General features: G+C 38.3%; 1 protein-coding gene across 1 annotated transcript; it reads left to right on the top strand.

Annotated features, from left to right (window-relative positions):
- The first annotated feature begins 44812 nt into the window (after nucleotides 1-44812).
- On the top strand, nucleotides 44813-95358 carry LOC145994295 (protein takeout-like). The gene is made up of 6 exons (XM_083130399.1): nucleotides 44813-44964; nucleotides 61309-61401; nucleotides 68368-68515; nucleotides 73585-73709; nucleotides 75364-75513; nucleotides 95054-95358. The coding sequence occupies exons 1-6, from the start codon at nucleotides 44895-44897 to the stop codon at nucleotides 95206-95208; spliced, it is 741 nt and encodes a 246-aa protein (XP_082986525.1). The 5' UTR covers nucleotides 44813-44894; the 3' UTR covers nucleotides 95209-95358.
- Nucleotides 95359-144179: the final 48821 nt, after the last annotated feature.

Raw genomic sequence — 144179 nt, 5'->3', positions numbered from 1 at the left:
TTCTGGCTATACGGGCATAGCCAGAGTGGTTAGCCAAGTGCGGTACAACACGAGGGGTTCATATCCTGTGTTAGGCAATAATGTAAGTTTAGCCCATCTTATATTTGAAGACTAAAATTGGTAAACGTTGTAAGTGCCACAATATTTCAAACACCGTTTTCCACGTTAAACTGTGAAATGTGCCATGCTTTATAATGTGGTAAACGTGAAATGTGGCTGGTAGCCCTCTAAGTAGTTCAAAGGGCGTGTAAAGAGGCACTAGTGTGAACGTTCTTACGGACTGATGTGCTGAACGATGCGATTTCCCAACACTTTCGCTTTTGGCACTTACAACGTTTACCACTTTTAGTCCCATTAGTTCATCCCAGGGCGGTCAACAGGCGAGATATTATAACAAGAATATAAATACAAAGAATGTAATAATTACTTAATGGAAGTTGGAAAGAACAGCTAAATAAGCCATGATGCTTGGGACCGGAAGCTTTTTTCTCGCACAATTTTATTTCGGTCCAAGTTGTGTATTGTTTCATTTCAATACGGAACTTGGACCCTATTTAAAAACTGATCCGGGAAAAAGGTTGGTTGGGGGTTTCCCTTATCGCACAACACTGGAACAACCTTGCGTTCTGACGTCAGACGAGGAATGCCTACGTTGTTAGGTTAGGTCTGTTAGGTTCGGTTCTATTAGCATAAATTGATTGATTTGTTGTTTTAAGTCCACTTTATGCACAGTAAGGCTAATCGGGACTGGACCTACAGTTTAAAGTGGGATCCGAACCACTATGTGCCTCCACCGGGAATCGTGGACCGTATTTAAATTCATCCGGAAAAGAGGTTCCTGGACGGAATTGAAATACTTTAAACATAAAAATGCTCTTAACGGTCTAGAGTCCATTTTTACACTTGCTGATTTTCACTCCCGGACGGGAATTGGATTGATTTACTATTCCTGGACCTTCAACAACCCTGGTATCGGAAAAGCGACGAAAATAGTGCAGAGCTTGTGGTTCAGAATATCGGCAAGAGATGTCACTCAATGTATGATAAATAGTATTGCCATCTGACGGCATGATCTTTAACTTCATTGAATGTTGGAACTTTAATCGAGTTGTTCAATAATTTCCCAATAGATGGCACACTATTCAGGTTTGATTAAAAGACAGGTGATTTTCCCAACGTGTAACTCGGTAATTATTTGCTTCGTCCAGTTATTGCACTACATTAAGTGAACATTGCTTCAATATAAATATTTGCAGCAAACATAGAGTTAATATGTGCTATGAAATTCTAGCGTGCGGTTCTTGTAAGCAAGTAGAGTTATTTGATTATAAAAAAGTCTGAGAGAGAAATATATACAATTGGTAAATTAATATCATGCCATATTTTCACAGGTAGATTTACAAACCCTTTATGCAAGACCAGAGAAATACGTATAACGTTTTTTTATCGGTCGTTGTTCGCACCGGAAGTTGCCGGAAGTGTTTATGTCCGTACCCATCGTTCTTTCTTATTTGTTTACAGGAAAATAATGGAAAAACCAGACTCATTTTCTTCAAAATAAACTTCTGGAGCTGTTCATACATCCAACGTGCCTATCTTGATACGTCACCACACTTGTCACAAACGTTTTGCACAAACTCTTGAATTAGCGTCATTTGCAGCCAAACAGCGGTGGGGCCATGATCAGTCATCTACTGTCATTAAAAATTATCGTTACTCTAGTTTGGACTCCGATTAAAAAATAACCAGTAGACCTACATAAAAGCGAGTTACGTCAAAATTTAGCTTAGTCACTTCTGCGTTAATCTATGCTAGCCAATTTTTTTTTTCGGGTATGCCTTCTATTTTTATGGTCGTGAGGACAAAAAAGGGCCGATGTTTTTTTTAGTTTTGCAAACGATCGCTCTTTGCGAAATTCTATAATTAAAAAAAACGAGCTAGAAATATCTAAAACGGTGCAGGAAGAAAAGTTTTAAACACAATTCTTAATTTTCAGATTTTTAAAATTTGTCAAAAAACCGTTCTTATCAATTTTGCGAAACAACTTTTTCTTAGTATTGGGTTGTTCTACAAATATGTTTTGCAGGGTGACCAGTCTAGGACCATGATACAATTCAAGTATAATTCCCGGGTTTGAAGGCAAACTTTCCAAAAATTCAAGGATACAGGCAGATGTTTTCTCTATTTCCACCTTACGTATTACCGTCTCTCACCACACACACACATAAATATATATTAAGAATATAAAGGGCCTGTGCGCCTCCAGTGTATCCAAAAATTCTAATTCAATTCAATTGAACGGTATATACAGTATATTTAATTTAAGGTGCGGTGCTTACATTTGCTATTTCACATAATCAGACTAGAAATACATCTACAACACAAGTCACAAATGTTACGGGATATAGTAATCTACGAGAAATTCTTATTGTTATAAGAATTTCAAATTTCCCTTATCAACTTAAAGAAATCTACTTCAAGATATTCTATCTCGTAATACTCTTCCGTCTGTCAGATACAATGGTTGTTCTACACAAGACACAAAGCAAACTGATTGAGAGAATTCTTCTTCATTTTCCAATGAGCTTTTTCTTTTCCTTCCTCGATGAAAATAAAACTAAACTGTGACAAACTTGCCTCATGGCATTAATCAATATGTATAAATTTAATGCAATTAGGATTTTTAAAAAGTTGCAAATTTTCCCGTCTCCGGAGAAAAATTCAAGCAGAATTCACGCATAATTCCCGTAGCCAACAACTCACGCATAATTCCCGGAATTCAAGGAATTCCCGAAATTCAAGGAATTCCCGCGATTCAAGGAATTCCCGGTGAGTAGCCACCCTGTCTTGTTTTGAAGCTCTTCGAATCTGTTTTTAAAATCCATTATCATTGTCATTTCACACTGCGAAACCGATTTTATAGAATTTTTTATTCAATGGAGTAAAGATGCACGTGGAACGTGGAACCTCACCACGCATTGACTTGCAGTGACAGCCAGCAGTTTCCATTATTCAATGTGTAGCCTATCGCTGTGTGGTAAAGAGAAACAGAAACGTTAATAAGAAATTCGCATAGGGTTTTCTCGATCCTTCGAAATCTCAGGTCAAACATCTACACTGGCTTTGATACACAAGATCCAAGGACGTATTTATGAGGGGGTCCAATGGGTTCGGACCCCCCCCCCCCCCCAGAAAGACGCACTAAGTACAAAAATTAAATAATGAAATAATAAAATAACGAGAATTAAATATTGAAAATACCTTGTTGTTGAATCGAGGGCTATTTAAGTCCACCCAACTTATTGGAAGGCAAGGATAATACTGGGATCATACGACTTTCAATGACAGTAATTACTACTTATTTATTTATTTATTCCAAGTTTCAGATACAGCACTTTTAAGGCCACTTTACACTGAAAACTCTAACAAATAACAAGAACAAGTCAAGATGGTTTTAGGTAAAAACAAGAAAGGTTAAATATAAACTTAAGACATAAACAAGGAAACAAACAAACATTTACATAGTCATTTTTAGGGAAGATCGGAAAATACTTTCAGGGGCAACAATGTCTATGTTTGTGGGTAGTTTATTGTAGAAATGGGGCAGCCTGTTAAATAGAGCGCGCTGTATAAGGGAAAGCCTAGATGTGGAGGTGTGGAACAATTCAGTGTTTCGGGTCGATGGAGAGGGAACTCTGAATTCTATAAGTAGAAATTCTGATCTTAATTTCCCATTGATGATTTTATAGAAAAATTTCATATCGGCCATATCGCGTCGGGTCTGCAGTAACTGGATGTTCAAAGTAGTCAGGATGTCAGGTTTCTTAATAGGCCTCAGAGATGGAATTCTATGACGGACAATGGCGGTAAAGAAGCTGAGGACATGCTAGAAAGATTTGTATTGGAAGCCATGGCCCAGACTGGAGAGCAGTATTCGAGAATCGGAGAAATGAATGACTTGAAAAACAGGCTAAGAGAAGTTGGAGTATCAATTTCAGTGAATATGTAGAGGAGGCCTAAGAGGCGCATTGCATTTTTAGTTGTAGTTGCGATGTGTTACTTAAAGTTCAGTTCTTCATCTATGATAACACCTAGATCTTTTTGGGTCGCAATTGTGGTAATATAATTGTTTTCAAGAACATAATGAGAATGTATTTTGTTCTTTTTTTAAAGAGACTGTGAGGGAGGAACATTTATTTGGGTTAAGTTATAGATTCCACTGCTTACACCATGTGACAAGTTAGGAAAGAGCATTCTGGAGAATCACAGCATCTTGTGTGGTTGAGATTTCTTTGAAAAGCTTACAGTCGTCAGCAAACATGAGTATATTGACAGGAAGTGAGGAAAGTCTTTGAGGGAGATCGTCCATGTATAGGATGAACAAGAGAGGGCGCAAGGCGCTCCCTTGTGGCACCCCAGGCAAGACAGGAAGAAAATCGGAAGAGGCGCCTGAAAGGGTGACACGCTGTGTACGTGAGTGTAGATAATCCTGGATTAAGGAGAGAAATTTGCCATGTATGTTAAATCTAGTTCGTAATTTGTGAATAAGAAGAGCATGGTTTATTTTGTCAAAGGCTTTTGAAATATCCATGTATATCACATCTAGCTGGGATTTTTTGGAAATAGCCCTAGTGGCATGTGAAAGGAGAACTGAAAGATTAGTCAAGCAAGAGCTACCCGGAAGAAAGCCGTGTTGGACAGTACTGATATGCGGAGATGTAAATGTGAATAATCTATCGTTAATGATTTTTTCACAGATTATAGACAGAGGTGACAGAAACTTTACTTTTCCTCAACTGGGTTTGACATCCTTTTTTGTTATTCAATACATATTCAATTATTTATCTATTTGACATTAATTTCCTTGCCAGAGCTACTGATTGTTTTTCTTTTAAATTTTACCTACCTTAACCACATGTAAACTAGATAATGAATACGTGCTTTTGTATACAGTTACAATTATATTTAATACCATTTTAATTAATTTAATATAATTATAGTTATTTTAATTTAAACATTGTTGTTATTATTATTATTATTATTATTATTATTATTATTATTATTATTATTATTGAGTGTTGGTTCGAACCTCCCCCGAAAAATATTTCAAGATAACTGACTGACAAGACCTGCACGAAGATACCAACCAACTGTTCCCATTTATACAAAATTATAGTTGGCAATCGATAGTGATAAATGCTGACTTGCAGCATGTATTCATACCGTCTTTTCTTTTCAACATTACATTCCCGATCACGTGGAACGGTAAAATAAATATAGTAGAACATATACAGGAAGTGTAACAGAAGATGTACGCTAACGAATAAGAATAACCAGAGGACATACGCAGGTAGGTGGGATAGTGGCGGAGAGGGGGGCAATTTGCCCCCTCCCCCACTATTTGCCACTTTTGCTCCCGCACTGTACTAAACCTTATCTACCAAGGGAAATTAAAATGTCCTTGCCCCCCCTCAGTTTTGGAACCCAATCGCCGCCATTGCGGGGGTGGGAGTTATGAAGTTTGGGTCCCGAGGCTATCCTTCGTTTTGGGCCCTCCCGACATTATTATAATATTATTCACTTTCACTGCTCTATTTACACTTGTAAACTTTAAAATACACTGATTAGAAACTATTAATTTCACTTCGATACAATAATACACTTACAAGGAGAGGGCTTGGGAAATTGAGTTTCGGATGGGACTTGATGTAGTGGTAGGGTGTCGTATAGGTATTTACATGCCAAAGTACTAGAGAGCACTAGCCAGCCATTGTCGAGGAAAAAAGCGCTTCGGAGTTTCGTAGTTTGTGGTAATATACTCACAAAAACTCTCTGAGCAATGTCAAGATTTGGGAAAAGCACTATTAAATGTTTTGCAGGAATACGTTTTTAATAGTCACCAGCCGAAAATCACTTCATACTTTGCTTCAGTCAAGTGTAAATCATTAAAAATTCTCAATGCCTCATCTTTGCGAGGCCCCCTGGACTTACGGCCCCTAGGATAGCCTAGTGGCAAATCCCCTCCCTGGATATACGGCGTTTTTGCTGTATACCCTCGACCAGTGGCGGCGATTAGGAGTGCGTGGGCAGTTGCCCCACTTTTTTGTTACTTTTGCCCCTGCATTTTGCTAAACCTTATATACCAAGGGAAAGGAAAGTGTCTTTGCCCCCCCCCCCCGTTTTGGAACCCAATCGCCGCCACTGCCCTCGGCTACAAGCCTGATGTAAAACGTTACACCATAAAGGCTGTTGCCATCACTGTTTCTGCAGCATAATTTATGTTTGGCTTAAAAAGTGAACGATAGATGGGGTCAGAGAGTAAAACTGTATAAATGTAACTTTTTCAAAATTGAGTTAGTACAGTGTTAGAGATATTTTAATATTAATTGTAGCGATACAGCATTACTCTTCAGAATTAAAAACTCTTACTCAACTTTGGTCAGCTTGCCAAATTGGAACTCTAAAAATTTCATTTCTTACAACGAGACAATGAGAAAAAGTAAATTTATTCGGGAAACAATAACGAATGTAGTTGGCATCGAGTTGGCACATGCGGTACTGCTGTGCGTATCTAATGTATGACTATGATTCTGAGGTTGTGGCATGTTGAAATAATTATCTAACCATAGCGAGTGTCCGTCCGTTAATCAATTTTAACCAATCATCACGAATCCTCATCGTTGCGATTAGACAAAACTTGCAGAAAAGCGACGATAAGTAATTAAAAAATGAATGCGAACATTTTTTCCACTATCCGCCACTGTTTGTTGCAATTGTTCGCGTCTCCCTGTGATTGCAACATGTTGTTGTTGGGAAGCAACCGTTCAGGCGAAAGTGGTCAACAGGAAATAACCTGATGTGGCAATAACTGATGTCAAATTCATTTTCCGTTATTTGAAATCAAATGGAAAAGAAAGGGCAAATGGGGAAATTGTTAATGGCATTTTACAATGGTTGGTGTTGTGAGGAGAGGCAATGCCCCTCCTAAATCTTGGACGGAAGTAAATTCTAAGGGGGGAAGGGGGGACTTTGAAGTAAAAGAAAAACAAGGCTAGCAGAGTAGCAGGACAAACGAATACTCAAGCTAGAATTACAGTTTTCATATATTTCTTGCATTTTTCCAGACGGCCAAGGGGTACCTGCAGGGGGCGTACAGAGGGGCAATTACCCCCTTCATTTCAAATTTTATGCAAATACATTTCGTAAAATTTTCTTGGCTCGCTTCGCACGCAATACCTCCTTTTCTTGCAATCTCATCAAGTTCAAAGCCGTAGCTGGGGGCGGCTGGGTTCAGCCCTGGGGACGAACGATCTACGTACATGAAAAAAGTTGTAAAAGACAGATTGTCATGGCGACCCGTGAGATTATTTGCGCCCTATTCTATACTGTTTTCAATTTGCAAGAAATTTGGATCTAATTCTTTTTTCGCACGCATTCTTCTTATTTTCTGTAATTCGTTGTAAATTATCAGAAGGAGAGAGAAGTAAGACAACTACATACTTCAGACTGTTGCTGCTAAACAGTTTTGTCTTAAATGCATGAACAATTGTTTTGATGAATAGGAGCGCGCACTTGTGAGAGACAATTTATACCATTTTTCCTGTTGGTTTGTTATGAGATGGATTAATTTATTCTGTAATGTATTTAAATAATATACGTTCTCTATATAGAAGAAGATTTATACACACTGCCACTAATATGAATAAAATATTAATCATATCTTTAATTTACGTCAACTGGATCTAACGCTCTTTTTTGTTGTTGAATAAATATTCGATTCGGTATCCTTTTTACATTAATTTCCTTGGCAGGGCTGTTGTTTTTGCTATCATATGTGCTATCATATTCATGTACCGTCTTTTCACCTATTCGTGCAATAACAACAATTAATTTACATATTATTGTTATTGGATATAAATGCAATATTATTATTATTATTATTATTATTATTATTATTATTATTGTTGTTGTTGTTGTTTCTGAAACATTAGACATCAAGCAAAATGTACTGAATTGCTGTAAACATCAATAACGAGCATAAGATTGGGAATAATATCATAAAAAGTAGCCTGACCAACCGTGATTTGTTACAACCAGGTTACCCATTGAGCCATTGCATTTCGTGATCGTTGATGGACGTTCAGGCAAGCTGGAAGTACCTTCTTCTCAAGCACTATCACTTTCGTCGTCAACTCCTTGAGTACGAGGAAAACGCCATGCTCTCTGTTTGCCCCATTGTTCGACGCTGACCTCGTGTATGTTGTCATCTTCGCATGACATGAATAGCAAAGGTACTTATGTTGTTTGCGCATTCTTGCATCGTTCTGTTGACGTAACGAACTGACGAACGGATGGAATTTCGTTTGGACGTTTCCTGTCGATAACCGTGTCTCTGTATACCCCCCCCCCCCGCCCCCCTTTCGCTTTGAGGGATCAGGGCTCTCGCTTTCTCGAATGTCGCTTACGAAAGCGGTTGTCATTCTTCTCAGCGGTCGCGTGATTAGTCCCTAATTCAATAGGACAGATCCAAAAGTTCGCAGACTGGATTTTTTTTTATTTCGAACCGTTGTTTATTTTGCTTTAATTTTTTTTTATGTAGAGCCTAGAGTGCTGCAGGAAGAACATTTCGCTCGAGCGCCAAATAGTTCGCACGGACGACGCTAGATGGTGTACTTAATCGAGAGCTCCTTTGCTCGAGCGAACAAGCAAAACGAGCGGTATACGCTCGAACCCCAGTAGTACACATACACATAGTCTATCTTACCAGGACGGTGATACATGAAAATGAAACAGATGATTGTGGGCTGAAACTGCCAGGATGGATATTTTACACACATGTGTCTATGATTATGGTCACATTGAAATGATATTCCATTGTAAACGCTCGAGCGTGAGCGACTCGAACCATTGATTTATTGATTTGGTTTATTTTACTTCGCATTTCTGCCACTTTTGGCTAATCGCGAAGGTGAGTGATGATATGATTCAATTGATGAAGGGACATATAAAGAACATCCATGCCCAGGCTGGGATTCGAACCCGGGACCTCCGGCGTCGTAACGCGGTGTGCTAACCACTCTGATACGGAGGCCTGCTAAGATTCGAACGAGTACGAGGGAGTGAAAGTGATTCCATGCACTACTCCATTAGAGCCCAACAAGCCACGACCAATGATACAATACAGAATATTCATTTTTTATTAAAGTTTGTGCAAATTCATTGCAGAAATTTCAATGGTGTTATTTAACCTCTCAATCTTGTTGAAAGAGTTAAACGCTCCCCACGCCGGAGAGGTTGAAAGAACCGTTGTTTTCCCTCTCTCGCAATGGACGTGTTTTAAAAACGGGAGCATTTATTACGGCTGAGAAAACGTTGAAATTGTCTGTTATATCATAAACTTGCTGATTACCCGGCGTTGCCCAGTTATTTATTTATCCCAATCGTGTAATAGACAGGAAAATAATGAATTCTAACTATAGTGTAAAATGTAACTCATTTTAAATGTGATCGTGAATGTCACCAATTAGCTTAGCGACTCCGAAAACTATGGATTCGACACTAATCTAAGTCATTTGTGGCATTTTATTTTTCACCCCCTCTCACCCCCCTCCCATGCCGATAGGTGATGAACTTGGAGTTGAACCGCATTGGGAGTGTCACGAAAACTATGGATTCCATTTGCAACACAGCCTGAATGTTAGACAACCCGAGAAACACTATCCTTGTGCGGATTGCATAGAGTCACGGATGTCTGTTTGTGCGGGATTTAATTTCGGTGGTTCTTGATTACTTTTACATGTCACTCCACCCCTTGGGGTACCAGGGGTGTCTTACCTCCCCACAGTATTTCTTTCCAGGTGGCAAGTGATACGTGTACCAAGTTTGGTTGAAATTGCTCCAGGCGTTCGAGAGTTATACCGGAACAAACAAATATACACACACACACCCACACACACACACACACACACAAACACATATATCCATTTTTATATATATTATTATTATTATTATTTTGTAGAGAAAATCACTTAATTGCCGTCGGAGCGCTTATTGCTGAAATTGTTCTCTGAAAGTAGATTTTTCGTATGGTTCGAATATTGGGTATTCTCATCTCAACAGACTTCGAATTTGAGGTACCTCTACCCCCCTCTGGAGGAAGACCATCCATAACAGTAGTGAAGGGGAGAAAGCGAGCGGGCGAAGCGAGGCCGTGTACGCTGCTGCAAACAGCTGGTAGCTGCAGTCGTGCTTCCCCCTCCACGCAATCCCGTTCCCTATCACGTGTTCATTGGTCGAGCCCTCTCGAGTCGCTACTTTCATTCGCTCTCTCCAGAGATTCCCGAGACAGAGTATAAGGAACTTTGACTAAAGGCGTTCGAGTCGATGAATTAAATCCTTTTGAGTGTGATTCCAGATTACTGACGCATATTCTAGTTTTGACCGTACGGGAGAATAATAAGGTACTATTCCTGGTCCTATTTCCGTGAAGTTGTAGCTTGGTCGGATTATAAAACCTAAGTTTCTGAAAGCGTTGTTAGTAACAGTTCCAATATGCTTATTAAATTTGGGCTTGATGTCGAAGGTCGCTCCGTGTATTCCCGAGCGAGCCTCTTTGAATAGACACAATCCATATTTAATTTCTTTCCTTGTTTTCAGTACACTTTATACAATCAATAAGCTAATCGGGAGTGGACTTTCAGTTTAAAATGGGAACCTATATGATATGACGGGTGAAAATAGCCTAAGTGCTGACGCATACAAAATTTTAATTTCAATAACATTCTTCCATGAACATCGGTAACAATTAAACAAAATTAATGGCTAGTTAATACTACAACAACAAAAACGACTATTATTATTATTAATAATAATAATAATAACAACAACAATACTAATATCAATTATTATGATTATTATGAAATGTTATTGCATGTATATAATAATAATATAGTATTCAATAGTCAATGCCAGTTACAATACGTGTAATTAAATAGGACAAAGGACACATGCTGCTAGAAAAATTCGATGCACACACTACATAATTAATTTGTTTTATATGAATTCTAAGGTGAAAACCAACAAGTGTAAAATGTCAAACTAAAGATAAGCGTTTATGCTACAATGTTTGTTGGAACATTTTCTTCTCAGATGCCTAGATTATTAATAAATTAATGATAATTATAAAATTAATAGTAAAAAATACGAATTTGTTTTACTAATCCGTGATTTACTACTTAATGGTTGCTCCTATCGAAAAACTAAAGATAACATTAAATATAGAACATATATTAAGCTTTCATTTTAAAACAAAGTTCGTTGAGATCGGGCTGTTGGTTTCAGAGATATAGTCATTTGTTCAAATGTCAACATCCGCCATCTTGGATTGGCCGCCATTTCTATTTCTTTGAGATGGCAAGCATGTTTTTTTTTGGTATCCTTACACACCCATATAACTGTGGCATAAAGAAAAATGATACCGAATTCTTGGGTGGCCCATAGACTAAATTCACAATATTAGTCCAACTGGGAATCTAACACCGACGATGTTACCACTAAGCCATCGAGGACGCCAACACTTCATAATTTCAAATTTAATTTAGGTCAATAGAGCGTCTGACCATCACGCAGGAGATCCGGGTTCGAGTCTCTGAGTGGGTGATTTCAGGGGCGAATTATTCGAAAATGTCTCTGTCTATAGGAGCTCTGAGGCTCACAAGTCTCCAATGACCAAGTGCTGGGGAAACCTTGAGAGAAAGGAAACGGATGAGCTTGGTGCTGATCAAGTCACCTCCACAATGGTCTACCTCCTTACACACACACAGTCCATGCTACTCAAATTTAACATAATGATAATAATAATTATTATTGTATTACCTTGGAGACAACTATATTTACACGTGCCCCTTCTTAAACAATGCATGTTTATAAATCCAACTTTGCTTTCTTTCTCTTTTGGTAATCTTACGTAGCGTTTCTACCTCTTGAGTTAATCGTGACGATGAGGATGAACTTATGACATGGATGATGGAACTACAATGATACGTCCATACCTTTACAGAGGTTCGAAACTGGGTCTTCTGGCTTTAAAGCACGTGACGCTAGCCACTCAGCAACTGACGTTTGCATACGTAGAGGTAGAAGGGGATTTGTCACAGCGAGGATCTCACAATGCTCCTCCAGCCATCCTAGGCCCATTTACAAGACAGTAGAGGATGACGTAACGATCTTCCATTCCCCGTGAACCGTATCGTCCGTCAACATTTCCACAACCAAATTGGCTTAGGGCATTACGTAAGCAGGGAGAAAGAGGAAAATATCTCACGGGATTATTTCCATCAGCAAAGCTGTCCGCAAAAGATCAAACAAACCACGAACGTCATGTTGAATACCATGCTTAAAGGAAGTGGCGTCAGAGCACACGTCATGCTGCTTCTCGAATTCGTGGTTAAGTCCAAGAATTTCTATTTATGAACGGTTTCTAAATGTAGTCTTACGAGAGAGACTGTTGACAAATCACAGCACAATATTGAATTGGATTATCCAAACAAAGCATCGAGATACTGAATGTTATTTGTTATTATTCTGTGGTGAAGAGAAAGCGAGGCGGAAAGTGAAAACACGTAGATGTGACTTGCGAGAATGGAACGGAGATGCAGTGGAATATTCTTGTGTGTATTTGTTTAATAGAATTGTACAATAATGCGTTAATATTATGGATAATACCGTAGTTTGAATTCCACTTAAAATTGTAGAACCACCCAAATATTAAAATGTGATTGTGTATGTGGAAGTGAGGGAGGTGGGGTTGCTTGAGCCCCGGGAAGTGATGTGCAGTACACTATACGTTTACGTCTACATGCGTTGTCTACACGTAATCTACGCGTAGTAGTAGTTTAGTTTACATAGACTACGTAGACAATCTAAAGTGCATTAAAATTAATTTTCAAGGCTTTCAGTGATAAGAATCCTATTTACAACAAGATTTCCCTTCTCTTCTATCATCAACTATGGAAGAAGATAAATAGTATGTAATAAAAACAACAGATGGCAGTCGTGAGGCAAAATTAGTCCCTTCCCCATAAAACACTAGAATATTTCCTATCTTAGGTTCTTTTCCTAGGTGAGAAATTGTTCGAATTTAGAAAAAAGAGTATGAAAAGTTCTTCTCACAAATCAGCAACTGATACGCATATAATTTTCTTCTAATTCCACGGCGCCCTTTGCTAAGTTATCACCTTTCGCCATGTTGTTTACACAGAATACGTCATCTACGTGTAGAATGTAGACTATCGTTGTTTAGGCGTAGACGAACATCACTGGGGAATAGCTGCTGGAGGGATGATGCTCCATTGGTTTATCATGGTGAGAATGAGAACTGGGGGGATGATTTGTGACAATTTTGCTCGTTGGGGGGGGATACCATTCTCCACGTTCCTCCTTACTTTGAGCACTGGCGTGTGTGTAAAAAGGACTAAAATTTGTTGTTATTTAATATTTCGTGGCTGTCTAAAATAATTTGCGTAATGAATTTAGAAAAAAGCCATAGGTTATGGAGCAATGGTTACTCCTATTGCACCCACTAAAATGTCTCACTCTTCAACCAAAGATCTGCTCAATATGATCACTATCACTACAGACACTACAGTCTAGTCTTTAATTACTACACACGGTTGTCATTTTCTTTTGATGAGGGACTTTACACACACCCTGTAGATATCAAATGACCTGCCGTGTAATTTAAATATTACCACTCGTGTTCGATTTAATTTAATTTTTGTTATTTAGCGTCGCTTTTCCGCCACTCTAGGCTAAACGCGACGATGAGGATGAGTGATGGTAATGATGATATTGATGAAGGGACACTCACAGAGTAAACCCATGCCCAGGCCAGGATTCGAACCCGGGACTCCTGTCATCGTACCGCGCTGGTTCGATTCCGAGTGACTGTTCCAAAATCTTAGTGTTGACCCAGCATAGTTAGGACAATTTGGGGGTGGGGAGCTACTTGAAAGAAATTGCCGGGAATTCCGATCTCGAAAGTCAGAAAACTGCACAGGTGGGACTCGATGCTTCCAACGAAAAGCAACTTGACACGCCATCCCTGTTGCGTCACGGAGACGGCGAGGGTTTACATTACACTCTGTTATTACTTTAAAACACCTCGGTGAGGCCTTGCTTTAAGTACGCGGCATAAACATTACCTCAACTTGTTTGCGGGTTGTAATTGAACTGTTTTATAAAAATTGAAGGTGACGTTTATAGTTTTTCCACACTGCGTTTGCCTTGAGAAGTTCTGGATAACCTTAAAAGTTTTTAAATCTTCGAATGTAACTGACAAACATGCTTGTTAACCTTCAGAGATCGTGCGATTCCAGAATACTAGCTTCATTTGTTTTTAAAAAGTGTCTTACTGCTGGATAGGTTCAGCTAAACGCACAAAAACTCAGTGTTGCCATATGAAGTAATATTTCCCAAGACGAAGTAAAATTTTAAGTGAAAAGAGGAACTTGTTACGTACATCCACGCTTAGGGAACCGAAATAAGAAAAAAATATAATTAGACTTTAACTTCGTTTACTCACTTAAGACGGGAACTGATCAGAAACAACATTCATATAGCATTCATTTCAATACTAATCACCGTAACATTGCGGCGAACAATCTCCCAGATAACATAGTGGTAACGTAATCAAGGGGTCCCGGTTTCGATACTCGATGTATATAGCCTTTCTGTGCATAAAGTGGACTTAAAAACAAATTCAAACAAACACTGCGAACACAATTTGTTTGTGCACTCACCGGCAATAAAAATTATGCACTTATATTCTGAAACACTCGCTTCCCTGCATTGCGTTGTGTGCTGCTTAACACTTTGTTTGCCACTGAGGTTCACTCATCGCCGTAGAGTTAGGCAACACACATAACGCCATACAATGAAGCGAGTGTACACTCTTATTTTTTTCCATCATCATCGTTAGCTAGGTATATAAAGGTAGGTCGATAATCTTAAGCCAGTGAGTTAGAATTTTGACGTTACCGGTAGAAGAATATGACGCAAATTTAAATCATGAGCCATATTAATTGAACTAATGGATTTTTCTTCTGAATAATGTTGTCTCTGACAAAAAAAATAATAATAAATGTTAATTGACTCAAAATACAAAGAAAATGAACTTCATTCTAATGCAAGGGCGCTAACAGGGTCCGAAATCATTATTTATAATGTTATAAATAGTAAAAATAAATTAATAATTTAAAACTATATAATTATTATTAATTATATATAAATAAATTTGTTGCTTTTAAATATATTGATATTATAAAGTAGCAAGCTACTTCCTTTACTAACTGTTAATAAATTATGAAATAATTTAATGTTTTATTATGTGTAAGTTTTTATTTGGTTTTTGCTTTATGTTAATATAAATCAATTAGATTTCATAGTTATTATTATTTTGCATTCTTGTTTTAGTTTTATTGTGCGTATTGATGTAGATTTGTTAATGATCTCTTGAGAGAGAAAAGCATTGAACACTCACAACTACACTGATTTGTATTCGATATTATTCTTAGTACAGTATATTTGAAATTAAAAGTAATTGCTTATCTTTTGTTTGTTGTAACAAAAACTAACATTCCGATTTTTTTTGGTGGGGGATTTTTGAGGCCAATATTGTTGGTGGGGGAAAATCCCCCCCCCCCCCAGGCTTTCGCAAAATATTACATTATTTTAGTGTGTGAGCTGATGATTCTATATGGCGACTAAAAATAACAATCAATAGTTCATGTTTTGAAGTTTTTATCGCAGGTCTCAAGGTATCTGAGCCAGGGAACTATTAAGATAGAAGGGATTTTTTCCATTTGAAAATGGGAAATTATGTTCTCAAGTTTTAGCAACACTGTAAGAACTGAGAGTTTCCTGCAATGAAGGTTAGAGGGGGAAGGTTGCCGAGTCCTCTGTAGCAGTTGCATAAGCTGAGGACACGTGTCAATGGCTTGTTTCGCCGTGTTAATCATATGTTTGTAACAGTAATTTTGAACCGTTCGGATTAAGGTTAAAGAGAGGGACTAATTATGGATTATGCTCTGCTCAATTGGTTTGTTGACAATTGCTTTGAAACGATTGAAGTTCCGACGAAAATAGGAAAATGAAACTATAATTAGGCAGTGGTCAACATCGCGCTTTCGCTATGCTCGTGAAAGTGAGGTAAATAAGCATTTTTGCTGTAGTTCCGGCACTCACTTCTATCGTCAGTTTCACATATTGTGTTCACTTTCACTATCACAATTACAGGCTTCCTTCACTGTTGCTATGTAATCAAGGGGTCCCTGAATCGTTACAGTGGTTCATTTCTCATTCTAAACTGTAGGTCCGTTCCCCATTATCATATGCATGCATAAAATAGATTTGATATAAACTTTGTACATAGCAAAAGAATCACCATTGGAGGCGGTACCGGGGGAGTGAAGGGGTACTTGCACACCCCTTGTTTTCAGCTCCGCACCCCCTTCAGCACGTCAGTAGTAATAATAAACATTATCGAACCCGGGACCCTTCAATCATAAGGCGACGACGTTACAACTACGCCATCGGGAAGACATCGTTTATGTATTTCGATAGTTAGATACACCTGAGTAACAATCAATATCAAGAGATAGCGATATCTCACATAATACCGATTGTTGAGCATAGACATTCATTTATTTATTTGTTGAGAAATTTTCAGATACAGCACGTGGCCATTTTACACTGATATCATCAACAATGAAAATAACAAAAGCAAAAATAACACAAGAATTAACAAAAGTAAGTCAAGATAGCACAATTTAATATTATTTAACAACATATGTTCTGATGGTAGATCAAAATGCGTACTCTGTGGAAAGACATCAACACTTGATGGGAGGGATGGGAGGTCATTGTATTGAGTGGGAAGTCTGTAAAAGAGCGATCTTTTTTAATTTCCAGTCTAAGCTATTCTGTGCAAAATAGATTTGTGTTACGTGTTGTGCGCATAGGCACTCGAAAGTGGAATTCCTAGAGGAGCGTCTTGCAACGGATTTTGCCTTTGACAATTTGGTAAAGATACCCGAAATCATTCAGTAAGCGGCGCTGACAGGGAGGCTGTAAGTGTAGATGGGACAGGAGATGCTGCGTTGAGAAATTGCGTAATGATGGAACCCTGTAGCGAACTATAGCCACGGAAAAGTGAAAGACTGAATCGATTCAAAAGAGCTGAGTGGGACATGCCATGGACCAGACGGGAGAGCAGTATTCTATTATTGGGGAAATAAATGATTTGAAGTACAATGTGAGGGCTGAGATGTCACTAATTTCGGTGAAACGATGCAGTAAACCTAAGAGACGTATTGTCTTTCTTGTACTGCCTGTAATATGTTATTCAAATGTGAGTTTTTGGTCGAAAACAATGCCTAGGTCCTTGTGAGAGGATACTGGCTTTGATTTTATTGACGAAGATGGAATAAGATGACTAATGAAAGTGCAAAATGAAATTTAGACAGTATGTTACTGTTCTTATTATGCTTGTTAGTAGTGTAATTGGCTATAATACTGGCTCGATAAAGTATGAACCCCCCTCAGGCAGATTTGGCTACACTTAAAACAAGCTCAACATGCCCATATGAGCTTTTTGCTCAAGTGTGGAACCCTGTCTAATCCAAGATTTTTGTAATAATGCCCTCGGGAATTTCCCGTGAAAGTATGATCCCCCTCAGATTGATTTGGCTACACTTACAAAAGCTGCATCTGTAAGATTGTTGTCCATAAGCTTGTTAAAAATAAGCCCCTTTTGATATTGTTTTTGGCTACACTTAAAACTAGAGCAAACGTATTAACACACCCACACCCACCCACCCACACACACACACACACACACCCATACACACACACCCACACAAGTAGTATGTTTTATGCTATAATGAGCACCACTTATAGGTGTAGAAAAGAAGAGGTTATTTGATTAAACAGCCCGATTTGCCCACACTTAAAATTATGCCAAGATCCTCTTATTCCCCATTTCTTCAAGTGTGATATGCTCTTAATCCCCAAGAATTTTGAATCCTAGTGTAGAAAAGAAGAGTTCATATGCCCCGATTTGCCCACACTTAAAATTATGACAAGAGGGGGCATATAGCCCAATCGGCCATGTGTGTACATATTTAAATCTAAAGAATTTTGAATTCTAGTGTAGAAAAGAAGAACTCCCCTCAGACAGATTTGCCCATGTGTGTAAAAGCTACATCTCTCAGTTTGTTGTCCATAAACTTGTCAAAAATATGCCCCCCCCCTTGATATTGTTTTGGATACACTTAAAAACTAAGGCAAAAAGTCACTCTCACCCACCCACACCCATTTATATTTACTTCCGGTCCGGTAATAAGCAGAGCTCTTCTAGAATTGCTCTGTGACTCTCTCATTTCTTACATCATAAACATATGATTTTTCACCTATGAGAATAACACTACATATGGTGTCATCAGGGAGTGTATTGTGGAATTCACAGATAATTTTAATGTTTGTCCTGTCATTAACCACAACTTGTTTCCTTTTTGAAGTGTTGATGACAAACATGGGTCTCTGTGCTTTGAATTCATCTGGTGTGTAATACATGTCAGTATTGCCAGTAGTGACCCTTTTGTATGCTGTAAATGCTTCATATAATTTGAGGAAATCATCCTTGGACATGTCTAAATTATAATTTTCTCTAGGGAATACCTCATTTCTGCCATTTTTAAGATATATGTTCTTGATGTTGCAGTTATCAAATCTACTTGAATTTTTTTCCTGATTATTGTGTCTTCCAGTCTGAAACAATACCACCACAAAATCTGGCATGTCATATTGTATCCTGGAGAATGAATTTGTAGCATCAAACTCATAATAGGTACCAGTGGCAGGCTTCTGTACACATTGATATGTATAAAATTGTAAAGGAATCTGTGGATTTTTTATTATATCTGCTTTGTATTTAAGAGCATAACTGGCTTCATATTCAACAACTGGGATTCTTAGCTCCATAGTCTGAATAATGCACTTGCCCTCATCAGGTAGGGTATTGGGCAGAGCTTCCCCTGTAGAGTTTAATGTACTGTACCTCATCAAAGCATTATTATCATTGGCAGCTCTTCTAAATGTGATTCTTAAACCACCCTTCCACATAATATCTTTGTAATCTGAGAAGAATCCTGGCAACAGACGCATAGGAAACAGCACTGTGTGGCCCTTGCTTAATATTTTATCACCAGCCTCAAATCCACCTATTTTGTAGTAAGAAGCCTCGGTTTTGGATAATTTTAGTGTGGCCAAAGCTGTGGAGGTAATGCCGGGATAATCCACTCTGTTTATAACAACACCATGCTTTCTGATCTCAATCTCAGAGAACAGATGCGGCACAAAATTGTCTACCAATCTTATATTTGAATTTGCCGGATAATCTGTTCCATCGAGCTTTACAACATCAAATTTGATGTATAGATCTGCTCTGTGGGGGTGTATAAAGCCATCCCCTACATCAAGATCAACCTCAATCTCTGTGTTGGGTTGATTTAAATTTGCAAATGTCCTCCTGTTTGGGGGGAATGATTGTAGCTCATAACTCTCAATATTTTCCATTTTTTTTGTATGTATTTTTATTTAAATATTAATCTCTATGATTGCAGTTGTTGTGGCTACAGCAAAATCAACTAATTCTTCTTTTTCATTAGTGACCATCAACTCAATGTTATCTATTCTATTATGGCACACAGGAAAATATAACGTTGGGGATGGAGTGTAGATGATTTGCTCCAAAAATTCAGAATTTGGTTTGAATGTTGCAATGATGCCAGTTTGTTTGTGAGTGCCTATGCCATTTGATTTGGTGATCATACCCTCAGCCACATTACAGTTAATATTCAGAGTCTCTATGGCTAAGAATTTAGGTACATTAATAGCAGTGTGTTTGATGGCCGGTTCAAGATTTGTGTTGTTCTCAAAGCCTAACAGCTCTCCTATAGTACCCAGATCCACTGTTTCTGTAGCAGATACAATCTCTACTCTGTGAGAGACAGAATTTTGAGTTAATACTATACCTCTGGGTAATTGAGCATTTAGAGTGGACAGATTATATTGCCTGGAGTGATGACAATTTTTTGATCCCCTACTGCAATTTTGTTGTTGTGGTGTGTAATATTAGGGATCAAGTACATGCCATAAAATGATCTGAGAGCTATTGTTTTGGGATATACTATATCATCATGTAATTTGAGTTTCAATATTGAATTTTGGCTGGTGAGATGGCATACCCCCATGATGTTTTAAATACCACAACGCTTTTTGAAAATTTTCAATTGATGGTTTATTTATTTGAGACATATATCTAAGAACAGATAAACACAAATGTCCACAATTAACATCTTTGAAATTTTGAACACGGGCATTATTGTAATAAAGATTAGTTGATTTTAGATATTTTACTAAATTTTCAGGTGGAACACCTCCAAATGAATCAAACACAAATGCCTCATTGTTTAAATATTTAAGATAACAAATCCAGTGAGTGCCCTGATTTTTGTACTTATCCAAATTAACAATGCCACACTCTTTGTTGAGTGGTTGTTCTGGTAAGGAATCAGACATGTACACACCTCTAAAATTTTTGATGCCCAGTGGCTTGATTAAAGCTTCAATATCTTGGTTTGTAAGCGGCTCTTGTTTTTTTTTAAACTTATTCATGGCTCTCTTAACACCTTTGCCTTGTTTCTCCATGGCCAGGTTATGGCGCTTCAATTCATCTAATTCTGCCCTATTTTTCTTGGCATCTATTACTGTTTTTGCTATGGCAGCTGATCCCCCAGCCAAGCTCCCAACAGCCCCAAGTGCTGCTAAGATGGCCGGGATAGTAAATATGAAACCCCCCACATGTGATTTTTTCCTGGATTGTTGTAATTTTTTTAATTGGGGGGTACTAAGCAACAATTTCATACCATGGCCCTTGGCAATACAAGAATTTTTTTTCTTCCGCTGCTTTTTGGTTAAAAGGCTATCAATAGTTTTAAGAGATTTAAGACCTGCATAAGGTATTTGATACATAACACCCTTGGCCTTCATTCTAGGTTTATTATATATATATTCACAGCCCCCACCCCAGTTTTTGTTTGGTGTTCATAGCTATGGTGGTCCCCAATGCTGCAATTTTTTCACTCAAAGAAGCATCTTTGTTTACAAATCTACCAAATGCAGCCTCTTCTAATTTTTTGTCTGCAACATGTCTCTTGTCAAGATCAGAATGTGTGTTGTATGCTATGTCATGGTCTCTACAAGCAGCATCTAGGGGATTAACACCAGGATCACCTCTGTTTAATCTATGGTCCAATTTTGTGCCTGGACCACAATACTGATAGCCTGGAATGTGTAGTTCAAATGGCAGCTTGTTTATAATGTCATTAACCAACCCCCGACCCTCAGAAATATTCCAAAATTTAGGTGGTAGAGTATTAATAATTTTTATAAGATATCCAATCCCCTTAGTGTCATTCACTATAAAATTAGACAATTTGGTGCTTATCATGTCCATAATTCCAACCTTTTCATTGTAAAAATTGTGGTTGCCAGCATTTTCCTCCCCAGCTATCACCAATAACCTATCTACAAGTTTCCTGACATCATCAACCCACACAAATTCTTTAGGCAGGGTGTTGTATTGTTTGATTCCACTGCCTGTCTTAATTTGTGACCATATAGGCTTGATTAAATTGTTGTATTTTGCTCCACTGCTAGACTTGACTCTTTTTTGTGTGGGATCATTGTTCTGGTATAGAGCATCTGATTTTATTAATATTTCTTTGTAGTGCTCATAATCTTGATCTGTATAGCTGCCAGGCCTTTTCCTAGTCATCAGTTCCCACAACCCAGGTGTGCCGGGATATTTAACAAAACCACCTTTTTCTCCAAGATGAGATTCTGAATAAACAATTAGTTCATCTGCCATAAATGTTACTCTGAAATTGCCAATTCTATGTATGATGCTACCATCACGCTCTGTGTCAGCATATAAGCCAAAAACCTCATCTTTGTTGTCTTTAGGTGTGCTTAAATATTTTTGAGCAAGAAGACCCAATTCAATAGGATCCAGAGTAGCTTCAATTCTTCGAGGAGCAACAGGACTAGGTGTATGAATACTAGAAAGTGGGGTGATTGGATAATCTAATATGTTCCTTGCAGCTACAGGTACAAGCTCTGTGATCAAATTTTGATTTTGCTCTGTAACAGTTTTGATATTTTTACCTAATTCACTAATAGCATCAATAATAGGCTGTTCTGTTTGTTTGTGTTGTTCATAAATTCCTCGGTTCTCTGATTTCCATCCCTTAAATCTTTTTACAAGATAATCTCTTAATTTAAGATCATCAATGATTGGCCTTTTCAAGGTTATTTATATATGTTTCAATGTCTAGAAAATTGTTGATTTTATTTCTGTATTTGCCACTATTGGGTTTTCTTGTCATATCAATTGTGACAAACCCATAACTGTTTTGATTCCAGCACCTACTGCAAAACTTGGAAAAATCATTGTAGCTCAAGTCCCCACCTACATATTCATCATGTATGTGTTTGAGGTTGGTATGATCTTGATGAAACACACATATAAAATTGCTGTTGTCTCGGATCAGCTGCTTCGGTATTTTAGAAAAAAGTCTGTGCCAGGTAGAAGCAATCAATGTTTTTGTGTCGGCCCTGTGTAAAGAAATTTCTAACCTTGTTTTGATTATCCAGTATAATGTCATCAAACACAACAACAGAATTATCGAGACATTCATGGAGTGGCTTAACATCTGATTCAAAAGTGGCAATATCCAGTCCATCATATAGCTTCATCAACTGCTGATATTTTAATTGTTCCAAGCTCTTAGAGAAGACATACAAGTGCCTGTTTTTCCAGTCTAACCAGTTGGGTGCCAATAAAAAATTATCAATCATTAGTGTAGTTTTACCACAAGCCGATGGTCCAACAATAAGACATCTAATATTATCAGGCAGCAACTTGCCATTTCTCTTAATCTGCTGTTCAGGTTCTGGCAGCCTTTTTATAACATCCCAGGTGCTCATATTATCACTTTGTCTGCATCGATCCAGCTGTGTTCTGGAAGTCCTAGCCATTTGACAAATAACTTGTTGCCTTTTCTGCGGATGCTTTTTCTATGAGATATGTGTCAGGCTGTTTAGTTTTGTTGAGTTCTTCTTCATAGAATCTGCCTTTGAGAATTTCTCCTCGGTGATCTTTTATTATATATGTGTTAAGGGTCCCAGGTTTAACTTGAACCACTGTAAATAATTCAGTGCTCCAGTTTCTTGTAAAGCCTCTTTTGAATAAGTGTTTATATTTGCTGATTCTTACTTGATCACCCACCCTGTATTTGGCCTTTCTTGTTGTTGGCTGGTATCTAGGATAATAAACAGTCCTGATAAATTTTTGCTCATCAGATGAAGTTACTTCAGAGGGTTTCATGTTGATTGTGGAATGAACCGAGTTGTTATATTTATGTAGAAGTTCTGGAAGAATATTAAGCCATTTATAATTACCTTGAAGTGTAAATTGTTTATACATAAGATTTTTTAGGGTTTTGTTGAATCTCTCTACAATTGAGGCCTTGAGATCACTGTAACTCGAATAATGTTGCATTGACTGGCTTTTAATAAATTGTTGGAACACAGAATTATAAAATTCTTTGCCATTATCTGTTTGCAAATAGCGCGGTGATCTTCCACTCTGATTGATGATTGTCCTGAAGGCTTCTGTAACACATTTTCCAGTCTTGGATTTGAGTGGCACAGCCCAGGCAAATTTTGAAAATGTGTCTATTACAGTAAGTAGATACTTGTTTTTCAGCTGTCCACTTGCCATCTCAATCAAGTCGCTCTGCCATAAATCATCTATGCCTTTTGTAACTACTGGCAGTCTCTTATAATTATGTCTGGCTTGTCTGTGTAATTCATCAACAATAATTTGTCTAGACATAATATGAAAACAAGAATATTGCAACTATGGGGTGTTCAGCAGCTGATACTACAGGATTTTCTAAATATAATTTGTCTCCTATTTGTATATGCAATTCCAGAGAGCCATCATCTTCAGCAAAAGATGTTTCTAATGTATTGGGATCTGTAAAATCCTCTAACTCTACACTGGTGATTTTTGGTTTGTTGTCAGCATTTGTTATTGATAAGGTGGGGTAGTGGTGTGCCTGTGGTTGTAGCCAATATTTGATCTTGATTGGTCTCAGTGTGCCCCCAACAAAAAACTGGTAATAAAATTGTGCAGGGGACAGCATATATATTTTGCCACCTGGTGTAAATGGTGAATCATATTCTTTGTTGGGGATGCTGTACAATTCAAGAATTACTGTATGTTTTGGATTCTCGATTATGCCTCTTATTTCTTTTTCTGCTGTAAGCAATCTGCTTGTTACAGATTCAAGGTGCGCATTGATGGTCCTAACAACATCATCATGGCCTGGCTTGATTTTTATGTCCACAACAAGTTTCTTGTATTGTTGCACAATCTCTTGTAGCTGGGTGGCAAAAACAGACAGGGCATTTGCTTGATTGGATTCCATGGTCCCTAGCTGTTGCTTGATATTAGCTACAATTTGTTGCAAATTTTCAATAACTGCCAATTTTGAATTTTGAGCAGTAAGATCATGGACCTGTCTTCTGATATCCTCAAACAGGGCATGCAGTTCATTAATATGTTGATTAGTTGGTAGAGTGGCCACTGTCTGAGTAAGTTGTTTGATCTCTGTCTGGATATTCTTGATATCTTCTGATTTCAATATGCGATTCACTGCTCTCTTAATATTTTTAAGTTCCTGTGATGTAGGCAGATTTGTTACAGTATTTTACAAAGATTCAAGTGCTAATTTCACATTATTTAATTCAGATGCATCAGCCACATTTTGCATAGCATTTTGGAGCAGGGCTATATCTGCCTGAGTGGGTGTTGATTGCTGTAAAATTTCAAGTTTTGTTTGGATATCATCGATCAAGTGATGAAAATGAGATAGCTCAGATTCAGTGTTGAGGTTTTCAAGCTTTGTGATCTGTTGCTGGACACTGACAAATGTGTCTACAATACCAGGCAGGCGAGATTCTAGAGATTCTTGTACATTTGTCAAATCACTTTGCACTGCTGCTATTGTAGCCTCAAGATGGGTTATGGTACTTTGAATTTTTCCAAAATCTTCATATGTTTCAAGTTGCAGCTTAATGTTGGCAACACTCCGAGTTATTGCACTCAAAGCATCAGAAGATGGCAAGTTGTTCATAAAATTTTCAAGTGTCTCAATTTTTTCTTTAACCTCGGCAATGGCATTGTTCAAGGGGTCCAGATTAGGTATCTGGAGTGATTGAATCTGTTCTTTTAGAGTGGAAATCACTAGATCAAAATCTTCTTGTGATTTAATGCTTTTGACAATTGTTTGGAGCTGTGCCTGGACATTATTTATCTGCTCTTCCAATTGCTGTTTCAATTGCTCAGAGTTGGTGGCCTGGGTCTTAAATTTGGCTTGAAGAGCTGCTACAGCCTCTTCTAAACTTTGAAAATTATCCAATGTTGCCAGATCAGTATATTTCTGAAGCAATAATTTGAGTTCTGAATCAATTTTAAGAAGAGGGTCCATGCATTGTGTTTGTAAATTTGTAATTTCTAGTTGAAGACTGGCATTGAGTGTGGTTTGTAAAGCTTGTAAATCACTTCTTAATTTCTTGACTCTGACATCAAGCATCAGAATCCCATCACTGTGATCTTCATGCCTTGTATGGCCAAATATATCATTAGGCATTTTGTTTTAGTGGTTATTTATTATTGAATATCTGATTCTTAATTCTATAAAAAAAGGTATAAGCTTGTCATATGATCCCGGGACCTCAATATATAAGCAGTCACCAGCAGAAACAGTATATACAGTGCCAGAAATCATGTTTGAGTGCTTAATTCTATAAATATTTCTCCCTACTGAAATCTTGACATTACCCTCAGGGGTTGTAATAAATTGCAATTGACCACCTACAGGTAATTGGTAATGATTTAAATTATTGTTAAATATGTACAATATTTTTCCTGTTTCATCATCAACATCTGTAAGTATGCTGTTCAGATGAATAATTAACAAAGCACTTAGTTTAGATATCATATCAGAAGAGGGTTGTGGTGTTGGCAGCTCCATAATAGCCTGTTTTTTGAACCCAAATAAGTTCATAGGCATGTTTATTTATTTCAAATCATGCCCTGTAATTGGGCATTGTTTGCCACTTTTCAAATCACAATGACCCCATGGTAGAGTATGTATGCCACATGACAAAATGCATCTCTTATCATCATGTGGGTCCAGAGCCACTTTTCTTACAATATTGCTAGTCAACAAGTGATCCACACTCTGAATTCTGGATTCTGATGTTCTGATTGTGCTACATGATTTGAGGCAATTTTTGTAATCTTCAAATTCAAGCTCTTTATCAACAGTTACTCTGCCAATGCCCTTGGCCTTTTTTGCAACAACACCACTACATGTTTCAAAGCTGTACATCTTGGCCCTTAACCCAGAAAATGCCTCAATAACATCACCAAGTGTCTCATCTTTTAACTTGCCAGGCACCTTTTTGTTGTGGTGTTTAATTTTTGAATGTTCAGTGGTATCAAAATATTTAAACAATTCAGGCTGTGCTATATCTTGATAAACATCTTCTGTTTGAATATCAAGAACAAAACTATCTGTGTCCATGTACATCAGTTTTACACGATCCTTATAAAAAGGCTTCAACACATCATAATACAATTTTAACATGTGTAATTTGGCCAATTCCAATATCACAGCCCCTACATAAATAGGCTTATCAAACTTAATTTTTGTTTTTTTCATGTTGAAAAGTGCCATATTCTCATCATAAATTCTTCTGTAATTGAAGTTGGGCTTTGCAATCAATTTTTTGCTCCGGCTGGGGTCAGTAATTATTTTAACATCAATATGTTTTCTGACATTTTCAATTGTTTTGCCATACACTGAATTGACCATCAATTTCAACAAGGTCTTATCAAATTGGCTCATTGCAGATGTTCGAAGCTCTGTGTTTGTATCAATATATAGTTTCAACCATCTTGAGTGCCTGAACCTCAAAACTTTTCCAACTTTGGTCACTTGAACACCATGATTCATCAGGAACTGGAGGTTTTTGTAATATATGACATAATCCTGTTTCGGCTCTAGAGTCATCATCAATTTCTTCTGTTTAGAGCCAGGTGAACACTTAACCTCGGGAATTGGGGGCAGATCAGAAAATGTGTTGTGTAAATCATCAGGAATTGTCAGATCAACCTCTAAGAACAGGCCATAGTGACTGTCATCAAAATCCTGAAGATCTTTAATATTGAAATCTTCGACCCACTCAAGCCCTGCATATGGCAATTTTTTCATCATAGCATTACCATAGAGGCTGTTGGCATCTACATACAATATATAATTTGATGGCAGTGCTGGATCATAATCAGGAATATATTTGTTATTTGCTCTGGCATATCTCTGAGAACATTGCACCATGCCCCCTCTTATACATTGTTCCATAAACAGATACATATCTTGATCCTGGATCAGATCCAATTGCATTTTAGTGTTCAAAAACATTGAAGACCATGCTAGGCCCGGAGCACTGTAAAAATACATTGGATCCAGCTTATAATTTTGCATGGAAGATTTTCTAAATGCCTGCAGTATATCAGCTAAGAGGGTCACATCAAGTTTTAAATAAGCCTTGTGATAATCACCAAATGTCTGGCATTTTAAATTGTTCCACATCAATTGGGCATGGTTATAATCTTCATAAGTGATTCCAGATCCTCTGATTTTGCTGTAAAACTCTTGTTGTGGTGGCAGAGAACACTCATCAAATTTACAAAAATCTGTAACATAATCATATGGATATACACCCTTCCGCCTAATTAATTTCAGGTCCTGATTTGGAAACGAAGCACATGTGATTTTGAATTGATCATCAGATAATTGAGTGGCCAGTGTAGCCAGGCTAGCCGATAAAATTCTGTATGAATCAAGAAATCTTAAGTGAATAGGAACACCATTAACTTTAATTATTTTGCTAATGGCAATATATTTTTCATTATTTTCAGCTAAAATATTTAAATTCTGCTTGTCAAACCCCTCGTACCTGATCAAATGATGAGAATCATAATTGGATGCTCCATGGCAAAATATAGGGACAAATTTTGGTCTCTGGATCTTAATATTACAGCTATTACACAGGGGCATTTTGAATTTACCATCTGTATGAGAATGGTGTTTCACCTTGATATTTGTATCTGAAAATTCACAATCACATACCGGGCATTTTTCTGCATTGTTGAAATCTTCAATCTGATCCTCTGTTAAAGGCAACATAGGTTTTGATTTTAATAAAACATTAGATGCTATGTCATGGCACTCATTTTCTATTCTATCTGCAAATTCTTTGATGGCATCTGCTCCCATGTATATATCTTCTTTACTAACAACCCCATCCTGTACAACCACTTAATAAAAACTAGAAGGTTCATGTAACTGGTATGATGTACTTGAAGATTCATCAGGATCTGGGCTACAGAATGCAAGAGGTTTGAGGTTTGATTCAAAATCACAGACTATATATGCTGGGTGTTCCAACAAGGCTTCAAATTTTTTGAATTTGGCATTTTCACTTGGATTAGGCATCACCATATGAACAGGTTTATGGTTGCCACAGTATTTCAGATGCTCAATTAACTTGTTTTTAGCAATTTCTGTATTCACTTCCCGAACCCCATTCACCATTTTTCTACCATCAAATACAGTTAAACATCTTCTACACAACTTGAATATTGTCTTAGATTTGTCTAGTTGTGTTCTGACTAAAGCTTCAAGATTATGTATCAGAGTGTAATGATATGTGCCATCCTCTTCAATTAAGAGCAGATCAATCGGAACATCAGAATCATCATCAAATGTACTGATTCTGAGAGGTGCTATCAAACAATTGCCACGGCCAGTAGAACAAGTAAATACATTAATAGATAATTGTTTACCATTAATATCCCTGGCCTTTTTTTCAAATTTATCAATATTCTGAACAGACATTGGATATTCTAAACCCTCCATTGCTTCATCAAAATCATGTTCATGCTGTATATAATAACTTATTCTATCAGGATTCCTTGAAACTGGATACAAAGCAGCTAAAATACACCACAAAAAGCATTTCTCATCATTATTTTTTATATTAACCACGGCTTGTTTGTTTTTAATATTGGCAGGTAATGGCAAATATGTAGATCCTTGTAATGGGTTGAATTCAGAAATATTAACATATAACTTGTGTGGAGATCCGCATAGGCTCCATCCAGACTCTTTTGCTGCAAATTCAGAGTGTTTAATATTCAATTGATCTATCAAACTGCTTATTATTTTGTCTGAATTTGCATTTGAATATACCGGTACAGTTTCTGTTATGTGGGGCTGTGTAAATTTTGTGCCATTTGATTTCTTATATTGTGTAAACAATTTGAGGGACAGCTTATAAGAGCCATTTTGTGCATTTAGAATTGCCTGCACATCAGGATTTAAACTGTTCAAAAAATTCTTAATACCACATCTTGGCTCTGATACAAACCGGTAATCCCTTAATTGGCCAGCAAAACTGTTATGGATGGGTTCATAGCGTGGCTGCTTTGCCGGTCTAGCATTAACAGGTGTTTCATGCTTCCTTTTCAGACCAGATGTAGATGGTTGTGGGGGCAATGTTGATGACTGTGCAGAACAAGTACCTTTATGTTTATATGTGAAGTATTCCATGCTATATTTTCTATGGCATTTAGGGCATATTTTTGTGGGAGTTCTATATTTATCTGGATTACAATTCTTTTGATGCTTAGCCCAATTGGGGCTGGATATGTTCTTTTTGCATTGATTACAATATTTTTGATTTGGCATTTTCGTTGTTGTTTATTATATAAGATTTCTTGGGGTTCAAATCAAAACTCTATACTTAATAAAAAATATCAGTTGGGTTCAGCAGTGTGCTTTGTATATTTAGTGTGTGTGTGTGTATGTATGTGTGTGAATATTTTTGGCTTTGGTATTTATATAAAATTTCTTGGGGTTCAAATCAAAACTCTATACTTAATAAAAATATCAGTTGGGTTCAACAATGTGCTTTGTGTGTGTGTGTGTGTGTGTGTGTGTGTGGGTGGGTGTGTAGGTGTGTGTGTGTGTGTGTGTGTGTGTATCTTGGCTTAGTTTTAAGTGTAGCCAAAAAAAATATCAAGAGGGGCATATTTTTGACAAGTTTATGGACAACAAACTGAGAGATGTAGTTTTTACACACATGGGCAAATCTGTCTGAGGGGAGTTCTTCTTTTCTACACTAGAATTCAAAATTCTTTAGATTTAAATATGTACACACATGGCCGATTGGGCTATATGCCCCCTCTTGTCATAATTTTAAGTGTGGGCAAATCGGGGCATATGAACTCTTCTTTTCTACACTAGGATTCAATATTCTTGGGGATTAAGAGCATATCACACTTGAAGAAATGGGGAATAAGAGGATCTTGGCATAATTTTAAGTGTGGGCAAATCGGGCTGTTTAATCAAATAACCTCTTCTTTTCTACACCTATAAGTGGTGCTCATTATAGCATAAAACATACTACTTGTGTGGGTGTGTGTGTGGGTGTGTGTGTGTGTGTGTGTGTGTGTGTGTGTGTGTGTGTGTGTGTGTGTGTGTGGGTGGGTGTGGTGTGTTAATACGTTTGCTCTAGTTTTAAGTGTAGCCAAAAACAATATCAAAAGGGGCTTATTTTTAACAAGCTTATGGACAACAATCTCACAGATGCAGCTTTTGTAAGTGTAGCCAAATCAATCTGAGGGGGGTCATACTTTCACGGGAAATTCCCGAGGGCATTTTTACAAAAATCTTGGATTAGACAGGGTTCCACACTTGAGCAAAAAGCTCATATGGGCATGTTGAGCTTGTTTTAAGTGTAGCCAAATCTGCCTGAGGGGGGTTCATACTTTATCGAGCCAGTATTATAGCCAATTACACTACTCTTGTTTTGTATTGCTTCTCCTTCTCTTAGGTTAATAGCAGCGATGAACAGATGAAATGATTAAATGGATGATGGGACAAAGTGAAACCGTCTAAGCCTTCCCTGGTTTCGAACCTGGGACCTCTGGCTTCGTAACACGTTACACCGCCATGGAACCTGCGTACTTTAGTGCGTATGCATTAATTCGTACTTACGTAACATATATGTTTAGGGTGATGCAAACAGCCAATCCTGTAACTAAATACAATTATAATAGCAGTTACATAAGTTGCTTTTTTTTACAATTATTGCAATCTTCAAATTGTATGATATTCATTGTCACCGCGCCCCAATAAGATATTTCAACATGATGGAATTTCGATGTCATCATCACGTCATGGAATCATTTTCTTAACGTAAAAGTCTACTAGCAACACTTTCGACGTTAACGCAACTTACAAAGTAATCAGTAAATAACACATGCATACTGGGTGTCGCTGTTGTTCAACACCAACAAAAACTTCACAACGCGTAATATCAAGATCAACTTTTCATTACATTCGATGATACGAATCCTCGACCCAAAAAATGGCAATTTTATCCTGCAAGTATGCAACCGATTCACATAATTTCATGGTTGCCACTGGCGTTTTTTTTTCTGTTTGATTCATGAATTGATTTTTACAAATGTTATGGTACCTTCCTGTACCACGTTTCTTCCTTACTACTTCCATAACCTTCATCTCACTCTTCATACTATCAATTCCTGACGTATACCTGGATTTCATCCTGAGACTACCAGGAGCTCACGTGAGTACTGATGCTCCTCCCAGTACCTCTTTCAATTGCTGGACTCCATCATCCTTCCCCAACCTACCTCCCCTTGTTTTCTTTTTCTATTCTCTTTATTACATTGACCACTGATGTGCTCTTCTCCTTCTTCTCTTTAATATCCTGTTTTTCTGCTCATATTTCTTTTTCATTTGTATTTAATCCTCTCCTTTTTCTTATTTACTTATTACCTAACCACTAATCAGTGTAGTGATTTCCTTTTATATTTGCAGATTCTAAAGCCCCCCTCACGCGGAACTGGATTTCCAGTTGGTATGCTCTAGTTGGCGCTGGACTTGCTATCAATTTGCTAGTTTTCGCCTCACACGATACTTATCGGCGTACTTGTCGACAGACTTTTGTTCCCATACGAGGGAAGTTGTAATGGTGGCCTCGTGAGAAGTAAACAGTGTATCACTTCACATTTTTAAAAGCCGATAACTATTCAACCGAGAGGAATAACGTTTCGTATAAAATGTTATTAGGTACAAAACAATGGCGCTGCTTAAATACATACTTTACAACCTTTACTGTACACGTATCGAAGAATATTTTAGTTGTTTCAAATGTAAACACCGTTCACTCGGCAAAGATGGTGTAACTCGACGTGCCTTTCATGCTGTATACGTTATACATTGCTGGAGTAACACTCGGAAACCACAGACAAAAGTGCTCCTTTGCACACTCACAGATTATCTTCACATTCAAACTTTGCTCTGATTGGCTGTTCCACAGAATCCAGTCGAGGAAAGCAAGTAGCAATTAGAACATTCCTCCAAACCAGTCAAGCAGTCAGCCAGGCGGCCATGATTGCTACCTAGAAAGTTATTTTAGCGCCAACTAGGGCATTTCCACTAGAAATCCAGTTACGTGTGATAGGGGCTTTACATCTACAGTGTCTCTACAGGGTGTAGGACATTTTGGTGACTGGACTTTTTGGTGCAACATATAACTTTTTGAACAGAAATAAAATAATGTTCTTTTGAATTGACCTCTCTTTATTGTGTCCCTTCATAAAAGCAATTTTCCATAGAAATTCTACGAGCAACACCTCGTAGGTAGCAAACGATAAGTTCCAGGCTGGTGTTAGTTCCAAATAGGAGAATCCTATAGGCTTTCTCTTGGCCAGAAATTACTGTCCCGTTTTTGTGATTCTGTATTCTTCTGGAATTTCCAATTCAGAAAGGCAGTGGATGCGCCGTAATAGACTGTTGCTTCTTTCTGCGTAGTGTTCTTTTCATCGTGTCAATAAGCGGCAGATGAAATGCCACCTCAGGTTCAGCAGACTCCAAAAATCTCCCCAAAAGTTGTTGACTGCTTTCTTGAGTTTCCCTGGCTCTGGTCTTCATTTCAGTGTATAGTAACCCGGAATTTAGTCCACAAACGTGCATGTGTGTGTTCATTTACAAATTTCACAATTTCACCGTTCACAGTGTGGTCACGGGCCTTGCACTGCTTTTTCAGAGAGCATTGCCAGTACACTTTAACATTTCTGGCATTTTCTTTTAAATACGAAAATCCATCATGGATTAGCTTCTTTCAACCATGACAACTATTCACTACAGAACATATTTTGAAGTGATGAGGAAGTAACTAACATTCAGTATTTATAGTCACTGAAAAGTGAAAGTGAATGACAGAGGTCAGAGGTGACACGCTATAAAGAGAGAGGCACCAAAATGACCTGGCACCAAAATGTCCGGTTCCCGTCTCTACATCTCCATGTACCCTTAACTTTTCATTTTTATATTTCATTATTTTGTTTTATTATCATCATTATTAATATACATTTTGTTAACCACATCTGTTCTAGCTTCACCAGAACAGTTCTGGTTCGTTTCACTTTGTGTAACTAAAATATGAATTATACAATAAAGCGAAAAAAGCAAAAAAACGGGGGAATCCGTAAAAGTTCGCGGAAAAGACGCCCAGGGTACCTGAACAAAAGCGCATACCTCCGAATGTATGCGGGTGAAGGATGGTCATCTTCGGGGGGTCCCCTGTTATAAAAAAAGAAATCCGTTGTACCTTTTGTTAACAGCTGGATGTGCTCCGCACTAGACTCTTCGCCAACGAGGGTTTCGGTTTCGACACTCGACCTCACCTTCGGCGTATCTTCGTCAGCGTAACTTGTGGACACGTGGTAAAAAACAAAATAAGGTAAAGTGTTCCGCTGTGCTTAACACCACGCCATTAAGGCGTATAGGGGGTGGGGGGTAACGCCCCACACTTTCTTGATCCGGGCGTGAGTGGGGGGTGATGTGATCGGCATTACGCCCCTGACCGCCTTTACCCCCCAGGGTTTCCCCCAGGTACTCATGTCATTCGACGCTGGGTGGGCGCCGGTGCCGCTTCCAACGTTAGAAAAGTTCCGGAACTTGAAACGGCCGGAACCCGGAACCTTTAGCATCATAGTCAGACGAGTTACCGACTTTTTTATATATATTAAGAGGAAAGCCAACTATGTGGAAGCTTCCCCCATCACACTTCATTCACTCATATCATTTCATTCATATTTCAATTTCAGGATAGACAATCACAAACATCCATGTCCGAGCCAGGATTCGAACCCGGGACCAATGGTGTCGTAGCGCGATGTGGTAACCACTCCGCCTCAGGGGCCGACGACTGAGCCACCGCGGACACGTAATGCAAAATAAAACAAAAATAAGCCACTGCGGTAGCGGTTGGCTTACAACGAACAGGAAAAACTGTTCTTCATTCGAATGGGTTTTGTTCTTCTCAGGAACACCGAAGGTCAAAGCATGATCTCATGTAATAAGCAAAAATTCACGGAATGCCTTTATACCAAGACCGGGACAAAACCACATTTCCTAATAGGAACTAGACTCCGACGCGAAAAACAGCAATTAACTGCAAAACGTCCATCAGGACAGAAAAAGGATGCATTGTATAATCTGCAGCAGCAGAAAAGCAAGGCCACGACTTGGGATTTCGCACCAACCGCAGAACTTCCTGTACGTGGGCCCTCAGGCGGACATATTGAGGGATAAACCCAGCAATTATTGCAACACTGATGATTCTGGACGTGGACAAATTACATCGAATCCTGAATCGACGCTGGGTTGAAACAATCGGTCAAGTTTCGCGTTGAGCAATTGTGATTTCTACATTTGTCTCTCCTGATTGTTGACCGCGTTTGCAACAATGCAAGGACAACGATGACGTTACCTCATATTGTTATGCACTGGAGCTCTCGATAAAGATTATGAAGTTGGAGCAGTGTTGCAAACTTTTCAGTCTTACTTGTGTACTTTGTAATAGGTTACTTACAGTGAAACCGTCAAAGGGGAAAGGAGGCACCCCCCCCCCCCAGTCAAGCTCTCTAGACTATTTTCCAGCTATCACTAAATAGATATTAAAATCAGATCAGTATGGGAATACCATGTGCGACGATAGACATTATCCCTAAAAACAAAGCTAATTTTTCAGTAAATACCGAGAATATGCAGTTGTCCAGTCAGTTTCGCCGGAAATTCTCCCGTCGATCTCTCTGGCGGAATGGTCAAGGTTTCGGGTTCGAATCCTAGCATATATATATATATATATATATATATATATATATATATATATATATATATATGTATATATATATATGTTAAAAACTAATAGTAAAAGTGAATAATTGAAAACAATAAAATTATAAATAAGAGCGTTTGACAGCTATGCAGGAAATTCAAGTTCGATTCCCTGGGTGGTCGATTTTCGGTGGGCGTTCCTCACAGCATGCGAGTCAAGGGCCTTAAAGGTTTAGGTTCTGTGGGATAGGCATGAATATGTCATTGTGTTTGTTCTATCATTGCCCTATCCTCATCGTCGCGACCAATCCGGAAAGGTTGAAATGCGACGGTAAGAGATTAACCATGATTTTCTAATGACGGCATATACTTGATAGAGATGATGAATTCTGAATGAAATATAAAGATGATGATCCATGATGTCATTCTACGGTTTTTAATTGGCTACAGACAGCCTCAAGCCCAGTGGCGGGTTTATATCCATTTCTCGTGGAGGGAGGGCGGAAAACTTTTTCTTTAGTTGTCGATTTCTAGGTTCGATGAAGGGTTTTGCTGTAGATGTCTCGGGGTAATCTCTTGCTTTTAGATGTCAAATGATGGTGATAGTCTATTTAGATTTAGATTTCAAGAAGAAGGAGATTTCATGCGAATTGTTGACGTCTGAATGGCGTTATCGCTTAATTTTAGGCGTCGAGAGGGGCTATCAACAATCAGTTGTGTAGGTATTATTTATGTTAGTTTCGGTGATCTCGAGGAAATGATCGCATATTTTTAGGTATTTCAACATGGGTCAATCTGAAGCCAAAAATTTCGAAGCCGGAGGATACTGTCATGGCTGCGCTCGTACCTTCACATTTCCACTTGCAACAACTTATTTGAAGATTGAGTCATTGCGCAACACAATGTTGAAATTTTTAAGTTTACTAAGGACGATATAAGTCTACATATTCCACTCTACAAGGGAGCATAAACAATTTCTTCATAAAAATTAAAACAATAACGAGTTCTAATGTGTATATATCTCCGCTATATTTCTACGCTCCGAACTATACACGATAGCAGTGGCGTATGATGAGTGTAAGACCTGGGCCATCTCACTATGACACCTGGTCCTAGGCTATGGAGGAAGGGAGAACTCTTCTTGACGTCTTCAATGAAGCCACGTTGCCATCCGAACGGCAGTCAGGTTGCAAACTTATAAAAATTCAGGTTGCCAACTCCTACGAATTCAGGTTGCCAACTCCTACGTATTCAGGTTGCCAACTCCTAAGAATTAACTAACCAACTCTCTAGCCTTCTTAAACCCGAAGGTTCATGGCTGCAGCAACACAGGCCTTCCATCTGTCCCCATCCAGAGCAAGATCTATATACTCATTTCCATCCCTACTGATTTCCATTAAGTCCATCTCAACATTGTCCCTCCATCTTCGTCTTGGCCTTCCTACAGGTCTCTTACCATCAGGTTTCCCAACAAGAATCCTGTAAACTCCTCTTTCCTCTCCCATTCGTGCCACATGGCCTGCCCACCTAAGTCTTCTTGATTTAATCATTCTAATAATTTCTGGACAGGAACACAAATGATGTAGTTCTAAATTATGTAACCTTCTCCACTCACCTGTCTCCTCATCCCTTTTAAGTCCAAATATTTTCCTAAGGATCTTATTTTCAAATACTCTCAATTTATGTTCCTCTTTCAATGTAAGGCACCAAGTTTCACATCCATATAATACTACAGGCAAAATTACTGTTTTGTATATTTTAACTTTTAGTCTCTTAGATATTAAACGATAAGACAAAAGTTTATGAAGAGAGAAGTAACATGCATTTCCTGAATTAAGCCTGCTTTTTATTTCCTCTTTAATATCATTTTCATTTGTTAGTATTATTCCTAAGTACTTGAATTTGGAAACTGGTTCAAACGAGTTGTTATCAATAATTAGATTTTGATTATTACCTAACACTTGGTTTCGGCCTGTAAGCATATATTTAGTTTTCTCTTTTCTAACTTCCAAACCTATCTCTTTAGCTGCTTTGAAAAATATTTTAGCATTATTCTTAATTGTATTTATATCATCCCCTAATAAGTCTACATCATCTGCATACGCTAACAACTGAGTCACACAACCTAAGAATTCAGGTTGCCAACTTCTAAGAATTCAGGTTGCCAACTCCTAAGAATTCTGATTGCCAACTCCTAAGAATTCAGGTTGCCAACTCCTAAGAGTTCAGGTTGCCAACTCCTAAGAATTCAGGTTGCCAACTCCTAAGAATTCAGGTTGCCAACTTCAGAATCGCCATTATCTTCTTTTTCAAATCAGCTTAATTCACACAGTTTCTAAGAGTTTCCTCTTCAGTATTTTACATTCTAGGCTTCAGGCTTCGCAGATAGCTTAGATAGCCTGGAATATAGGCTCCTGCACGATAGAAGATGCACGGCTTCAAACAAAAGCGCATCTTTCCAGTATGTAATTAGAGTTCTGTGGTTTTAACGGTTTTAACCCATCTCCTCCTATATCATAGTGGCTAACGATGTCGCCTTGTAATCAAGGGGTCCCAGGTTTGACTCTCAGTGGAAGCGCATTGTACGGTGGTTCAGATCTAAAAAATTTAAAGTGTAGCTACATCCAGTCTCGATTAGACTACCCGAACATCATGTGGGCTCCAATTTTTGTCCGATTATTTTTTCCCGAGGCTTGCGTGAGACACCAATTAAGGGCGTCAACGTTTGGGGTTCTTCGAACCAACGTGCGCTCTCACACGTGCGAAAATCCAAACACGTGGAGGAACTTGAACTTTACAAACGGGTTACGGCCGGGGGAACTCCAAGTTTTTATTCTTTCCCTTCATTTTCCAACCTTGACTTCTGCTGTCTCAGACGGCAAGAACTGGTTATTTTTCACTGTCTGCACTCAAGTTCGGTCTACTTGCATCAGAATTGGAAGCTGCACCAAAGTGTGTGTGTGGGTGGGGGGGGGGGCAAAGTAACACCACGTATGGTGTTACTAATACTCAGACTTTGTGTAACAGAACGCTCCTTTTGGTGTTAATGTGAAATTGGTGTTCAGCACAATTCTTGGTGTCATGTTCCATCACTGAATGTCTATCAACGACAGTGCGGAGGCCTTTAACACTACAGATTTGGTGTTGTGTTAGGAAGATTTCAGACATGTGTCGCTTCGAATCAAGCCAACCAAGATTAACGTTTCACACCTTAGCGGCATGACAAGCCGCACAATCTTCAAGCGACATAGGTCCCTTCAGTCTAAGGTAGAATTCACACCGAGGCGGCAAGCGACAGGCGTTGCTTGATGATTTCACCAATCGAACGCAGGCTTGTACGGCCTATAATGCCGCTACGGTGTGAAATGTTGCTGTTGATTGGCTCGTTCCTAAGCGATATGTGTCTCGTGTCGCATGTAGTTGTAGTCTGATATTTCCCTAAATCAAATCATTCACCGCGTATGCTCGAACGACAGACCGATGCATGGTATTGTTAAAACGGCCCATTCCAAGCGACATGTGCAGCTTGTCGTGTCACATCGGTTCGAAAGAAGTCCATTGACTACTGAGGGTTCTCTTCCAAGCGAGGCGTTATCTCTTGTATCTTCGGTCTGAAAGCTCTCTTACATGAATGCACAGCTGCTTTGGCTGGTGACTCAGTTGCATGATTTTTGTGTTAGGACCTTTCAGACCGAAGTGAGCACGCAACAATCGACAAGGTATAGTCAATGGCTACAGCTGGATTGCGCACACTTTTCCGGTTTTATCAGTGATATCTGATAAGCCGTTGACAAGCTGTCACATTGTACAGGATTGCGCACAAAAAATGAGGTGCTGATGTCAGATGTAAAATGTTCTCAAGCCGTTCTCACTTCTCTTGTGTTTGTGTGTGTCTGTGGACTTACACGTGTTTTTGCTGCAAGAGTATCATTAGATAGGCTTAGAGGATGAACCTGATTGGTGGACTATAAGGTAATGTAATGGTCTGTGTATCTCCGTATTTATACCGAAGGTCACGAGCTACGATTGACAGAAGTGTTTCTTGTGCAGTCATTAACCTAACCTAACTTTTGAGTTTGAGTAAATTGGTATGAAAATTGTATCTTGAAAACATCAATAGTGACTTACTGTATTATGTAAATTGGTATGAAAATTGTATCTTGACTTGCTACATTTACTGGTCAAATTATATTTTTTATTTAATCCTTAAGAGATTTACTATTTTTTTTCTAATTTCTCTCTGTTTTCTTGTCTAAAGAAAAGAACAGTTTTGCGCACAGACTTTAAAGCTATCAAAGTGGCAACGCTCGATCAAAATCTGTGCACAAGACAGGTCAGTGAGATTTGAGAGTAATTCTGGATCTAAAGTGTGCGCAATTCGGTTGCGGCGTAATCAATAAGCGACAAGTGACGCGGGAAACGGGGGTTCCACACCGAAGTGACTAGCGACAAGCATCACGGGACACTTCAGTCTGTAAAAACGCTTTCACTGTTCGTGCGCCACCAATAGACCGAACCGACAGGATTGACCCGGTTTCTCTTCAAAAATTGGCGTTTTCCAAGAGGCTAGTAGTCAAGGAATCGGATTTCACGTTCGAAAATTTATTTGAGCCAAGTTTGAACGTTGAAATTTCAAAATTGAATAGGAAAAATCACACCCTTCGATTTCGGTCTATTTTGGAACACGATATTTGACTTTATAGCTCGCTTATTGAAGATTGAAAAAAAATACATTTCGTGTCTTGCTAATAATGCAACGGGTTTATTTTTTCTATTGATGATTACTTCCATTACTACTTTTATTTTCTCTTTCCTGTCTCGTTCGCATCTATTATCTTTCTTAGCCTTACTGTGCATAAAGTGGACTTAAAACACCAACTCAATCCAATCCAAAATCTATTGTCTTTCTCTTCACAAACACACACACACACACTCTCTCTCTCTCTTTTCTTTCTCTCTCTCCCTCCCTCCCTTTCTCTCTCTCCCTCCCTCCCTTTCTCTCTCTCTCCCTCCCTCCATCCCTTTCTCTCTCTCTCTCTCTCTCATCTCGTTTCTTGTATTTCCCTCTCTCAATATCTTGTCTTGTTTGTTTGAATTGTTGTTTTAAGTCCACTTCCTTCACAGATGGGCTATATCGGGACTGGACCTACAGTTTAAAGTTGGATCCGAACCTCCTTGCAAAATACCTCCACCGGCAATCGAACCCGGGCAATATCTTGTTTTATCTTTTTATTTTTGTTCCTCTTTCTATTTCTCTTCCATTTCTCTCGGTCTCTCTACTTTTCTCTCTATCTTTGTCTCTCATTTTCTTCTATTACGTTTCTCATATTTCTTTCTCGACATCTTCTTTTAATTTTTTGGTCATGTTCTCTTTTCTCTTCACTTTCTCTCGCACAGTCTTCCCTTCTTTTTCTGTATCTCTCCTCTTCTCTTTATTGTTGCCTCTCCTTCCCCGTTTCTTTTATTTCCCCGCATAACTTGTTTTCATTTTTGCTCGGTTTTCTATTTCTCCCCCCTCCCCTCTCTCCATGTGTGTGTGTGTGTATGTATGTATGTTTGTACATCATTGAGAAGACGCCTTTTCTCCCAATGACCCTCATTAAGTAATTTTCCGCGGGTGCGTTTCAGTTGCACTCTCTGTCCTCACTACATTATTGAATCACGACCAGAAGATTGTTCGATGCACGCGAGGCACTTATTTTGCACTCGGTGCACGTACCGCAAGCCGAAGGCTACGAGACACTCATTGCAGATGGAGTTTCCCTTGCGGTTGCCTGGTCCAGCGCCTACGTCGCCTGTTGCGCAGGATCTTCACGCGTGGTATCAACACACGTAGGCACAGTCACCAGCAAAAAAAAAAAAAAAAAAAAGGGACACCATGATCCTGAAATACTGGCTTCCATGCAATTTATTATATGTGGTGCCTGTATGTGTGGTGATAGAAGAGTTTCCTATTGAAGAGTTGCTATTGAGGTACACACAGAAAACTAAATGCATTATTTGGATTGATATAGTAAAGTGCGTTTCATGGCTTCTTCAAAGAATAAGATTCACAGTTGATGCATTTGGGTGCATTTTTGTATGTCGTGAAAGAAACACCAAAGTGCATCATCTCAGTCGAGATGCACTTCAATGAATCAGTTCATGTTCCTTGATGCACATTCCTGCATCTTTTTCGATGATGCACTTAAACGTTTGGTCTGAGCTACCGAGTTTATGTAGCTCAGACGAAACGTTTAAGTGCATCCACATAAAAGATGCAGGAAGGTGCATCAAAATGCATCAGGGTGCATCAAGGAACATAAACTGATTCATTGAAGTGCATCTCGACTGAAGGGAATCCTCACTTGAACCAAATGATGCACTTTGGTGTTTCTTCCACGACATACAAAATGCACCCAAATGCATCAAATGTGAATCTGATTCTTTGATGAAGCCATAAAAGACACTTTAGTGCACCAATCGATGCATTCTGGTGCATCAATCGATATGATGCATTTAGTTCACTGAGTGTAGGTTTATCGCTTATCGCAGGGAAGCCAGTATTACAGGACCTAGATGTCCCATTTTTTATTGGCTGTGACTGTACAGTGGCGTACCTAGTTCGGGGGACTTTATTATCGCGACTTCGAATCCTGATCTTGACATGGATATTCTTTTTGTAGTTTTCAATTTCGTCCAATCGGCATTCATCCTCATTGTCGTAGCTTAGAGATGCCGAGATCTTTACGATAACATGATTCTGTACAGTGCAAAATTCCAATTCATGCCACGGGTACCGGAATCGCTTGTTAGAACCTATTTTTGGTTTTTTGCGCCTAAATGAAGCCCCTTTTCTAGGATTTTGTATATTTTTAAAGGTTTTACAGAATTTTATGCCACACAGAGGTATTTGCTTTGTTTGGTCACGAAAAAATCAATGACGAACGTGTTTGAAACGTACTCTCTGTCGATTTCCCTTCCTCCAAGTCCATTGCGATCTTTCAAAGCTCTAAACAAAGCAAAATGTCTGGTGCCACTGTTACCTGTACAATCCAAAGTGGTCTGATCTGTGTTGTCTTGCTCACTTTCGCGTCACTTCGGTGCTTTTTGGCAAACTAACATTTGAGCATTGAAGTTTGCACCACTGACTATGTTTTTCTTGAAAGATTATTTTCAGCATATAAGATGATCCTCACAGACAAAATTGCGCAGTTTGACTGTGGATAACATGAAAAAAGATTGTTACCTAACTATACGGAGAAGAGTGGATTTTTAATAGCAAATTTCCAATGGTAAGTTCTACCATTGCCGTAGGGTTAGGCAACACACATAACGTTATGCAAGGTAGTGCGAATTTCAGGATATATGTAGTAGGTGACTATACCTAATCAGCATTTTTCAGGAATTTTGAACAATTTTAAGTTTTTTTGAACCTACTTCAGGAATTTTCGGGCCAACGTAATATTTTTAGGACCTATTTTAGGATTTTTAGAGCCTATTTTAGAAACCTAAAACCACACATTTTAGAACCTAAAAATCATCTTCCTAGCCGGGCCCCGTGGCGGAGTGTTTAGCACATAGCGCTACGATGTCAGGGGTCCCGGGTTCGAATCCTGGCCTGGGCTTCATCATATCATCACTCATCCCCATCTTCGCAAATTAGCCAAAAGTGGCACAAGAAGCGAAGTAAAATAAAGCAAATCAATCACTCATTCCAATGTTTCATGATGTTTGGGATACAGAGCTTCTTTCAGTGGTGCATCGCACACAGGTCAATTTAGTCCACAACATCCAACAGGAGATACATTTTTTAAACAAAACTCACTGCCCCCACACGAGAGGGATATAAATCCGCCACTGGGCTAGAGGATGCTTATACAGTCATCCGCCACATGTGTCTTGTGTGTGTGAATGAAACTCCAACCCTTTACCAGAAGTCAACTTTGACGTAAATCATTCAATTACTCTCGCAGACTCTAAGAGTTGAAACAAAACGCTCCTCCTTGAAATCTAAATAGGCGATCACCGCCCACTTGGCGTCTAAAAGGAAGCGATCAACAGCAAACTCTTCATCGTACGTAACGAAGGACAGCTCAAAAAAGGTTCTCCCCCACACCACTTCAACGTCAAATTTGTGTTTATCTTTCTTCGTAGCAAATATCTCAACTTTCAGACAGGTATCACCATATCTATATGCTGATGATACAACCTCTGTAGCTTGTTGCTCAAGATATGAAGCAATACATAATAATATACCGCCAGCCGTCGAACCAGTTGGAGAAATTATATTTTAGGAATGGAAGGCAATTTTCCGCCCAATTTATCAGAATTCACATCATTCACATGTTTTTCAAATTTTATGAATGAGAGATTTCAAGGAAAATGTACAGAAATTAATGAATTTAGAGAATTCTAAGAACACTGGAAAGGCCACACACTTTTGTACCTGTTTTCCTTGATTTTTTTGCATTCTTACCATGCGAAAGATCCATGTTCGTGCTGAAAGATATTTAGTTACATTTTTCCTCACTGGCTGTACCCTGCCCCCCTCCCTTCCTTGTCTGGCGCCGTCACTGCTACACGTAACTGTTTGGCACAAGTTATTTAGTAAATTATTTCAATGAATGGTTATTGTAAACACTTGTCAAGGTTTCCATGAGAAGTTTGGGTATTGTGACTTTTGGAGCAGCCTGTAGTTAAGAATAGTAGCACAAGGAAGCAAGTACTATGAACTAAACTAAAAATAATGCAATATCCTCTACTCCTAACAAAACATCTCGTAAGCCTCTCCGATGGTGTTGTGGTAAGGTCGTAGCTTTGTAATCAGGGAGTCCCGGGTTCGATACACGGTGGAGGCCTGTATCCACTTTAATCTGTAGGTCCGCCGATCTCCATGGCGGAGTGGTTTGCACAGCGCGATACGGCGCCAGGGGACCCAGGTTTGAATGCCAGCCTGGGCATCACTCGTCCTCGTCGTCACGATTAGCCAAAAGTGGCAGAAAAGCGACGGTAAGTAACAAAAACCACACCAAACTTAACTGTACGTCCAGACCTAATTAGCCTATCTGGGCATAAAGTGGACTTGAACTCAAGAAAACTCAAAAACATCTCCTTTCGCAGCGTCCTGCTCTAACCACTACACCACTGAGACCGGCATCGCCACCTTGAACACGATGTTCGACAAATGACTACATGCAAGAACAAGATATTTTATTGGTCTTGTGGAAATCCACTCCCACTTTCTTGTATTCACTAATGGGAAGTGGACTGACCTTAGTGGCTCCCTATCTCCCGCTTGTGGGGAACGTCCCCTCCCTCCCCTCCTTGGGCGTTGCATAAGGAAAGAGGGGAGCGATTCTGCTAGGTCAGCGTTGGAACAACACTCGCACCCTTAGAAACGGTCGGCCAGTCTACGGGAAGAAGTCACTGGGACAACACAACATGCATACGACTCTTACTTTCTTTCTTGGCACGCTGGCGCTCGCCGTAGCGCAGACTGCTTCCAACACACGTGAGTAGCTTCTTTTCCTCGGTGAAGATCGTGAGAATGATTATAGCCTCATTATGCTTAGCCTATCTCCTGCTTCTTCTTATGTGCTTCTCATACATTTTTATCCAATTTTTCTTCTTTTCATTTTGTTGCTTTATCTCTCTCTCTCTCTCTCTGTCTCTCTCTCTCTCTCTCTTTCCCTCTCTTGTTTATTATCTGTCTATTTCTCTCTTTCTTATGCCTCTCAATTTTCTTTGCGTTATCTTTTCCCTCTTAATCTTTCCCTGTTTCCTCTTTCTCTTTGACTCTAAATCTTTCCCTGCTTTCTCTTTCCCCCCCTAATCTTTCCCTGACTTCTCTCTTTCCTCTTAATCTTTCCCTACCTTCTCTTTTTTCTTAATCTTTCCCTTTCTTCTATTTTTTCAATCTTTCCCTACCTTCTCTTTTCCCTCTAAATCTTACCCTGTACCTTTTTTTCCCTCCTAATCTTTCCCTTCTCTCTCTTTTCCTTCTTAATATTTTCCTACCTCCTCGTTCTCTTTTCCCTCTAAATCTTTCCGTTTCCTCTTTCTCTTTGACTCTAAATCTTTCCCTGCCTTCTCTTTGCTTCCTAAATCTTTCCCTGCCTTCTCTTTGACTCTAAATCTTTCCCTGCCTTCTCTTTGCTTCCTAAATCTTTCCCTGCCTTCTCTTTGCTCCCTAAATCTTTCCCTGCCTTCTCCTTTCCCTCCAAATCTTTCCCTGCCTTCTCTTATTCCTCTTAATCTTTCCCTACCTTCTCTTTTTCTCTTAATCCTTCCCTTTCTTCTATTTTTCCTCAATCTTTCCCTACTTCCACCCTTTCCTCCAAATCTTCCTCTCCCGTATCTCTCTTTCACCTATAAATCATCATCTCTCCTTCTCTGTTTTCTACCTTTCTTGCCTCAACATTCGTCCGCTCTCTTTCTCCCTCTCAATCCTTTCCTTACTGTCCTCTTTATAATTCTTTCTGTCTCGATGAAACATCCGCACTCACTCCCATCATTGCTTTACTTACATCACTTAATATTCTGTTTACTCTCCAATTGTCTTCGCCTTGATAGATCAAGGCCAAGCGCGTGGACAGCAATCTGAATCAAACTGGAGAAAACTTGCTCAAGAAGGTGAAAACAACATATATTGCCTGATCTCTGCTCCAATGATGTTAACCTCGAGCGCTGTGAAACGAGGTGTTACGGGATCAAACCAATCAACTTGTGCTTCATACACTGGCAAACATTTAAGTGTGATGTACTGACAGGTTTTCGATGTGTATGCGCAATTCACATTGCAAGGTATGTTTCGTTGAATGCTGAATCACGATATTAAAACACACGGTCCCAGGATCAAGTTTAGGCATGGGATTTGGTGTGTCTTCATCAATTTAATCTAATCATCATTGATTCTCGTCGTCGCGATTATCCCACGTGCCGTGTGCCACACAGGAGCGATGTGAAATAAGAGGAAATGAAAATGCAGAATCTCTCTTCTTCCCTCACTTTCTATATCTCATTCTTTATCCTTCTCTTATTCGATCTTTCTCTAATTTATCTTACTACAACCTTCTGTCTTTACTTTATTCTCAGTCTTTCAATTCTTCCTTCTCTCTCTCCTTATATTCTTCCTACCTTCTCTCTACACTTTTATATTCAAATCTTCTATCTTCTCACTACTTCTTCATCCTTCTCTCTCTTCTTCCTTCTCTCTTTTCTTCTCCAATCTCTCTTCTTCGATATCTCCTTTTCTTACTCTCCAACCTCTCTTCTCTTTTTTCTCTCCAACCTCTCTTCTCTTTTTTTATCTCTCTGACCTCTCTTATCTTTTTTTTATCTTTTTCCGACTTTTCTTCTCTTTTTTTATCTCTCCAACCTCTCTTTTCTTTTTTATCTCTTCAACCTCTCTTTTCTTTTTTTATCTCTTCAACCTCTCTTCTTCGATTTCCATTTTTCTTTCTCTCCAACCTCTCTTCTTCCTTCGTATTATATCTTCTACTTTCTTCCTCTTTCTCTCTGTCTCTTATCTTTCTTCTATCTATCTCTTTGTAAGACCTCATTTTATAATTCGATGCGAAAGATATCAAAGGATCTCATCTCGTTCGACATTTTAGTCAATGTGAACAGAATATATGAAAATGTCTCCTCCTAAATCAAAATCGCTTAACTAATGGGATCTATTCAGACAAATGCAGGGAATGAAGTCCTATTATGTATCTTGTTTTAACATAATATTATTTGCAAACTTGAGACGAGCCGCCGGGCTGGCTGAGCAGAGTGGTAGACTTACAATCTCACCACGAATCTGATCTGGTTCGATTCCGAGGTTGGGCATGGGTTTCCTTTTGTAGTTGCCCTTTTTACAAATTTCAACCATCGTTCATCCTCATTGGCCGAAAAAAAGAGGCAGAAAAGTTACAGATCACCCCCCGCACATGCAGTGAAAGCAGATGGAGAAAGGACCCCACACATTCATAATCTGTCATTTGTGGAGTTGATGTGATCAGCACCACTCTCCGATCACTTTTTCCCTCCAAGTACCCATTTAATAGAGGCTGGGTGCACCACACAACTCATGTAAACAAGGACATTGGAAGAATCCCCTCCTCACCCAGGGAATCGAACCCGGCAATTATGATAACAAGGCTTCAGATTTCCAGGATTCGTGATACTAATATGTGATCTCGTAATCGGATAAAGGATTTGAGACCGAGATGTTGATAATGCTGGATTTCAATTCGAACCGCTTCCGTGGCGGAGTGGTTAGCACAGTGTGCTACGATGCGTGGGGTTCCAGGGTTCGAATCCTGACCTGCTCGTGTGTTTCTTTGCGAGTGCATATCACCACACAAAGTGGCAGAGAAGCGAAGTAAAGCAAATCAATCAATTTTAACCCCTTTCGCAAATTGAATTACTTTAAGAATCAAGCACACAACTTAAACTAATAGTGTTCTGGCAAGGACTTCAATTCATAGCCTCGTGTACACGAAATGAGGGTCGGGGACTTGTTGGTACAAATATTCATAACAACAGAATTAAACCCATCAGATGTTTGAGAAGATAGTAAATCTTCAACAGTTGTTCTTTTGAAGGTCTGTTTGCAGGCAGGCTAAAAAATGTGAAAATTATTACCTGGAAGTCATAATATTAAAATGCTTTGTTGTGCGCATGCGTGGTTACTTGGGAAACGAAGCAGAGTTTTCCTTATCACTCTGACCGTTGTAATCTCGTTCAATTCGTGTGGCATTTTTTCGTATCGCATTTCTATCTTTTGTTTCCTCGTATTTCTCTTTCCTTCGCGGATTCGAGTTTCGGAGCGATGACGTCAATGATCTATTACGTTCCACTTAAGGCATCATCTGTCCTGACAGATATTCGCATGAGACGTTCTGCTTCGGCAACATGACTGTAGTCATTGGCGTCGCAGATGAGGGGGGAGGGGCAAGGTGGGCCATACACCTAGCGAAAACGTTACCCACCTTTGAATTTGATGTTGCCCACGAGACGACACGAGACTTTGGTCTGTCTCGTCTCGGAGATATACGCTTGTCTCGCCTCGGAGATGTGCGATCGTCTCGCCTCGGAGATATAGCTACGCTCCGACTCGGAGATATAGCTACTCTCGTCTCAACTCGGAGATATACGCTCGTCTCAACTCGGAGATATACGCTCGTCTCGCCTCGGAGATATACGCTCGTCTCGACTCTGAGATATAGCTACGCTCGTCTCAACTCGGAGATATACGCTCGTCTCGACTCGAAAGTTTCAGCTGTCCTCAGTGGCGGAGTAGTTAGCACATCGCACTGTGACACAAAAGGTCCAGGGTTCGAATCCCGACCTGGACATGGGTGTTAGTTGTGAGTGTCCATTCATCAATTTCATAGTATCGTCACTCGTCTTCATCTTCGCGTTTTGCCAAAAGTGCCAGAAAAGAGAAATTAAATGAACAAAATCAATCAATCAATCGAAAATATTTCGCTCGTCTCGTCTCGTAAAAGTTGTTAGCATGATATCCTGCATCAAAGTTAAAAGTGGGAAATAATGTTATTCCCAAAAGTGGATATAATCTTCAGGCATATTGCTCACTGCATAATGAATAGTCCTCGGATTTTGGGTTTTTAACCTATTTTTTCCTTTGCAGGTTAATAAGAAATAATAAGTTATGTCAGCATTTCATTAAAAAAAACGCAACAACTGATGAAGTTTTATAGTGCCTAAAATAACCTATTTTGCTTGTTAGAACCTATTTTAGATTTTTCCGCCTAAATCAAACTTTTTGTTTTAGGTTCTTGTGTACTTTTTAAGGTTTTTAAGGATTTTTTAATCACACAGAGGTATTTTCTTGCTTTGGTACCGAAAGAAGTCAATGATTAACGTGCTTCAAACAAACTTTCTGTCGATTTCTCTTCCTCCAAGTCCATGATGCTTTTCAAAGCTCTAAAGTCTAAACAAAGCAAAATGTCTGGCGCTACCGTTACCTGCACGATGGTTCTGTGCTTTGTGGCATTCCTGCCTTTCAAAGTAACGTTTCAACATTCAAATTTGCACCACTGTTTTGGTTGAAAGATCATGTTAAATACACAAGATGGTCCTCGCAGAAAAAAGCGAATTTTGACTGTGGATAACATGAAAAAAACTGTTGTGTATTCAGGGTGCTTACTGTATGACCATGATAAAATTCAACTATAATTCCTGTTTTTCAAGGCGAAATTTTCAAAAATTCAATGGTACAGGCAGATATTTCCTCTATTTCAACCACCAACTGAAAAGCGTGTGCGTGCTATTTTAGAAAGTCCAGAGCCAAAGGATAGGGTACAACTAATGTTTGTCAGGGGTGGTTGCATTTCAAAGCCGATTTCTCCAAAATTTATCCTTTACAATACCACACATATATCGACTTCTGACGTATTACCGCCTCTCACCACACACACACAAATATATATTAATAATATATGTATAGGGTCTGTGCGATACCAATGTATTCAAAAATTGAAATGTTTATTTTAATAGTTGTACCAAATCAGTATTTTTCAGGAATTTTGAACCAGTTTACATTTTTTGGAACCTACTTCAGGCTTTTTGAGCCTAATTTAAGATTTCTACAACCTATTTTAGTATTTTTAGAACCTATTTTAGGATTTTTAGAACCTATTTTAGGATTTTTAGAGCCTATTTTAGGATTTTTAGAACCTATTTTAGTATTTTAGAACCTATTTTAGGATTTTTAGAACCTATTTTAGGATTTTTAGAGCCTATTTTAGGATTTTAGAGCCTATTTTAGGATTTTTAGAACCTATTTTAGGATTTTTAGAGCCTATTTTAGGATTTTTAGAAGCTATTTTAGGATTATAATGAGAGTAAATAAAGTTCATCAGTCATAAGGACATTAATATTGACAATACAGTTTTTTTGTTGTTTACCGAAAGCTAGGTGGTTTCTGTAATCTACCTGGTTGTTTTTCTGGCTCGCATCTCCTCTTTATCCATCGTACTCATAGGGAACTTTCAGACAGAAGTGACAAGGAACAAACCACACGCGGCTTGCACCGAAGTGAATACACGAGCCCCTTCCCTCTATAAACAAGCATCCACCGTACATACGCTACCAACAGACCGAGGCGACACGATACAAGATATTAAGAAAACGATCCAGTCCGAGAGTCACGTGCTGTTTGTTGTGTCGCTTCGGTTCGGAAGGCTGCATTTCTTTCCGATGATTACTTTCCAAGCGACACTTTAGTGTGAAAGCTCTTTTAAGGGACCGTTTAGGACGAAGCGTTAGGCAACAAGCGACACGGGGTTTCAAACCGAAGAAATAAGCGACACTGGCCACTTTAGTTCATGAGCAAGCATTCACGGCTAGTGTTGCCCACGAGACGAGACTTTGGCCTGTCTCGTCTCGTGGAGTCTCGTGGAAATGCTGTCTCGTCTCGAAAATATTCGTTTGTCTTATGACACATGGTCAATCTCGTCTCGTCTCGAATTTTTAAAAGCCTGTCCCGTCTCGTCCCGTGGGCAACACTATTCACGGCCTATACGCGAACAACAGCCGATGGAACACGACACACTATATTAAAAAAACCCGGCTCAATCCAAGCTACACGCAAGCGACAAGCTACAAGCGCCATGTGCAGCTTACTGTGCCACTTTGGTTCAGAATGTTTCATGTAAGAGTGACTTCACACCGAAGCGGCAAGGGACATACGACACATGCTGATTGGCTCGTTCTATAGCGACAAGAACATTTCGCACCGCAGCGGCATGAGAAGCTGCACAAGCGTACGTTCTTTTGGTGACATTTTCAAACGACACATGTTGCGTGGCTCCCCGATGGAGCAGTGGTAGTGTCGTCGCCTCGTACTCTAGGTGTCCCGGGTTCGATACCCGGTGGAGGCACATGACACAAAGGTTAGGATCCCACTTTAAACTGTAGGTGCAGTCCCGATTAGCCTTTCTGTGCACAAAGTGGATATATAAAATCAAATCAAACCACATGTAACGTGTTGCTCGTTGGAGCTTTCATACCGAAGCGACACGCAACTGGAGACAAGCGGGTTTCCCATTGAATCAAAAAGCAATACAATTCCCTTTAGTCTACAGGCAAGCATTCACCGCGCATGCGCACTACCAACAAACACCGGAAGCAACTCGATGCACAGACTCGCATCACTCTGAGCAACACGTGCAGCTTCGTACGGTTTACAATATGTTCAAAAAGTTCCCATTCAAAGTACTTGTGGAGGACAGTTCTCTTTCACAATATTTTTACACAAATATACGTAGATATCTGAACGTATATCTGCAATACTATCACATATTTTTATAGACCTTGAATAAATTGAGAAAAGGAAGTAATGCTAGGATTCGAAAGAGGATTTAAAAACTACCCTGTCCTGTATAAACTTCTCTTCACTAGCAATAGCGCCAGCGGTTGAACATATTACACAACGACTCACAAGTGACAAAGCTGGTTAAAACTCTGGCGTGGACATCTGAATTTCAGTTAATCGTCATTCATCCTAGACGTCGCGATTATCCTAAAGAGAGAGAAACTACGTGAAATACAAATAAATACAAGTTCAAAAGCTCTCTCGTCTTCCGTTTTCCTACTACTTTCTTCTTCTTTCTCTCTCTCTATCTCTACTTCTATCTACTTCTTTCTCCATCTCTCTCTCACACATTCCTTCTTTCTCCCTCTTTCCGTATTTCTTTCTTCTCTCTCTTTCTTGTTCTTTCTCCCCTCTCTATGTTCTTCGTTCTCCACCCCCTCTCTCCCTCTCCCTTAGAACCTCCCCAATGTCGTAGTAGTAACGTCGTCGCCTTAAGGGATTCCGGGTTCGATACCCGGTGGATGCACATAGTGGTTCGGATCCCACATTAAACTGTAGGTCCAGTCTCGATTAACTTTCTGTGCATAAAGTGCACTTAAAAACCAAGAAATCAAATACGATCTCTTATATTTCTCTCTCTCTCTCTCTCTCTCTCTTTCTCTGTCTCTCTCTCTCTCTCTCTCTCTATCTATCTCTATCTATTTCTATATCTAAAAATATTGTTAACATCGGCGAAAATAGTGGATACGGATCGGGAATGGGGAAGGATGAACTACGTAGATTTGTGTGGGGCAAAAGAAAGGTCAGGATTGGCCTGGTTCAGACTGGGGGGATGGGCACAAGTTAAACTTAAACGGGAGGACAGGAGCGTAGAATGCCCGTTATGCGGCGAAGACGAGACGAAATTTCACATTCTCCTCCAGTGCCAAGAAACAGGGGAGGCAAGACAAAAATATATCAGGGAAATAAATGAAGATAACATTGAGAATATAATGACAAGCGTTATTAGGAGGGAGAGACCGGGGGGGGGAGGCACAAATAAGGAATCTTGGAACATTCCTACATTACGCCTGGGTAAAGAGAGCAAAGAAGTTCAGTGGGGATAGCGAACAGGTGTGAAAGGGGGGAGGATTACTAAATAAATAAAGTAATAATTAAGTGTGAGAAAATGTAGGAATCACTCAGGTAACAGTGCAAGTGTAGGGAAAGATTTGAAATGAAATAGTGTTTGTGAACTCCCAAGCAGTGTGAAGGTGGAAGCAGTCTAAAAGGAGGAAGGGTGTAGGGAAAGTGCACGCAATTTTTTTCACTTGTATGGTATGTATAGCTGTAAAGGCTCATACTGGAAATAAAATCAATTCTATTCTATTCTATCTATCTCTCCTTCTCTCTCTCTCTCTTCCTCTCTCAATGTCTCTCTCCCTCTCTCTCTCTCTCTCTCTCTCAATATCTCTCTCTCAATATATATCTCTCTCAATATATCTCTCTCTCAATATCTCTCTCAATATATCTCTCTCTCAATATCTCTCTCAATATATCTCTCTATCAATATCTCTCTCCCTCTCCCTCTCTCTCAATATCTCTCTCAATATCTCTCTCCCTCTCTCTCTCTCTCTCTCTCCCTCTCCCTCTCTCTCTCTCTCTCGGTGGTGCGAGACGAACGCGACTTTGCCGACCTTCGTGGCGGAGTGGTTAGCACACCGCGCTACGACGCCAGGGATCCAGGTATGGAATCATCAATTTCTTCATATCGTCACTCATCTTCATCTTCGCAATTAGCTAAATGTAGCAGAAAGGAGAAGAGTAAAATAAACCAAATGAATCAATCACCGAACGTGACTTTCACATATCAATTTTTTTTCAAGCTTGAAGGTTAGTACCTGAAACGAAACAGTATCTGTGTCAATTTCAGTACACTCATAATAAGAAAATCCTATTTTTCTTTCACTCATAACGTCGGTTTTCTACTATTTAAAATTACGACGAATGATGATTAAGTTGATGTACGGACAACCAACACACATGACTATATCTGTAATATGAATCCAGAAACTTGATTTCAGTTTTCTTATTTCGATTTGATTTATTTTACTTCGCTTCTTGAGACACTTTTGGCTAATTTGCGAAGATGGGGATGAGTGATGATATGATGAAATTGATGAATAGACATCACAAACGTTCATGCCCAAGCCAGGATTCGAACCCGGGACCCCTGGCGTCGCAGCGCCAGAAACTTGAGTAGAGTTTTCAATCGAGTGTCGCAACCACAGCTCGAATCTGTTTTTGACCCTACAATGTCCCGTGCGTCTCCAGCAATAGCTGATTCTTATTCTGTCGACTGTGAAAGTAAGAGTGTTTTGAAATAGCACTCTCACTGAACAAATACTGTTATTCAAAACTTCAGACGGCGGAAATTGGAAAAGGAAGGTTGTCACTTTTACTTCCTGTGAAGATAAAAGACTACAAGAGAAAATTCGAAAGGCTGTTCGTGATGTTTGTGAAATTAAAACCAAGGGTATTCAATCGATGACTTCAACTTGCGGTTAGAAAGGCAGCAGAATGTAAAGGACTAAAACGGTGTACCTAGGCTACTAGCACAAGCAGACAATGTAGACACACAGTAAAACCTCGTTAATCCGGACTAATGGGGGAGGAAAAGTTGACCGGTTTAACGGAAGTCCGGATTAACTGAAATAACCTAAAAGAACAGTAGAAAGTCCATTAAAACTCCGTTTATAGCAACAGAGCACGTGTATTATGGTGAATTTAAAGGGCATAGGCCTAAATACACTATACAGTACAGTACAAAGTCTGCGGGAAACAGAATTTCATCAGTGGTTGACTGCCTTCTCTTTTGGAAGTTCTCTTGTTGACTTCTAGCCACATTTAAAACCTTGCATTATTTTTAAGCAGGTAACGCAAGTTTAAAAGTTAGTGCAGAGGAAACTAAGTACATATCTGTAGGCCGAAGTATTAGAAAATAATCAACAGCTATTTACAACGAGGGTTGAGGCACAAGTCAAGGCAACTATTTGTTTTCGCGAGAGTGCGGGACCGGCACGGCGAAATACGCAAATGGAATGGGTCAGTGTATGATACTGTGGAATGTATGAACAATGCAGATCACGTGCACCAAACATCCTTAAAGATAGTGTCGTCCCACATGTGTTTACAAGACAGTAAACATACAAAGCTTTACAGGAACCAAAGAGGCGCATACTGTAGTAGGACACCATTCCCAACAGGTTCCACCATCTTCCTGTAGCATTTTCTGGCATTTCTCCCCCGAAGAACTGCTATTTTGATACAAGCTCTTCTGCTTCCGTCTAAAGCGTGCCTAAGTGGGTGGACTTACTCACGTGATGGCTGCCTTAGCCGAAACCATGGACAGAAGTGCGCATGCACCAACTGGACTTGTTCGGTGTCAAAATAGGCGTGACGATAGAAATGAAAGACCTCTAATTACGGACTGGAAGCAATGAGCTTTTTTTTTTGAAACTTTTTGAACTTTTAAAAAAGTACTTTCAGATCATTTTTTGGTGAAAAATTCCTTTATATTGCGCTTTCGCAAGATACGACAAGACCTCTTCATAAGAGCAATAATGCCTTGATCCAAAGGCACTTGATGTTACTCGTACTGGCTACGTCTTAAAGAATAGAAAAACACATCTGAACACACAACTGAATTTGTTGGTTAAATACGTATAAGCTCATTGTTGACGCGAAGATAGCGATTGTCGAGCAATTGCACCCAAGTTTTAATCTTGATGTTACTCGTATTGGCTATGTTTTAAAGAATAGAAAAACATATTTGAGCACATTGATGATCTGAATCTGTTGGTTACAATACTGAATAAGTTGATTGTTGACAAGATGTTAGAGATTGTTGAGCGATTTCTTACATACCTAGCAGAGGAACGACAGAGGAACAACAGAAAAAAAGTTATGAAAAACTTTGAAAGTTCATGTTCAAAGGACTAAAGAAACAGTTCGTAATTCGTGGTAACCGAAATTCGAGTTAACAGATACAACTTTCTATAAGATATAATACATCCCTGCCAGGACCAACATTTTGTTCATGTTAACCGAGTCTTCGTCTTAAGTGAGTTTGTGTTAACGAGGGTTTACTGTATGTAGAGTTATATACTTCTTAATAAACTTAAAAATTACAATCTTGTGTGGTGCAATGACTCACAATCTTCAAAATAGTTGTTCCAAATAGAAATATGAAGGTATGCTCGCCGCCATGATAGTATCACCCTCTCTACGAAATGTTTGACTTAAACTTGGCCCATATAAAAAGGCTTACGTTTCCGGTCTGGTACCTGGAGGTCTGTGGCAGCAATGGCATTTTGAGAAGGTAAGGGTTCCGTGAAAATCGTTTGCTGCGGAAACATCAATGAAGTAAGTATATGTTTCAAATTATGGAAGGGTTCAGAATTAAAATAAAAACAAGCAAATCTATATAAACGAAATATCACAGCGTAGTTTGCTGGTGCTTCTACCTGCTTCCCCTCTCGCGTTTGGAATAGACCTTTCCAGGTAGTTTTGGCTTCCCTGGCTGGACTGTAGGTCTTCCAACAACAGACGACAGATCTCCCAGTTGCGGGAACTGTCACGGACAGTTGTGGCTGTAACGATCTCATTGACTTATCAGTGGGATCGTTACAATCCAGGACTGTCCTCTGAATGTACCAGAAAAATCTTCCTGACAAACAGTATTTTTCAAGCTTTGATATTTTCCTAAAGCCTGACCTTAGGTACTAGTTGTTTGTACGAGCGTTTAGCATTCTGAGGGGGTTGCCTAAAAATACACCTGTTTCTAGTGTTGCGTTTGTCTGTGAAGAGCATGGGCGGAGTTTGAGCTTTTGCTTTGGAGGGGCAGACTCTGGGAGAAGCATATGATGTACCTGAGGGTTGTTGAATATCCCCTAGCTCATAAGGGGTCCGGAGACCTTCCCCCGGAATTTTTTTTTTAAAAAAACAACTTAAAAACACTGAGTTCTAGGCCTTTTAGATTTGAAAATGTTAAATTTCCTCGCTTAAGTAAACAAATATTAATTAGTATATTGGTTGTCAGTTTTAAAAGAAGCAAAACAGTACGATTATTGCATTTTGCATTTCATTATTTTTTTTATTGATACAATACTAGTATTACTTTAAAAAGTTACGGTACAATAGTAAGCTTCAGAAATTTTAGAAAAATTAAATTGAAAAGTTCTTTTGATGCCTCAGCAGTAACTGTTGACTCAACACAAAGTCATGTTACGTTTTTCTTTCTTCAAACTGCACACATCAATCAAATCGTCTAAGACCCGCACATGCCATCATGCCAAACGTCAAGATTTGCGGTATGGCTTCATAACAAAAATGTAGTAATTGAACTAAATCATGTGTTATTTTTTTAGTAATTTTTAAGTTGGGGGTCCAGGCCCTGGCTCCTCCAGAACTCCGCCTATGGTGAAGAGACCTTGCGAAAATTTTGCTATTTTTTTAAACTTTTTCTTTTTATATGCGAACAAAGAATATGAACATTGACAGAAAAGGTAAAGTTGCTGACGCAAATGGCATTGATCAACTATAGAGTAGTTGACATCACTACTATTTGTTAAAAATCACTCGGACTGAAGTCCAAATAATCTTTGAATGTGTTTATGGAAAGTTAAGCATACATATTGAAGAGTATCATTTTTATGTTTGTTAACCTTTGTTTAAAAAAGAAAAAAAGATCAGTTTATACAGTTCTCTATTTTAAGGGTACGAAAGATTGTACAGTCATGGACACATCTAGGTTGTAACCATATCATATCACATCAATGGGATCGTTACAACCCAGAAGTGTCCGTGACTGTACAATAGTGTTTCATAATGCCAACCTCGGAGTGGTTTGTACAGCGCGCTAAGATGACAGGGGTCCCGGGTTCGAAACCAGACCTAGGGATTGGTGTTCTTTGTTAGTGTTCCTTCGTCAGTTTTATTATATCATCACTCATTCTCATCTTCGTGATCATATAAGTCAAATTATTCATGGCCATTTTCAATTCTTTTCTATGCTGTGTTGTTTTAAAGATTGGAATTGTGTTTATGCCAAGCAGATTTAGTCCTCTGCTTACATTTTTAACCACTGAATTTACATTGACCAGGCTAAAATGTAATAACTGCCTAAATAAAGCTGCTAAATTTTACCGTAAAATGTACTTCGCAGTTTTCTTGTTGTAAGTTTCCCCACCTGTTTTCTGTTTATGTTCCTATTCATTATTCTATTTCTCTATCAATGTTCTGTCACTTCATTTTTCTCTGTCTCTCTCTCTCTCTCTCTCCCACTCTTTCCCTCCCTTTTGTTTGTCTTTATAATTATTTATATTTATCTTTTTCCGTCTATCCCTCATTTTCTCTCTTTCTGTCTGTCTGGTTTATATATTTCCCTTCTTCCTTCTCTCTCTTTCTGCTTGGCTTCATTCTATATTTCCCTTCTCTCTCTCTCTCTCTCTGCTTGGCTTCATTCTATATTCCTCTTGGTTCCTTCTCTCTCTCTCTCCTTGGCTTCATTCTATATCTTCCTTATTTCCTTCTCTCTCTCTCCCCTTGGCTTCATTCTATATTTTCCTTATTTCCTTCTCTCTCTCTCTCTCTCTGCTTGACTTAATTCTATATTTCCCTTCCTTCCTTCTCTCTTTTTCTGCTTGGCTTCATTCTATATTTCCCTTTCTTACTTCTCTCTCTCTCTCCCCTTGGCTTCATTCTATATTTCCCTTCCTTCCTTCCTTTTCTCTCTCTGCTTGGCTTCATGCTATATTTTCCTTTCTCCCTTCTCTCACTCTCTCTCTCTCTCTCTCTCTCTCTCTCTCTCTGCTTAGCTTCATTCTATATTTCTCTTCCTTCCATCTATCTCTCTGTTTGGCTTCATTCTATATTTCCCATCCTTCCTTATCAACTCTCTCTCCCTCTGCTTGGCTTCATTCTACATTCCCCTTCCTTCTTTCTCTCTCTCTCTCTGTTTGGCATCATTCTATTTTTCACTTCCTTCATTCTCTCTTTTTCTGCTTGGCTTCATTCTATATTTCTCTTCCTTCCTTCCTTCCTTTTCTCTCTCTGTTTGGCTTCATTCTATATTTTCCTTCCTCCCTCTCCCCCTCTCTCTATCTCTCTCTGCTTAGCTTCATTCTATATTTCTCTTCCTTCCTTCCTTTCTCTCTCTGTTTGGCTTCATTCTATATTTTCCTTCCTTTCTTCCTTTTCTCTCTCTGCTTGGCTTCATTCAAAATTTCCCTTCCTTCCTTATATATATCTCTCTCTGATTGGCTTCATTCTACATTTCTCTTCCTTCCTTCCTTTTCTCTCTCTGTTTGGCTTCATTCTATATTTTCCTTCCTTTCTTCATTTTCTCTCTCTGCTTGGCTTCATTCTATATTTCTCTTCCTTCCTTCCTTTTCTCTCTCTGTTTGGCTTCATTCTATATTTTCCTTCCTCCCTCCCCCCCTCTCTCTCTCTGCTTAGCTTCATTCTATGTTTCTCTTCCTTCCTTCCTTTTCTCTCTCTGTTTGGCTTCATTCTATATTTTCCTTCCTCCCTCCCCTCTCTCTGTCTCTGCTTAGCTTCATTCTATATTTCTCTTCCTTCCTTCCTTTTCTCTCTCTGTTTGGCTTCATTCTATATTTTCCTTCCTCCCTCCCCCCTCTCTCTCTCTGCTTAGCTTCATTCTATGTTTCTCTTCCTTCCTTCCTTTTCTCTCTCTGTTTGGCTTCATTCTATATTTTCCTTCCTCCCTCCCCCCCTCTCTCTCTCTGCTTAGCTTCATTCTATGTTTCTCTTCCTTCCTTCCTTTTCTCTCTCTGTTTGGCTTCATTCTATATTTTCCTTCCTCCCTCCCCTCTCTCTCTCTCTGCTTAGCTTCATTCTATATTTCTCTTCCTTCCTTCCTTTTCTCTCTCTGTTTGGCTTCATTCTATATTTTCCTTCCTCCCTCCCCCCTCTCTCTCTCTCTCTGCTTAGCTTCATTCTATATTTCTCTTCCTTCCTTCCTTTCCTCTCTCTGTTTGGCTTCATTCTATATTTTCCTTCCTCCCTCCCCCCTCTCTCTCTCTCTCTGATTGGCTTCATTCTACATTTCTCTTCCTTCCTTCCTTTTCTCTCTCTGTTTGGCTTCATTCTATATTTTCCTTCCTTTCTTCATTTTCTCTCTCTGCTTGGCTTCATTCTATATTTCTCTTCCTTCCTTCCTTTTCTCTCTCTGTTTGGCTTCATTCTATATTTTCCTTCCTCCCTCCCCCCTCTCTCTCTCTCTCTGCTTAGCTTCATTCTATATTTCTCTTCCTTCCTTCCTTTTCTCTCTCTGTTTGGCTTCATTCTATATTTTCCTTCCTTTCTTCATTTTCTCTCTCTGCTTGGCTTCATTCTATATTTCTCTTCCTTCCTTCCTTTTATCTCTCTGTTTGGCTTCATTCTATATTTTCCTTCCTCCCTCCCCCCTCTCTCTCTCTCTCTGCTTAGCTTCATTCTATATTTCTCTTCCTTCCTTCCTTTCCTCTCTCTGTTTGGCTTCATTCTATATTTTCCTTCCTTTCTTCCTTTTCTCTCTCTGCTTGGCTTCATTCAAAATTTCCCTTCCTTCCTTATATATCTCTCTCTCTCTGATTGGCTTCATTCTATATTTCTCTTCCTTCCTTCCTTTTCTCTCTCTGTTTGGCTTCATTCTATATTTTCCTTCCTTTCTTCATTTTCTCTCTCTGCTTGGCTTCATTCTATATTTCTCTTCCTTCCTTCCTTTTCTCTCTCTGTTTGGCTTCATTCTATATTTTCCTTCCTCCCTCCCCCCCCCCTCTCTCTCTCTGCTTAGCTTCATTCTATATTTCTCTTCCTTCCTTCCTTTCCTCTCTCTGTTTGGCTTCATTCTATATTTTCCTTCCTTTCTTCCTTTTCTCTCTCTGCTTGGCTTCATTCAAAATTTCCCTTCCTTCCTTATATATCTCTCTCTCTCTGATTGGCTTCATTCTATATTTCTCTTCCTTCCTTCCTTTTCTCTCTCTGTTTGGCTTCATTCTATATTTTCCTTCCTTTCTTCATTTTCTCTCTCTGCTTGGCTTCATTCTATATTTCTCTTCCTTCCTTCATTTTCTCTCTCTGCTTGGCTTCATTCTATATTTTCCTTCCTCCCTCCCCCCTCTCTCTCTCTCTCTGCTTAGCTTCATTCTATATTTCTCTTCCTTCCATCTATCTCTCTGCTTGGCTTCATTCTATATTTCCCCTCCTTCCCCCCTCTCTCTCTCCCTCTCTTTTTCTCTCTCTCTCTCTCTCTCTCTCTCTCTCTCTCTCTCTCTGCTTGACTTAATTCTATATTTCCCTTCCTTCCTTCTCTCTCTCTGCTTGCCATCATTCTATATTTCCCTTCTATGGTTCCTTACTCCTCTCTCTCTCTCTCTCTCTCTCTCTCTCTCTCTCTCTCTCTCTCTCTCTCTCTCTCTCTCTCTCTCTCTCTCTCTCCTTGTTTGTCTCCTTGGTATTAATTGTGTCTCTTCTTTCTTTCAGCTCCCTACGTTCTCCCATGCCCCGACGCTGGACAAGCAGGGAAGGAGTGTTACGTGAAGAGCATCAAACATCTAGCAGCGTACATGGCTCACGGTAAGGATACCTAGCTTAATTTGTTCGACTCTCGGTCTGTATCAGCAGCGTACTTTTTAAAACGCGTCTTTTACAGGAAGAATCCCACTTTCAAAATTCTCATAAAACTATTTGGAATTCGCGTAAGAGCATTTAGAAGAAATCTATAACAATACCGCCTTACTGTCTTCACTGGTTTGAAAAGTCAGTTCCGATCTCTAGGTACAAAGAAAAACTTAATTGTTTGCGTTTACTGTTAAACAAGAAGATTTTACTGAATTAATTAACTCTTAACAAATGTACTTAACTAGAGAGAATATGGTTTAATGTAAGACAGAGTTATTTACGTAATAGTTCACGGTAAGGATACCTAGCTTAATTTGTTCGACTCTCGGTCTGTATCAGCAGCGTACTTTTTAAAACGCGTCTTTTACAGGAAGAATCCCACTTTCAAAATTCTCATAAAACTATTTGGAATTCGCGTAAGAGCATTTAGAAGAAATCTATAACAATACCGCCTTACTGTCTTCACTGGTTTGAAAAGTCAGTTCCGATCTCTAGGTACAAAGAAAAACTTAATTGTTTGCGTTTACTGTTAAACAAGAAGATTTTACTGAATTAATTAACTCTTAACAAATGTACTTAACTAGAGAGAATATGGTTTAATGTAAGACAGAGTTATTTACGTAATAGGCGTTTACTTACATACATCATTTCGAGAACAGTTTACACATAAACTTTCCCCATTACAAGAAATAACCCTTGAATATAACAAGATCTCAAATCATTTGGTGGACTTGAATTTCGGTATGACGCAGACTAAACTTATGAATATGTTATATGGTTATTATTATTAAATAATGGATTTATTATGAGGATTATATTTGTTATACTGAAGTCCCTTGTAATGATATTTAGTATTTGTGATAAGTGTTTTCTTTGTGACAGGTGGAATGGGTAAATATCTGCATTATTATTTTTTGTTACAGTTAATTAGTAAATTTGTTGTCACCAAGATGTATGTATATGTATGTATGTATTGTGTATCACATGTGAATGTATGTATTGTGTATCACATGTGTATGTGAATGTATGTGTGTGTGTGTGTAAAGGAAACAGGAGGGAGCAGTAGCGCAACCACAGGGGGGCATTGCCCACCCCACAAACCTTGGATGGAAATCAATTCTAGGGGGCAAACATTAACGGCCAAGGGCACCTGCAAGGGGGCACTGAGGGGCAATTGCCCCCCTCCCCTGATTTCAAATTTTATGCAAATAAAAATATATTACGTAAAATTTTCTTGCTCGATTCGCTTGCGAGTGCCTACTTTTCTTCGTCTCATCAAGTTCTTGACCGTAGTTAGGGGATGCGGGAGTCACCCCTGGGCGCCGAACAATGTCAATGAAAGAAGTTGTAAAAGAGAGAATGCCATGGCGCTCAGTGAAATTATTTGCGCCCTATTAAATCAAAATCGTCAGTTTGCAAAAAAATGGATCTAAAAAATGTTCCTCCTCGCTTCGCTCGCAATATATTTTCTTTTCTGTAAAGCATTGTAAATTACCAGAGAGAGAAGTAAGACTTCTCTTTATTGATTTTGTCTAAAATGCATGAACAATTGTTTGGAAGAAAGGGAGCGTGCGAGAGAAAAATTTATGTAATTTAGTGTTACACATGCTGCGTGTGTATTTTATTACTTTACGTCGCTCCATGTTACATCAGTGGCGCAACATCATGTTGGAAATGAAAATGTAATATTCTCTAATCGGAGACTTGTCTCCGTTCAAGGTAAATAAATAAATAAATTTCAAAGTCATAGCATAACACATAGCATCGTTAGCAGAGAAAATCGGTCCTATGTACGAGGCGTGTCAGGATAGTAAAGATACAACGGATATTTATCTTAAGGAAAATATGTAAGGAATAAGTTGACAACACTGACAGTAGTGACATTGATCCTTACACTTTCCAGTAGCATTTATTCGCAGTGTTGCTCTGAGTCTTGTGCGCGTCACACGCTGCGGCCATAAATAAGTGTGGGCTGTGATGCGGTTTCTCAAGGCGAATGTCGTCCAGCGGACATTCAACGTCACATTGCGGCAGTTAATGAGAACATTATGATCATGAATCATAAAAATGTGACGAAGTAGTGTTAGGCGTTCGCAGGCCGTCTGTGATCTCTTTATGACCTTCTTGAAGGAACTGAAGGCACGACACACCACTTCGTCATATTTTGACGATTAAATAAACAAATAGATAGATACATTCATAATGAAGGCACCCGAAGGAATTCTTCTCAGGGGGGAAGTTATAGAAAATATTATTATTATTATTATTATTGCTATTATTTTGTGGTCATTATATTATTATTATTTATTATTATTACCATAACTACTACTACTTGCGTATTTTCTTTTAAATTACGTACATTTGTAATTTCCATTTTCTGTGTATTTATATAGAATTTGCATAACTGAATATTTAACATATTAATCCATGTAGGACAAGAGCTGTTTTTTTTGTAAAATACGCTGTAAACTTAAATGTAACCCTAGATCAATTAATAATAATAGTAATAATAATACAGTAAAACCTCGTTAATTCGGACCCGATAAGCCGGACTTCGTTTAATCCGGACAGGCAAAGAAAAATGAAGAATGCAAGGTTTTTAATGTGACTAGAAGTCAACAAGAGAACTTCACAAAGACAAGCCGTCAACCACTGATGGAATTCTGTTTACCACAGACTTTGCACTGTACTGTATAGTGTATTTAGGCCTATACCCTTTAAATACACCTTAATAAACATGTTTTGTTGCTATAAACGGAGTTTTCATACACTTTCTACTGTTCTTTTAGGTTATTTCAGCTAATCCGGTTAAACCGGTCAACGTATCCCCCTATTAGTCCGGATTAACGAGGTTTTACTGTAATAATAGTGGCTGTAACTTACTTCCTGTAAGTCACAGAAAATAATATTTTTGTTACAAAATATCGCTACTTTTTCAGCATTCGAATTTCATTAACTCTTTCCAGAATTCCAAAGGGGGCAAGTGCCCCCTCTGGCTCCTCCCTGTGAATGCCTTTGTTCCTATAAAGTTCCCATGCTCGTACCTTGCATATCACGTGAACAAATCGCATGCAAGAACTGAATTCAGGCAGTAGGTGTAATGTGTAATGTGACTTACAGAAATGTCTGCATTGTCAGCGAAGCAAGCAAGAAAATTTTGAGATAAATTTCTTCTCTCAAACAAGCAACAATATTAATTTAATTGAGCATTTACTCTCGTGCAAGCCGTCTCGGTGGAAGAGCGCGTTAAGTGGTTTACTTGGAGACTGGGATCGAGTACCAGCTTGGTAGTTTTTTGTGACTGTCCCTTCATGAATTTCATCTAATGATCAACAATGCTCATCGTCCCTATTGTACACATGTGGAAGAAAAGCTATGCTAAATTTTAAAAAAAGGCTAAATATTAAATACAACTTTTTGTTATTTTTATGTTCCTTCGGCGCTCTCTTTGCGACCCCTTTGTCGCCTTCGGTAAACACGGGAGTTCTGAAAATGTGAAAATAATCATTTCAAAATTCATATTAAAACTTTCGGTCACTTGAGAGTGATTCGCGAACGTTATTCAACTGAATTTCTTTCGTAATAACAGAAACAGAATCTATCAAAGTATAGATGGCACTAGTAAAAACGTCCAGAAATCAGAATCCATTCACTCCACAAGAAATTCACTATATATAAATTATACAATACATTTATTTATCTTTTATTCAGGTAATTAACAAATAGATACAATCAAATTCAAAGAAGACATAACTCAATCAAAATTTCAAAACATATTATGCTCTCACTTACAATTCAAACTTAAATTTTAAAACCTAAGGACTACGAGTCAAGATTTGTTAGAATAGTAGATCCTTGTTATGAAAAGTCCTTGAAACTCAGGGTGTGAAAGAAACGTTCTGTCGGTAGGCACATCCAGTTCCTAAAACATGCTAGCTAACAGCACCAAACTTAATACTTCTAACCAATTAACATGCATTATTTTCACAATTACAATTCTAATAATGCCTACGTTGTTAGGAGAGTAGACATACGGCTCTTAGCAACGGATTTTCGTTGTTTGTAGGAGCTGGATGTGCCTGACGACGGACTTTGAAAGAAGTGGGTCTCCATCAGTGATGTGCGTCTACGCGTAAACAACGATAGTCTACATTCTACACGTAGACTATTTTATACAAGTAGATTACGTAATCTATGTAAAGAACATGGCGAAAGGTGATAACGTAGCATAGGGCGCCGTGGAATTTAAAGAAAATTATACTGCGTATCAGTTGCTGATGTGTAAGGATAAATTTTCATACTCTTTCTTCCAAATTCGAACAATTTCTCACCTAGGAAGAAACCTAATATAGGGAATATTCTAGTGTTTTATGAGGAAAAGACCACTCTTGGCTCACGACTGCCACCTGTTGTCTTTTTTGCATACTATTTATCTTCTTCCATAATTGATGATGGAAGAGAAGATAAATTTTGTTGTAAATAGGATTCTTTTCAGTTCGTTAGGAACCAATATAGTTGAAAATGTCACTTTCCTTTCATGAAAGCCTTGAAAATTAATTTTAATGGAATTTATATTGTCTACGTAGTCTATGTAAACTACAGCCCAATGTAATCTACGCGTAGATTACGTGTAGACAATGCATGTAGACGTAAACTTATAGTCTACGGCACATCACTGGTCTCCATTAACTAAAGGAAGATGCAATTACATGAATTTAGAATAGGTACACGTGTCGGTATAATGAAGACTATGTTATACAGGTACACGTAGTTTACGTAATCTATGTAAACAACATGGCGAAAGTTGATAACTTAGCAAAGAGCGCCATGGAATGTAAAGAAAATTATACTGCGTATCAGTTGCTGATATGTGTGAAGAACTTTTCATACTCTTTCTTTCAAATTCGAACAATTTCTCACCTAGGAAAAATCCTAATATAGGAAATATTCTAGTGCTTTATGGGGAAAAGACCACTCTTGCCTCAAGACTGCCATCTATTGTTGTTTATTGCATATTATAATAGAAGAGAAGAGAAATTTTGTTGTAAATAGGATTCTGTTCATTTCGTTAAGAACCAATATAGTTGATAATGTCACTTTCATTTCATGAAACCCTTGAAAATTAATTTTAATGCACTTTAGATTGTCTACGTAGTCTATGAAAACTACAACCCAATGTAATCTACGCGTAGATTACGTGTAGACAACGCATGTAGACGTAAACTTATAGTCAACGGCACATCACTGGTGGCTACTCACCGGGAATTTCTTGAATTCCGGGAATTATACGTGAATTATTGGCTCCGGGAATTATCCGTATATTCTGCGTGAATTTCTTTCCGTAGACGTAAACTCCATTGAATTTGTACATATTTATAAATGCCCTGATTCAAGTTTTTCACAGTTTAGTTTTTTTTATTTCTATGGAGGAAGGAAAGGAAAGCTGCTTGGAGAATTAAACAGAATACTCTCAGTTAGTTTACGTTGTTAGTGTCCTTTGCAGAACAATCTATCAGACAGACGGAAAATTATTGCCAGATAAGATATTTTGAAGTTGATTAGGTAAAATTGAGTATGAAATTCTTATACAATTAACATTTTTTTCGTAGATGAGTAAATCCCGTAACATTTTCGACTTGTGTTTGTGGACGTATTTTGAGTCTGAATATGTGAACTCCGTACCTTAGATTAAATATTTTACACATATACAGAGCATTCCGTGACATTCGCTACGAGACTCGGCGGTCAGCGCCGGACCGCTTGCCGCCGAGTCTCGTAGCGAATGTCACGGAATGCTCTGTATATATTATTTAATTGAATTGAATTAGTGTTTTCGGATACATTGGAATCACACACACCCTTTATGTTGTTAATATATTTGTGTAGGGGGTGGTGAAAGACAGTAATACATAAGGCTGAAATAGAGAAAGGATCTGCTTGTAGCCTTGAACTTTTGGAATGGACCCCTTTTAACCCGAGAATTATACTCGAATTTTATCATAGTCCTAGAGTAGCCATCCTGTGTTACTTGGTTCAAAGAAATAACACTTACAGTTACTCATTTTAAAATATGAACAAAAGTTTACAGGTGTTTTATTTATGCTTCTGGTATAAAGTCTTCATGTATTTATATTATTAAAACAAATAAAAAATGCTGGAACAAGGGCCCAACTTTGATGGAATAATCATTCATTAAACTTAACTATATTGTATAAATATGCACATACCTTAAACAATTCCTCTTATTAAACAATGACTTCCTTCTAGTTATACTACTACGTTCCAAAGTAGTGAAGCACTCCACTAAATAGACTAATGTTCTCGCGCGCAATTAGATATCACGAATTGCAATAAAGCTTGCTTGAGGTATGTCAGTACACTGAAACTGGTTTGATTCAATTAACAATCAATTATTAATTAATTAGAAACATTTATTACATTTTTGTCCAAATTACTAGATAACTCTTGAACAAATGTGCATGGTCACTAAGTTATTTTTTTAGGAGCTTCATTGCCTTAGGCGATACCACGAAAATACTTTCACCTTAACATCCAGAGAAGACACGTACTTGGAAACACAATTAACAAATTTAGCTCTTCCCAAATTATCAAGTTAAAGAATAGTAAAGTAATTGTAAAAGTAACTGTTGATATTACTTCTATTGCAAAAATGTAACTCTGTTGGTTTCACAGCCACTTACTTTTAAAAGTAACTATTTACAGTTAGAATTCCTCAAGAAAGTAACTGCGTTACAAGTAAGTAGTTACTTCCAAATACTAAAAACGAAGAACGGATAATGAAGATGAGAGAATTCTTTGTTAGAATTTATTAATGTACCAATGCAATATTTTCAACATTACCTGTATACGTGACGTTTATGGAATAAGGGAAGTCTAAATGTTGTTTTTGTTTGTTCGTAGGTCTCAACGACATCGGCGTAGCACCTATGGAGCCCTTAAAACTGGAGGCCATCACCCTGCAGCTTGGGAACGGCCCTGACGGATACAAGAACACCCTGTTGCACCCGCTGGCGTACGGTCTCACCAACTTCAGCATTACACATTTCAAGTGAGTGTTTATATAATGTAGACTTAGCACTAAAGTGGCAAACTTCACGTGTGGTGAGCCAATTGAAAGCGTGACAAATCACAATAGAGGGCTACTAGTTTTTTTTTTTTTTTTTTTTTTTTTTTAATAATTTCTTCTCAACCTGACGTTTAGTGGGGGTTGGAACCACTGTCATGGCCCGTTCATGACAAACAAGGCCAACCTTAATTTAAATTCTTTGTAAAATATTAGCGATGGAACGTAAAAATAAGAAACTCCACGGAACTATACGGAAATCGGAGGCATCTCTCTGGGTTTTGTTTCTTTAACGTAAAAGCAAAAACCTAAGCTATTTTGGAGCTCTGTGTTCCTAGACAAAACTTGGCTTTAATCTATCGGCGGTGACGATCAATGCTGATTGATTGAAAGGTCACACCAGGACTCTAACATGTGACTGAGATCCTGAGTCCAGCATCCAACGCCCTCAGACACCAAGGGACAATAGAAAAAGAGATAATAGATAAAGAGAAACAAAGCAAGGGGGAACTAAAATAAGAAGAAATAATGATAGAAAGAAAAGGGGGAAGGGAGAAGGTAAATGAAGATACGGTAGAAAGAAAAAGAGAGTAACATAAAGAAAGAAAGGATTGGAGAGTGAAGGAGCAAGGGAGAGCAAAGAAAGACAATGAAAGAGAAAGAGAAAAAAACAAAGAAAGGGAAAATATGAAAGATACAAAGAAAGGTAGAGAGAAGAAACGCAAAAGAGGAGACAAAGGAAAAATAACGGGAGAGAGAAAACGCAAGGGAAGGGGAAATAAGAAAACAACGAAGAGAGAAAAACGCAAGATACGGGGAAAAGAAAATAAAGAGACAGAGAGTGAAAACGCAAGAGAGGGGAAAGAAAAAGTAAAGGTAGAGAGAAAAATGCAACAGAGGTGAGAAATAAAAGAAACTAAGGATAGAAATAGCGGGAGAGAAAATGCAAGGGAGGGGATAATGAAAAGAAAATAGATAGAAAGGAAGAAGGAAAAGCAAAGGCGGGAGAATGAGAAAGAAAAGGAGTGAGAAAGAACACGGAAGGGGAAAAGAAAGAAATAAAGAAAGGAGAGACAGATAAAGCTAGGGAAGGGAATGAAAAATAGCGAGGGAGGCGAGACAGGGAAAAGAAAGACAAGAAGAAATGAAAATGCGAGACAGAAGGGGAGAGAAAGAGAGAGAGAATGAAACGGACACCATACGCTGGCCATTTTAAACAGCACAAACACATGGTCAGAAAGCACACGGAAAAATAGAGTTCACGTGTCCGTTGTCTTCCATCACATATTGTGCAATGTGGAGGTATGAGCTTAAACATTCTTTTAGCGTAGTTTCACATAGTTGAGGGCAATCAACCTGAATATTTCGAAACGACCGACGAGGAGAGCAAGCACTGCTTTTCTACGTATATTCAGGAAATTGGGCGGAGTATTACTGAACTGCTGACACGAAATAGGGAAATGAACTTTGCGCTGTGTTATGCTCAGCCTCGAAGAGCTGTATCTGCGGTTTCAGCGCAACGTGTTCCTAATAGGTTTTATTATTTTTATTATTCCTTAAGGCTGTTACAAACAGTATTTGTTTTTTTTTGTTTCTTTTTTGTGATTGTGTATGAATTTGTATACTTGGGTTTCTTCCATGGTTCTGCGTAGCTTATAAGAGCCAATAAGGTTTGAACTTTCAGCCCTCCCCCATGCGACGCGGGAGGAAGTATAAATATGGCCTGTGTCAGAGGACAGAGAGAGTGTGTTTTTGAACTGGATAGCAGAAGGGAGAGCGATCTTCGGGCTCCAGTGGCCTCCTTGAGAAAAAGCATCCCGAGGCAGTTCTGCCGATGCTCAACTTCCACTTGGCAGTTCTGCCGTGGGGCTCAAGTTAGAGGAATGTAAATAATGTAAATTAGAGAATTATTGGAAGAATCCGAGCCTTGTTTTGTTAAATTGTAAATAAATGTATAAAGCCCATTTCTGCGAGTTTCAGCAATAACCCTGCAACATTAATTCAGTAAGTTCTTGCCTGTGATTGATTCTTTGGTTCCGAGCGCTCTGGTGAGGAACGGGATGGGAACCCAGGACTGACGAGCCTATTTAGTTGTTTATTTGGGTTTTTCCTGCCAGAAGCGGCCCGGGAAGGGTGGAGTGTTGCGGAACAAGGCGGTCAAAACCGAAATGGTGTCTACTGAAGTGGGATATATGTTGTGAATTGTGTGATGTCATGTATATTTCTGTTGGCAAAGTTTATTTTAAAACTTAGGTTCTGCTCGGCTGATCGCATCCCATTTCGGCTATTGGCTTCTCAGCATACGTCAATCAGATCTGACAGCCGTCCGCCATTTTAGGCAAAACAGGAAATTCCGTTTCACCTAAACCGGTTAGGAGGCAAATATTGGAAGCGAAGAAAATTTTGACGGTGATGAACGTAAGCACCGAACTAGTCGGAACATGTGCCAATGCTAATTACGAACTTTGATTTGGTCCACTTTATGCACAGTAAGGCTAATCGGGACTGGACCTACAGTTTAATGTGGGATCCGAACCACTATGTGCCTCCACCGAGTACTGACCCGGGACCCATTGATTACAAGGCGACGACGCTACCACTGCGCCATCGGGGAGGCCCACTAATTACGAAAAGTCACATGAGCCAAATAGCCAGGTGTGTCAGTCACATGAGGCAAAATGCCAGTAATATAATAATAGCCAATAGCCTTAGTCGTATGCTAAGCGCTAATTAAGATAAGGTTCGGTCATGTTGTACATTTATTAACCTAAGTTAACATTAAATGTTTATTAAGGATGAATGAATATAACAAAACAGAGCCGCCTTGTAATCAAGGGGTCCCGGGTTCGATACCCTGTGGATGCCCAAGTGGTTCGAATCGCACTTTAAACTGTAGGTCCAGTCCCGATTAGCCTTACTGTGCATAAAGTGGACTTAAAACACCAACTCAACAACAACAAAACAGAGCACGTATCTCCCTGTTGAGAGACCGCCCTAATTCGAAATATTTCCCTTTCAACCAGTTGCGGCGAAATGGGATTGGCAAAAAGGGGGTATCTCGTTTCGCCTAAAATGGCTGTCAGGTTATAAACCACATTATCTTGTGCTGATAAGCAATTAGGTGAAACGGGAATGCACGGCTCGGATACACTAATCGGGATTGCAGCTTTTATTCAAAGTGGTATCTGAACCGGGAACATAACCTAGGATCCACTTATTTTAATGTAGTGTTATCCTCCGCGCTATCATAAGAGCTGGTCGTCGAAAACAGTTTTTTGTTTGCTTTACGTACAGTTACGCTAATCGGGACTGTGCTTACAGTTCGGAGTGTGAATCGAACCACTATGTACTTCCACCAGGTATCGAACCCAGGACTCCTTGATTACAAAGTCCTAGACGAGAAAAAAGAGAATGAGGAGAAATCTTGAGATAAAGAGAAAGAAAGAAGTGAAGCTCTAGAGACCGAGAGAGAGAAAGTAACAAGATTTGATTGATTGATTTGCTTTATTTTACTTCGCCTTTTGTGCCATTTTTGGCTAATTTGCGAAGATGGGGATGAGTTATGATATGATGGAATTGACGAATGGACACTCGCAAACATCCATGCCCAGGCCGGGATTCGAACCCGGGTCACCTGGCGTCGTAGCGCGATCTGCTAAGTACTCCACCACGGACGCCGGCTAGAAAGTAACAAAAACGAGACAAAAATAGGGAGAATATTATAAAACGTGCATTCAAATAGAGCGGATGTTAGCAAGAAAAATATATTGTAAACATATTATTAAACGATGGGTATATATGAACATAAAAATGGATAAATTAATGGAAAAATCTCAAAGGGAAATTCAGAAATGTGGAAAAGGAATGCAATGAAAAGAACATTTCTTCGGTGCTCATTAGAATTCTTTCTCTTTCTTACATTTTTCACTCCTTTGTTTCCCTTTTTCTCTACCGCCGCTTTCATTGTCTCTTTCTCCCTTTTTCGATCTCATTCTACTTCTCTCGCATTCTCTTTCTCTTCACTTTATCTTCGATTCTTTATATTTTGCTCGTTTTTTCTTCAATATTCCTACATCTCTTATATTGCATATTCTTCCGTTTATAACTTCACAATTGTATGAATTTCTTGCTTCTCTCTTAGCGTAGAGCGGTCCATCGGACTTTTGGCGAAGCCTTTTTTTGGAACACACTGTATGCTTCCACGTAGTACACCCTGGAGTGCATTTTCCAGACTAACGAGGCTCTGGCGACTGGGCCTGCAGCCAGGATAATCCTCTGTATGAACTCTTGTTGTGTTGTACATAAGTATGTGTTTGTGATTGTCTCTTTACCTATTTCACTATACTACACTACCATTCATTCCTATCGTCACGATTACCTAAGAGTTGAAGAAAAGAGACTTAAAAGTAACCTAACTCTCTCTCTCTCTCTCTCTCTCTCTCTCTCTCTCTCTCTCTCTCTCTCTCTCTCTCTCTCTCTCTCTCTCTCTTATTTCTTCATCTCTCGTTTCATCAGCATCGCGTTACAATCAGAAAAATCAAACTTGGACGTATAGTTACGTACAATTCAGGGTTGTAACGAAAACATTGATTTTGTATTCTTTTAGTATTTTATATTATGTCAAATGTGTTTTGTATCAAAATATATATTCAGCCTGGTAAAGTAACCCTTTCCTCTTTGCACCATTCCATGAAGGCACATAGCCTACATATTCAGGTTTCTGAGCTATTTGTAGAGGCAGTATGATCAGCACCACGCTCCTGCCGTCTTTACCCCTCAGAGTTACCACCCAGGTACCCATTTATTAGAGGCTTGGTGAACCCCACAACCGTTCTATGCAGATACATTTGCTACAAGAATTCCCTCCTGACAGTCAGACGCCTTACCGACTTACTGCGCCTCGCTTTGGCAGCATACTAAGTGCATTGCTAAGTTGATTGCAGGGTGCACACTTAAATCTTATTTATTTCCTTTTTCATATGATTAAGTGATCAGTAGGTTTCACTTTTTTTATATATCGATGGGAAACTGAAAGGTGATATTTCCTGTTTCAGAGTTGGAAACCCTGCGGAGCTGGTCATCAAGACACCGCACCTGAAAATGACATCCGACTACGTCAGTTCCGGTGTTCTACTCCTTATCAGAGCTTCTGGAGGTGGGGACTTCGCTGTTGATCTGTGTAAGTATCAAATTTCCCTTTCTATGCATAAGATTAAGCATGAGCCCAACAACTTGCAATATAAGCAGTAGGAGAGAAGTTTAGAAGGGGAAATGAGTAAACGTTAGAGGGACTTCACACTGAATTGACTAGTGACACTTCATCACAATCTTCACACCGAAGTTGCAAGTGAAACTTCACCCAGTACGAGACTGGCACCACAGGCGGATTAGCAAATTCGCATTTTTATGGTGTATAAGTCTATACACTGCACCCCTTCACTATTTCCCTTTCTTGCACCGCCATCGCTTTGCCATGGGAACTAGTCCATATCTCCATCTAACATATTTAAGTATTGAAAACCCTTTACCTTCATAAATTTGTTCTTGATTGACAAATTAATCCCTAAAAATCAAGTTTATATTTCTCATTCACAGATGGCAGCACAGTAATAATAATTTTAATTGTCACAAAAATCACAGAAAGCTATAAAGTTGATATTATATTTTTACGTTTCCATACATACTGATTAAGTCTTATAAGATGTAATATAAATACAATGTATGATTGAAATTGCAATAATAATTCAAAGATTTAATTTAATCTCCCAAGAAGGAAATTTAAATAATTTACAAGAAAAAGTTCCAAGGTGAGAAATATACAAGTGCATAGAGATCGGTTGGTTCATGGAACTATCCAGCCTAACTATTGCCTATTTTGTAGGGAGCAGGAAAAGGTATCCTTGCCTTGACTCATCTCACCCAACGGATCGTTAGGTGCCGGGGCTTGCCTCGAGTTGATAGCTTCCTGGAGATGAGGCCTGCTCGAAAGGTTTATAGTAAATATCCTAAACGCGGGCTAGATTTGAGATATTAAATATACTTATTGCTACTGAATGTACCTGAGCCGTTCATGATCAGTTAATGTAATAATAAAAAGTTAACTCCTCAATCGACCTGCCCGATGGAGTAGTGGTAACGTGGTAGCCTTGTAATCAAGGGGTCCCGGGTTCGATACCCGGTGGAGGCACGTTGTTTGGATCCCACTTTTAACTGTAGGTCCAGTCTCGATTAGCCTTACTGTGCATAAAGTGGATTCAAAACACCAACTCTATGAAATAACTCCCCTATCCATATGTAGCCTTGCCGATCCTGCTAACTCTTTGGTAAGGGGGAGGGAGTATCATTCGAGAAGGCGTTTTACTAATTAAATTCTACTTTGGTGTTCTCAGTCCGGCCACGACCACCACAAACTTCGTACCGAATTGACAAGACACACTTCACTACAAAGTGAAAGGGAACACTTCAATACAAACTACAGAGAAGTTGCAATTGGTACTTCACATAAATTTATAAGTGACACTACGCCAGAGACTTTCACACCGAGGTGGTAAGGAACACTTCAATAACAAATTTACACCAAAGTGCAAGTGACAAAATGGAGCTCTATTGATTTATTCACCATATAGTACCGATGTAGACAAGAAATATTGTTTGCAGCAAGGTATATGAAAGGTTAGTTCATAAAGACATATTTTAACTTCATTGGATATATCCTAATTCGTCACAGGGTCAAAAATAACCAACAGTAGCGGCAATTGGGTGCCTAGGTAGCTGCTTGCTATACTCCTACTATAGAAGCGTGTGAGTCTCTAATATGTTTCCCGCGCTTTCAGATGACGTCACCACGAAGGCCATCATCAAGCACCACGAAGTGCAACGCAACGGAAGGACGTACGTCGTTGTGGACGACATCGCTCTGGACGTCGATCCAAAGAAGTCCAGGATGGCGGTAGACAACTTGAAACACGGGAACAGGATTCTCAGTAAGTAGAATTGTTACTTTCCTTCGGTGCTTGCCAACTTGAGAAGTCAGTTACCACGAGTAAGTAACTCAGTTGCTATTGGCCAGTTAAAAGAAACTAAGATGTCATTATTCACTTGAAAAAGTAACTTTGTTCTCATTCGACAGTTGAAAAAGTAACTCGCTTGCCAATACTTATTTGAGAATTAATTCCGTTGCCGGTACTTATTTGAAAATTAATTAGTCAATTGGAAAGGTAACTCACTTGCCACTAGTTGAAAAGGTAACTCAGTTGACACTAGTTGAAAAGGTAACTCAGTTGACACTAGGTGAAAAGGTAACTCAGTTCCCACTAGGTGAAAAGGTAACTCAGTTCCAACTAGGCGAAAAGGTAACTCAATTGCCACTAGGTGAAAAGGTAACTCAGTTGCCACTAGGTGAAAAGGTAACTGAGTTGTCACTAGCTGAAAACGTAACTCAGTTGTCACTAACTTGGTGAAAGATAAATTCAGTTGCCACTAACTAGGTGAAAGATAAATTCAGTTGTCACTAACTAGGTGAAAGATAAATTCAGTTGCCAGTAGGTGAAAAGGTAACTTGGTTGCAATTAGTAGAAAATTAAATTTAATTGCCACTAGTTGGAAAATATTTTTTTGGGTTTACAGAACCAGACAGACCAATCACTCGTAAGTCTTAAATCAATAAAACTTGACGAAGCAGAAAACAGGACTCAAATAACAACTTTCTACTATATTTTACTCTTTTATTAAGAAAATAATCCTTGTATCCAACAATCACTATAGACATTACACGTCAAGGGTGGTCATTACACTTACAAAAATAAACTTTTCTTCTTACGCTGCTTTCTTCTTCAGTTCTTCTTTATATGTCAGATAGAGGGGGGGGAGGGTATGTTGGTAGTAATCACATTCAATAACCAAGTTGAGTTAAATTACTTGTAATTATCCGCAAACTCGCGTTTTTAGCTATGATCTTACTTGCGCGTAATATGTCTTTCTTCGCATGTCACATCTGTTGACTGTCGTTTCGCGTCGCGACGACGGATGGAACTATACCAACCGAGGAAGTCAATTGTCACGGGTGTTAATACTCTGTGTTCTGGAGCTGGACTGTTCACGTACTTTTCCATCATTCACGCCATGGTACCCACCAGACTGTAATTGGAGTTAAAAAATCATACCACCAATGGCAACAGCCACATGGTTCAACACGAAGGAATGCCGAACTCATTGTTCTGGTTTCACTATTCCTAGGAGCATTGTTCAACACTCCAAACTAAATACGTAGGTGCGTTCCTTCCATCCTACACAAAATCTTTTACGTGACCAAGAAGAATCGGCCATATTGGCACTAGGTGAAAAATAAATTTAGTTGCCACTAGTTGGAAAATAAATTCAGTTGCCACTAGTTGGAAAATAAATTCAACTGCCACTAGTTGGAAAATAAATTCAGTTGCCACTAGGTGAAAAATAAATTCATTTGCCACTAGTTGGAAAATAAATCCAGTTGCCACTAGTTGGAAAATAAATCCAGTTGCCACTAGTTGGAAAATAAATTCAGTTGCCACTAGTTGGAAAATAAATTCAGATGCCACTAGTTGGAAAATAAATCCAGTTGCCACTAGTTGGAAAATAAATCCAGTTGCCACTAGTTGGAAAATAAATCCAGTTGCCACTAGTTGGAAAATAAATTCAGTTGCCACTAGGTGAAAAATAAATTCATTTGCCACTAGTTGGAAAATAAATTCAGTTGCCACTAGTTGGAAAATAAATTCAGTTGCCACTAGTTGGAAAATAAATTCATTTGCCACTAGTTGGAAAATAAATTCAACTGCCACTAGTTGGAAAATAAATTCAACTGCCACTAGTTGGAAAATAAATTCAGTTGCCACTAGGTGAAAAATAAATTCAGTTGCCACTAGTTGGAAAATAAATTCAGTTGCCACTAGGTGAAAAATAAATTCAGTTGCCACTAGTTGGAAAATAAATTCAGTTGCCACTAGGTGAAAAATAAATTCAGTTGCCACTAGTTGGAAAATAAATTTAGTTGCCACTAGTTGGAAAATAAATTCAACTGCCACTAGGTGAAAAATAAATTCAGTTGCCACTAGTTGGAAAATAAATTCAGTTGCCACTAGTTGGAAAATAAATCCAGTTGGCGCTAGTTGGAAAATAAATTCAGTTGCCACTAGGTGAAAAATAAATTCAGTTGCCACTAGTTGGAAAATAAATTCAACTGCCACTAGTTGGAAAATAAACTCAGTTGCCACTAGGTGAAAAATAAATTCATTTGCCACTAGTTGGAAAATAAATTCAGTTGCCACTAGTTGGAAAATAAATCCAGTTGCCACTAGTTGGAAAATAAATCCAGTTGCCACTAGTTGGAAAATAAATTCAGTTGCCACTAGTTGGAAAATAAATTCAGATGCCACTAGTTGGAAAATAAATCCAGTTGCCACTAGTTGGAAAATAAATCCAGTTGGAAAATAAATTCAGTTGCCACTAGGTGAAAAATAAATTCATTTGCCACTAGTTGGAAAATAAATTCAGTTGCCACTAGTTGGAAAATAAATTCAGTTGCCACTAGTTGGAAAATAAATTCATTTGCCACTAGTTGGAAAATAAATCCAGTTGCCACTAGTTGGAAAATAAATCCAGTTGCCACTAGTAGGAAAATAAATCCAGTTGCCACTAGGTGGAAAATAAATCCAGTTGCCACTAGGTGGAAAATAAATTCATTTGCCACTAGTTGGAAAATAAATTCAGTTGCCACTAGTTGGAAAATAAATTCAGTTGCCACTAGTTGGAAAATAAATGTAGTTGCCACTAGTTGGAAAATAAATGTAGTTGCCACTAGTTGGAAAATAAATTCATTTGCCACTAGTTGGAAAATAAATTCATTTGCCACTAGTTGGAAAATAAATTCAGTTAACACTAGTTGGAAAATAAATCCAGTTGCCACTAGTTGGAAAATAAATCCAGTTGCCACTAGTTGGAAAATAAATTCAGTTGCCACTAGTTGGAAAATAAATTCAACTGCCACTAGTTGGAAAATAAATTCAGTTGCCACTAGGTGAAAAATAAATTCATTTGCCACTAGTTGGAAAATAAATTCATTTGCCACTAGTTGGAAAATAAATTCATTTGCCACTAGTTGGAAAATAAATTCAGTTGCCACTAGTTGGAAAATAAATTCATTTGCCACTAGTTGGAAAATAAATTCAGTTGCCACTAGTTGGAAAATAAATCCAGTTGCCACTAGTTGGAAAATAAATCCAGTTGCCACTAGTTGGAAAATAAATTCAGTTGCCACTAGGTGAAAAATAAATTCAGGTGCCACTAGTTGGAAAATAAATTCAACTGCCACTAGTTGGAAAATAAATTCAGTTGCCACTAGGTGAAAAATAAATTCATTTGCCACTAGTTGGAAAATAAATTCATTTGCCACTAGTTGGAAAATAAATTCATTTGCCACTAGTTGGAAAATAAATTCAGTTGCCACTAGTTGGAAAATAAATCCAGTTGCCACTAGTTGGAAAATAAATCCAGTTACCACTAGTTGGAAAATAAATTCAGTTGCCACTAGGTGAAAAATAAATTCATTTGCCACTAGTTGGAAAATAAATTCAGTTGCCACTAGTTGGAAAATAAATCCAGTTGCCACTAGTTGGAAAATAAATCCAGTTGCCACTAGTTGGAAAATAAATCCAGTTGCCACTAGTTGGAAAATAAATCCAGTTGCCACTAGTTGGAAAATAAATCCAGTTGCCACTAGTTGGAAAATAAATTCAGTTGCCACTAGGTGAAAAATAAATTCATTTGCCACTAGTTGGAAAATAAATTCAGTTGCCACTAGTTGGAAAATAAATTCAGTTGCCACTAGTTGGAACATAAATTCATTTGCCACTAGTTGGAAAATAAATCCAGTTGCCACTAGTTGGAAAATAAATTCAGTTGCCACTAGGTGAAAAATAAATCCAGTTGCCACTAGTTGGAAAATAAATTCAGTTGCCACTAGTTGGAAAATAAATTCAGTTGCCACTAGTTGGAAAATAAATCCAGTTGCCACTAGTTGGAAAATAAATTCAGTTGCCACTAGTTTGAAAATAAATCCAGTTGCCACTAGTTGGAAAATAAATTCAGTTGCCACTAGTTGGAAAATAAATTCATTTGCCACTAGTTGGAAAATAAATTCAGTTGCCACTAGTTGGAAAATAAATTCAGTTGCCACTAGTTGGAAAATAAATTCAACTGCCACTAGTTGGAAAATAAATTCAGTTGCCACTAGGTGAAAAATAAATTCATTTGCCACTAGTTGGAAAATAAATTCATTTGCCACTAGTTGGAAAATAAATTCATTTGCCACTAGTTGGAAAATAAATTCATTTGCCACTAGTTGGAAAATAAATTCAGTTGCCACTAGTTGGAAAATAAATCCAGTTGCCACTAGTTGGAAAATAAATCCAGTTGCCACTAGTTGGAAAATAAATTCAGTTGCCACTAGGTGAAAAATAAATTCAGTTGCCACTAGTTGGAAAATAAATTCAACTGCCACTAGTTGGAAAATAAATTCAGTTGCCACTAGGTGAAAAATAAATTCATTTGCCACTAGTTGGAAAATAAATTCATTTGCCACTAGTTGGAAAATAAATTCATTTGCCACTAGTTGGAAAATAAATTCAGTTGCCACTAGTTGGAAAATAAATTCAGTTGCCACTAGTTGGAAAATAAATCCAGTTGCCACTAGTTGGAAAATAAATCCAGTTGCCACTAGTTGGAAAATAAATTCAGTTGCCACTAGGTGAAAAATAAATTCATTTGCCACTAGTTGGAAAATAAATTCAGTTGCCTCTAGTTGGAAAATAAATCCAGTTGCCACTAGTTGGAAAATAAATCCAGTTGCCACTAGTTGGAAAATAAATCCAGTTGCCACTAGTTGGAAAATAAATTCAGTTGCCACTAGGTGAAAAATAATTTCATTTGCCACTAGTTGGAAAATAAATTCAGTTGCCACTAGTTGGAAAATAAATTCAGTTGCCACTAGTTGGAAAATAAATTCATTTGCCACTAGTTGGAAAATAAATCCAGTTGCCACTAGTTGGAAAATAAATTCAGTTGCCACTAGGTGAAAAATAAATCCAGTTGCCACTAGTTGGAAAATAAATTCAGTTGCCACTAGTTGGAAAATAAATTCAGTTGCCACTAGTTGGAAAATAAATCCAGTTGCCACTAGTTGGAAAATAAATTCAGTTGCCACTAGTTTGAAAATAAATCCAGTTGCCACTAGTTGGAAAATAAATTCAGTTGCCACTAGTTGGAAAATAAATTCATTTGCCACTAGTTGGAAAATAAATTCAGTTGCCACTAGTTTGAAAATAAATCCAGTTGCCACTAGTTGGAAAATAAATTCAGTTGCCACGAGTTGGAAAATAAATCCAGTTGCCACTAGTTGGAAAATAAATCCAGTTGCCACTAGTTGGAAAATAAATCCAGTTGCCACTAGTTGGAAAATAAATCCAGTTGCCACTAGTTGGAAAATAAATTCAGTTGCCACTAGGTGAAAAATAAATTCAGTTGCCACTAGGTGAAAAATAAATTCATTTGCCACTAGTTGGAAAATAAATTCAGTTGCCACTAGTTGGAAAATAAATTCAGTTGCCACTAGTTGGAAAATAAATTCAGTTGCCACTAGTTGGAAAATAAATCCAGTTGCCACTAGTTGGAAAATAAATTCAGTTGCCACTAGTTGGAAAATAAATTCAGTTGCCACTAGTTGGAAAATAAATCCAGTTGCCACTAGTTGGAAAATAAATCCAGTTGCCACTAGTTGGAAAATAAATCCAGTTGCCACTAGTTGGAAAATAAATTCATTTGCCACTAGTTGGAAAATAAATTCAGTTGCCACTAGTTGGAAAATAAATCCAGTTGCCACTAGTTGGAAAATAAATCCAGTTGCCACTATTTGGAAAATAAATTCAGTTGCCACTAGGTGAAAAATAAATTCATTTGCCACTAGTTGGAAAATAAATCCAGTTGCCACTAGTTGGAAAATAAATTCAGTTGCCACTAGGTGAAAAATAAATTCATTTGCCACTAGTTGGAAAATAAATTCATTTGCCACTAGTTGGAAAATAAATTCAGTTGCCACTAGTTGGAAAATAAATTCAGTTGCCACTAGTTTGAAAATAAATCCAGTTGCCACTAGTTGGAAAATAAATTCAGTTGCCACTAGTTGGAAAATAAATTCAGTTGCCACTAGTTGGAAAATAAATTCAGTTGCCACTAGTTGGAAAATAAATCCAGTTGCCACTAGTTGGAAAATAAATCCAGTTGCCACTAGTTGGAAAATAAATCCAGTTGCCACTAGTTGGAAAATAAATTCAGTTGCCACTAGGTGAAAAATAAATTCAGTTGCCACTAGGTGAAAAATAAATTCATTTGCCACTAGTTGGAAAATAAATTCAGTTGCCACTAGTTGGAAAATAAATTCAGTTGCCACTAGTTGGAAAATAAATCCAGTTGCCACTAGTTGGAAAATAAATTCAGTTGCCACTAAGTGAAAAATAAATTCATTTGCCACTAGTTGGAAAATAAATCCAGTTGCCACTAGTTGGAAAATAAATCCAGTTGCCACTAGTTGGAAAATAAATTCATTTGCCACTAGTTGGAAAATAAATTCAGTTGCCACTAGTTGGAAAATAAATTCAGTTGCCACTAGTTGGAAAATAAATTCAGTTGCCACTAGTTGGAAAATAAATTCATTTGCCACTAGTTGGAAAATAAATCCAGTTGCCACTAGTTGGAAAATAAATCCAGTTGCCACTAGTTGGAAAATAAATTCAGTTGCCACTAGTTGGAAAATAAATTCAGATGCCACTAGTTGGAAAATAAATCCAGTTGCCACTAGTTGGAAAATAAATTCAGTTGCCACTAGTTGGAAAATAAATTCAGTTGCCACTAGTTGGAAAATAAATCCAGTTGCCACTAGTTGGAAAATAAATCCAGTTGCCACTAGTTGGAAAATAAATTCATTTGCCACTAGTTGGAAAATAAATTCAGTTGCCACTAGTTGGAAAATAAATTCAGTTGCCACTAGTTGGAAAATAAATTCATTTGCCACTAGTTGGAAAATAAATCCAGTTGCCACTAGTTGGAAAATAAATCCAGTTGCCACTAGTTGGAAAATAAATTCAGTTGCCACTAGGTGAAAAATAAATGTAGTTGCCACTAGTTGAAAAGGTAACTCAATTGCCACTAGTTGGAAAATAAATTCAGTTGCCATTAGTTGGAAAATAAATTCAGTTGCCACTACTTGGAAAATAAATGTAGTTGCCAGTAGGTGAAAAATAAATGTAGTTGCCACTAGTTGGAAAATAAATCCAGTTGCCACTAGTTGGAAAATAAATTCAGTTGCCACTAGGTGAAAAATAAATGTAGTTGCCACTAGTTGAAAAGGTAACTCAATTGCCACTAGTTGGAAAATAAATTCAGTTGCCACTAGTTGGAAAATAAATTCAGTTGCCACTAGGTGAAAAATAAATGTAGTTGCCACTAGTTGAAAAGGTAACTCAATTGCCACTAGTTGGAAAATAAATTCAGTTGTCACTAGTTGGAAAATAAATTCAGTTGCCACTAGGTGAAAGATAAATTCAGTTGCCACTAGTTGGAAAATAAATTCAGTTGCCACTAGTTGGAAAATAAATTCAGTTGCCACTAGCTGACAAATACATTTAGTTACCAGTCACTAGGTGAAAAATAAATTCAGTCGTCATTATTTGAAATATAAATTCAGTTTCCATTAGTCAGTTGAACATTGATCAGTTGTCATTAGTTGAAAAATAAATTTAGTTTCCATTAGTTAGTTGAAAAAAATGCAGTTGTCATTAGTCAATTGAAAGAGAAATTTACTTGTCATTAGGTGAAAAGAAATCCAGTTGCCTTTAGTTAGTGGGAAAAGTGATTCAGTTTTCATTAGTAAGTGGAAAGAGTATCAAAGTTGCCATTCGTCAGTTAAGAAGCAAGCTCAAGTTGCGATTACCAAGAACTGGAGACGAATGAGAATGACGTGTCATAGAGCATTGTTGTATATTTTGTTTATATCGCCGCTTTCCTGCCACTTCGGGACTCGAACCAGGGTCACCGAATGTAAGAACTAAGCTATAGCGTTCTCTTGATTTGCATTTTTTTTTCCAGGCAGCGACATGACCAAGGCAAAATACGTAGTGGGCTAGAGGGGGCGGTAATATTTTCTCAGGGCGGATATACGTCTAAATACCACATTAATACTGCATATTTCTGCCAAATTTGTATTTTTTTAAATTGTCTTTATTGTTTGCTTGGAGGCTGTGCGGAGACTTGTTCATCAAGGGCGGGGTGTTTGCTCGCCCTGTCTCCCCTCGGGCGCCGCCACTTGTTTCAAGGCTTGGTAGCTGTCACAAGTTCATGAATCGAAAGTAGTTGAATACGGCTGGTACAGATGGCACTAGTGTACAGGGCTTGTGGATCAAGAACTTCTGATTATTGTCAGTAGATGGCAGGTACATCGCTAACTGTGTAAAGGATTAGAAAAATTAGACTTAAAAGACTGTACAGTGTCTCTCAAAAGTTTTAGGACAACGACATTTTAAACTAGGCAACCGAATTTACACAAGGTGTTGGTGGGTTGCGTGTAGAGTTAGGCTCAATTTCAGGGTTGCCACATGCACAATAAATATTTATAAAATACGCGAAAGAAATAAAAACAAGTATTAGTGTATAAAAAGTATTAAAAATATCAATATTATATCGCAAGTGACAAAATTCTTTCTGAAAGAAAAATAATTGGTTTTCTAGCATTTCATCGCTGATGGGTCTACAGAAAGGAGAAGAGGTGAGAGAAAACGAGAGGTGACAAATGACAAGAGAAAGAGAAAGCGAGAGGAGAAGAGGAAAAGTAGAGGAGAGAAGAAAGAGAGGATAGACGAGGAGAGGAGATGTAGTGAGGAGAATGGAAAAATATTCTAGGAGAGATGAGGAAAATGGAGCAAAGAAGAGAAAAGAGAAGGAAAACGAGATGCGAGAAGAGTGGAGAGTAGAGTAAAGGAGAGAAAAAGAGAAGAACGAAAAGAAGAGGAGAAAAATGCGTGGAGTCGGAAATCTAAGACAGGAAAGGAGATACGAGGAGTGGAGATGAGTGGGATGGAGATAAGATGCGAGAAAAGTAGGGAAGGCGATATGAAATAAAAGCAGAGCAGATGGAGGGGAGAGAAGAAGGAGAAGGAGATGAGAAGAACAGAAGGGACTGAAGAGAAGAAGTAGTTGCAGAAAATATCGTCTCAGCGTCAAGAATTGATGCATTGGTCAAATTATCGACATGAAACATTCAATAACATTTTGAAATGTATTGGAGAATGTATTAAATCGGTGCGAAATGCCTTTGGGATTAGCTCAGAGCAAGGTGAAATCTTCCATGTAAGATCTTTGATTTTACCTGTGGTTATACCACTAAAAACATGAATGTAATTTTAATATTTATAAGAATTATCCAATTTTTGTCCAATTCTCGGTTCGTTGAAATGGAGATTGTGTAATTTAATATTTCCCCTCCCCCCATCGTTAATTCCAAAGTGAATCATTCCGTTTCACACGAGGTGAACAATGAACATAATGGAATGGAAACTTACGAAAATGTTCTGCCACCGGAAGGGTTTGAACCTACGACCATCAGATTGACAGTCCTGAACGTTAAACACTACACTACAAGCTTTCGCTCTTGAAAGTAAGTAGAAGGAGCTGACCAATGTGAAATGTAGATGCAACTCTCCTCCTACATGTAATGTGCAAACAATACTTGTTTGTAACAAAGAAAACGAAGGTAGTACGACTCGGAGAAAACATTTAATGGAGATTTGCACATGAAGAGAACTTTTCATTCGATATTTGCGGAGGTATCCTTGCATTGAACTCGAGTGGGAAAAGGGGTAAAATTAGTATGTCCTGAATTGCCACAAATATAAATAGTTATTTCATTAATAATAATTTCACAATTATCGTTAAAGTATTGTAATTCACGATCTTATACATGAAAATATCCCTATAAACGTGTGTCAATTCATTTATTTGTTTATTATTTTATAAATTCCATTTGCAGAACAATGTAGCTATTATACACTGCTATTACAATTAATGTTACCATGTTCTTGTTTGTAATAAAAGGAGAATTAAAAAAAGAACACCTCCTAAGGAGGATCGAACCTGGGACCACAATCAATGCTTTCAAGAACTCTAACCACTACATCACGCCCTTACTTTCGATTGAAACAACAATTTTTAAGTATTCGGTCTCTCCAATATTGTAAATGAAGTTGGGTATACATGTGGTTGAACTTTTACTTTAATTTTGGATTGCTTTCTTGTAGTATAGCAGATATCTTCGAGAAATAATTTTCGAAGTGATGAAGAAAAACGAGAATATTGGTAGTTGTGAAAATGCGAGTTATTTCTTCTAACTTATTATTGTGATTAGACATTATTAATGAAAAATATCTAGAGGCTTGAACATTGCAGGACGATATTCTTTTCCTGTGATACTGCAACAGACGAAATGCTTGTTTACTGATGCAAGTCTGGTGTTCAGAACAGTCTTATGAAATGTATTTGCTGTTGCCTAAGGTAACACGAAATTATTACACCGTTTGCGAACTACCAAATCTGCGCAACGTTAGACGTAAACAGGCGGAAAATTTTATTCTTCACACTTGACAGTATTAGTCAAGAGATACTCGTGGGACACTGTGTTAAGGTGCTGGAGCAAATCCTTCTTATTTTTCTTCCTCGAAGGACAACCATTTTTATAGTAGAGCAACAGTAGTTCCGCTCTTTCTTATTTCTTTTAAATTCTTCCACATTCCTTTCATTGGGTTAAATATAAATAAAAGTATTGCTTGCATTTCTGTCATTGACGTAGACCAGGCCCGTACGCAGGATTTCTTTGAGGGAGTGGCCAGACCCTAATATATATGTGTGTGTGTGTGTGTGTGTGTGTGTGTGTGTGTGTGTGTGTGTGTGTGTGTGTGTGTGTGTGTGTGTGTGTGTGTGTGTGTGTGTGTGTGTGTGTGTGTGTGTGTGTATATATATGTATGAGAGAGAGAGAGACAGATATTACAAAATAGTTCAAATAGTGCGAGCGCGATTCAAAAGTCATGATAATTCTATGTTTAGAAAATAATATATTTATAAATTAAATGTTGCGTACTAGGAATTATTATTACAATAAAGAACATGTCTAATTGCGAATTAAGAAAACAACAATAACAAAGAGACATTCTCGCATCACGTTTGCAGTTCGAAAAAGTCGGGTCAGGGATTGAAAGTAGCGCACTGTCCTGACTAAATCGGCGAATCGGACGTCTGCTAGCCTTGCATTATAAAACTAAAACCATCCAATATGCAGCCTGAAGACTTTTGCGCAAGAAAAAGATTAATTTATGTAAGAACAAAATTGAAATGTTTACACATTTCTAAAATCGACGATGTTATTTTGTTTTGGTAGTTATTGATAGGTTCACATTTAAATATTTCGGGGTTCGAGGGGGGCATGGCCCCCATGCCCCCCTCGAACCCCCTGGATACTGGCCTGACGTTAGTGACGTAGACAGTGGGAGATAAATTTTGGAGAATCTTGTATTAAATTTATTATTTACATCCACCTTATGCTCAGATAGGTTTATTGACAATCGTGAACTTTTCGTTTAATAGATAATATTTGGTTTTAAACGACGGGAGAACATTGGTCTAATTTTCTTTCTTGCTCTTTTGTGAGAATATATACTTCTACAATAGCAATCGCGTTCGGAAACGGTGAAAAAAAAAATGACTTGGTTTTCAAAGGCAGACAACCTTGGTAGCGTAGCTTGCTCGCGTTCAAAGTGACTCACTCACGCTATTCAAGGCCGCTTCTTATCGCAAAACATTGTCCGTCGATGCACCCGCAAGTTACGAGTGACCAGAGTCGAATTTTAAAGAGAATATGAAGAATGATAGATTTCATCAGAGGCGGCTAGGTGGGTACTAGCTCAACATGCAATAGTTAAAGTGATAATTTCTGACAACCAAGAAACCTTATTGAATAAGTATTGGGATAGTAATACGCGTACCCGCTCCTTTTTAACAATGTAAGCTCGAAGACAATCTGTATTCCATTTGGTTGTATTGGCAACTTGGTCAACCTGAGGTTATTATAAGAAACTATTTCCTAGATGTTCATGTAACCATTATAAAATTACAAATAAAATATATTCACAAGCTTAGATATACTAACAACGAAGAAATAAATTCAGAGTTAATTTTCAAATGCATGTGTATAGAGTAATTCTAGAAGTACAGAGCTATATCAGTATTGAACTTCTTTTTGCAGGATAACGTTTACAATATTGACGCAACAGAATAATTAAGAACTGTTTCTCCAAGGGAAGCAAAGGGCGTAGTGTATTGGTTAGAGTTCTTGAAAGCATTGATTGTGTACCCAGGTTCGATCCTCCTTAGGAGGTGTTCTTTTTTTAATTCTCCTTTTATTACAAACAAGAGCATGGTAACATTAATTGTAATAGCAGTGTATAGTAGCCACATTGTTCTGCAAATGGAATTTATAAAAAAAATAAACAAATAAATGAATTGACACACGTTTATAGGGATATTTTCATGTATAAGATCGTGAATTATAATACTTTAACGATAATTGTGTACTGCTTCAAAGACATTGACAAATATTAATGAAATAACTATTTATATTTGTGGCAATTCAGGACATACTAATTTTACCCCTTTTCCCACTCGAGTTCAATGCAAGGATACCTCCGCAAATATCGAATGAAAAGTTCTCTTCATGTGCAAATCTCCATTAAATGTTTTCTCCGAGTCGTACTACCTTCGTTTTCTTTGTTACAAACAAGTATTGTTTGCACATTACATGTAGGAGGAGAGTTGCATCTACATTTCACATTGGTCAGCTCCTTCTACTTACTTTCAAGAGCGAAAGCTTGTAGTGTAGTGTTTAACGTTCAGGACTGTCAATCTGATGGTCGTAGGTTCAAACCCTTCCGGTGGCAGAACATTTTCGTAAGTTTCCATTCCATTATGTTCATTGTTCACCTCGTGTGAAACGGAATGATTCACTTTGGAATTAACGATGGGGGGAGGGGAAATATTAAATTACACAATCTCCATTTCAACGAACCGAGAATTGGACAAAAATTGGATAATTCTTATAAATATTAAAATTACATTCATGTTTTTAGTGGTATAACCACAGGTAAAATCAAAGATCTTACATGGAAGATTTCACCTTGCTCTGAGCTAAGCCCAAAGGCATTTCGCACCGATTTAATACATTCTCCAATACATTTCAAAATGTTATTGAATGTTTCATGTCGATAATTTGACCAATGCATCAATTCTTGACGCTGAGACGATATTTTCTGCAACTACTTCTTCTCTTCAGTCCCTTCTGTTCTTCTCATCTCCTTCTCCTTCTTCTCTCCCCTCCATCTGCTCTGCTTTTATTTCATATCGCCTTCCCTACTTTTCTCGCATCTTATCTCCATCCCACTCATCTCCACTCCTCGTATCTCCTTTCCTGTCTTAGATTTCCGACTCCACGCATTTTTCTCCTCTTCTTTTCGTTCTTCTCTTTTTCTCTCCTTTACTCTACTCTCCACTCTTCTCTCATCTCGTTTTCCTTCTCTTTTCTCTTCTTTGCTCCATTTTCCTCATCTCTCCTAGAATATTTTTCCATTCTCCTCACTACATCTCCTCTCCTCGTCTATCCTCTCTTTCTTCTCTCCTCTACTTTTCCTCTTCTCCTCTCGCTTTCTCTTTCTCCTGTCATTTGTCTCCTCTCGTTTTCTCTCACCTCTTCTCCTTTCTGTAGACTCATCAGCGATGAAATGCTAGAAAACCAATTATTTTTCTTTCAGAAAGAATTTTGTCACTTGCGATATAATATTGATATTTTTAATACTTTTTATACACTAATACTTGTTTTTATTTCTTTCGCGTATTTTATAAATATTTATTGTGCATGTGGCAACCCTGAAATTGAGCCTAACTCTACACGCAACCCACCAACACCTTGTGTAAATTCGGTTGCCTAGTTTAAAATGTCGTTGTCCTAAAACTTTTGAGAGACACTGTACAATCAAATAATTCAAGTAAATTAAGCAATATATATATTTAAAGTATGAAAGTATAAACATTTCATACATATTTCACAATGTGTTAGTTGTTTCTGTCATGGTTAATTGAAAAATCGGTATTTGATTTACAAAGTTAGGCAATGTCATGTCACATGTTTCATTTAAAAACCATTCATTTCTCTTCTTACATCGTCTAATTTGGTTTAGTCTCACATAAATAGGTGAAAGCAGCGTTGCCAAACGTATGGTCCTCATGGCACATGAAATTTTCAAGTTACATGAACATACATACGATCCTGGAGAGAATTTTAGATTTATCAGAAAAATATCAGCAATGGTACGTAAACATTGAATTGCAATTTCAAAGCTTTCATTTAAGGTCACCACTTGTCGAGCTTTCCTCGAGTATCTGTCTCGATTTTTTTGAACATAGAATGGGACGCCAAAATGTGCCTTTTTTGTGACAATGACTTATCGGTTTAGAGCAACTGCAATAATACACCTTCTCTACTATTACTATGATTGGGTAGAAAATATTTCATATTTCAATGTCAACAATATTCCATATTCCAATTTGCTTAAAATATTGGAGTTTCTTCTCCGTTTACCTTAGGGTGACCAGATATTTGTTGACCAAAAAGAGTATAGTCTATAGGTTGAAGGTGTGCATGCACAAAACATAAAAAGAAAACGAGAATAAGGGTGGCTATTTGTTATTGCTTCTATTATTGTCCCTATAAAATAGGCCTACACTCTACACATTCAAATTACTTATGGGTCCGATGTAATTAGCTAATTACAAATACTTACTCACCAATGGACACCATCATTCATACTTCTGGGATGATTTTGCTTTCTTGAGTATTTTTAAATCGTACTTTCTTGCCAGTCGAAACTCTTCACAGGTCATGTCCACATTGAATTTCACTTTCATTACTTGTTCGAGTGTTGACACCAGGAGTGTTTTGTCCTCTCGCCAATAAGTTTTAATAACACTGAAGAATCTTTCACAACCCTGTCGCCAATAAGTTTTAATAACACTGAAGAATCTTTCACAACCAACATTTGTACCAGGCAGAGTAAACAAGAATTTTATAAGAGGCACAATCACTTTTAAATTTGACCCAGCCTGTACTAAGTCTTTGCACACTGACCTCCACCTCCACTTACCCATCATTGATTCTTTTCTTTCCCGCCAATCTTCAAGATGTTTTTCAACTGCTTTGGAAATTGCACAGTAAGTTTCAAAAAATATCGTTATTAGGGCTGAGCCGATGCCGATGTATCGGTATCGGAAAGTATCGGTTGGAAATCCCGCGGGACTTCTAATTATCTAATTATCCTGGAAATTATGCAAAATTAAAACTTCCTTTTTATTTTACACTAATTTTGCACGAAAAACTATATTTTGTGACTACATAATATCTATTTTAGTATTCTGATGCAATTCTTGAATATTCTAAAGCAAATTTCTTGGTATGTTGATGCATATAATTGGAGGAGAATATTTACACACCAATATTGATCAATATTTTGAACAAAATTTAATTATTGCAATTTTCAAGTATCGATATCGGTGGGAATCGGTAAGAGTATCGGCATCGGTATAGGTTCAAAGTGGTATCGGCTCAGCCCTAATCATTATCATTAAATTCCAATGAATTTGAAATATGTTTTGCTTGTTGATGGAAAATGAAAATGACTCTTGAAATTGTTCATAGGAAATTCTTGAGTCAAGGAGTAAATACTTCAGTTTGTTGACATCTTGACGTTTTCCTTTCTATGAATTTTAAGGCATTTTTACGCGTAAAATAATGAATGAAATTAAATAGCAAGGAAAAGAGTATATTTGGGGATTTTTGCAAATTGAAAAGAGTATAGAGTATATGAACCTCTAAAAGAGTATAATACTCTTAAAAAGAGTATGTCTGGTCACCCTATTTACCTGGAACAAATGCCCCACTGAACGAGTCTTTTCGTACATGACAAGTGACAAGTGACAAGAACGCTCATTTAGTACAATCTTTGAAAGCTATGTTGGTTACTAAAGTGAACTTTAATCACACGTGTGTAAACTTTTACAAAATGTTATTGGAAAAGAAGAATGTACTGATGATGATCCATTCATCGGCCAAATATAAATGAATGACTTCTAATTCTAAAGGACTGCTTAGTTGGAGAGCAATGTATATTACCATATAAGTTATTTACACAGTAGTTATGTTTTTAAATAGTTCTCAACACAAGCATTTCTGACGAAACGGGCAGTTTTATATTAAAATGTTTACATTTTGCCGTTCAGTTTTGTCCCATTTTTCCTTCAGGAAAACATGAAAAATGTCCAATTTTGTTGTTTTAAAAATCTGGTCACCATACTTTCATTACACTATTGAAGATAAGCATTCAGAGTGCCCACCAATACAGAAATGACAGAAACAAAACTTAAGAAAAACTAATAGAAATATTTGTGATATTCAGAACCAATGGAAACAGAAACGACAACCACCAGAAAAGGAAACAAAAAGTTCAAAAAAAAAAAATATCGAACCATGCAAGGTTCATCATTATGATGAGAGATCATGCACTAGATATTACCTCTTTTATTGTTACAACTTACAGAAGCATATCACCTAAGTTACACCATCGAAAATCCCTTGATTTACACTTTGGGGATCCCTACCGAGTCACCTGTCAATGTCAATGATGTTGATTTCGGTCGACATGAATATTATAAAGAAATTTGGCCAGACTATGACTTCATATACACTGCGGATCTAAAGATGACGAACATGTCGGCTGCGCATTCTACGCACCCTGCCAGAACGTCGTCAGACAATTCTCCTTACTGCAGGTCATGTCCATATTTTCGACAGAATGTTATGCAATCCACCAGACATTGCTCTATGCCCTTGGAGAGGGATACAAAAAACCGTTAATTTTAACGGATGCCTTGAGTGTTTTATATACACTCGATCGTTGTTGGAAAGATGCATACCGAATGCCCATTCTCCCGTCTCTGATCTTACAAACTACATTAAGTCTCCGCCAAAATAATCAAAGAGTACAATTCGCGTACGTAAAAGCTCATAAAAACCTTAATCTTTATCAGGACTTGGTAGATCAATATGCGAAATACGCTATTTTTCCTACTTCCATTCGTTTATCCTATACTCACCTTCTACCCAGAGTTAAAATGAAACTTAATTCCCAATGTGAAGCTTGGGCGTTTAATCAAATTGCAAATAGGACCACTTATAAATGGTACACAGAGAAAATATTTAAACGACCTTGGTTTCATAAATTCACTTCGCCTTCGAACGGGACACGTTTGCACGAACGAACACCTAGCGAGAATACATCAAAATCCCTCCCCTGCTTGTGATTGTGGAGTAAACAAACAAACGCCAAATCATCTCTTCTTCCATTGCCCGTTAAGGAACAAGCATGGACACGCTCTTTTTAACAGATTATGCAGAGCCAAGATACCATTTCCTGTATCTCTAGCCCTCCCTGTTATCGTCTCCTTTCCTTCGTACAATGTGGATGTTATATATGTAGTTTTGACCGGCAGAGTGATATTCAACTTTGAAATTTGTGTGTATATGCAAGTTTGTGATCAATGCGTTACAGTACAGTGAAGAGAAGTTTAAATTACGATATCTCTACAACCACAACTGTTACTACGACTTTGATTTTTTTGTGCTCCCCAATCCCCAGTGTTCTACACCCACAGATCCTTGACCAAGACTGCCACATACCCGACGGTGAGGGTCACGAAGAAGAAGAAGAACCATGCAAGGTTGATAGTGTAGTTTACTCCGTGTATTAATATATTTTGGAGTTCAATGTCAATAATCACATTCAATATACCAATATCTCTATGTATACATTGCGTACATACAGTGAGATATAGAAGATATTGTTATATTCGCACAAACACATACAAGAATCTCCGAAATGCAAGTGTACGGTCCATATTATGTGAGTTTACAAGATTGCGAGGTTAGCAAAGCTGGGCGGAAGTGGAACTGTGGGTTTAAGATGGTCCCAACATAGTGATATAATCTCACCACCTCTGATATGGACGAGATCGAGAACGTGTGGAACCATACCTCCATATCTCCTGCGTATCTTCCTGGCACAGGTGGGAATGAGAGTAATCTTATTTTTTTCTAAAATTCGTACATGTTATTAGCTACGTGAGAACGTCTTATGTTTAACCAGCATGGTAAATAGCTCAGCAAATTGGCTAGCAATAAAATGAGTGAGAACGGCACTTGCGCATATATTTTGTCACATTTATTCAGTGGCGTGCGGTGATATTTATCGTTGGGGAAGCAGCCAGACAAAAGTTAAGAAACTCAAGAATATAAGGTTGATTGATTGAGTTTATTGTTACTTCGCTTTTCTGCCACTTTTGGCTAATGCGAAGATGGGGATGAGTGATGATATGATGAAATTGATGAATGGATACACACAAACACCCATTCCCAGACCAGGATTCGAACCCGGGACCCCTGGCGTCGTAGCGCGATGTGCTAACCACATTGCCACGGAGGTCGGCGTATATTTAAAGTATTTGTACCTTCAACGATCTTTAAGAAGTGGTTATTTGAAGGTGAAAAGTAGTCCCTCTGTCTTTGCAAACTAATGTTCTTCTCTTGATTTAAATCCCCTTTGCTTTCAATGCTTGCAAAAGATTTTTCAAACGATCACGCTCACGCATAATATGTTATTCATTTGTCAAAAATCATGGTTTTTGCGTCTCTACTGTGCTCAAAAGATTTTAATAATATATATTTTTAAAATGCTTTGCTGATTTGCCGCAACCTTAGCAATGGCATCGGTGCAAAAAAATCCCTGTATGTCGATATTTAACCATAGAGTTTGCAACACTACGGGAGCTACATCAGGAGATCTTATTGATGGTACTGCGATTGCTTTTCAGACCCTGCTGATTGGGGGTAAAGGTATCTTGCATAGAAGCTTGTCTGTTATTGGATGGTTCAAGGTTACAGAGTCCCGTTTCATTTTTGCTTCACCTCGGTCCGGTGTACTGGAAGAAATTCACAGATGTTTTGTCAAATCGCCACAAGATGATGCTGAGGCTTGCCGTCTCGAAAACGTACTGACTGGGAGTACTACACGTTCGTTCCTTTGCGATTGTGGAATGTAATTATAGAACATATTTAAGTAAAAATAAAGTATTTTGCAACTGAAACACCGTGGCCCAGCACTGCTGGCCTTGCTGTACTGAAATACACGCCCATGCATTTATTAATCCTCCAATGCATGGTTATGACTTTCTGTGTGTTTTAATTTCACAAACTCTCGATTTGATATATTGAAATTGTGGTTTCTGTACTTGCAGAGGAAGCCTTGAACCTGTTCCTGGAACAGAACTCCGATGAAGTTCTGGGACTGATGAAGTCGCAGCTGAACAAGAATTTATCCAAGAACTTCAAGTCCCTGATGAACGGAGTCTTGCAGAAACTGCCCATGGACATGTTCGTCTACAAAGCTTGATAGGTGGCAGCACCAGCTCCTATTCACGCACTATCGCTTTAATGTTATTTCATCACGCATCACCTTTCTTCACCCATTATTATTATTATTTGTACTTACTTGTTTTTTTAGAGAGAGAGAAAAAGTCTCAATAAACTGCACAAAATAGTTGGTTTCTAGTCTTATTAAGATATTACTTACATTAGTAGTTGTGAGAAACTTGCACTTGAAAGTTAAAGCCCGAATTACACGTAACTGGTTTTGCAGTAGGAATGTCCTAGTTGGCGCTGGACTGGTTACCCATTTGCTAGTTTTCGCCTCACACGGTACTTGTTACTGTACTTGTCGATAGAATTTTGTTCCCATAAGACATTGCGCAGAGCAAACAGTCTGTAAAGATGGACGAGCAATTTGAAGAATGTTGTAGGAGAATTACTGCCTTGTGCTCTTATTAAAAATTAAGAAAGAAAAGTATGGACTAGAGATTGGCTCGAAAAAAATATGGTGATCAATGCGTACCGAACAAGCTTTTTAATGAACTCGGGTATGCATATTTATACACGAGATTCGTAGGATTCATTCACAAAAAAACAACATTTAATACACTTGTAGCAATAAGGATTTTCATTTTCGGCTAATAATATTTGTCACGTGCACATCTCATCGCTTTGCATAAATACCTAAATATTAATGAACTGAACACGAATGCACTACACGTCATCTCTCAACTTTTTTTAATATCAAGAAACTAACAAAAACAGCCAACACTCGGAAACCACAGACAAAAAACTCTCCTTCGCCAACTAACAGATTATCTTCACATGGCCAAACGTTGCTCTGATTGGCTGTTCCACAGAATCCAGTCGAGGAAAGCCAGTATAAATTAGAACATGGACTATTCCTCAAAACCAGTCAAGCAGCCATCACTTCCGGTCAGGTAGCCAGTTCAGTGTCAACTAACTGGATATCCAGGTCCGTGTGATTCGGCCTTTACATTCATGAAAGTAACTTGTGTGCTTCCCGGGCAGGCTCGTAGCGAGGGGTAGGCTAGACTGCCCTTCAAAGCCTTTCTTTAATATACATGACCTTGATTCAAACTTGCAGGTTGCATGGAGACTGCCCCAAGTACGAATATGATATGAGGAACCCAGGTCCGAAAGCGCACCATTAAAAAGTTATGAGACAAAACTACAGTACTGCTACCATACGAACAGTGCCACATTTACAGATCCTGTTTCCCTGCTGACTGCTTCGGGGAGTAGGGTTTCAAACCTTGCTGCTTCTCGCCCAAAGAGGGGGCAGGGGTAGGTCTAATTGGTAAGATCCTTCGTAGGTAAACGCGGTAACAGAGGGTCACTGCCAGAAAGGCGAGGAGAAGGGGAGAAAATCGAGTGGGCAGAGCAAAGCAGTACAGGGTCAACGAAGTTAGTATTAAGTTGTGTTTTATACAGTGTAAATTAATACACTTGTAAGTTGGATTGCATCTTCTGCCAATATGCTGTATAAAGAAACAAACTGCCTGAGTACTAATTGAGGTGAGTGTACACACTGCTGCGAAGGTCATAACTGCAGTCACTTTCCTTCCCTCCACGCAATCCCGGTCCCTCTCACATAATCATTGGTGGAGCCGTCTCACGTCACTACTTGCACAGAGACTTGTTTTCGTTCCTTTGCTCCAGAGATACAAGGGACAGAGTATAGAGCTGATGTATAAGAGATTTTAAACAGTAGACGACGATGTAAAATATTATTATTTAAATAAATTTTAATATGTATCAAATATTTAATAAAAGGAATTGTTTGAACAACATTAACAATAAACTGGCCAATTGCCGTGGCGGAGAGATTACCACATCACGCTATGACGCCAGGGGTCCCTGATTCGTTTCTCGGCCTGATCCGGTGTGATCATTGCTGTTCTTTGTGAGTGTCCCTTCATCAATTTAATCATATCATCACTCATACTCATCATCAGGACAGAGCCATGAATTGGCCAGGGTTCAAACCTGTGATCTCTTACCTCTCAGCGCTTGACGTTCACCACTCCACCACAGAGGTCGACCTCGTATTATCAAATATTGCAACAATGATTTTGGATTGGTCAATAATAACGTAATCAATTGTTATAAATTCCCGTTGCTATATTTTCTATAAAGTAATGCAAGTAGCCTAAAGTGAGATATATCCATCTGGTTGGACATACAAAATAGAACTGTGGACTGTCAACTATACGCCGTGAGTTTATTTATTAATTTATTTATTTATTTAGCAAAAGATCCTTAACAGAACCAGTAGTTCCAATTACAAAGGATCATATTAAAAACATTTATAATAAAGATTAAATATACATTTTAAAAATTACAAAAATACAAAACTACAGAATTACAATATTACAAAATACAAAGCAAAAGATAAAAATTGCAGTAGGTATGTTACACAAAGTAAAACAAAATACAAACACAATATAGTACAATCACAACAGAGTACTGCTAAATAATTTCAGATACAAACATATTATACATCTCACAATAGTCGATGAACACTAAGATTAATTACACAATTTGTACAAATATCAAATCCATATGAGAGTAAATAAGGCATAACTTTAAATACATAGTATCGATAAAAATAATATAATACAAACAAGCTTCAATCAAATTTACTGTGAATTTAAATGATTAGGCAATGACAATATATGTATTATTATTATTGAGCTATATGTTATAAAAGGAAGCGCGAATTCTACTTCAATTCCTTTTTGAACAAGGTTGTTATAATTTGTGCAATAGTCTGACAAAAGCTGACATGATATTTAAATATTTCTTTGAGGGTTAATTTATATGTGTGTGTGTTATTGTGACAAAATAGGATAAATAACGTTGCTGCAGTATCTTCAATCCTTCATTGTTATTAGCACATAAGCAGTTTTTCTTTTTTTTAAATCTTCTCTTCAGTCGCTCCAGGTGAATGTCAGGGTGTTACCTTCCTTTTTCCTTTCCCTTCATACTCACGCTTAAATATAATAATAATAATAACCCGCTGCGGAACAGTCCATTGAGGGGCCCGGACCCACCTACCGGTCTCACTCCTATCAAATCCCATTCACTCACTCGCTCGAGGTGGGAAATCAGTTACGGGGTGACGTGTGGTCAGCACGACGAACCCCAGTCATTGTGTTTTCATGACCGAGTTTTCGCTTCTAATTCGTAGCTTCCCAATTTCCTCACGATGGTGGGTGGCAACCAGTACCATACATAGGCCGAAATCTCAAGCGAAAAGTTGTTGAGCTTCCCCCCAAGAGACTCGAACCAGCGAGCGTCCAGTAGCCCGAGTTATCCCGAGTCCACGATGCGGGATGCTTAAACCTATGACTAGGCTAATTGTGAGAGCTACCGCGCACTGCGCTGGATGCATGATTAATATACAACAAAACCTTGTTAATCCGGATACCGATAAGTTGAACTTCGCTTAATCCGGACAGGCAAAAGGTCAAAAAAGAAAGCAGAATGCAAGGTTTTAAATGTGGCTAGAAGTCAACAAGAGAACTTCCCAAAGAAAAGGCAGTCAACCACTGATGAAATTCTGCTTCCCGCAGACTTTGTACTGTACTGTATAGTGTATTTAGGCCTATGCCCTTTAAATACACCATAATACACGTGTTTTGTTGCTATAAACGGAGTTTTAATGCACTTTCTACTGTTCTTTTAGGTTATTTCAGTCAATCCGGACTTTCGTTAAACCGGTCAACTTATCCCCCCCATTAGTACGGATTAACGAGGTTTTACTGTATTTATCATCATTCACTCTTTCCATTTACCATATCGGACCTCCCCGATGGCGCAGTGGTAGCGTCGTCGCCTTGTAATCAAGGGGTCCCGGGTTCAATTCCCGGTGGAGGCACATAGTGGCTCGGATCCCACTTTAAACTGTAGGTCCAGTCCCGATTAGCCTTACTGTGCATAAAGTGGACTTAAAACAACAAATCAATCCAAATCAATCAATCCATTTATCATATTGTCTGTCTTCAAGAAAGTATTTCACTTTTGTTTAAGAAATCTGAAATTAAGCTTAATTAAAAATCATGCAGAGTGAATATAATAATAAAGATCCACTGTCAACATGTGTGCACATGATGGAAATAAAATAGTCAAGGTTAATCTAGTATTAAACATTTTCAGATAAATGTTTCAAAATTTAGATCCACATATGCTTACTTAGATTGTCAAAAATAGCAGCCTTGTGTTTCCATCATTATTTGTGAAAACACAACATGTTATGTCACTTTACTAAATGATAAACAATAGGAAATATCAATCAAACCTTATCTTCCTTCACATTTCACACATTCAATATTGTATATGTGCGGGCATACTCATACAAGCCACACGGAAAGAGAGAGAGAGAGAGAGAGAGAGAGAGAGAGAGAGAGAGAGAGAGACAGAGACAGAGAGAGAAAGAGTGAGTGATGAACTGAAATTATTTAAAAACACCAAAATAACACCCATATCCTTACCAGGTTTTGAACCCTGAACGCCACTGGACCAGTTGGACGCCATCTTGTTTGTTTCAACTCCATTTTATGCTTATACAGGCTAATTGGGGCTGGATCTACCGTAAAAACTGCTATCGGAAGCATTGTGCAATTTTCCAAAACAGTGATCGAACCTGTCAAATGCCCATCACCAGCGTTAATGACCAAGCTATTGTTGTTTATTAAAATACAATTAATGAACAGATGGGCTCATCGGGATTCGACCTATACCTACAATTTTGTAATTTAACTACGTAGGGAATCGAACTTAGGACCTCGTCTTTACGATGCAATAATATTAACCACTAAGCTGGCCAACTAGCCTTTCGATAACCAACATCTTGTTTGATTTACGTACACATTCAGCTCACACAGGCTATTCGGGACAATGTTTACACTTTATACTGACTCTACCAGTAATCGAACACTCCACAAAGCAACAACCTTAACCGCTAGGCTTTCAGAGTACATCCTCTTCGATGCCATCTTAAAATCAGGTTTATGCGCGTTGCTGCATGCTTCACACATTCACTTTGGTTGCGCGCGCATCTCCCGCACACACACACATTAGGTTCGCATATACCCAAAAACAATGTCAAGGGTCAATTATCCCCGGCCTCCCTCAACACACACACACTCCAACCTTGCCACGGGGCTTTGACACGGACGTCGTCAAGGTCAACAGGGACGTCAAATTTCTTCTGTGTAATGGATCCCTGTTCTCAACCATGGATGTGAGGACGGTCAGCGGCAGTAACATAACACCGGATGTGTCAGATTTTTGGTGACTCATGGGTCCATAGGCCTCCATTTCTACTGCTTTCCTTAACGCACGTGATTCTGTTTGCCAGAATTTTTCCCAGAGTACAGTGTGTGATGACGTCAAATTTAATATCATGCATTAATCGCCACTGATTGACTGCTATTGATTGTTTCTAGAAGATTACTAAAATTAGGACTAATAGTTTCTTAATGAGCTGACAAATCATAAGGATTGTGACTAGATTCACAATTTTTACAAAGTAAGTTCTCTAACGTAGAGAATAAATAGACCAATGAACTTAAGAAAGAAAAGTGAAACAATGAGAAACACATTTAGCACTGCATAAATCTCATATCAGCATTCTTATCACAATATTTCACCCAGGGTATCAATCTTAGCACCATAATTGACTTCTTGCACTTGCACATCTATGGACGTTGCAATATATGTGCACTCGCATTGCGAAGCATTCTTCCTTGTGATAAATTTAGATTTAGATTAATCTCTCGATGACATTTGGATTCAACAATAAATGTTAGATACATGGACAGTGCATCAGTGCTTAGAATTCGCGTCAATCCCAGGCCTATTAAGACTATATTTCATATCGCTGGTCCGAAGTACGAGTTAAGTTCAGAGTTCTGTCACACGGAGTGCTAGTGTTGTGGTGTCTTGGGGATTATGCATTATGTTGGGTAATCATTCACACTTTACAGCAATCTTTCTTTTAAAAAAAACTGTAATCTATTCAGTTCAAATGAAAATACCGTTCTCAAGCTCATGTATGTTTCATTTCGCACTGCATCTGAATACGCATTTCCGCAATCTTTGAATGAAATCATGCATGCGTGAGCAAAGATGAGCGCCTTAAACTACTAGCCCTTTATTTCCACTTTGCTATTTAGATATCTGTGCATTGACCATAATGATAGTAAATCTTGGTTTCCAGTACCATAAACTGTACACTTCTTTTTTACTAATGTACCTATTTTTTCCGTTGATCGCTCCTACCTAATACTTAACAATCATTGTATTGTCTTCCTTTATCCGCATAGACACAATGTACATCGTTGCTGTGTGTCGTTGTCATGGAATTGGAATCAAGCATCGTATCCCACAATAAGTTGCATCTTGTTTGATATGTAAAATTTGTGCCAACTGAACTTTTCATTTCAAGAGTGCTACCGGAATGAACGAATTCTCTCAACAAACAACATTCGTATAGGAAAGGAAATTAGTAATTACAATGCCGCGCTAACTGGGAATTGTCATACAACTAGAACGATCGTGTTTTATTTACGTACATTAACTTTCCTAATTGCTAATTATATGGATGTGAAACTTGGTCCGTTACATTGAAAGAGGAACATAAATTGAGAGTATTTGAAAATAAGATCCTTAGGAAAATATTTGGACCTAAAAGGGATGAGGAGACAGGTGAGTGGAGAAGCTTACATAATTTAGAACTACATAATTTGTATTCATGTCCAGATATTATTAGAATAATTAAATCAAGAAGACTTAGGTGGGCAGGCCATGTGGCACGAATGGGAGAGGAAAGAGGAGTTTACAGGATTCTTGTTGGGAAACCTGATGGTAAGAGACCTGTAGGAAGGCCAAGACGAAGATGGAGGGACAACGTTGAGATGGACCTAAGGGAAATCGGTAGGGATGGAAAAGAGTATATAGAACTTACTCAAGATAGGGACAGATGGAAGGCCTGTGTTGCTGCAGCCATGAACCTTCGGGTTTAAGAAGGCTAGAGAGTTAGTTAGTTTAATTGCTAATTAAAGGAGAAACTACGAAACAGATTATAACTATGGAGTAAAGATTAAAAGCCAAGCTGAATTCAGGTAATGCATGTTACTCTCCAATTCATAAACTTTTATCCACTCCCCTAATGTCATAGAATCTGTGGCTTAAAATATACAAGACAGCAAATGTGCCTGTAGTTTTGCGTGAATGTGAAACATGGTCTCACTAAAGAGGAAGTCACTTATGGCTAAAATAGGCAAAACAGCCACTATACAATTTTTCACTGATGCTTCAGAACCAAGCTTTCCTTTCAAACAGTTGTGTCATTTCATCCTGCCTTAGGCATGAACAAACCAATTTGGTTAAAATTTGTAAAATGAAGTAGTGGTTAGTGTTGCAAGTTTTCTCATTCCTTGGGTTCGAGTCCCGCCTTCATCTTTCTTGGGTTTCGCCGCAGATTCCCGTCTGTCTCGTTGGAGATACGGATAATTTGCTGCAAGGCATAAGGAGTGCCTTGTGAAGTGTTGCCACATCTCCGACTGAAGGATGGCAATCTTGGGGCAGAAGAGAGTGAAAATTTTACTTTCTTCAAAAGAGGAGTCAGAAGACAACGGCAGGCATGAAGATTTCTGAAGATTACAAGCCTCGTACACTAATTTTGGAAGACCTACAAAAAATGAGAAATGAAGAACTTGGGATAGTCTTGGTGTGCAGAGACTGGATATTCAGTGAGAGCTCTGACGTTGGACACGGGTAAATTTGATATGATGAAGTTGTATAGGTATAGTTTGTGCTTTTAAGCTGATTCTCAGCAACATACACAATATACACAACCATACATTTTTGAATCTTTGTCCCGAGGTTCAAAACTTGCAGTACCTGAAGTTCTGTGGATGCTAGTTTAGGCAATAGACACGTACCTCTTCAAATTATAGCTACTTTCCCATTTCCTTATATATATATATATATATATATATATATATATATATATATATATATATATATATATAAATATATATATATATATATATAGGTTTATTCATATTATATTTACATAAGTTAATTCTTGGCCGTTATTCGCAAAATCTACATTTCAGTGTACCCTGTCCCCCCTTCCCGAAGAGAGTGTGTGAACTCGTGTAGCCACTGGCTCCACGAGTAAAAAAAAATGACCCTTCAGTACCAAAAAAGGTGGATGAAGATATGTGTTCGTGTGTATCCGGTTTTCCACATGAGATGAACTATTGAATTAATGGGAAATTGATCAAGTGTGTGTAATTAAGTGAAGTTAGTGTCCCCGCCGATTCAAATTAACAAGAAAATTCTTCGTTTCGCCCCATAGAGAAAATACACCTCTTTACCTCGCCGTATTGCACCAAAACATCTGAGGACGACTGCTCCCTTTCCTTCCTTTATATAGGCCCCGCTAATCACCTAACCGTTACTGGAAACTTTCCGCTGGTCGGCTGTCCAGAGACACACCTACCCACCCAACGGCCAAGAATACGCACGTACATGAATACATCGACATCCACAACATTACCAAAATGCATGACACTAAAACCCGACCGATCCAATTAAATTAATTAATTAAACATATAAAATAAAAAAGGATCAAGTAATGATTCGCCTCATTACCAAGTAGAGATAGAAGCTCTGTCATGCTGAAATTTGGACACCATCACACTGAAAACCAAGTTAAGAAGATGCATTTCCATTCGAAGAAACATTACAGCAGTCGACATTACAGCATTACAACATCTAAGAACGCAAGGTATCTAGAGACATAATGCGTTCTCTACAAAAATATATCATTATTCATTCAATTGTTTTACGATATGACACACACAGTTAATTTATCTAAAAATCAAGAATCAATAAATTTAATAAGCAATCTTGCAACTTATTAAATATATGTAAATTAAATTTCAACAATTGTAAATCTGTTTACACATCAGGTATAATATTTCGCTAAATATGTTTCTGATAGAAAAATATAACTTAATCCCAAACATTTCTACTCAATTAGAATTTCAGAAATTGCGACAGAGATGCCATCTCTTGTTGAAAATTTAAGTTTATGTTTAAACACGTACAGAATGTGAACAAGAATAAGAAATAATTTTATACCGATTCGATGTAATTCAGCTTATGAATAGTTTTGAAAATTTTACAATGTTTATCATTATTGTACTACATTGGGGATGAACTAAAAAAAACAGACTTGGGGCATTCCACGTGAAATCAACAATTGAAGAGGCACTTTTCAACCTTACATATTTCGATTTTTTTAAATTTGGCATACTGGAAGGGCCACCTGAGGTAGGAAAATATGCAAAGTTGTAGATCCATATCTTTTGTATTTCCGAAATTACAGTGGTGCAAACTGCCATTTTGACCAGTTTTTCAACATCTTGTTAACTTTAAATTGCAATATATCGGTATTCATGGGCACCTATAGAAGTGATTTAGACGGTTTTGGAAAGGTCTTGAAGGGTTCTTTCACACGAAATATTACATGCTTTTGTCAGGGTAAAAAAACAATTGAAGGTGGTGTAAAGAAAATTTTGGTAGCCATATTCTCAAAAACGGGTCATTTAATTTTTTCAAAAAATTATATGTCATATATACACTATTACTCAATAACTGTTCAAAGTTTAAAAATGGGATGCCAATGTGATCCGGAGTTATGTTAGATTTAGGTTAAGTAAAGGTAAGGTTGGGTAGGTTAAGTAATGCATGATAACATATCTTGATAGACAAATTTCCACAATTCAAAAGTAAAAGTCTAACAGAAATTAAGTACAATATAGTTTGAATTAACGTACATGAAGCTGACGTAAGCATTCGAAGTTATTAGAAATACAGGGTGTTTTAAAAGTCCGGTCCCATAGGCAACCCGTTATTAGTGCACACAGCAAAAAATGGAAAGAGGGGAAGTTGTTGGAAATATGCGAGTTTGAATCTAAAGTGCATGAATTTTCAACGTAACACGCACCGTTCAGGCTGTACACCGATACGAGCCTCAGTGGTAGCCGAAAATGCCACATGCTTGGCCCGAAATACTGCACGCTATCGCGATATCGCAGAGTAGTGGGTAGATTAAGAATTGATGACGATATTTACAGGCATGATGAAATTTATCAATGGACACTCACAAACACCAATGCTATGCCGGGATTCGAACCCGGGACCCCTCCCGTCGTAGCGGTCTGTGACAACCACTCCGCCACGGAAGTTGGCGCAAGGTGGTTAGCAAAGTTTTCGTATTCCTTGGTTTCGAATCCCGCACTCATCCTTATTGGGTCTCGCCGCATATTCCCGTTGGAGATGGGGGTTAATTTGCTGCATGAAGCAGGAGTGTCTCGTGCAGTGTTGCCAAATCTCCGACAGAAGGGATGGAAATGTTCGGACAATAGAGGGCGCATACTTCACGTACTTTCTTCAAAAGAGGAGTCAGAAGACGACGAGTATGAACTTCCATTTACAGCAAAAAAAAAAAAAAAAAAAAAAAAAAAAAGGAGAAATGAACTTGGGATGGTCTGGACTGCGAAGACTGAATATTTAGTTGAAAACTCTGACGTCAGTTGCAGGAAATATAATATAATGAATTACAGATAGCCGTGCTGATCAGCTGAGCAGATAACGTTTACAATTAGCACAGTTATTTATTAAAAGCGTCTTTGGAAATTCGGAAACCACCACATTGAAAACCGAGTGAAGAAAACGCATTTCATTTGGAAGAAACAACACAGAAGCGGAAGTTTCCATTCATTACAACAAGATGAACGCCATATAGCTGGGCCACAATGCGCTCTACAAAAATATCAATATTTGAGGTAGATAATTTGCCGAGTTGAATTAATTCTAAAGCTAATTTAACTAGAATCATAATTTAATAATACATGCCATTTTTCAAGTTTCCAAACATATGTAAAGCAAATTTCAAACAATAGTAAATTTGTTGTTGCATATCAGGTATAACATCTCGTAGAATTTTTCTGTTAAAATGTATCTAAATTATTAAATGATTCATTTCTAGCCAATTAAAATTTCAGAAATTGCGACCGAGATGTCAACTAGTGTTGAAAATTTAAGTTCTCTTTAAATACGTGCAGTACGTATAAAAGAATAAGAAAATGGCGTCCGATTCGATACAATTAAACTATAATTAGTTTTGTATTGACATCGAACGCTGGCTTGTGCTGCCTGTCTGTGTGAAACGTTGCTGCAGATTGGCTCTTGGCGTGTCGCTTATCGCTTTGTGAAGTCTTTCTTACTCAACCAATCCTGTCGCTTGCAGGTTGAATTAATGAAAGTATGCTTCTAATAAAGAATTATAAGTAGTCACGGAACGCAATTAAAGCAGTGTCATGACTTTCTTGTTTATACTTTGTCATTCATATTTAGATAGGATACAAACTTTTTTGTTGTTGCTTTTATGCCTCTTTAGTTAATTGTGACGATGATGATGAGAGTGCAATAATTCGAACCCATCATCCCTATTCGAGGGTTGGGGGAGGGTAATGCAGAAATAAGAAGACACGAGGAAGGCTTGGTTCATAAAGAATTGCAACCGGAGGCGTGCGCACAGGGTCCCAGGGGTGTCTGGGCTCCTCTTAATGTGTCCTCAAAACGAATAAAAATGTAGAAACTATGAAAAAATATGAAAATAATATCCGTATTAAAACAAAGTAATTGATTTCGTTTAATTTGAGATGTTCCGCTCTCTCTCTCTCTCTCTCTCTCTCTCTCTCTCTCTCTCTCTCCCAAACAATGTGATATTGTTTACTATAATATTCAGTAGTCGCATAGCAAGATGTTTTTTTCACATTATTCATCGCACAGAGCTCCTCCACAGATCGGCCCACACTTATCCTTCTCCCGAACACAGTTTCGATTGATATACTCTGTCCCGGTTATCTCTGGAGCAAGGCCGCGCATAACGGCAGAGAAGGGGTGGATATCGAATAGGCAGAGCAAAGCAGTACACTCTGCTCGAAGCCTGGTAGCAGCAGTCGCTTTCGTCCCCTCCTCGCAATCCCGTTCCCTCTTGTGTGTTCATTTGTGGAGCCGTCTCAGAGTATAATGCAACCTTGTTCAACTCACAAGTCCACTTTATGCACATAAAGGCTAATCGGGACTGGACCTACAGCTTAATGTGGAATCCGAACTACTATGTGCCTCCACATAGTGGTTACAAGGCAACGACGCTACCACTGCTCACCTGCATGTAAAACAAATGCAACCCGATTTATGGAAGAGTTTTGTGCAATATATAAAGTGATAATAATAATGGTTTAATAATGGCAAACAGTATTTGTGAGAAGTTGATCCGTAGTTATATGAAAAGTTGTAATGAGGGTGATTAAGCGATATTACCTTGTTATGATTTTACCTCTGTTAGAGTTGCCTATTCTGTGCGAATATTGATATTCATTTGTTTACTTTGTTTAAATAATAGGGTCATGAGTGATGATACGACATTAGGAGAACATGTGGGAGTTGTCTGCTAAAATAGCCATGTTATACTCACCTACAATGTGAAACATGTCCCCCTGGCGTAGAGGCTCAATATTACTACAGGCTCCAATGGCGAAGTTTTCGCTCTTGCACCACGTAACTTGCTAGCCCTTCACTTGCTGCTGCGTATTGCAACTGCTTCTCGTCTAGAAAAAGCGAAAGCGACTGGCTGTAATGCAAATAATTAAAAATGTAATACATATAATTCAATACATGAAGAGTTGGAAAGCGAAGACTTGGAAAGATATTTGTGTGAAGAAACGAAGGAGTCTTTGGGTGATTTTTCAACTTTGTAATGTTTTGTTATAATTAGTGTTAAATTATTTCCTCTTATAAGAGTGAATTTCTATGTATATACATGAATTTCTTGCATACAATTGAATCTAGTAATGTACGCCATCTACCTCAAAGTAAAAATATAATTCGCACACTTCTACTCACATCCACATAGACCAAAATGTTCTCAATTTCTATATCCACGTGCTCTGCATTCTAATGCACGTGATATAGTGGTCTCCTATTTATTCTTCGGGAAGCTGAACCTCACACTGCCTATTATTACCCATCGAGGTTTCTATGGCAACGTCAACATCGTTCTCCTATGAATAATATAGCACAGAAAACAAACACATCCAACATCAGGCAACAAACATGAAAGGTTAAACGAACAGTGGAACTAGAGTAATCTAGATTCTAGGGTACTTACTGGAGTAATCCTTGATGTTTCTTTACGAAAGCGTTGCATTGTAGAAATGTCCTAAATGTCCTCTGAAGTTAATCTCATCATGAACTTCGTATAATATTCTTGCTTTATTTACTGTGGCGTTTTTCCGTCTAGACGTTTGAAATGCTTCCTACGGATTCAAAAATATTGAAAATTATGTACAATACACATATATAATTAATTAAAATAATAATTATATAGAAATTGTTTAAAAGAATGGTAGTAGTTTAATATGATGATAGTACAATTGTAGTTAAATTTATAATTTTTATTTGTGAGTTTCAACGTCTAACGAAGAAGAATAAACGTAGAATAACTTCAAGTGCACAGAAAACAAAAATGAATGTGTTGTGAACTCACCTCTCGTCCATTCACCAATCATTCCTTCAGGCACCGATGAAGAAACGCACAACACAAACAAACAATTCCAAGTTTCCAGTCTTGCAATTCATGCAGGAACTCCCTACGAAACAACAAAGGACATAAAATGGAAAAATGAAAAGTTCTTCACCTACTTACTCCGGCTCTGACTTTGGTCATCCTTCACCTGGGTTCCATCCCCTGCTGCTCCGCTCCTTCCATTGGTGAAAAGATGCCCTGTGCTGTGAGACGGTCCTCACCAAGAGAAGCGCTGCTGGCAATCTGATGCTAGGTGAAGCAAAGCAGATCCGACACCAGCCACTCCAAAAAAAAAAAAAAGACATTCACAATGCAAAAACTATGGGTAGAAAGGTACTTACCCCCTAGGCCATGGATTGCTCTTTGGACCATCAGAGTCAAGAACCTCCTAAAGAATGTGTTCCTAAAATGAAAGAACACAGATCTTCCATTGATGCAAAATAGATGGAAACAGTGCGCCAACTTATATGGTCCTGTGGGGTTGGAGCCCACTATAATTTGCCTGTTATTATATTATTATATAGTACTGTTTCATATAGAAATAAAATCCCCGCACTAAAAAAACGTTTCATCATTAAACACTTCAAGAATTTTTATAACTTAATTACCCACACTGATAAAAATATTTCAAAATAATTCGTTACTGACTTAGGTTATTTTACTTCGCTTAACTTTTTCTCAATAGTGTCGTGGTTACGTAAGCTTATTATACTATTGATAATATCTATATAACAGGGCAAGCAAACAACACGAAGGTTCACATGAATTCTCTAGAAGGAATTCAAAGCATGTGTAATTTTTCAAGTTTTGGAATACCAAAGCGGTTTTCTGAAAAAAAAATATTCAAAAAACATCTGCCCTGACGTCGACAAAGCTCTAGCCCAGCCTTAACGCCTAAATTTCACTGCCTAAAACTAACGCGTTGCACATTCTGGTTATCGGTTGAATGCTTAAAATATAGGTTAGCCTAAAAGAAACAGACAGTTTAAACGCGTTATAAATCGAAAACTATTTGTTTTATCAGGAAGCATTTAGTACTGTTTCATAGAGAAAGTCTTCAAGTTTACGACCTCCACTTTTTGTTTCTTTACGTGACATCAACATCACGTGAGCGCCCTTGACGTGAGTCAAAGAATATGATCGCTAGCCTGGTAGAAAGGCTTTCTGTGTGTTTGAATTTGCAAAAACAAATTATGTTATTGTTGTACAGCGTCGGTTTATAACACTGTATGGTAAAGAACAACCCACAAGGCAGTCCATCTATGACTGGAGCAAGATATTTGAGGAAACTGGTTATCTGTGCAAGGGGAAAAAGTCGTGTTTTGGGGAGAACTAGACTATCGCAATGATATATATGTCGTGTTACTAATGTAAACTTCGGGACATATTCTTCAAATCATGTATTTCAGCCCTATTATTAAAACTCTTCTTTCTGTAAAACTTTGAAAGTGTCCATTTCTTTTAGTGTCCATTTTTGTATAATAGAGAAGCACTTCAACCACCAACAAAGGAAATTAATCCCAGAAATAAGTGCACATTGCACAGAAGTTCGGGTCCCACTTTAAGCGGTCCAGTGAAACATGTCACACACACACACAAACACTTTCCTTTGCAGCAATTGACAATTTTCGGTGTTAGCGCATTTGCGAAAAATTCAGTCTCGTAGTAATCGGTCTTTTAAAAATATCCAAGGTCGTACCACGCCCAGTTTCCAAGATATTTGAGTGAAAAGAATTTAGCCCTATTTTGAGACTCTGGGGGGTGGGAGGAACGGGGGTAGAGGTGGGAGACTTTTGTGGGAATACACGTGATGGCTTTGTATCCTATCAAAAAAAAAAAAAAAGCTTTGCCTAATGTCTTCTCACATTGCCGATTTCTGCCTTTCATTTGCTGGCCAATCTCAATATCTGGCTGAGGGTCCAGCTTTAGATGTCAGAGCCTCGTTTACCTATGGGAATGCAGCTACCAGAATGTATTAAGTGAAATAGGCGTTGGTTTTGTGTGCTTTTCGAAAAGGGTATCCGTAAGCACAGCAGAAAAGATCGCCCGTTGTCCGCGACCTACTCGGTATACCAGTGCACAAAATTTTCTCTCCCAAACTCTAGTAGTTCCCGAGTTAACCACGAAACGGGGGAGTGCGCTGTCTACCGTCAGTAGACTTTTCCACAAGGTCCTACTACGCTCTGTGTGGCAGCTCTGTGAACTACGTATAATCATTTATATCTAAAAGTGTGTCTGTAATGTGGCAAAAACGATTCATCGATGTGCTTCTCAATAGGTCATTCTAACTGCTAAAACTTACAAAATCGGAATAAAACAAGTGCCTCAGCGGCGGCGCCAGGATTATTCATCTAGGGGTGCTGAGGGGGTGCGGAAAGGAATTTAGGGGGTGCGATACTGAAAGTAAGGAAAACATGAAACACGCATGCAACCTTTCAAAACTGAGGGGGCAAGGACAGTTTACTTTCCCTTGGTAGATAAGGTTTAGCATGGTGCGGGGGAATAATAGCAAAAAGCTGGGGGTAACTGCACCCCTAATCGCCACAAATTACTGACTGAAATTAAATTATATGTGTGTAATATATAACTTTAGATTGGTATTCATTTTCTAGGGAGGCTGTGCCCCCTTGCCCTCCCACTGGACGTCCATGATGATATGTAGAAAGTGGTCATACAGTGAAAACATTCACATGCACGTTGCAGTCTTATTGAATGTACTGAAATACAAAATTAAATTATCCTTGCCTTTAAAACACAATTTTTGAACCTTTTCAATGTAACCAATGGAGGTACAAAATACATAGTACATTATAGGTACTATGTACTATCTACCGTCTGCTACAGGACAAAACGCAAAGTGCAAGCAACTTCGTCTTCGTTAAAATCCCTTCTGCCGCACAATCACCAACAACGGACTGTAAAATTTCTTCGTGAACATTGGACCTCTTCCTAACAATTTTTGAAAAAGCCTGAATTGGTACGTTTACTAGACATGTTACGTGGAACAAATACATAGAACGTATTAACAAGAAAACCACCCTTCACGTTACAACTTGCATTAAATAATTTCCCGAGCACGACTTGGTGATATTGAAAGCAGCTAAAATTTTTGCTCCAGTGCGAGGAAGAAACAAGCAAACCGTTTATCAACAATGCAAGAAAGAAAAAGAAAAAAAGACATAACTCAAATTAAGCTATAGGCAATTATCGAAAACCACAAACAGACCACTTGAAGAAACAAGACATGAAAAAATGTATGACAACAATGCTGACGAAAGAAAAAAAACGTCCGCTGAACTTTATAGAGGCTGCCGCCAGTGCATCTCTTTCAGTGCTTGCCAGTTGCATACAATAATAACGGCCTTACTTCAGTACGTAACATTCGGCGCTCAATATGACGACATGACGTAATATGACATTGTAAGGGTTAGTGTTTTCAGTTGAACGTAGGGGGTGCTGAAGGGGGTGTGCTCCTGGGCCCGGCGCCAGATTTCCTGGTGCGGGTGGGATACTCTTTGGTTGTCGAAGATTAGGGTGTGCCACACCTTCCAATAGTGACTGATTAACTGATTTGGTTTGTTTTACTTCACTTTTGTGCAACTTTTGGCGAGTCGAGAAGATGAGAATGAGTGATGATTGATGAAGAAACACACCCAAAGAAAATCCTTGCGCAGGGCTGGATTTGAACCAGGCACCCCTGACGACGTAACGCGCTCTGCTAACTATTCTGCTACGAAGGTGGGCACGAGCTGAAGGGATGGAGGGGAAGATGTGCGAAGGCTTCTGGCCGAAGGTGCTTTTGTTTGTGGTAACTCTACGTATGTTGTTATTCTGTGTATGTATGAAGTGCTGTTTATCATCGTTATAAGGAAGGTAGCGGGCCAGACTGGGCAAAGGCCTTCCACTAAGATGGGTTGTTGGTTCCATTCGGATTACTGTCCGAACTGCACTTGTCTTTTCAATCCACTTCTTCAAATCTCAAAACATTTGTTAATAAAAATCCGTATTGAAATTAACTTGTAAAACTTTAACTGCTGTATTTCACATGAGTCAACAGTCCGATTTGGATGAAACGTGCTGTATTTAAAGATAACAATTCCTCAACCTAAATCCAATTACGACCAACTCAATAACAGCAGCAAATAAGCAAAACGTAATAGCAATAAAACATGGCGTTGCATGCTGCAAAGCTTGTGTAGATGGAATTCCAATGTTACTCAGCATTTGCAAATTCAAGCGTACAGATCTGGATTCACTGCAGAATCCTTCAAGCGTTTCTCCACGAGGAAAACCAAGGCATTGCAATTGCTGTGCATCCCTGTATAATCAAACCGAGCAAAATGGTTTTAGGAAACGAGACAAGGGGGGCAATAATGAGAATGATTGATTGTTGAAAAAAATGTTCCGAAATCACGTTTTAGTACTCCTCACGGATTAGAATGCAGTTAAAGCAACAAGAACATGATCATATTGTTGCCTGGTGATTTTCCAGTGTCACTGCATAAGTTTAAACCGCTGGTTAGCAGAGCGTATGGCGTAGATTCTTGTAATTGACATTGGGTGCTGATGTCAATGTTCGAACCTTTGGGGAAAAACAGGGGTCGTTGTTTGGTGAGGTGCCTGTATGGTGCGACCTTCCAAGGGTCATGGAAATCGAAATTGTGCAATTTGATGTAAGCTATCATTGTTGTAATGGATGCAGTGGAATGCAGAAAACTGTAAGTGCACCTTTCATACGCCCAAGCCATTGTTGCAATCAGATAGTTAGAGTGTCTTCCATGTACGAGATATAGACGGTGATTTCTGCTTTTTTAATTCACGTCGAGATAGGTTAAACACAAAGGGGGAATTCAAGACAGAGAAGTACGAGAGGAAGAAGAAGAAGAGAGGGAGACAGTAGAAGTAGTGAGAATGAAAAGCGTGACACACGCACAGAGAGAGAGAGAGAGAGGGGGGAAGGGAGGGAGACAGAAAGACAGACAGAGAGAGAATGGAAGAATGACTGAAATAGAGAGGCAAATGAAGATGAAAATACAACAGAAAGAGAGCACAGAGAGAGATATAGAGAAAGAACAGAAGGACGAAAGTGAAGAGAGAAAGAGGGAATGGGAGGACAAATGTTAAATACAGAGATGGAAAAAATGAGGAAGGAACTAAATACAAGGAAAAGAGATATAGAGGGATAGAGAGTAGCACGACTAAACTGAATAGAAAGAAAAATGGGGGATTATAAGTGAAATTGATAGAGGAAGAAATTAGAATAAAAGTGGAATAGAAAGAGAAAGAGAAAGTAGGGCCATGAAAGTGAGGACATGATGAGAGAAAGTAAATGGAAGGATGAAAGTAAAACAAAGACAAAATACAGTGTTTGACAGAAGCTGGAAGATGTAGAAACATCACTGAGAGAAAGACTGGTAGACAGAGATTACAATAAATAACATAACGTATCTATGGTGGTTAAAAACTTAACAAAAAATGCCAATCTTTCGATGCGAAGCACCAAGGTTTTTTTTCATAACTACATAGATTATTAAAACATATGAATAGGTAAGGTAAGAAACAAAAGATCAACATGCATCTTTTTACATGTTTAACATATTTATCTGGCTCTGATCAAAGACGACGGTGCTTCGTATCTATACGTCAACTGTTTTTAAACCAACTATAGGTACAGTGCCGTTCGTGTTTTCACCAAGACTTGAAATTCGAGACGAAACCGGATCTTTCGAGACGAGACTGATAACGAGACTTGGTTTGCGAGAGACTCGTTCTCGTTCGAAACTTTGGTATGATATTGAAAAATTTACGTACACAATTTTCTTCTCTACTAGGCGACATATTCGGACATTCGTAACAGATGCTTTGATGCTGATTTGCTTTTGTCACTTAGCGTCGTTTTCTACCACTTTTTGGACAACCTCAACGATGACGATGAGTGATTATATGATGACAAGAAACACCCGTGCCGGGATTGGAACCGGGACCCCTGACAGTGTGCTGTGCTAACCGCCAAGGACGTCAGCACAACTGATGCCTACGTCATTATTAATAAAAAAATCACATATTTTGTTTAAAGCCAATGCACTAGTGAAGATTGTGAACTTCTGCTGCGTGCCTGCATGCACAGAAATTTTTGTTTCAAGGTCTTGTAGAGCCGAAAAGTGTGTCCAAAAAACGTTACTAATGTAAGGAAAGTTGTTTGCCTCAATGACCTCTATACGCTGTGAAAGTTCGTGCGGTGACACATTGTGGATGTTACTTACGTTGTATATTTTGGTGCTTGGCCTTCTACGCGGAGACGAATGATTGTAAATAGAGACGATAGCGTCGTCTTGATACAAACCCCAAAAAGGAGAGTTTATGTCCGTGCTAATCCATATAGTTCATGTCAAGAGCTGCATCTAGCAGTAGACTGCTTCCCACACCCAACCCGCAAACAAATTGCGTACTTCTCACATTGCATGTAACAGGTAACATTCTTCCATCTTGCAGATCCTGTTTGTGAAGTCAAATGAAATCTGAATCGGCATTAGTTATCTATGTAATGACCACACCTGGGATTTTTAGGTTCTAAAACGTGTACTTTTAGGTTCCTAAATTGGCTCTAAAAACCCTAAACTAGGTTCGAAGAACCATAAAATAGGTTCTAAAAATCCTATAAGTTAGGCTCGAAAAATCCTGAAGTAGGTTCCAAAAAACTAAATAGTTAAAAATTCCTGAAAAATGCTGATAGGTATAGTCACCGGCAATGAAAATGTGGCACCTATATCCTGAAATATCTTGCATAACGTTATGTGTGTTGCCTAACCCTACGGCGATGGCAGAACTTGCCATGGAATATTTGCTATTAAAATCCACTCTTCGCCGTATAGTTAGGCAACAATCTTCTATTCATGTTATCCACAGTCAAAGTCCGCAAATTTGTATGTGAGGTTCATCTTATATGCTGAAAATAATATTTCAACAAAAACATAGTGAGTGGTGCAAACTTCAATGCTGAAATGTTAGTTTGCAATGCAAGGCGTGAATGTCACAAAGCACTGAAGTGACGTGAAAGTCAGTAGGGCCACACAGATCAGACAACTTTGGATTGTAGTCCAGAGGCATTTGTAATCCCGTGGGTTTTTGAATGAAAGGATTATGTGACTACCGATAATACATTGCTGATGTTGTACACAATCATGTACTACCAGGTGTTTTACCAGTAATTGTTGCAGAAGGCCTGTGTGACGTCATAAATCCAAGATGGCTAGCGCATCATGAACTAAGAAAATCCATCATAACTCCTTTAATAGTGGTTTTGATTTTTTATATATACAGGGTGACTGGTAATTAGATGTATTTCCTGAAAGGGGTTAAAGTAGAGACAATTTGCAATAAATTTATCACTTAAAATAAACGATTATTATTATTATTATTGTTACGGTTATCTTGGTACTTGCCCCCCCAGACAAAAATTCGTGGTTGCGCCTCTGGTGTTGAATGGAGAAAGAAGAAAATGAGGATGACAAAAAGATCATTCTTGTCATATTCACACTACCGAGAACTTCAAAGAATTCAGTTGACATGTAATTGCGGAAAGAGGAAATGTTCATGCATATGCCAGAATCAATCCCTGCGACGTACTGAACTGTGTCTTTGTAGTGCAGATGAAGAAAATTGTGAAAACAATTACTTGCAGGACAGAGACTCAGATCAGAGTGACGAGCAATTTGAATAAAGTGACTGTATTGATGGCATGGTATTTCCAAAATGATTACAACCACTCTCAATCTTGATGACAGGTAAGCTGCTTAAATTTCAAAAGACAATGCAGAATTCACAGGCGATGTTATTACTCCTTTACTGTAATATTTATAATAATAATAATAATAATAATAATAATTACTAGTTTTCACTTGTTACTCATTAACAGAAATTGCCTCTGAGCACAGTATGAAACTTAATAATACAGCACTAAGTCAAAATACAAAAGTACAAGGTTACACGAATAAAATACATAAGCTGTAGAATAACATAACCTTATATCTCTGATACTAATAATTGTTTATTGTTATATAATATTGTGCAATTAACTGTGTACTGTTCTAATAATAATAATAATAATAATAATAATATTTATTTAAGTGATGATAACTCTTAAACAACCAGGTAGGTCTATATCACTATGTTAAAATTGGTTATACAAAATTAAAAAATTGAACACCTAATTATAAAATAAAACAGTGAATCCTACAATCTTATACATCATCATAAATTCAAATTGTAGGTTTCAACAAGTTCATCTACTAAACATCTGGCCTTATTTAGACATGTAAGAATTGAGATATACCTATGCGAATGTCTGGGAATTTTATAAGCTATATTATTCAAATAGTATTCACTGTCAACTTGGAAAGTTAAGATCTTCTCTACAAAATTTATCCTTTTTAATTTTCTTCTTTCCTCTAAGGTAAACATATTCAACTGTGTTAACCATTCAGAGTAATGTTGGTCATAGTAACTTTTTTTTAACTTTGTGCATAATAACCTGATAAAGAGTTTTTGAACTGATTCAACTTTTTGAAGGTGACTGGTTGCTATTAATAATGGCATTATTATTATTATAATTATTATTATTATTACTATTATTATCATTACTAGTGGAAGTAGTAGTAGTATCAAAGACGTTATTATCCTCAAAAATTACGCAAAGAGAGGGTAGAAGTCGGTACTAAAGCATATTTTGGGAACAAACTATTTGAAATATTTTTTCAATTTCACATTAGCTAATAATGGAAAACTTGGCCGCGGTGGCTCAGTCGGTAACGCGTCTGACTACCATGCTAAAGGTCCCGGGTTCGATCCCCGGCCGGTTCAAATCCGGGAACTTTTCTAACTATGGAAGCGGCCCCGGCGCCTACGCAGCATCGAATAACATGGGTACCTGGGGGAAACCCTGGGGGGTAAAGGCAGTCAGGGGCGTGATGCTGATCACATCATCCCCACTCACGACCGGATCAAGAAAGTGTGGGGCGTTACCCCCACACCCCCTATACGCCTTCATGGCGTGGTGCTAAGCACAAGGGAGCACTTTACCTTTTACCTTTTTTTAATAATGGAAAACAAGCACACAAACTGTATTTTTGAATAGAAGAAAATGAATGATAAATGCATTCCGAAGATAATTCTTTTTGTACATATAACATGTACTTAGATCCAATGTTTAATTGAAAACAATATTGGTTTAATTGGGCATAAATAATTTCACTGGACGACATGGAATTCTCTCTTTTTCAAACATTTTCATTAAGATCTCTCGGCATCCATGACCGACTCCCGTCGCACTTTTGCTACGGCTCTGAACCTGACGATACCGAGATAAACAGGTTTTGCGAGCGAAGCGAAGAAGAAAATTTTGCGAAATGTAATTTAATATGGCACAAGATTTGAAATCGTAGGGGGCAATTGCTCTTCTGTGCCACCTCCCCTGCAGGTGCCCTTGGCCGTTAATGTTTGCTCCCCCCTAGAATTGACTTCCGTCGAAGGTTGGGGGCACTGGCCCCTGCCCCCCTCTGGTAGCGCCACTGTCAACAGCCTATTGGACTGGGTAGATTTGGATGTTTCTTTTCTGCATTTATTTCACTCCAATACTTAGAAATAATTCCTTCTGGTGAAAGGTGTGAGGGTCACTTTGGCGGCAGCGTTCACGCCATTAATAGATTGCGTTTGTACTTGCAAATAAGGCAATAAAGTGATTGTTGAACGCATTTGATGGCGCAGAAGTTGATGTGCTTGAATCTCTTGGAAATCTTGGTTCTCCTAGATTCCATGAACAAGATGACAGAATGAAACAATGAATTGATTTATTTTATTTCTCATTTCTGCTTCTTTTGGCTAATTTCAAAGATGAAAATGAATTATGAAATAAAATAGATAAAAGGACAATCACAAACACATAAAGGCAGCACACAACTCAAGTCCCATGTGTCCAGACACCAGAGCATTGATTGATTGATTGAGTTGATGTTTTTTATTTAAGTCCACTTTATGCACAGTAAGGCTAATTGGGACTAGACCTACAGTGTAAAGTGGGATCTGAACCAGGGAGTCGTAACGTAACGAAATGGAACGGTATTTTCAATTACGGTTTCCGTTACGTTACAACCAGAAACAGAATAACTTTTTTCGTGAACAGAAACGTTACCTCAGGTATATGAACATTACGTTACAGGTGTGCATAACGGTACCGAACCATAACTGATCTCTAAAGGAGTAGGTCTTCACGTGACACTTTAACGTTACATCCATTGCCGGCAACCAGTAACGTTACAGGGTAAGAAAGAGGTTCGTCACGTATTGACTAGTAACTTTAGTGTGTGTGGAAAGTGATAGTAACGTTACAATTAACCAGTAACTTAATTGAGGTCACTACTGAAAAAAACGTTACACTCCTTTTTTCAAAGCAACAACGTTATTTATAGCTGGTATCATACAGACGTTCCGATGTGCAATACCGTGTCCGATGCCGTGTTCCGGAGAGAATAACATAGGTCTCTCGTATAATTGTGCTCGTTACTTTTGTAACGTTACAGTTCTTTTCCTCCACAAAAGTCTGTTTCGAAAAAGTGATACACATATCCGTTACGAATAGCAAATACCGTTATCGAAGGCGTTTTCGAAGAAGTCTCATAATTGTTTGATTTTGATTTGCTGTATTTGACTTCGCTTTTTTTTTGCCACTTTTGGCTAATTCTCGAAGATGGTGATTGGTGATAACAATATGAAATTGATGAATGCACACTCACAAACATCCACGCCCAGGCCGGGATTCGGACCCGGGACCCGTAGCGTTCTCATAATTGTGATCGGCAGCATAGTAACATTACAATATTTTGACACCTTGAAAGTCATTAAGTTATAATACGTATTTTCGTTTTGGATGTCAGTGAAAACATTAAATTGTAAAACAAAACGTTTCATTCGGCGTGACAGAATTCTGGTTATCGGAATTTACTGACTAACTATGTATTTATCACAAATATATTTCTTTTCTGCATACTTAATCACTTTACGTGAATTTGTTCTAATTTGAATATCTATGCAAGATGAATTTTAACATGTGCGTTCACTTTATACAATAGGAAAACAAACGTTTGTTGAAGGAAAACGTTTCTATCTATCTATCTATCTATCTCTCGCTCTCGGTTTACATGTGTTACATCAATTAAAAAAAATACATTATGTTTTTCGATGAGAATGATTCGTTCTTAGATTAAAATGCTGAAGGACGAAACATAAAGGACCAACCATGGTCGAGCCAAAAAGTCATCCGTGCCACGCGTTCGTCCACATAAGCGAGAGGCAAGCTTTTTCCTATCGGAAGACGAAAAATAATTGCTTGCTGCGCGACCTTGAGAAGGCGAACCGAACTGATAGCAGCAGCACCACGCAAATCGGAAAATCTGAAACTTTGTACACGTGACCTTCGATCACGAAGCATCCGAGTAGACAACGCCCTGAGGCGATATGAAAGGCACTTTTAGCCAGTGGCGGCCGGCGGGTACTGTCAACGTGATCAAGAAATCGAAGAAAAAAAACCTCCGCAATGCCTTGGCCCCCCTCCTTGAGGTTGCCCCACTGGCCAAGATGTATATCCTTGTTTGGTAACGTGGAAAACAGTGTGTTTAAGTAATAACACACTAATACGATTCATCTTCACTCACTAACCTATCTTTAAACACTACAGGACACTTCACTAAAAACACAATTACAAGAGGAAGGGAAAGCAAATCTTCTCACCTTCTCCTCCCCCATGCACACGTATTCCAACTGGACGTTGAAAATATTCTACATTTGATGTAAAAAGAAATTGTCGAAATGCCAAAGGAATTTTTACTTTTATATTTTTAAAAAGTCTGGATGGCCCTCTAGGCGCATCTATCTATTATCAAAATGTTCATTTAACTTCGGAAAAATACTAGGTTCGTTTCTCCAAATGTTGGCAGAAAAGTAGATAGTACCTTTTTCACGAATTACTTCCCCAACGGGTCGTACAAATCCGTCGTATTTAGCGACTTATCTCTGAAGATGGCAACGGTGTCAACACTGAGAAAGTTCCCTCGCTGTGCTAAACGGGCACGGCTGGTGTCTTATGGGCTAACCCCATTGGCTAACACCACCCCCTGCCACCTTCTTCCCGGCTTATGGTGCAAAGGTTACTCGCTGAGACTTCACCAACCCTCTGCACGCGTTTCAACTTGGTTAGGCCAGCTCTTGGGTGGCGCCGACCGCTGCCTCGCCGAGGATACGAAACAGCTGGCGATGCAGTGAGGAGGTTGGGGCGGTTCATATCTAGTCTGTGGTTGGGGCGGTCGTCACGTCAGCTTGACCGATTGAAAGATTCGAATCTCATTGTCTGTAAACTATCAATGTATTAATTTAACAATACTTGGGCTAGGGGCTAGGTATGCATTTCTTCTGAGGGTAGTGCCATGGCACGGCGGCTCTCCCCCTTGAGCCGCCGCTGCTTTTAGCAAGTAGAAAATACGTATAAAGGATGGAATTTGTGTACGAAACAAATGAAACCGCGTTTGCGCAACTGGTCTGTAGCTAGACAGGGCCTTTGGACTCTGAAGTAGGCAACAATTGTATGGAGAGTGATTCTCAAAACTAAGCGAATAAAAGGACAGTACACGTATTTTACAAGGGCCCTCATCTGCTTACAATTTTGAAAATTACTTTCAGTAATTCGTGCCTTTTTGGACAGGAGATGAATTCTTTGTGATGTAGAAACAGACAGAGCGCCTACCACGTTTGAAAGAAGAGCATAGGCAGACATTAAAGTAATTTTCAAGAATGTAAGAACGACAGTCGACATGGACATTGAGCAACGTGTGACTGAGAAATACAATCGGAACAAAGGACAAGATTCTTCAAGAAACAGTAATTTTATAAAACTTCCTATCATTAACTAAGTTCATCCTTTTATCCTCTTTTGTTTCTTCTACTTTTGTATTGTTCTTGTATCGCTTTTCTGCCACTTGTAGATAATCGCGACTATGAACATTAATGATGATCATATTAAATCTATGAAGGGATGGTTACCAAAGAAAACGCTCATGCCCAGGTGTCTACTCGAACTTGAAATGTTTGGTAGAGAGTTTATGAGTGGATCACTCAACGACTTCGGCTTCGAGGATACTGTTTCAGTTGCAACATGCAGTATAATTACGTTTCTACTACTCTCAATTGACCCAAGCATGTGGTATGTGTCCTTCATTTTACTTAAAAAGCCCCCTTGATACATGAGATACTGCAAATAATTTCAGGCATGCCGTCGAATTCACATTGCCTGGCACTTTTTTTAAACTAAGTAATGAAGTGACGTGTATATTCATATTACGACTAGCTCGAACTAAAAACTCTTGTGGAATACTGTGTATATGTTATCCTTGTTGAAGTGAGGAACTTCATATTTTGCTAAGAAAATATGTATGAAAAAATATGTTTGTAGCTACTAGAAGAATTCAAATTATTATGATGGAATTTCAACTTGCGTATACTCTTCATATAACGTGGTATATAGTTATCGCAGACGAGGTCTTGTTTCGCAGTCAATTTATTTTTAGTTGAGGAACTCGAGAGTAAGTTGCAAATATTTAATGACCCACGTTGTGGTGTGCTGTTCGATTAAGCAGAATTGGAGTGAGAGAAATCATTCAACACGTCAATTTGTAACTGTGAATGCAAGTTTTCTTTGATTTAGCGGGAAATCAGTCTGCTATTGTTGTAAGTAATAAATGGAAACATATACATTTTCTGCTCGAGTAGGAATCCACAGGCGTTATCCAATCAATCAGTTTCTGTGTTTGAAACTTCTGTCTAGGAAAGCTACATAAAATTTGCTTTTAATAACAGCAGCTTCAAAATAACCTATCCATTCTTGTCATGCCAAGTAATGTTTGATTTTGATTTGTTATATTTAACTTTGGTTTTCTGCCACTTTTGGCTAATCGCGAAGACGAGGATGGGTGATGAAATTACAAAATTGACGAAAGGACATCACAAAGAAAAATGAAAATGATGCATAGGCTGGGATACGAACTCGGGACCTGTGGCGTCGTATTGCGATGTGCTAACCGCTCCGCCACGGAGGTCTGCAAAGTTGTATTTGACCATTGTACATTGTTAATGAAATAAAAACATTACATATACAGTGGCTCACATTAGTAACCGAAACGTAGCATTTTGTTTCATTTCTTCACAATATTTCACAATTAACAACATGTACATAAATATAATCCATTGTGAAATATTTATACGCATTTATTAAAGCTATATTCCCTGTTACGTTTTTCTTTTTTTGTTTAATTTTGGGTGTTTCAGCACTTAGGCTATTTTGCACCCGCCACGTTATACTGGGTCCAGCCCCTTACCACAACAAATAACATAACTGTAAGGTCGCATAACTGAAATATGAAAATATTCTGACTTAGGTTAAAAGCTGAGGCTGTAAAGGGGCACTCAGCACACATGACAAAAAGCAGGAGAACATACAGAATTATACTGGCCAGTCGCCAGAGACTTGTTAGTCAGCAAAAGGCAGCCCAGGGTGTACTACGTGGAACTGATTTTGACGATTGGGTGTATGTACTGCGTGGAAGGTCACCCCTTACACCCCTGTTACGTTTTCAAATCTGAAATTAGTTATTTATATTTGGGTGTGAAAAAAAAGATCACTTTAATATTCAGACAAATCTTGAAAGCCTTCTGTTACTGTTACATAGTTTTTTACCGGTCAACTACAATGCGGGGAAAGAACAATTCATGCTACTTCCTGACTACATCTGTTATGAGTAACTGCATTGATCCCTGACTGAAGTACGAGAAAAATGGGTAACAAAACAAAAAAACAACATTTGACGAACGACAGCTATTTATATTTGCCGTATCTAACCAAAGGGTGTCGGTACGTGCAAGGAAATTGAAAATGTTAAGTACATGTAAGCGTACCGTGGGTAACGCAATAAAACGTAATGAAAAGCAAAATGAGGTAAATTCCGTATCTCAGAAAATTCAACCAAGATAAATGGGAGAAAGAAATGAAGGAGCTTCGGTATGAAAAATCAAGACCCTTTCCTCACCCCCACCCCCTTCTCAAACCAAGGGCTCTGAAAGCAGCTGTGCAACTTGGAGCAGACATTGGGACTGCTTTACAGACGGGATAAAATGAAATGTACTTCCGTTTTCCTACCAACTCAGAAGCGAGTTGGAAACTCTTCATTGCTCCTGTATAGATAAGAAAGTGGGGGAGGGCAGTAGCAGACAAGGCCACCACGGAAACTTGTTTCCAGCAAGCTTTATGTTGGAGTCTTGGCAGTTTGTGGAAGGATTTTGTGTTCTGCCTTCCCCCCCTCCTCTCTCTCTTTGGATTGAAAAACAGGGTGCGACGATTATGCGATGAAATACGGTAATATATAACGATAAAGCTTTATTTGATTGAAGATGATGATAATAATAATAATAATAATAATAACCCGTGACGCAACGGTCCGTGAGGGCCACGTCCTACCTACCGACTGCCGGCTTCACTTCCACCTGCCGAGGTTGGAATTATGGGGTGACGCGTGGTTAACAAGACAAGTCTTCAGCTAATCTGTGGTCTTCAGTCTTTGCAGGTTTCCATGGCCGCGTCACGCTACTAATTTGTAGCTCCTCAATTTCCTCACGACGGTGGATGGCCACCAACCCCATACACAGGCCGAAATCTCAGAACCAGGGGTTCCGGGTTCGAATCCTGGCCTGGCCATGAATGTTTGATCTTTGCAAATTAGCCAAAAGTGGCACAAAAAGCGAAGTATAATAAAAGAAAATCAATCAATAAATTGTTTATTGTTGGTTGACGTGAATTGTTAATATGCCTAAACTATTAAAATACTCTAATAGCAGGTTTTCTGTTGCAAATTATTATTTGAATTTTGAGGGCATCCATGACGAAGTGCTTTGCATACTGCTCTATGAAACCGGAGACCCTATGATCGATTGATTGATTGATTTGCTTTATTTTAATTCGCTTCTTGTGCCACTTTTGGCTAAACGCGACGATGAGGATGGTCGATGAAATGATGAAATTAATGAAGGGACACTCACAATGAACACCGAATGAACACAATGCCAAAGCCGGTGTTTAAGCAAGCTGTGCTAACCACTCTACCACGGAGGCCGGAATCCTTCTTAATGTATAGGAGAAATCGTTCTTTGACATCGAACTAAGAACAGTTAATATGCGTCACCTCGGAGTTATTATATTTTAAATTTCGAACAATCAATTGAGATTTATTCTTCACCATTATTTTGTCCACATCAAAACTTCCACACAATAAGATCAATTACACTAAGGACAACAGCATTAGAGTCTATGCTTTAAGGAATGATTAAGCACACAACGATGACGGAAAATAATTCACATGATTAAAGTGATGCATTACATCAGTGAAACATAAATTTTCGGTCATGAAGAAAGATTGAAAAACGCAGGGACACAATAATCGATGTGTTTATTTATTTTATTTCGCTTTTCTTCCACTTTTGGGTAATCACAAAGATAAGTATGAAAGGTGTGTTAAGATGAAATTTGTGAAAGGACAACTACAAACGTAAATGGATAGGACACAGTCCAAACCCCACAGACCATTATACTGACCTTATGTCATGACGCCAGATCCTCGTTAGTGTGCAAAATGCACTCCATGGTCACAATGACGTAAGCATTCGTAGAATTGATTTGTATATCATTCTTTCTTTTTTTCAGAAAAACGCGAGCTAAACTATTGCGCGTTCTGTGATATGTTCATTACTTCTCAGGAACACTCGCGGCCTTCAACCAGTTTTATCCTTAAACAAAATTGCGGGTTAGGATGTTAACAGATACTTCAAAGACAATATCCAAAAAATTACTTGTCACATACGCAGAATGTAAAACATTTTTATTTTCTCGTTTCTTCTACATCCTTGGGGAGTAAAGACGGCTGGAGCGTGGTGCTGGTCATATGACCTCCAAAATGTCCGAACTCGAGAATATGCGACACCCTACTGCCACAAACCCTTAAATGTGCCTTCATGGCACGGTTCTATACGCACGACGAACTTTACCTTACCTTTACTACTACTAAGTACTCATGCCCGGAATTTTTGTATTTTTGATCCCTCATTATGTCTCCATTGCTAACCTGTTTCATTTCCAGTCATGACAGCAATTAGTCGATGCAATAAAAATACGTCAAACTTAAAATGAAACAGGTGTCGGCGCGCGCACACACACACACACACACACAAACACAAACTCAAGGAGAGAGAGAAAGGCGGGGTTGGGGTGGGGGAGGAACACAAAATCCTTCCACAAACTGCCAAGACTCCAACAAGACGCTTTGCCGGAAACAAGTTTGCGTGCTGGCCTTGTCTGCTATTGCCCTCCCCCACTTTCTTATCTATACAGGAGCAATGAAGAGTTTCCAACTCGCTTCTGAGTTGGTAGGAAAACGGAAGTACATTTCATTTTATCCCGTCTGTACATCCGAAATGGTAATCTGGCGGTTAAGAAAGCAACGATGAGTATGAGCGACGAAATGGTGAAACTGATGAAGGGACAATCACAAAGAACACTCCTGCACAGGTCGGGATTCGAAACCGGAACCCCTGGCGTCGTAGCGTGCTGTGCCACTCTACCACGTAATATTTTTTATGTACTCATTTTTAGCTACTTCCTTTGTTCCTTATTTTATTAAGTGTATCCGAATATTAATGTTGCTGCTATGTAAAGTCCAACGTTCATAATTTAATATCTGACTAAATTGTATTTTTTCAAAATTGTTCCACTTTGTATCACACATCTACGATACCGAAGATATTTTTTTAAAAAAAATTCTAACGTTCCTTCATTTAAAATGTGTCTGACATGCCTTAAAATGAAAACGTCTTATCTGGCCAAATATTCGAGAGTCTACCTATTTAGCGAAGCGTTTTTCTGTTGTTTGCGACGTGAACAACGTAACGTCTCGAAGGTAGTGAAGTATAAAGACATTTGTAGACATGTGAGCACTTTTGTTATCATATTCACTGATTGTAAATGTCAAATGATGGGGAATTGCAGAATTACGCCTGTTTATTTGATGGAATTCTAAGTGAAAAAGAAGAGAGGAAATGGAGATATTAATACTAACATTTATTGAACGTTTTATCCTGGATGCGAACCCGGCTTCTTAAAGGTAAGTGATCTCACTTTGTATTTGTTGAATATGTATTTAGTGTACACATTTGTGCCTAATAAAGAAGTCCAAGAAAAATGTATTTTTTAGCTAATACGTTTTAGAATTATTTTTTTTTTAAGTATTTGTAGGTGTGTTTTACAACAAAAGAGCATTTCGGTATCAAAGCAGAGGGACACAAGAAAGAAAATGCAAGGGCATTAAATGAAAACTCCTTAACTTCATTAGGGGTAACATCTGAAATAAATAAATCAATAAATAAATCTAAGCGTACATATGGTGAGACATGAATCCATAGGGACAAAAGTATATTTTTGGTGAAATGGATTAGAATCACTGCGTGCACCCTAGAAAGTTTGATAAAACACCTCAAGTGTTTTTCTTAAGAGAAGTGTAATACTACCAAATAGGACCTCTGGCAAGAAATCGCTAATAGGCGGTGTGTGCCAAACAAAGAAGACGACGACAACCTATCTCCAGTTCTCAAGGGCATTTAGTGGAATGAGTGATTATAAAGTTTTATTTTGGATTTGTTCAGTAATATGGTGCAGGCGATAATCGTTCAGGTGTGTATATGTATATGATTAATTGAATTAGGTTATTTTACTTACCTTTTTGTCATTTTAGTATATATATATACTAAAGCAAGATATATATATATATATATATATATATATATATATATATATATATATATCTTGCTTTAACCCACGGAAATAACTATTTCTGCTTCTGCATTTTTCAGCAGTGTACAAATACGCCACAAGCTGCTTCTACATGGAGCCAATCAGATTCGCAGTGTTCGATTTAAGGGAGGGGTAGGAGGTTAGAACTACATTTTACAGCGGAGGTAGATGAAGAAATTGGGATCCTTAAAACTAGCGTGAATGGGAATCTCGGTCTTTTACGATTGGTTACAATGGAAGGAGAAGGTTCTTCGCTATCCAAGGGAAGAAAGAGAAAAAATCCCGTTCGCATGTTTTTCTCCTTTGATGACATACGACGAGAATCTCACTGTCTTATTCCGGGCTGCGGAAAGAAAGTTGCGGTAAGTGCAATCTTCGGGCAGGTTGAAATGTTTCAGTTCTCGCCGTAAATTCCGTTATTTAGGATTTCAGGATGGGACTTATCTTAACTTGTCGAATCTCATAGCCGTCCTAGACCGAAGCCACCTTGATCGTGTTATTACTATTTAAACATCATAAGTGTTTTCTATCTTATAAGTTACATTCTTCCTCTCAATTGTTCTGCCAGTGAGGGTCAACGTAGAGAACGTGGTCTCGAAAAAGGAAACTGAAAACAGCTCGTCTAAATGTCGGAGAGCCTTAGTTTAGAGTGCAATGGGGTTATACGTCGTATAGAGCGACCACAAGGGGAAAAAAAACGCCGAAAAGTGTACGCACAGATTTTCCTTCTTCCATTCAGCTCTGGCCATAAGAAAGCATGCTTTACTGTGCCCCTCTCCTCCACGCGAGAGTACGGTGCACGCGAGCCGCGAGTCTGCTCAGGTTTATATCCTTGTGGTCCCACAGTAGTTTCTGTTCATTTCTGCAGGAATTCAATCTTATCATAAAAAACTAACTAAACTTTTTGCTCTGATTGTCGTGGATTAAAAAAATGTTAGGATGCAGGCGAAAGGAAATGGAAAATAATTAACGTTTGTAAATTACACGTAGGATTGTGCACGAGTGCACTCTTGCTCACACATCACATTCTGCTATGAGCCAGCGTATTTAAAGGTGCTTGAAGACTATGGGCAGATCTTTTCATGTCTGCAGGTTTGCCTTGGGAAAATTCAAATGCCTAGTTTCAATACATTAATTAATTTAACTTTATTTGGGATTCTATGAAATTATTTGCATGGAGGTGCATATAGAAACGTTCATTTCATCATGTTAACGTTTGAAAGCAACTGATATAGTCTGACCGTGGGCAATAGTTGCTTCGGCATTTCAAAACTCGGCTCCATATGCATGTGTGGGGGGTAGAGGAGTATTTTATTTCCTATTTCGGCAATTTTACGTAGCTTTCCTACCTCTTCAGTTATTTACTATGTTGAGGTTGAATAGATATTGGGACAAACTCAATGGTACGTCCATACCTTAGCCAGGGTTTCAAATAGCAGCTTAGCTGATCAGTCACGGAGCAGGCAACGACTTTAGTCTTTACGGTGTTCTTCAAGCAGCAATTTTAGTATGGTGTCTTGATACTAATTTTTTCATGGCCATTATTTTGTTGGCCGTGACGATATAAGTTGTTATTGAACATTGTATCTAAAACTCAAAGTTTGCTGATTTACGTGAATGCTGAACTCTTACTCCAAATTGAAATGAATGCAATACTCCTTGACTACTAAAAAGTGATAGCGATACTTGAAGTGAAGGTCGGCTTCCCCGATGTCGCAGTGGTAGCGTCGTCGCCTTGTATTCCAGGGGTCCCGGGTTCGATACCCGGTGGAGGCACACAGTGGTTCGGATCCAATTTTATAAACTGTAGGTTCAGTTCCGATTAGCCTTACTGTGCATAAAGTCTGACTGTTAAACGTGACTCAGTCTTACAGATAAGAATTAGAAGTGGAAAAATGTCGATTTACTTCAAATACCCTTCAGAGGATTTTTTTTTTAACAAAACTGAAAACCGCATTTTTGTAGTTACGTTCGTCTGATTCCCGTAGGACGATAGGTGAAATACGTTTCCCGAGAAATATTTGAAAGGAGTTGTGTTAAGATGTCAAGCATGTAGCCCACAGCCATGCTGTATGATGAAAGCATAGAGGATAAGCCCCACACTTAATCTAGGTTCACAACAAAGATAGCGACTGAGAGGCCTAGCGTAATGAAAGGCAAGGAAAACTGTTAATCATTGGAAGAGACAATGAGTTTCATGTTTAGATCATTCTATCATATGTATAATTAATGAAATTGCTTATAAAAATAAAAAATGGTACAAAATGCTTCAAAGTAATTGAAAATATCGTCTCCAGGAAAAACCGAGAAAAGGAATACGCCCATTCAAACTGCAAACCTCGATTTGCATACTATATAGAAGGAATTTCCACCACATACTTGAAATTAGTTTGAGAAAATCTAAAATACGAGGAATCCCTATTCTCGTGTTGCTATTTCCTGTCAAATAAGAGGCTGTTGCGGTCTACTTCCGCGCTATACATTGAAGAAACAACGCTTTATACTCCGAAGTAGATACCAATGGTTCATGGACGCCCGCATTTTTTTTCAGGGAAGGGCAAGCAAGGTAGTTTTTTCCAGGGGGGGAAACAAGGTGCATGTCCTACACCATAAGTGTTGTCTTTTAAAAAAAAACATTACTTTAATTTGAAGTTATGTTCATGCAATAATTAACATATATTATTGTAGCTGAAATGACATTATATGTGATATATATATATATATATATATATATATATAATTTTTGGTTGACTTTCATTTTCCAGGGGGGTCGTCCACCCCTTGCCCCTCTTTCGGACGTCCTTGCAAAGGTTCTATTTTTATTTCGCGTCTACCACTGTTAATCGCGATGATAAAGGATGCGATAGATGATGGAAGTGGTATAAAGACAATATCTTCTAGTCCAGGTTCTAATCAGACTTTAGACTTCGCATTGTATTACGCTAATTAATTTGCCACGGGATCGGCTACTTTGTGTTTGTCTGCTCATCAAATGATTAATTAGTTATTCAAACTCTATAGGTAGCAAAGCGATATAAAATAACGAAACGGAAAAAATCCACTTGACGTCTTGTAGTACTATCATCAACCTACAATTTCATGCTCACAAATCCACACAGGAAACTTCTTGTGGCATTAGTTTTGCGGAATGGCCTTGGGAAATAAAGATCGCCCATTTCCTTGTTCAGCTCTAGACAATTCAGGTGCCTTATCGAAGCTGCTCTTGAGCACGCAGGGTTTCTAACCTACTTCGCCGTAATTCAGTTGTTGTATCTTGATCAATATGCTGCATTGAACATTCCACTCAGAAATCCCATCCTATTCAACAGGGCGAGCTCACTACCATCCACTATGTGTAGGGTATTCTATAGTATTTTAATCAGGCGTAAAAAGTGCTGGGATTCCAATTTGTGACTAATCTCCATACATTAAGCATATTGTTATATAATGACAGTTAGTGGTCTCCATATATTTACGTATATGGGTATATTGTACGAATACACAAACTCGCACATAGATTTTACTTTGATATTAATTCTTTCAGTATGAATAAAACTATTTTCTTTATAGGGAGATCATAGTGGTAACCTAGAGAAACATATCAAGCGGAGGCATCAAGATAAGCTGTCATTTCTGCAGAAGAAGAAAATGAGAAATGCTATCTCTAGTAATCCGAAAGCCAATATTCTCCTAAATGTAAAGATGACCGCAGACATCCTCAGGCAGTCTTGCATCCGACTCATCTCGGAGCACGGACGTCCTTTTTCACTGATGAATGACCAAGCATTTCAAGATATAGTGAATCCTCTTTTGGAAGCGATGCCAGCTTCTGACAGGTGCGTATTTTCATCAATGTCGTCAGATTGTCCTTTACATGTATTCCTTAGTATGTTCACATTGTATACGAATGAAATTATTTTCATTGTTAGTAACGGACAGTCTTAATCAGTGTTCGGAAAGTTACTAGAGTCAGTTGCTTGGTTCAAAAAGTAGGTTCGGTGCAGCTACTCAATTTAAGAATAACTTACTTTTGCAGTTACTTTCTGTTGGATATTTTATTGCGAAAAATTGAACACACCCAATGATCATTAATTACAAGAAAATAAATATTTAAGAAATTTTATTTTGGATTTTATGTCTGTGGTATGTCATCGCATTGTAATATTATGACAACAATCAAGATTAAACCAAACACTGAAGTTTTAATGAGCAACTAGAAATGACGAATTGCAACAAAGCGTGGATGTCCTAAATTCAAAATGGAACGAAGCCCAGCTTTCTTGCCTTAGTAGGAGATTCCGAAAAAAAAAAGGAAACAAAAGCGTCCAGAAAAGAAATAGTTGGAAGCTAAACTACCCCTCTAAGAGAAAGGCCCTTAAATCAATTTGACGTATACAAACAAGACTAATTATTCAAATGCCAACAACTCTAAGCTGATTTTTCAAAGGATGACGCTTGGTCCGCGCATAGTCCATCGCAGCTATTTCTGGCTTTCAAGACAGAACCCACTCCTTAACTAGCTCAACTACTGTCCTCGCGTAGCTGGGCAGGACTGAAATTTTGGAGGGCTCCCACCAGGAATTTAACCCTGGACCGCTAGCGCCAAATGTTAAATCACTAATAATTTGGCTACGCGGGAGCCCATAGTTGAAACAGTGTTGCGAAATTTAACTTTTTCCCCCAACGCTACAAATTTTAAAGTTAAAAATTTGTCTTAAAGAATAGTAAAAGTAACGTCATAAAGTTACATCTATTGCAAAAATGAAACTCTGCTACGGTTACAGCTACCTTCTTTAGTTAGAATTCCTTAGAAATTCATTTCAGGTTACTTCAAATACATTGATTTTATTGATCCAGCCTCATGTAATGAAGGTAGAGAGTTCTGTATATCCTTACAATGTTTAGAAGGAATGCAATTACGTTAAGTTAGTTTTTCAAATAACTGTAAAACTAGTTACTCACTGACATAATCATGAGTAATTTCAACTGCAACAGTTACTCTTTGAATAAGTAAACTAAGTATAACTGTCTGGAAAAGTAATTTTCTGAAGACTGATATGTATGAGACACATTTTTTCATCAAATGATATTTAACACACTTTTGTACACTCAAACAAAACTAATTAATATAAAGTTTTCAAATATTATGTCAAATTTTCCTCAATTTTACAAAGTTGTTACATATACAGTGCGTTCGTTTTAAACTCTTATAACACAGGTTAGGTCGGAATATGTAATATAAATACTGTATAATTGTCTGCATGCTAGACGTTACGGGACGAAAGTGCCGGCATCTGTCCCATATCACGTGCTAACTCTGCGCAGAGACAAAACAAACTCACTGTACTCCATATGCCTAGAGACAGGTTATGCTAACATTCTGTAGCTTTCCAGTGCTGGATGGAACTGAGCATGCAGTACAACTTATTTAGATATCCCCTATATACTATTGTTAATATATTTTAGAAAATAAAAAAAATATAGGTGTCACATATATCCTTTTCACAGCCTTAGGTATATCTGAATGAAGCAAAAAGACCTATTGCCAAAGCCCAGTGCTGTGACCAGGGAGGGTGGTGTTATAACTTCCTCATTAGTTCAAACTTTACTAAAGAGCGTTGATTGCATCAAATAACACTGTTTATTGCATGCAAGCTGCGTTAGTTTCTAGACACACTGATAGAGGTTAACCTATTATGGTTTTAAATAACAATCTTTTTCACTTTCACCAAAAAAGTGTTCTGCTTTCTCATATTTGTAGCATTTGCCTAGTTGATGAAAGCTTGATAATATAATTAATTCATACTATTTGAAAAATATTTTTAAGAATTTTAATTCTATTTTGGGTTTGAAACAAATGTCTTGAAAATTTCAAAAATCAAGAAACAACTTATCAATTAAGGATGAAAGCAAATTTTATTCTCTGCAGGTTTATCGTGAACAAGGAAGGTGTACGGAACATGCTATTCAGTCAGGCCCAGCAGATCAGAGAAACAATACGCGGCGAAATGGAGGGAAAATTGATACATCTAAAAGTTGATTCTACTTCGAAAAATGGACGATCATTCTTTGGTGTCAACGTTCAGTTTGTTGTAAATGGGGCTCTCCAATTGCGTACTTTGTCAGTTCAAGAGTTATTTGTGTCTCAAACAGGTAGCAATTTGCGTTACGAATTGTTGAACATTCTGGATAAGTATAATGTGCCCGTGGAGAATATATATAGTTTAACTACAGACACTGGAGCAAACATGATTAAAGCCGGGAAACTTATTGGGGAAGATCAAGAAACACAGATGTCTAATATTTCTCAAGACACTTACGAAGATGAAGATATTGAAATGGAATTGACGAGTAAAGATTATCGTCTCCAATCCGTTCGTTGCGCGTCGCATACTCTTCATTTAGTCGTAAATGATGCTCTCAATTCCATTCCTGAAGTTAAGGATATTATTGTGACATGTCAAGCAGCATGCCGTGTCTTACGATCGCCTACAGCACGGCGTCAATTGAATGCAGAATCACTGCCGGTACCATCCCTTGATGTCCCGACAAGATGGAACAGCACAAATGATATGCTCCAGTCACTTTTTACACTTAAAAAGTTCATAGGGGATTACTATCAAGAGCAAGTTAAAATAAAGCAAGAAGACTGGATATACATTGAGGCTATTTTGACGTCACTGGAACCAGCCAAAGTAGCCACAAAGAGGCTGCAAGAAGAACAGATTCTACTTGGCGACTTCTACGGGATATGGCTGGAGTGTCGCCTTAAAACATCAACAATCAACACAGACCTTGCACGCCACATAGTAGAGGGCATGGACAAACGAGAAAAACAAGCATTATATGTCAATAACGAAGAGAGACTTCCATCATTATTTGAGTATCCAGGATTTCTTGCTTCTATTTACATGGATCCCAGGTACTTTTCTGTTTTAAGTGAAGAAAACATCCATGTGGCGAAGGTGTATCTCCAGAAGTTGTGGTTAAGACTTGAACACATGAAATCCTTATCAGTGTGTGGAGAGGTAAAGAAACAAGAAGATTCCAGCACTGAAGATGATGACAGTGACCATGTCACAAACTACTTAAAGAAACAAGATTTATTGCGGCGGAATACCATATCTGCACCAAAGTTTAATATTGCGTCATTATTGGACACTTACTTTGTTTCAACTCGAAGACTGAAAAGGACTGAAAATGTTCTAAATTTCTGGGAAATTAGAAAATCAAGTTGTCCCGAATTGTACATTTTGGCTTGTATTGTTCTCTCTACTCCTGCAACACAAGTTAGTGTCGAGAGACTCTTTTCATCTCTGAAATTCATACTAAACCCACTCAGGTGTAATATGGCAACCGAAATTATTGATGACATACTTGTTATTAGAAATAATTATATTTTCATGAAAAAAAATCTAACTAAATCTTCATTAAAAAGCAATCTCAGAAATAGCAGCACAGAATTGACTACAAACATTGTAGCAAACTTTGTGGAATCCAATGATACACCACAGAAAGATCTTGTACAACATGTTGAAAATGTGGGGAATATTACTGTCTAGATTAATAATGTATATAATTACTTGATTTTTTTTGTGATCTTATAGTTCATTATACATAAGTAGCTGTAACCAAAGAAAATCTTTTCAGAGGTTCCATAAGAAGTAATTTAATTAAAAGAACAATTTTGCTCGTACTTGTTTAATGTTTCCTAGTAATTAATAAATTTAGTTTTGAGTAGCTGTCTTACCTGTTCACAAAATTGCACAGATATACTGATGTTATACAAGAGTATGAAATATATTTTTATTCATGTCAAATTTGTGGAATTCTGTTTAGTTTTAAATTGACACCTGAAGGAAATGACAGTGTATTTGCTTTGTTTTGAAAGATACAAAATTTCTCTAGTTTTTTAAGTAATAAGGTCTTTTTTTTCCTTGTTTTAGAATTTACCTTGGAATGATTAAGAGAATAATAAAGATATTCAACAAAATTTTAAAAACTGTTTCAATATATACTTTTCAGAACCTCCGTTCTATTCTTATGCTTATACAGTACGAATGCATACTTTAAATATATGTATATTTACATTTTTTTAAAAAAAATTGAGCTTCGATGTTGTAGGGAGTTGAATATATGGCAAATATTGTTATTCCTTGGTTGGTGAACAAATCCTAATTTTTTTTTATTGTATTAATTCCCATGATATCTGTTTCTTTGTGAGAGATTAGTGTAAATTTTTAGATTTTTTATGATAAATTTGACAGCCATTTTAGAATGTACCTCAAAATGTAACATTTAGAGCACATTACTCAGGAACACCACTCAATAACAGACGTTACTGTTAGCCTCCTAATATGTAACCTAAAATCAATTCTTGTTTTTCAAACACGCTACTTCCTAAGGTTAAGTTTAGTTCTCTTGTTATAAAATTCTCTTAATAAAATATCAAAAAATGGCAACATCATTGTCATTATCTTGTCTAAGTAATTATTGCATGGCATCTGATAAATTATCAAAAGACGCACGCAAATGCAAATTAATGTACATTAATTACCTTGATGGACGCACGTGTCTGCCTGTGTGTGTATCCAAATCAGCATGTTACTTTCTAATGTTCTGGACAATGAGTTTTTGAAGAATGGAAACCGAATAGTCTAATACTACTCTACTACCAAATCATCCCGTGTAACAGCATGGAATGTAAATGGAGATGACAAATAGCATCCACATATCTTTTGAACTTGACTCATTTTGTTAGAATCAGTCGTTCCACATGTCTTATCGATACCTCAAAAATACTGAACCCACAATTGTAATATTAAAATGGGCTCCAATAACTATCAAAGTTTAATTTTTGCATGGCTGAGTTGGGGTCATGTAAATTCTTGTCCTCGCTAAAGTACAGTATGCGTACGTTGCACAAGACTATATAAAAACAAAGTAAATTTGTTACACACACATAAGTGCGCGCCCGCAATTGCATAGCTGAAAGTCTACTGAACACACACACACATCAACTTTCGAGCACTAACTATGACCATTGCCATAAGCACAATCTCTGGCGTGTGTCCAAACATGCACTTCTATGTTCACTATCTAGTAGTAGCAATTTATGGTAGAAATCAATGGTCACTAAAAGTGCATGTTACAACGTCTGCCCACACCTGGGAGTTAGGAATGGAAGACATCGCCATTATGTTATTAAGTGTCCTGTTCAAAATGTCCTTACTTTTATTTTTAAGAAATTTGCCAGAGAACGAAGCGCGATAGTTTTCAATTACATAGAAAATGATGCACCCCCTCAGAGGAGTAACCACAAATTCTTGTCTGCGGGGCGAGTACTTGGATAAACTATTAATAATAGTAGTAATAATGGCACTATTATTATACGTACACAATTTATATAGCCTATATTAATACATTACATAATGAATTCATTCGCCCCACAACAAACAACAAAAAATATGCCTCTGAAATGTGTGCGCTTCTTCTCCCCCAAACAATTGTTCATACATTTAAGACTCAACTGTTTGTAATAGTCTGACGTACTTACTTCTTGTTACTTCTCCCTCTGGTAATTTACAATGCATTACAGAAAATAAATTGCTAGCGAAGCGATCAAGAAAACTTTTAGATCCAAATTTTTGCAAACTGAAAACAATATTGATTTAATATGGCGCAAAAAAATCATGGAGGCCCATGACATTCTCTTTTACATTTTTTTTTCTATTTACATCGTTCGGCGTCCAGGGCTGACTGCCGCCGTCCCCTATACATCGACCACAAGGAAAAAAACCTTGGGACGAAAAGTCCCCGCGCAGCTTTCCCTTCTTCCCTCCACCTCGGGCCATAAGGAAGCATGGTCCACTCTCCCCCTCCCCTACAAGCGGGAGTATGGTGTACAGGAGTCGTGGGTCTGCGCAGGTTGTTTTGCTCATGGTTCCACTATAGCTAAGGGTTTGAAATTGACAAGACTGTAAGAAAAGCAGATATTGCGAGCGAAACGAGCTAGACAATTTTATATAACTTTATTTACATTTGTATAAAGATATAAATCGAAAGGGGGCAATTGCCCTTCTGTGCCTCCTTGCAGATGCTCTTGACCGTCTGGAAGAAATAATGCACGAAAGACGTGAAAACTAAATCCGTCTTTAGTATCGTTTTGTCCTGCAACTCTTAGATTCTGCAACCTTTCTTTCCATAGTTCAATGTTTGCAACCTTACCCCTTAGAATTGATTTCCGTCCAAGGTTGAGGCCCAATCTTCCCCCCCCCCTGTGGTTGCGCCACTGCACCTTCTTTAGCCGTAGTTGTTTTGTGAACTTTCATTGGCTTAAAAATACTTCATTTTCTTCAAGAGCATAATATAGTTTAATAACCGGCGATAAAATTCCTCTCCCCTAACTTTCTGGATTAAAGTATAATAATATAGGGGCATGGAAATCTGAAAGGGGGGTGCGGATGGCCACCTCTCTCCTTTAGAAAACGAATGTCAGCTAAAAGTATATATTTCACACGTATAATTTGATTCCAGTCATAGTAATTTACATTAATTATTATAATGGGTATGCAGGAATGCGATAATTTCGAATTCAAGTGGTGTTTCTTGAGGGGGCAACACTATTATCGGGGTAATATGCCCCATGGAAAAATACCTCGCTTCTCCCTCCGTCGAAAATATCTGCAGACGTCCATGATTAGGGCGGGGCATTAACCCCCCCTTTGGACTTCGTGCGCACGCCTATGGCTACTCATTTCTACACTACATGGAAGGTTTATTCAATTTCGAGCCAAAAGTGTAATTTTCAAATCAGGGTTTTTAAACGTCCACGAACCCATCAACTAATGGGTTCTATTGGGTTCCGCAACAATACCGGAACCTGTTCTATCACAGTGTAAATTCGGTCCAAGTTGCGTATTGTTTCATTTCAAATATGGAACTTAGACCGTCTTTAAATTGATCCGGAACGAAGGACCCTGTGCCGTATTTCAATTGATCCAGAAAAAAGGTTCCTGGAACTTATTTAAATACCTTAAACATAAAAAGGCTCTTTACGGTCCAGATCCATTTATGCTTGCTAATATTCCCTGCTGAACCTGAATTGAATTGATTTAAAATTCCTGATCCTTTAACAACCCTGGTGGAAATTCATTAATTTACAAACAACCATATTTTTAACGAAACATTAATCCCACACAATATACTGAGTTATTTTTCGCAATGTTCCAATGAATGGCAAGAGATTTGGGCTATTCCTTTTTCTTCCTTGATGTTTAATAGATTATATTTGTCACGCACCTATAACGTTACTAGCAAACATTTGTGAATTGTTCTTTCCTTGTAACGTTAACATCTACCATACTGAATTTATTTACGTTCCTTATGCAGATGGTATGTACCCAACTGCATTTTGTTCCGTTCCGCTACAGTGGTTTACATTTTGTTACATTCCTATGTAACGTTAATTAACCATATTGCCTTTCACTTCGTTCCGTTACGGAGGATTGCATTCATTACGTTCCTATGTACCGTTATTTACTACCATGTTGCATTTCGTTACGTTTTTTTGTAACGCTAGTATATACCACAATGCATTTCGTTACTACGTTCCTTGTATCCTTGTAACGGTAGTATATACCATATTGCATATTACGTTATGTTCCAATGTGCTCATTTCGTTCCGTTCCTTTATAACGTTAATATCTACCATAATACATTTTGTTACGTTCTCTGTAACGTCAGTCTGTAACATATTGCATTTCGTTACGTTACATGGGTACCAGCAGCTGAACCATACTCTTCCTCCTACAAAATGGAACGTAACGTGTAACGCAAATTGGGTACGTTACGACTCCCTGATCTGAACTGATATATGTGCCTCCTCCGGGTAACGAACTCGGGACCCTTTGATTACAAGGCGACGACGATATCGCTGTGCCATTGGGGAAGACCAAGACGTCACAGCAATGTGAGTCTGCAAAATGCAGTCCAGGGTGTTCTTCGTGGAAGTGAGGTTGATATTTGGGTGTCTCTTACACCCCGAATATGATGACAGGATTTTTAAGATGACAGGATTTTGCCTGACACCAAAATCAAATATTTCGATAAATTACGATGGTATCTGTTCGCGAAAAGAGATGTTCAAGCCTCACGTCTTGCTCCAACCAAAGTTCCCCTCGCACTCTTTATCAGAAGGAGTTATTTCCAAGTATTGGAGTGAAATAAAAGCAGAAAAGGATCATCCAAATCTACCCATCTCAATAAGCTGTTGATGGGAGGATTGAAAATGAGGATTACAAGATCATTCCTGTTATATTGACACTGCCTAGATCTCCAGGGAATATTGAATGAGGAAGTCGCAGGCGACGTCATTACTCCTTTGCCATAACGGTAGTGTCCAAAAAGTAGAAAATTTGATGGGGGAGATCTGCACGATCACCATAAATACTGTAATCACCTTACGCGCATAGGCAACAGTACTGCTAGTGTCAAATAGGCCTGTGATTGAAAGGTAAACAAAACACAAGATATCAGAACAAGAGTGGCTCATTATGTATCGAACGCTCATTGTGATTGGAGAACAATATCTTGGTAAAGTGTTCAATGTACAGTAAGAACATGGCACAAAGACGTCAGCGATGTCTGGAAGTCACGGCAGCGTTGACTGTGACACAGTCATTTCCAGGCTTTGGCGTGGTTCCAAGACACAGTAGATGTTCATGGCAGGCCAGAACAAGGTTGTCAACGATTTGCAACATCACAACTGCACGACGAATCCGGACGATGCCTGCAACACAACTGTCCTCATAGCTTGCAGCCACCTCAGGGGTTAGAGTTTCTCTCGCCAAACTGTGTACCGGAGACTCAGGACAGCTGGTCTCTATGCCAGATGTCCAGTACTGTCTGTTCCGCTTGATTCAGTGCACAGAAGGGCCTGCTTATAGTGGAGTCAGCATCATCGAAATTGAACCCTGAACGAACGGAGGAAGGTGCTCTTTCACAGATCAGTTCAGATTCAGTTTGCAAAATGATTCCCCTCGCACATTCATCTGGAGAGAACCTCGATCACGATTTAATCCAATGAATATCGTGGAAAGGGATCAGTTTGGTCGAGATGGAATAGTATGGGAAGACATCATGGTCAATGTACGTACAAAGCTGCACGTCTCTGCTGGATGTACTCTTACTGCCCAGAGGCACAGAAACGAGGTACTCCAACATCATGTGCGACTTTTCAGAGGCTCAGTCAGCTCAGACTTCAACTTCAAGGATGAAAAGATGATAATACATGTGCGCATCGAACCAAATTGGTGGATGACTTTCCTAAGGTGAATAAATCCACTGCGTGGACTGGCCACCAAGGTCCCCAGACATAAATGCTGTAGTGTCTTGAGGATACGAGTTAGCACGCGATCCTCCACCAAAGACATTTCCAGAGCTCCGCACTCCTCTTTATGGGAAATGGAACCAGCTGCCTGTAGAACTCTTGAACCATCTTGTAAATAGCATGCTACGTCGTTACAAGGTTGTGTAGCTGTTAGGGGTTAACTTCACCCCATACAAGTCTCTCTTTTTCGTCAAGGAAGTATTTTGTATTTCCTAAATTTTTGCATGTGTCTCTTTGCACTAAAAAAAACAATTGTTAGTTTCATGCATTCTACTCTATTGTATACCATATAACGTTTTGATTAATTTTCACTATGTTTTATGCAGTTGTGTCACTTTATTGATAAAACATTTTCTTATATCTTAGTTATGCTTAACTTTTTGACACTACTGTAGTTATAGAAATTATAATAATATTTTTAACTTTTTAATTATTAACAGTGTAACGACTGCCTACCGGTAGAAATAGGGAGCCACCACATCATGGAGGCAACAGTGCCTCCGGAAACCAGTTGGGCAACAATAAAACAAAAACAAACGAATTAAATCCACGGCTAGCTACACATACAACCTCAACTGGCTCCGTGTAACACACACATATGTAGGTGAAACTTATTATGGGTAGGTAAATCGAGATGCAAACACAATCATTATTATTTCCATAATTTTAATTTATATTAGTTTGGCTAACTGATGCATGAAACAAAACTGATCCAAGAATAAAGACCTATAAACATATTTATAAATTTACACACACGGTCATAATCAAAATTAGAATTGAAGAATTAAAATATTTGGCCAGTAAAAGAAGTACGCGTACTACACTATTATTTTGCACATTAGCTTGTCTGCTGATGCACATTAGAAAGAAAAATATATATATACACAAGCGCGCACTGATTTAGTTCTTCGTTGGGGCCCAGTCTTCTGATTTGTCCTGATGTCACGTTTGAAGATATATGGAGTGGGGGAGGGGTAATGGATGAGATGATAGCAGTCCTTCAGTCAAGTCACTCTATGTTTAGCAGCTAGAACCACTGGCGGGTTCCTTGGTCTTCTCCGGTTCAGTCCATCACAGCGAGCTTGATCACTGTATAAGTTGTTCTGCAGGCATCTTAACATTGGACTCGCCGTACTTGACGGTGTTTCAACACTTGCCCGTTCACACGTCCGAGCGTCAACAGATCCTCACTGCTCACATATGCGTACAAGGCAAAGAATCAAAACGTTTCGAGAGCGACCACTTCGCCTCCTTACTTCTTCACCGTTAAAACTTAGACTGTCTGTCCCAGGACTCTCCACACTCCTGGAAACACTATTTTGCACTATTGTGCTCCTCTGACCAATCAGGAGCTTGACCTTTCTTCTACATTATGCACTACTGACGCACTATTGACAATGAACATGGAATGGAGGGTGTGTGACCTCCCAAGTTTACAGCGTTATATATATCTCACCCTTTTACTGAAGTGGACAGAAACATGCCTAGGTTCGAAATTTATGAAGGTAAAAAGTTCTCCTTTGAGCTTAATTCTGAAGTTTACACGCAAGGGATGTTTTCGAAATGGTGACAGGTTTGTAAATATTCGAGAGACAAATATATGACTGCACAGATGGATAGAAAAAAAAAGGCTTGACGTAAGAATGTCTGAAAATATGGTGCGACTCGAATTGGAAGAGACCCCCCCCCCTAGAAAGGAGGGTGTGGAGCCATCTAAGATGGCCGAAAATCACTAGATTTAGAAAGTTGAAAGAGGAAAAGACAAAGTGATACCTTTACATACTTATGCCGGTGAAATTTTGACATGCCTGGCAACACTGACGTCCAGACGCGCATTTCGTTGAGGACACCTAGCTCTATTGTTACATCTTTTTCAGCTTTCTAGACTGGCTGCTGCATTCTCTCCCTCGGCCGTGGTGTCCCATGGTGGTAAATTCACATAACTGTGACAGCACCATGCTGTGCGAAGAAGGTGGTCAAAAATAGGGGTGACGTCCATGAGAGTTCCCACGCTAACTTTCGAAAATAAGGAAAAATTAAACAAAAAAAACGTTGGGGTGGACGCTGGGAAAAGTCCATCACAACAGAAAATGCCTCTGGAAAAATCTGATAATCGAACTCTAAATCAGGATATGGCCAGTATATCATGTGCAGAAACTTCACGGTGGCCATCTCGAATTTCGGATACATTGTAATGGATGATTGCATGCCTCCAAATGAAAGCATCCTCCATACACATGTCTTCCCTTCGTGTAAAAACCCAACAAACTTACAATGGTCAAAATTACTCCTAAAGGAGTTAAGGAGATATGGTCGTTTTTGTCTGTTAATGTCTGCAGATGTACGATGTACGATGTCACACAGGCAATTCACCACAATAGTAGGCATCATCAACAAAATATCACAGGCAGTAATTTTCCCCCTTTATATGCCAGAATGTCAAGTAAAGTGTAAAATATCCATAGAATCCTTGCAGAAAAGAGCACGGAATAGTTTCACTGAATATATCTCCATAAAAAAAATCAATTTTGTTCCTTTTTCAATCCTGAACAAAACATGTAAAAAAATTTCAAAACTATTATTCAAGGAGTTATGATGGATTTTCTTAGTTAGTGCATGATGCGGTAGCCATCTTTGATTTATGACGTCACACAGGCCTTCTGCCACAATCGAGGATAAAAAACCTGGTAGTACATGATTGTTCATCATACTAGCACCGTATTACCGGTAGTCATATAATCCCTTAATTCAAAAACCCACGGACTATAGAAATATTGACATATGCCCCTGGACTATTGTACAGGTAACAGTGGCACCAGACATTTTGCTTTGTTTAGAGCTTTGAGAAATCACCATGGACTTGGAGGAAGGGAAATCGACAGAGAGTACGTTTCAAACACGTTCGTTATTGAATTTTTCGTGACCAAACAAAGCAAATGCCTATGTGCGACATAAAAATCCTGTAAAACCTTTAAA

The sequence above is a fragment of the Lepisma saccharinum genome, chromosome 10, assembly GCF_977018435.1.
Source record: "Lepisma saccharinum chromosome 10, izLepSacc3.1, whole genome shotgun sequence".
Classification (NCBI taxonomy): domain Eukaryota; kingdom Metazoa; phylum Arthropoda; class Insecta; order Zygentoma; family Lepismatidae; genus Lepisma; species Lepisma saccharinum.
Note: the sequence above shows the minus strand (reverse complement) of the source record. Positions and strands in the feature narration are given on the sequence as shown.

Coding starts and splice junctions, on each gene's coding strand:
- LOC145994295 (XM_083130399.1), top strand. CDS start 44,895: ATGCATACGACTCTTACTTTCTTTCTTGGCACGCTGGCGCTCGCCGTA. Junction 44,965..61,308: donor GCAGACTGCTTCCAACACAC/GTGAGTAGCTTC, acceptor TCTTTCTTTCAG/CTCCCTACGTTCTCCCATGC. Junction 75,514..95,053: donor ACACGGGAACAGGATTCTCA/GTAAGTAGAATT, acceptor CTGTACTTGCAG/AGGAAGCCTTGAACCTGTTC.